The sequence below is a fragment of the Neodiprion lecontei genome, chromosome 5, assembly GCF_021901455.1.
Source record: "Neodiprion lecontei isolate iyNeoLeco1 chromosome 5, iyNeoLeco1.1, whole genome shotgun sequence".
Classification (NCBI taxonomy): Eukaryota; Metazoa; Arthropoda; class Insecta; order Hymenoptera; family Diprionidae; genus Neodiprion; species Neodiprion lecontei.
Genome location: NC_060264.1, coordinates 22,041,792 through 22,183,453, shown reverse-complemented (window position 1 = coordinate 22,183,453; position 141,662 = coordinate 22,041,792). Strand labels below are relative to the sequence as shown.

Sequence of the window (141,662 nt, the reverse complement as noted above, 5' to 3'; positions counted from 1 at the left end):
GCCATCCCACCCCAATTGGACCAGCTAACCTATACACACTGTATTTGCGAGAACCTTAGACAACATTTTCGTCTTTGTAACGTAACGTCTTTGGGAAAAAAGACTTTATGTAACGAGGAAGAATTTTTTTAGACGATGAAACGGACTAGGTCTTTTCCGTAGATTATTGAATACGGAATCCCGAACTAAAAAAGTAACCACAACTTTTTCTTACTTTGTTACTAAATCTAAGGAGCCCTAAAATCCACGATACAGGAAAACTCAAAATTATCTCTACAATTCGAACTTTACCCAACGCCTGTAGAATATTTCATTCTAAAGTCTAATTTATGGAACAATTAAATCCCTAAGCATTCCTAGAGACATTTTTCCACCAAATTCAGACTTTGCTTTTAACAAATATACAAAAATCTAGATGTGCACAACAGCTGTATATTATTCATTGAGAATTTGTACAAAATTTGGCGGTCAAAATTTAGAAAATTGGTTAAACCATGTTGAAAATTGTATCTTATAGACGTTGGGTTAGGTCAACAGGGGAAACGAAACCCTAAGAAATCGATGGAAAAGAAAATCTTTTTCGTGTCGGACAAACGTGGATTTTACATGGAATGCCCCATACACGTGTTCATACATACATATATATATATATACACACGGCAATCAAATTGGCTCGCTATCAGTAGGTACGAACCTCACTCTCCGCCGCCCCTTTGGGTCCTTTGATCATCTCCCCGTCGCTCTCTCGATCCGCGGATTTCTCTCTCGGTACCAACGAAGCGTTTCATACCTATACACGGCTAAATCTATATACATACATGTGTATATATATATATATAGTTATATATATATGTATAGTTTTATACATATATACGTACGTACAGACCGGCAAACACCCTGATTGTTCACCCTTCGTGTTTAAACAGCCCCCAAAACTCTCGCTCAATCGTTTCTCGCTCTCTTCGACTCTTCCAAACTGGGATGATAATTTCAGATTATTCTTTAGGCCGCACGCGATTTCCGCAAATTCACTTGGCAAAAATCATCTCTACGTTCGATGTGTCGTGAGAACGTGTAATATAAAACCAGATCGTCGATTTCGTTCCTATTTACCTCTTCTTCTACGAATTATTTCGACGTCAAATTTTCGAATTTTTCCGCTCGCAGCCCCGAAAGCGTTCTCTTAACGAGAGGACAATATATTTCTTCTTTTTTGTTATCCATTTTTTTTTTTTTTCACCATATTTTTCGCATATATCCGGATTTGTGATCAATATTACGCTCATGCCAACAGGTTTAATTTTCTGTTTTACTGCAATTTGTTTTTGAATAGTTAAATAAGCTGATGAACAGCGCGTGCCTAGCGATTTAACGATTGCAATGTGCGGTGGTTAAAACCAGCTCAGCTACACCTGCGCATGTACCTACATAAGTAGGTATGTATGTGCACCGCACATACGGCACGTGGATGGGAAACTCACGGATATTTTACCTGTTCTTTCTTTCGTTCTCTCTCTCTCTCTCCTTCTCTCTCCTTCCCGTTCTGTTTCCTCTCTTCATAATCAGCTCGCAGTCTCTCCTCGTTCCTTGGACTGCATCCGTCAGGACGGACTGCAGCCGCGCACGTGCGTCAAATCACACATGCATGAAGTACAGCTTCGTTATAACTGAAGTCGAAAAACATTTTTGAATCATTTTTGAATTGTCTCGAATATTTTCCCGACGATTCGATGTATCAAAGTCTTTTTGTTCCAATCAACGTTCAACGGTCCTTCACGGTTTTTTTATTTCTAAAGATAATATGTCACCGTTGTAGAATAAAAATTCATTGTTTGCAATTTTGAGTATCGTTCCCATTTTTGATCGTACCGATCGTTCGTTATTCTCCATACTTTTATTTTCTATCATTGTTTACATTCGTATCGTCACTAAGTTCTATCTGTTTTTTTCTCATTCAAATTCCAACTGGAATTGTATTTCGATTTTTCTATTTTGTTTGACATCTACAAGTAAAGAGACACAGCTGAAGGGATTCTTCCAGGTCCACATCCCAGTCGCCCATCCTCTAGCAAGGGTGGGATGGAAGGATAGGATGTTCGTCGAGCACTGAGCAAACTTGAAACTACCCTTGATTGGGGGCTAATTGCGACCTCCTCCCCCTACGAAACCGCCCCGGCAAATCTGAGCTCTACAAAACCGTTTCGTTAATCCGTTTCAAAGGATACGTACATATACAGATACGTATACATGCACTTCGTATTTGCGTGAGGTATATATCGGTATTTGGACCCATCCAGGCGCTCATCGATAAACAAAGGTTTTGGTTTTACCGACGTATAGGTATATGCAATCCAGGGAGAGCGAAGCAGTGGAAGTGATACGTTTAGGTTCATACAAGTCGATTAAGTCTTGAAAAACAACGGTTCTTTGTATTCCCGAATCAGGGTGCGGGCAAAAAATCAGAAAAACCAAAAATCAGAATGGTCAGAATTCCGAACATAAATATATCGAAAACTCACAATCACGAAAGAACAAAGTGATGAATCTTCATTAAGCCAGAAATAATGGAAATAGAACATAAAAGTATCGAAATTTGATGTTATAGCATTTAGAATACACAACTGGTGAAAATTTCAAAAGGCCATTAGCGGAATGAGGCAAATGCGATTGCTCACAAACACAAATAAATAACCTTTAGATGAATCATAAAGTAGAATTTTCGTCTGTTCGAATTCGTAAATGCGAAGGATCAAGAATCAGAACATAGAAGGCTAGGAATATAGAATTGCAGTATGTCAGAATCGTCAGAATGAAGAATCGCAATATATCAGAAAAGTCAGGCACATCGTTGGCCACACTCCAGAAGCCTAACCCAACAACTTTAACAACTCAAAGTTGTCCATTTGCGTTGCGCTCTTTCTTCTTTATCAAGTATCGAGTAAAGAATTTGTTTGATTCTGTATAAAAAAACATTTTACAAGTCAAAATAGATTAGTTGGATAGACTCAAAATGTGAAATCCTGGTGGTAAGCCATATGTACGGTTACTTTCGGAATACTGATCTTTCTGAATTCTACGATTCTGAATAATGACCCTTCTAGATTCTGGATGTCTGTTTTCCGCCGTTTCTAGATGATGGAGTTCCAACTTTTATTTTTATAATATTTTAACACTTGAGAATATGAAACTTTCTACAAAGTCGTTCTCTAGAATATTGACTCTATACATTATTAAATTCTGCATCTCTGAATTCTTGGATTAACGTTTTCTGAACTAAGTGGGTTCGGATAATAGAGCCCTCTACTAAATACATTTTAGGTAAACTGCAGCTTTTTATTCGGCACCATTCGGGATTTAAAATTTCTGATAGTATTTGTTCTCTCATATTTGTTATTCGAGTTTATTAAATTCTGGCCATTCTGGCCATTCTGATTTTCGGTTTTTTTCTGATTTCTTGCCCCCATCCCCCGAATCACCTTTTGTGTACACCAATTCCTTGACTCGATTGTCCTGTTTAAATACCAATGGTCAATTTCAAGTTTTCTTCGAACGCAGGAATATGGTGTCATTTTTATATCCACACGCTCTATACACCGCGAGGATAAGTTTTACCGTACCAAACAAACATGGAGTCGCGTAATACAGCCATGTATCCATCCGCATTTAGGTACATATGTATACGCATTCTGTCATTTGCGGCGTGGGATCCCGATGATCGACCCGATTGTAGTAACGGCCTCCGTTTGCCGCGGATGCGGGTAGAGTAAAGGTTCGATGTAGCTGCTAGTGTATACCCTTCACCCTACAACCTACACCCTACACCTTCGCCTGCCGACATACGTGGAAAACTGGGTAATACCTGGGGCGAGTAGGGTGGATCGGGCCAAGCCGGCGAAGAGGGAGAAGAGCTGGTCTCGGGGACTCCCCGGGGCTTCCAGGGCTCCCTCTGCACTCATTCTTGTCGCATAACCTCATCCTTGTCTTTGACCGTCGTTTGCGCGTCTTAATTTCCACGCTCAGACGCCATTGCGATGTGCAGTTTGATTTTTTCGATCAAATCGCGAGAAGCAACGGTGCGGAGAATGATTTCTTAGCTCTCTTGGGACGCGAATTTCATTTGAAGAAAGTGGATGCGCGAGTTGTATGCCTACCGTTTCTAACTCTTGACTTACGAGCACGGAAAATTGTACAAACACCGGAAGTTGACTACATCGATTTCCGAATTTAATTAGTTTTTCGGCGAACTTTAGCTTCCTTTATTTTTTTGCCTCCGCGGTATTTAAGGTAGAGAAATTTTTTGTCGCATGATCGATCTGTTGCAATCTAATTCGACTACGCGAGAATGACGAAAAACGCTATCAGAACATCGCATGATCAACCGTTCACAAAACACGGCAAGTTATGTTCGTTGAAGCAAAATTTTAAATATAATTGAACATTGAGCTGTGTTTTGAACTGCAGTTTGCTTCTCCAGCATATCTGAACCCCGAGTTCATACTGCTTGTGGGGAAAGTACCAAACTCATAGGTTTCTTTTGACTCGTATTTAATTTGTTTTTTTCATCATCTCTTTACAGAATATAACTCAAAAACTTCCAGTGCTGGGGACTTGGAACAAAACTTGAAATGCCGCTCAAGGTTGAGGCTACGTTTTTAATTTACTTTCAACACTGCAGCATTTTCAGTCTCAAGAATCTTTGGAATCTCACGAACTGTACTGACATATGTTTGAAGTAAATAATTACAGTTCAAAAATCCTCAGAAGCTTGTACGACTCCGAATGAATTTCTGAAAAATCCCCCCAAAAGAAGACTTCCAAGAAATCTTAAAATTCATTTTGCAGCCCGGTCATACGACATCTTCAAACTCGAATAAATCAGCCAACTTGAATCGTGTATTTCAGGATCGTTTAAGATTCTGTCGCAACGTTATTGACAAAAAAGCTCAAAGAGTGTAGTTTGTAAATTGAAATCTGGAATACCAGACTGATACCAATACTGGCGATAAGAAAAAAATTAATTATTTCCACCATCGTCTCACCATAAACGCCATAAATCACACCCACAGATCCAAGGCTCGAAAGATATTGAATAAAGAGAAGACCAAGCAGCAAAGGGAAAAGGGGGGATGAAGGGATGAGTAAAAAAATCACCCTCGTCATCGACGACGCCGATTGGCCGATGCTGGCTCCTCCTGGAGGCGGGGTGACGGTAGACAGCCAGCCAGATCAGAGTGCGCAGGATTCTCTCTCTCTCTCTCTCTCTCTCTCTCTCTCTCTCTCTCTCTTTCTCTCTCTCTCTCTCCCTCTCTCTCTCTTTCTCTCTTTCGCCTTCTCTGGTTCCCGCCGCGTTATCCTGAGCTCGGCTTCTCTTTCTAGCTACTCTGCTTCGTCCGGGAGAGACCAACCAACGTGGTCCCAGCACTCGGTCCTGGAGTTTCAGTATACGCCACGGCTCCGTGTCGCACGCACGCAGGCACGCAAGCACGCAAGCACGCACGCGCGTTTCTCGCGGCACTAACGTGCGATTAGAGACGCGTGAACGCGATACAGATTTTTGAATACGTACGTAAAATTAGCTCGTGCCAAAAAACGAATGACGAGCCAGTCGGTGATCTTCGACTATACGTATTTATTTTTCATTCTCGATTTTGTTTTACGTGGTCGTTTGTATTTCTTTTTGGTTTTTTCTTTTTCTTTTTTTTTTTTTTTTTTATCATGCGGACTTTGTCCCACCTCGTTTCCCTCGCACGATTCGAAATCATCAAGCGGTAATGCAGGAATGTAGTACAAAACAGGAAAACGCTATAAGGAAATGAATATCTTTGATCTTAGTTATTGTCCACGTTTTAAAGATTGTAAAAAAGAAACAATTTTAGGAAAAATTTATCCAATTTCGAAGAAATTACGTTAAAGTATACGAGAAGAATAAATATTTCGTCGTGTGGTTTTTTACGAATAACAATAAAAAGTCGTATCGATAATTGATGAGCAAAGTTAACGAATGGGAAGCTAAGTGAAAAACGTCGTAATTAAACCAAGTACAATAATTATTCTATACAATAATGAAATGAAATTTGATGATCGTTTTTTATGAGTTGAGAACTTTTTTTTAATCCTGTTAATCTAAAACTATGAAAAAACGAATGAATATTCAAAATGAAAACAACAGTATATCAGCAATAAAAATCAACACTATAAAACACGAATAATTGTTGAAAATGAAAGAAGATTTTTTTGTCAACTTCCCTTGGAAAAATAATTGTATGATGTAAAAAAGTTTGAATGATCAATGAAATTGGTGGTGCTTAATTTCCTCATCCCCTTCTCTCTGGATAATACAGAATTGTCGAATAACTTGACACGTGTGCGAACGTAACACGATACGCAGTGAGCCGGATTTTGAAATAAGAATGCTGTAAATAATTGACATATTCGATTACCCAGGCTCCCCCTCATCTTCCTTGAGTAATCGTCGATTAATAAAATACAGAAACTTGATAATAAACCGTGCCATTGCACAGCAACGAAGCCTTACCAAGAAATACACACCGACTATGGTTGTACTGTGAGTATCGTAAGCATTATATATTCATTGCAAGATCAGTTTTCTTTTCTACTTTTACCTCATTCAATCACGTTATTTGCACTCGGATTAGTTAAGAGATTGAAAACCAAGGCTTTTGTTTGTATTTCGAATCATTTTCTCTGTTCTATGGACAAAGTTTGCCTCGTGACTGTTGAAAAATCGTTGATGAAAGACGAAAACCTTGATTTGAAAAGTAATAAACAAAAAAAACTTTATAAATTGATCTTTATTTCACCTCAATGATTTTATGCAATTAATCGCGTATAACTGTATCAATTTTTCACCGTGGCTGTTCTCATATTCATACATCGAATGTCACTAATTATAGATTGCAGATGTGAGAAAAAGAATTTTAAAATATATAACTTCCTCGAATGAAATCCGAAACGTTAGACAAGTTGGCGCGAAATAATTTTTTCTCACGTACGATCAATTAATTTCAATCTATCGATTTTACATCAACCTGTACAATTATGTACGTACGTAATATGTAGGGTATGTATGGCTGTGCCTATGTACGTCTCTGCCTATATACCTTGCCGTAAAAAACCGATCGCTAAAGATAAAGGGGAGGGGGGTGGTTGGGGATATCTGGACAATAACGAGGTGGGCGTGCACTATTATCAGAGCCCGCGCTTCTCCCCGATTGGCGCGTGGGCGTTTATTATATTAGTTCGCAGCCGGAGGAGCCGAATGCACCGTCCTGTTCGCTAAGGGATCCTCTACTATAGACGAGACGCTCTTTCGCCTCTCTCTGTCTCTTGCTCTCTTGGTATTAGAGAGAGGGAGGGCGCTGTTGAACTGCGCGCGCGCGACCCGCGCGACCTGCGCGAAGGCGCGCTTATCCAAAGCGCCAGAGAAAGGTGGTTAGATAGCGAAAGAAATTTACGACCCGAAGGCTGTTCCCGTATAATCCTCATCGTTTTTCTGCACACATGTCGATACGACAAAAGAGATAGAAATGAGAATGGACAAAAACATTCTATTCTTGAAATTTCTTACGGACTGAAATACCGGAGCGGTGAATGCTGGGAATTTCAACCGAAACTCGAAATGACTAGTTTGATTCTTCAGCTCGATTTTAAGCTTTGTTCGAAGTCACTAGCTCATTCCATTCTCGAGTTATAACTTTACGAAGAAACAAAAAGAATCGAAATTTATGTCAGCAGCTTGTGTCACCTTCTCTAGCATTGTTTCTAGCATTTTTCAACAGGCTGTAACTCGAGAATAAAACGTGCTAGAAGCTTCAAACAAAGCTGAAAATAGACCTTGAATCCCGGGCTACGTTTTCAGTTTTGTTAAAAATTCTCGGCACCCTCTTTCTCGGTTTCTGCGACACTTGACCCGTCAAAAAATACCGAAAATTGGACATTGATTGAACAACTAGACCAAATCTAGAATTTGCACGTTCAAAGGTCGGCAAAGAAAACCCAGTCCTTGTGGAATCTTCGGAAATCATTGCTTCAACAAAATTGACCTCGGATTTTAGATAACAAGCACATTATGGATCTACGCAACCCATCATCATCGTCATCGACATCGTCATTGCATAGCTGTATCTATGTATTATCTATGCCTACAGGATATCTTACTATATATCCTAGGCAGTTTAGCGAGTAGTTCGGCCCACGTAGTACATATATACCATATTGTATGTTATACACACACTTACGGCATCGATGACCATCCAAATTTGGTACCCACTCAAGTACTTATACCTTGTCCCGCGGCACACGCCAAGTTCATGCCGACGACGTTACAGGTATGTGATACCAGAATGAGAGGACAAAAAACAAAGCGCAGGTACAGGAAGAAACGATTAATAAAAACTGATAGCCAAACGGGAATTGCATGCCTATTCCGAATATTATCGAGTTGCTTAATTAATCTTTTTTTCTTCTTTCCCTTTCCACATAGTAGGTACATCATCTACTTGTTTGATTTAGACTCAACTTTATCACGATTTAATACCGCAGATTCAAAATACACGATAAGTTGAAATTTTTTTTTCAAGCAAATATCGTAACAAGGTGAGGTTGATGCGCGATCGATGTATTCGGATCAGGATAAAAATTGATTGAATCTCATGTATGGGCGCCGACCTGTCGATACAAAAATTTGCATACGCCCAACAGGCGCTGTGTACGACTTAATGTTTACCATTAAAAATAAAGAACAAAATCGCATGCAAATTGAAAAAAGTACGAACGAAATAAAGACATAAACGAGTGTCGTCATCCGTTCCTACCACTATTGTCTTTTCCACTCTCTCTCCCATATCTGTCTACTTTTTTCACCCTCGCAGATCATTTCGAACGTCACAAAAACGTTTCGCAAGTCTTGCGGCGGATAGTAATATTTTCTAATAAGATCGAGTCGGGAGAATACAAGTCTAAATGGCTTCTGCAACTTACACCTCGCTCAAAAATCTACCTGATTGGCCTTGCGTCGGGCAAAATCGTGCGTCGCGTCGGAAGAATTTAGGCGTTGGGCATTTCGATCTGCGTTCAAGTGCTAGATGTAACAAGTCATGAATTATACATACCTCAGACGCAAGATTATAGACTTATCGTATTGCCGGGCGTTCCGTTCGGCCCTATAAACGGATTTGAAAAAATTAAACGACTCGATCTTACATACGTAACGCCTCGTGTCCTATAGCTCTTAACGGCTCTCCTGAATTTGAACGCTGTTACTGCGTGGGTGGGACGCGTTTCAATATTCATATACACGTACGATATGTGTATACATAATAAGTGTCTTGTATGTACGGTGGATGGTTATATGGTTTGCGTACTATTGGGCTTGTTCTAGGCGTACCGACACGCCGTGAGGGCGTGGGATTCGGCTAATAGCTTGCGAGAGTAGAACGACCCGAGCCTCTCCGTCAAACGGGTGAAGATCGAGAATCGTTTATTTTATATCACGCGATATTAGTACATAGAATAGTGAGGTGTGCGTGTGTGTCTACGATGCGCGTACTTATGTTGTAAGGTTATTTTTCTACCTGTCGCTACCTACGATTTCAAAGCGAGCCGCAAATCGTCGCCGCAATCGCGTATAATAATTAAATAAATAGTCACTTGGATACATCACACACGAGTACTAGATACTACAATGACAGATGTCAACGAATTTTTTTACTCTTCGCTGTTTGTATTTTAGTTTTTTTGCTTCTTTCATTCTTTTTTTCCGTTTTTGGGAAGAAAAAATTTTCAAGACAGGGACGTAATGAATATATTTATCATAGGTGTAAAAAATTCGCGAGATGTTTTTTAGAGGTGTAGGTATTTAAGAATACTTGAAACCCGCGACTCGACCGAGTCTCTTGATTATTATACCTTGTATTTAAATCAAATTTGAACGGGTAAAAAGTCGATGTAAGTACATATATAGGTACGTGTCACACCGAATATAATAAAGATACGGTCAAAGACGTTGCAGAAATTTAGGAGTAAAGAAAAGAAGTAATTTCAGCATCACTCAAATCAATTAATATATGCTGAACCTCAGCTGGTGTGAAATATAGTTTGACTAGTCGCAATTCGAATCAGCTTTATTCAAATCTAGTAAATTCAATTGAGATCTGATTCAAAAAAGAAATATCGTAGTTTGTCAAACAACTAAAACTAGTCGAATAAATCAATTCTGTGGTATCGGCTAAATTTTTTTCTCCAGACAATTGATCGTCGAATAGATTCGTAAAATCTGGTAAAAATAACAAAAAAAAAAAAAAACAACAAATAAAAACATCGAGTGGATACAGCAAATGTTATAATTCTTTATTGGCCAAAAACGATGATTGATAAAATCAATGTTAGGCATCGGGACAACGATTTATTCCGACTGAAAATCGCTCGACTGTGTTTTTACGACCGTGCATATAAAACGCGACAGTTTTTATTTCTTTCCTCTATTTCCCTCGTTCTCACCACCGCGTTACATACAATAAACGTGTAGAAATATCTCGTTCTCCGGATCAGGTGAGAATTGTTTAGTTTTTTTGTTTGTGTTCCCAATTCTCTTGTTGTTTCGTTTTTTTCTTCTTTTTATTCATTTTATCCACTTTTCACGCGACACGTTTAAACAGATATATTTAGTGGACTGTGCTCGGTGAAGGGACGTCGTGCCGCGCAGGGTGTATCTTCCTTAATATCTCAATGAAGCCTGCGGCTTGCCGCGAAGCTCTGATGCAGGAGACGCCGCCACGCCATGACCATCGCCAACTACATTATAACCTCAAGCCAAGCTCAGAGTCCGAGCGTCGCCGACTATATTATGACCCAATCTAGCCGAACCTAAACTCCACACGCACACAAAACACCACCGATCTGATCCTCTCTCTGGTTCTCTTCGCTTCTCCTCGTCGTCGGCTCTGCTCGCATGGTAGGTATATCTGATCCTGCCCATCTCTCTGGCCCTAACCTATGCTCGATGTATCATCTTACCCCTGCATCATAGCCAGCTAGCTCCGCAGCGCGAGTAAAGCGAACGGATAAACGAACGGCTCTCTGTTCTTCAGGGCTTACGAATCACCCCGCTATTATACGTCTTGTGCGTGTCCCGAAGACACCCGATGACTTTATCGCCAATCCGGGGTAATCACTCAACCCATGGCATTCGTATTAGTACATCCCTGCGTGTAGACACATGTGTGTACGTTTGATACTTTTATATGAACTGTCCGCACTTATTCGGCCACGTGAAGATTGTTTCTCATATTCTGTGTTCAATTCATTTTCAATTTCTTCTCCTTTGTTTACTCGAATTCATCGGTTTTTCGATAATCAAGAATTCTCGATCTTCGTATATATATTGTCATGCTTTTTCTTCTCCACTTTTAGAATCACGGTTTTCCACACGTCCTTTCGATCTTTTAGTTTGTCCTCGCACTGTTTGCTAGTTTCATTTTCCACTGTTATTTCAGTCAATTTATTTATTTTTTTCCTCTAATGTTGTTCTATCCTTTTGTTCTTGGTAGACAAAGTATTTTTTGTCCTCCGTGTTCTTTTCGTAATGCTCTTTTAAACACGACGATAGCGATCATCCCGATCGCGGTGCGATATCCGCGAAATGTGTAGGCGTGGACCGATTGTAAACGTCCAAGTTGTACAGGTTTATACAGGATGATTCAATAAAGTGATATAATAACGACCTGTAGTGTAATAGTATACGCTTACGTACCTGTTCCACATAAAATCGGATCTTCGGTTATACATAGGAAATTCCATAAATTCAACATTTTTCTCAGCGTCAATAGTATTTTGTACGTAATCAAATAAGCTGGTCAACCTTTATTCAGTCGACGTCAAGGTATTACGATATTTGATTTCATTGTTAATTTTTATTCATGGTGTTCGTTTTAAATTCGTTTTTCCAATTGCTTTCGATTGCAACTTTCGTTCTCCTACCTTGGGATTTTGACAAAAAAACAACTCATTTTTCTAACCGCGGGATTTTTCCAAAAACTCCCAACTTTACAACGATATCACTTTATTCCGATTCGTCCTATACTTTTTGGTTCTCATTTCTATAAATTAAATAAAAAAGTATCTTGATTGTCGTTACAATTGTGTTTAGAAAACGGAAGTGGACCAATTAGATGATGGAACAATTATCAAAGCGTTTGGAGATCAAGATATACCTACATTGATAGAATGTAGAGGATATAAGAACAGATTAAAAAAAAAATATATACCGATATACATATCTGATCTGAATCCGTTTTGTGACCATAACACATGTAGGAATGGACCTATAAAGCGGAACTCATAGGCGGGTTAGTCCGCGGCACGGCGATTAACACTTCTATATGTGGCAACCCTAATGATTATATGTAAGAAAAACACTTTTAATTGACACGAAATGCGAGGTGGGCGAGCACATATATTACTGTACAGAAATACACACGCGATCAGACATGCTACGTGCATAACGTGAATAATCAGATAAAGAAGAAAGAAAAGTAATAAAATTGAGAAGGAGAAGCTGGAGGTGAAGAATATAGCAATAATAATGAAGAGGAAGGTTGATTATAGCCGCGAGCGGCGAGGCGAGCATCGAACCTATAAAAATTTGCACACAATCATACGAAGCTTGAAACTTAACCTAACTTTCAGCGCTGAATTATATTTCCGGGCCAAAAAAAATTAGTTCACGGTGAAATCCGTCCGACGTTCGCGCTCAGCGCCAACAGCTGGGATTTTTCAACCCGTGGACGCATAGGCGATACACAGCGAAGCATCCGCCGCTTTGTGTAAGAGATAAAATCCAGATTTACAACTGCACTGTTGTACTGGTGCTGCAGCGCGACTCGAGATACTTATGACCTCGGCTGCAGGGTGGTCAACGCGCGATGCGTGTATATTCTATGGTTATGCGTATAAAATCCGGGAATATTTTCTTACCCACAAACACGAACACTCGTGTGGAAGTTCCTTCACACTGTATCGGCGTATCAAGCTTAAATGGCTTTCGCCGGATCAGCATAAAACAGCCATGTCTGTCTAGATACGTGTCCATGCTCTATGGCCAAGGCATCAAAACCGTGACATCGAACTAGGAATCAATCTTTATATTTTTCGAAGTTTTTCATTTCTTTCCACTTTTTATCCATCCATCTTTCGGATTATACTAATATCTTTATCCGCGTCATCGGCTTTTATGAGTACCAATGGTTTCATTTCTTGCTTTGCTTCGAATAATTTGTATCGATCAATATCGAGAGTCGATTTTTCGAAATAAGGAAAAGATCTCTCAAATCAAACTTCACGATCTTGTCGAGTAATGCGAGAACACAATGGCTCTGTAAACACGAGGGCTTACGTATAGATATCAGCTGCCTACCTATATTCATGACTATTTCATGTTTGCGAGAGACAACTCGATGAGGCGCGAGTCATTGACCATGAAAAATTTACGCCCACCGTTGCAGTCGCGGTAGTGTTTCTCATAGTTTACAACTATGTACGCTATACCGATCAAATCTCCGCACGAATCGCGTTTCGCATGGGAAAAGGCGTCCCTATCCTTATTTCAGCTCGGTTTCAGCTGTACTTTTACATACGATTTTTCTTCGAGATTATATTCATCAAAATCCCTATGCACTACACACACTCAACGGAGTTTAAAATGGAATAAATGACAGAAATACTGAATAGGACGAACAATTAAATCGATTCAAAAAGTTTGAATTGATATTATTGTATCATCCAAGATATTTATGCAATGTCTTTATAGTTGATACTGTCACACACTGCATCACTTTCACATCTAATAAGCTGACAAAACCTAATCAACACAATCACAAACAACGAGTAAAGTAAGGTAGTGCTCTTCTATTGATAACTTGTGGACCTAGCATACATATATTGAATTTTGATGCGCCAACTATTTTTGAAATACAGAACGTTTTGCTGACTCAGCAACAAACTTGGTATAATCATACTGTTTTTCTTTTTTTTTGTTTTAGTTCTGAAATCTTTTATTAAAGATTTTAGAAATATTTAGTTCTTTGTATCGGTACATACCGTGATTTCGCAGATCACCACTGTGAATTTGATGTAATGTGATGTGGGACGCTAAAAAAGAGCGTAACCACACCGGATAAACAAATTATCATGTCAAATGAACCGCGCTACACTCTTACATTTAGTTACTCAGGTTTTTCGAACAATTTAAAACAGTTACTAATATGTAGATCGAAATTGTTGAGATTTGCCTGAATTTTTTCCATGTATTCTACTGAAGAAAAAAAGACGTTTGACAAAGAAAAATGTAGTATCCATTTTTCCGATTTGAGAATGTAATTTCGAATATCTAATTTGGCACAGGTGCTCTTCTTCTAGTGGCTATATCTTTGCAAATAATGAAAGTAATTGAACGTACAAAGAAGCAACGCAAAGGATATGAAATACCCTCCAATCTGACGTACTACATTTTTGATGGTCATTCGGCCGTGAATTTCATTGCTCGAATCCTTGACATTACTTTTGGCGATCGATTGCCAATTTTAAAATCATAAAAAAATATAGTTGTATTCATTTTCTGACTGTACAGTAACCGACAAACTTTCAAAATAGACGCATGATGCGATTTTTCTGAAAAAATTCAAACTTCCAAAAATATAGAGAAAACATTTTTTATTTGTGTCAAACACATACCTCTTTTTTCTTTAGTAAAATACGTAAAAAACATTTCAGGCTGATCAAGATTGTCGATTGCTATGTTACCTTCGGAGTGTTCGATTTGACAAGTATAACGATTCTTGCGTTTGCGTTTGAGCTTGCGCGCGTGTAGCGCAGCTTTTCCGCACGATAATCTGTTTATTCGATGTGGTTGCGCTCTTTCCCGGAACCCTAATAAAATTTACAATAGTTCTCTCCGGCGAAAGAGTTAATGACTGAATATTGAAAGAATATTTGTTTAGTGATTTAAAAAGAATATGGTTTTGACAAGTTTAGTGCCGAGTCAGTAAAATCTTTATTTTTTCAGAAATGATAGCGTTACTAATTAGCAAATATAACCCAATTAATAGTTATAGTTGCTAATTGTGATTGCGTTCATTCGGCTGTGCCTGCTTACAAAACGAATCATTTTCGGAACTACTGGAATTCGCTTAATTTTTATTTTCATTTATTCGATCCCTCCCTCTCTTTATCTTGCTTCAGGAGCCGCGTTGGTTCGCCGACGATGTCAGCGACAGTCGCCGGTAATCAGCAACAGCAACACCCTCACCAAGAATGGGACATAAACGACTCGAATGTGCCTAGAGTGAGTATTTTTCTGATGTACAGAAGAATTTCTACGATCTGTTTCACCCTCCACGTATCAATATCCTCCACACTGATTACGATAATAGCTGTTAGCTGTAATTGATGAAAAGTGACGCGGGACTCTACCGAGTCTCCCGTGTACAAAATTCGAATATCTCTTGATTCGTATCGCCGTTATTCTTAATCGTCGCTATTAACATTCCAAATTGGTAACGCAAATTTGTTACAGGTTGTCGATTACGACCCGTGGTGCGAGTGGGCCGACGGTCACGTCAGACGGGTCTACGGCCCGGATTGCGAAGAGGCAAGGAGACACGCGTCCGGCTGGGCGATGCGAAACACGAACAATCACAACGTCAGTATTCTCAAAAAATCTTGCCTGGGTGTTCTAGTTTGCTCTCTCGGATGTCTACTTCCTGGCGGTGGACGCGTTCACCTTCGTCCAGCTATTTGTGACAAGGTATGCCGCGGATATGTCTTTTTATAATGGATCAAAAATGTGTACAAAACAAAATTTTGGATACCGAATTTTTTGTTTTACTAGTCATCGCCATTCCACTTTATATTCTTCGTTTCAAAAAATATACAAAGACTTGATCGTCCAGTTTCCAATTCTTAAAATTAACCGTACTCGTCCATCTTTGGTCACACTGGCATATTGTTTTTCTCTATCGATTATTTTTTACCACTTCATGCGTGGCACGAATGAGTAATTCAGCCGTTCATTTTTTGAGCTCATTGTAAACAATTTCTCGCTGTCATAAGTCGGTGTTTGGACATTTTTAAAATCATACCCGAGAATTTCTTTCAAGTTCCACCCATCAACGTTTTAGGCTAGAAAAAAGCAGCAGGGTAAACCGTGCCCGAATCGTCAATGCGGAGGTCGTCTGCAGATTCTCTCCTGCCGCGGTCACTGCGGTTACCCAGTGACACATTTTTGGAGGCACACAGAGCACGCGATATTCTTCCAGGCCAAAGGACAACATGACCATCCGCGACCCGAGGCCAAGTCCACGTCTGAGGCGAGACGAAGCGTCGGTGCCGGAAGACGGGTTCGAGGACTGGCAGTTCTTTTAGCGAGAGAAGCCGCCCTTGGAACGAAGGTAGATTTTTGCTCCCTTCTGTTCGTTACCGAATTCAAATTTTGAAATTTTTAATCCGATATTTTAATCCCGTGAATTTTATAACTTGAAACATTTGTATTTCTATATGCCTTCTTCGTCTTTCGAGCCGCGTATGGTAGTCAAGTACGTTACGATCAACAGCTCAAGCTGCAGTACTACGAGAGTCAAACTTGAGTCAATTAGACTTCAGCCGTCCCAGATTGACTTAGGTTATTGTTGCGTGCCCTGCATCAAGGGCAAGCCGTAATAGAGGCTAATCTGTACTGCATGTATATACATACATACAGTAATAACTATTTAAAACGTTACACTGGGAATTTTCATTGGAACGCCCGATAACGTATACCTTTATGTACATAAAGTATAAGCCCCTAATTGATATACACGGGTCGTTTCATCAGTCGAAAAATCATAGGATTACTGTTTGCAGATTATTTTGGAACAATGATAAAAAACATTTCAATTTTTCACGATTAGAGTACGAGTAGAGTACGATTTCTCGTATAAATATAATTCTGATTGATTGGTACAGCTTGATTCTTTCTTCTTCGATTCTCGTACTTAAGTTTTTACTAAAAATTATATCGAAAAAAACCTTCCAAATATAAAACACTAGTAACAATTCAACTTTTTTTGGTCAGTTAATGTCGCTGAGGGGTACGAAACGCGTGAATTCGGAACCTCTGGAGGTTCCCGCAACTCGAATGGCGCAACCTCCTCCGCTGGTATCAGACAAAGGTTAGTACGAGGGTATCACACATACGTGTAGATACTATTAATGTGTCAGGATTCTCAGTCAAAAATAGGTTTTAGGTAATATCAATGTTCGATTCAAACAAAGCGTTTAAAAATAGAAATAGAAGCCCAAGCTAAAAACTTTGAACACAGTACAAAACATCGGAAACAAAGATCACTTTCATTTTCAATTACCAAACAAGAGAAAACATAGAAGATAATTGAAGACAATACTTGCAATAGTTTGGAAATACCTTTATACATCTTATAGAAGACGTCTGACGGATGAATCTTTATTTACGCTTCGGTCTGTTTCAGGTTATTCCTGTTCCTGTCCACCCTTCGAGTGCATCTGTGGTCTGCAGAGTAGCCTATCGCCTTACCAACCGACTCCCCACGGTCATCATAACCAACCGAGTATTTACCCTCACCAGGTCACCTCAAGCTCAGGCGAAACCCCGTACTGGCTGCAGGATTCACTACCAAGCCAGGAGCCGAGCATCGGCGGAATGCAAGGCTATTGTTCGACCGCAGGAGTCGGTCAGGTTTCGCAAGTGCCGCAAGAGGCTGCGTACGCTGACTTCTCTTCGTTCACCGGAGACCTCTTCCAGCCTGAAGAAATATTCCAGCTGGACCAGCCGCTCCGTCCGGAATTTCCGAGCGCCGGAAACGGCACTCAAGATGTGACCAGGTCGCCACCCAGCCTCCTTGACCTTGGCAGCGGGACGATAAAGTACGAGGCGTCGAAGAGTGACTCTGACCAGACGACGACCTACTGGAACCAATTGCTGAGCGAGGACTCGAGCAGCAGCCACTTAAGCCTGACTCCGGCGCAAGACGAGCGGCTAGCTTTCCCCGGCTTTGAGGGGTCCAGACGACAGCCTGCCGACTGCTATATTGCCGGGCACAAGGACCTCACGGAGCAGAGTCAATGCATCAACGATTCCGCGGCTTACCAAACGCGACATAAAAACGGTACCGAATCGTCATTTTGGGCCCAGCAGCAAAATGACGAGAGGATGAACTTTCCCGGGTTTGATCAGCAGCGGAGAGCAGGCTGCTTTTCCGTCGATAAGGAAGATACCGTGAATTGCCACACCGTCAATGACAGAACGACGAACTCTGTTTTCGGACCTGCGTATGCACAGCGCGCTCGGGGCCCGAAGGATCCGGGGGACGGGACACATCTCGGATTCAGCAGCTTTGAAAGTTACCATCAGATGGCAGAGCAGCAGCCGAATCAGTGCGTCAAGACCTCTGAGGACGTTTTTTACTACCCTGGTAATGAACGGTGTCATTACACCTGCGAAGTGCTCGATACTCGACTTCCGCAGATGCCCGTTAGTATTGGGGTGAATGGAGGCGGAGCTCCCGACCAGGGCATCGCTTTTGGGGATGTACCGGAACTGGACATGGCACCATTCGTCGACTACACCTTCGTCGGCATGCTGTGCAGCCCTGCGGACAATGAACCGATACCACCTCATTCGATACCGATACCTGGTTCGGGGTGCGGCGCCCAACCGACGCAAGCGTACGTCGGTCATCACTAGATGTTACTATATTATCATTATTCTTGCTTTAGGTATGAATATAAATACAGATATATATGTATAATATTGTATATATACCGTAAAAATTACGTGATGCGTACCACAGGGACTCCTAATTACAGGCAATTCAGGGCACACATGCAGTCTTAGCAGAGCTCTGAGTTTCGGATTTTTGGTTTGAAACAGTGGATTGAAGCCGTTAACGCCACTGACCTCTAAATGGTACTATGAGTACGTTCCGAAATCAGCTGGCAGCGCTAAAAACTCCCCAGTACAGAAGCAAAACTGGTCACAAATTTAGCAGCGCAAAAGAGATAAACGATTGTTGACACACACTGAGAGGTAATATCGGAACGCACCCTACGTAGAGTTCAATGTAGCGTGCGACTGATGTCGCTCTGGGGAAATTCGGAGTTACTCAGAGTAGATTTGTACCCTTAGTTGCTTATAATTAAGAGTCCTTATGTTTTGCAAACACGTAATCTCACGGTATAGTATGAGATCTACGTTATTTGGATCATAGGGTTATGCAATCTGCAAACGATGATCAAGTGTTCGAACAGTCGGTGAAGAATTTGTAACATATGAATGAATAAATATCAGTATAAATAACGCCTTTGAATATATGTATTGTCGTGAAGCATCTCTACGATACCAATCAACAATATCTCTACGATACCAATGAACAATTTCTATGTCCGAATCGTTAAACTCGTGTGCTCACTTTCTTACTTATCGGTGTCTCGGGAATTTTTCATTGTTTAACAATTTCTACTAATTAATTAATTGAAAATTTCACAATGCAACCTATTGGAACATCGAGTAGGCACCTGAAATTGATTACCTGATTTTTTTTGAAATTTTGGCAAGCCCTAAGTAGGGGTGAAAAAGAGCCCAGGAGGGAATCGTCCACCTTGACCGGTAACATCAGTGAAAAGAATCACATGGCCGGCAGAGGCTTAATTTGAGGGGCGCCTCGGTAAGAATAATCATATTACTTTTGTGACAAATACAAAAGATGTCAACAAATAAATCGCAAATTATCTTTCGAAAACAACTCATCAACATACTAGTTACACAAAGAAAGGGAATCAAAAACTCACCTAGACTTGCCGATATCTTGAGTCAGGGCCTTTAACCTCTGCAGCTCGTTCTTGGGGCTGACAGAGGAGAAAATGGTTCTGTCTCTTCTCGGAGTTGGATAAACGTGATGTTAGCAAACTTCAAAGCCGTTGAGAACCACTTGGCACAAAACTTTTGTGTTGAGTACCGAACACTACGCGACGCACGTTGTCCTACCCACGGTCTTACGTACAGGCCTTGCAACAAATGTGGTGGGGGGTTGTCAGTCACGTCCGCTACAAAAGAACAACTTATGGCCACAAGAGCGGTGCTACAAGTTATTCATAAGCTTATTATTATTATTTGGCGGAACCCTAACCAATATTTTTGATACTCATACACAGTCATACATGTACATGAATGTTTACGGCGAAATACAAAACAGCTTCGTTCGAAATTTATTACTTTTTTTACGGAGCACTTCTCTTTCACTGATTGTCGACCCGTGTTGCAGGTCGGAACCGCACAGGAATTAATCGTCATTGCATTTATTTCTCGTGTTATTAATTTTAATCACAGTCACATGCTATTCGAATATAACCTTACGTTGTAATGTCACTCATGTCTATGAATAACTGACAGCGCTGCGTAGTGGCCAGTAGTGGCAAAAAAAATCTGGACAATAACGCGGCTACCCCCACCACTCAAATTTCAGTTGCTTGCAAGATCTGTATATAACACCGTGGTCCTACCATAGAAATACATAAGTCGTTCGGCTCAAAAGCCCACGTGACACATCACATGGTCGATGCTAGTCGATCAACCAATCGTAGCGCTGCCGCAGCCAAGCGAGTCGCGGACCAACTGACGCCGGATTAGCGACACCTTACAACACACCACGTTGCGCCAAACAGCAGGCGCTGCGAACTACTGCGAGCCGAAGTTGGCGTCGAAACAGGTTAGGTTGGATTACTTCGTCTGTATTGACAAATCCGGCGTATCCTGTTGGGAATAAACGAGGAGCAGTGAAAACCGGCGACCTCGAGAATCACCGACTCTTTGGCAGTAAGTGTTTATCAACGTATTTACTGACTTTGTTACGTCGCCTGTGAACATCAACAACCTTGACCTGACATAACCTAACCTAACCCGTGTATTGATACTGACACAGTAAATTCTGCACCGAAAAAAAATAATTCCAGCGTCGATTAGAACGAAAGAGCAGAGTCCAATCAATCTCTTGTCAAATTTCAAGAAACTGACACCTCAGTAAGATCATAGTTGTTTACATAACAAGTTTGACTCATTTTGGGACTCTGGATAACTCTAGATGCAACTTGATACTTTCCTGTCCTCAGTTGTTATCTTTTAGCTAAATTCTATTCTATTTTTGATGTCTTATCCCAGTTTTACCTAAATTCTAGAAATTTATGCACTTGCTTTTATTTCTCATCTTCTGCGTTGGCTATAAACTGAGTTCATCTTTTTACAAAGATTTTGAATTGAATTTCTTCTTCCTAGGAAACATGCTTGCGAGCAAACTGTGTCGGTTCATCCACACCAATAATTCAGTATGGCAGGCAACACAGAAGACAGTCTTATCCGAACTGAGAAAAAAAACTGGCTACACCTTTGCAAATTGTAGAAAAGCTCTTCAGCTTCATGGAAATGACTTACAGAAGGTATCAACACGAAGTGAAAAATCAATAATTGAGCTGTAATTTCACACAGATGAGTGTAAAGATTGTTGATAAATTCGTCAGACATGTTATTCTTTGATTCCATTTTTTCAATACCTGTACGATTTGCTGCACTGATTATGAGTTGTGGATCATTTCGTTTAAAATTCAAGTTTCAGGATCAATACTCTTGTTTTTTAAACAAAAGATTTTTCTTCCTACCCTTAACAGGCCGAACAATGGCTAACAGAGCAAGCGCAACAGCTGGGTTGGATGAAGGCAACAAAACTTGAGGGCAGGGCGACGGGTCAAGGGCTAATCGCAGTTTCAGTGAGAGACAAGCATGCAGTCTTAGTCGAGGTCAACTGTGAGACGGATTTTGTTGCCAGAAACAAGTATTTCCAAGGTTTGGTAACAACTGTCGCATCTGCGACAATGAAATTTGCCTCAAACTCAGTCTCCGGCACCGATCTGGTGAACAAAGTCAGCCTGGATTCTGAAACCCTCAAAGAACTCCCTGCACCTGATGGAAAGACCCTCGCTGATCACTCTGCCCTCATCATCGGCAGTGTTGGAGAAAACCTTTCGCTTAGAAGAGCTCTGTGTGTCTCTGTCAACGATGACATTCTCATCACCGGACTCTCTCACCCAGTGCCAGCCTCTCCATCGGCGACACTGCTTGGCAAATACGCTGCAATTGTCGCATACAGAGCTCCACCAAAATCTGAACAGTTGGGGAAACGACTGTGCCAGCACATCATCGGTATATTTTATTCTTATTTCTGTAGTTTTAGCTGAAATTTTTGAATTTTAACCCAATTCCATAGAGAAATTTTTTCCCATTTCGCAGGAATGAATCCGGCCAAGATCGGGGAAAAGGGTGTTGATGAGCCAAATCCAGTTTTGGATGACGAAACAACAATGATTTACCAAGAATATTTACTTGACCCAAATATTACGGTTGAACAGTTATTAACTGATAATCAAGCTCAGGTTATTGACTTTGCACGGTTCGAAACCGGAGAGACACTTGCAACAGAAAAACAACCCTTAGAAGCTGTGGAAACGTGCGGCTAAATATTTAATTTGATAAGATATGATCAATAAATTAAACAATTATTCTATTCAGTGGGTGATTTTTTCTTTTTCTTATTCTCCTTACCGTTGTTTAAAAGACGTGCTAATAATAATGATCAATGGTATCTAGAGCATCTGATTACTTCACCTTCTCAATGAGAATTAGCTCTTTGCTCAAATTGGAGACTATAGTTTTATCAAACATCAATCATATATAAATGTTTTTTGTTTTTTGTTACATGTAAATGTTTTTACTTTTCATAGTTATCGAGTCCTTATTTTGGGTTTTATTGAGGATTCTGCAAGATTTGAAGTTCAAACAAATCGAAATTGAGAGAAGTTTGATTTCTGGTGTATGATTCCGATACCATGCATTTCATTTTACAAACTTTTGGCAGTATACTTATTGGTTGAAAGTACTTCGTAGGTCGTTTTTATCAACTCGCTCGAAGCTACTGCCAGAATATTCGACGTAATCTTCATCTTTGCAACAAAAGGCTTGAATCCAAAACTAGGAAAACGAATTTGAGAACTTATTTCCTATTCATACTCACCTCACGAACGCTTTCAACCGCTGTCCTTGCGCACACAGAGAAGCAAGTCCGCCTTCACGCCGCATCTGTTGCTAATCCAGTGAATAACAAGTCCCTTATGATTTCGTGATGAACCGTTCGCAATGATTTTCATGTGCCCAAAATTGTAACGGCTTGTCACACGAAATAAATGCGCGACGATATAAAGTACGCCAGAGTACGAATAACTGATTTGTGCTTACCATCGAGTTACATCGAAAATTACTTTGAAAAACCTACTTCGTGCCAGAGGGCGCCACTACTTCAAGGATACAAAAAACCCAAGCACGAGCTCTGTTGCAACCATAGTTCTTACGTATCTATGTCAGATCATAGCTTATGTTCCGAAACTACAGTCTGGAAATTTTTTTTGTTAAACTATTTGAAACTGTTTATTAAATTTTATGACATTTGGAATTTGTTTGTTTCTATCCAGAATCCATACTGAGATCCGCAAGTCTGTCTACTTTTGTGTTTCAGTCCCTGCTTATCGGTTTTATTCGCTTTTGTTTCACCTCAAAGTTCAATTGAATAAAATAATTGTCCACAATGCACAACTATCAAATTCGCCGAGAATAAAATCTCAATTAAATATAAATAATTTGAGACAGACGGCAAGTGTTGTTATAAAAAATATTCTCAACAATTGAAGGATAAAGTTTGAAGAAAAATAATTTAAAAGAAAAACACTTAAAGTATAAAATCCGTCGATTATAGGGTACATTTCAAAACTTTGAACAATTAAAATTTCTATCTTCCCTTCTCTTTCCAATTCTTCATCTATTCGAAACCTGCTCCTCCTGCTGCTGCCGCTGCATCTCGTTCATCTCTATTACTGATAAACGACATAGTACTGGAACCGGAAACTGAGGACGATATTCGATTCTTCCGTTTGCGAGCGAGACGCACGGATTTCCACAGCCACATTCTCGAGTCCTTTTTCCAGTAAGGCGCGACGTCTTCCGGGGCCTGTTTGGTACCCTGGTAATTCAGGATTTCGGGACCGTGTATGACTAAACGCAACGACGAAAGTTCCCGCGTTCTAAAACCCCCGACAGGACCGCTCTGCTCCAGGCACCCGCAAGGACACCGCTGGGATGCTCCCACAGGATTTTCTGGTGGCAACATGTTGCATTTCGACTTAAACCTGTCTTGCAATATGGAATCGGTACTCAGCCTCAGACCCTCGAATGCCGATGCAAAATTCCCCGAATCCTTGACCTCTACTGTCCTTTTCTTGGCCTAGAAAATTCACCATTTTATTAAAAATTGTATGATTTGGAAATAGAAATTTTCATTTTTATTGCAAGAATTATACTTTCAGAATATATTTATAGTTTAAAAATTTGAAGTAAAAAAAATTCAAAGAATTATGAGATGAATAATTTCACTCATCCAGAGATTACCTTTACGTGGCCAGTTTACTTCGAAACTAATTCTATGTACGATTGTCAATAGACACACCTGATGAATATTCTTATAACTGCAGCACCAGTTAAAGTTTGAAAAATCTTCGTTGTCGGTTGACGTTTCGTTCGTCGATGTCGAGATGGAAATAACTGCACTGTGTGATTTTCGCTCCAATTCCGATCCGCATAGATTTCTCATGTATTCATTATATTATAAATTCGATCATAATATAATTTCAGTATAACCGTGAAGAAGTGTAGGATGGGAAGAATAGTTTTCGAGTATTAAAATCTTAAGTATTATATCGAGATATATAAAAAACACGATGCCGCCGATATTCGTGGAGGAATATTTCTATATGACGACGCTTAACTACTTGTTTCTTCTTTCTTCCCTCCGGAATGTATCCCCTAGATTCTACCCATCACAATATTACATTATACCTCCATATTGACACATTGCACCCATAAAATAATGCGATCGGATAATCGATGCATACAATCCAGATAATACAACCAGATTTTCGATTTTTTTCGACGATACTGCGACTCTGCTTTGCGCAATTGATAGACGTGAAGCCAATTGTTTATTAGCTTGAATTTGCTTTTGCTGTAAGAATCCTTGATTCTAAAAATTCACACCTGACTAAATTGAAAATTAATTATCATCATACTTATATCTATATGGAAAGTTCCGTATTTTTTTTTTTTTTTTTTTTGTTATTAGGCAATGTTAAGACTCTCCAGAACGAAATGAAAAAGATATCATCAAAGAGTGACAGTCAATTTACTAACTTACTGGAACGACTGCGTGCGTTCTATCGAATCTGTAAACCAAATTTAAAAAAAAAGAAGAAAAAAGACACATATCTCTCGCAGTGTTCCATAGCCATGTATTATTGCTAGAATCTGGAAATATTTTTTCACATTGTTCAGAATGAATGAAAAAAGATAATCAAGGTACGACGAAGTTCAAACTATGGCCCACATGAGCATATTTGCCTGATATTCCGTCGCAGGCTCACACAACTCGAGCTGCCGGTGCTTCTTCACGGATGGGTGCCCCGAGTTCCGGGCCGACTTCCGGACGGCTGGCAGGCAGGCAGAAAGGCAGAAAGGCATGTATGTGAGTGCAGGGTGCTTCTCTCTTTTCGAAACCCGCTTTATAGATGTATGTACATGCGATACGTCGTACGTACCGTATAACGCAAGGTGTGGAAACACCGACGGATGGACAGCAAACGATCGGCGGTCGTCGCGCTGCTGCTGCTGCCGCCTCAGACCTCAGTCGCAGTCTGTTTCAGCCGACGGTCGGGCCAGATCTCCATGCACCGCTAAGGACTCGGTCTCGAAATCCTTTATCCTCGGTATTTGCAATTTTTTGTCGTAATCGGGAGTTTCGTCGTCTCTGTTGCAAGGAAAAACATATTTTAAAACGATGAATTTTCGATGCTTGTGACACTTTACAATTTGGTATAACTTCGATTCATCCAAAATTTGTAATACTATGCTTGATTCGAAGAAATTTATCGCTACCCAAGCTGATAATTTTTTCCAAAATTCACAAGAGCTTCATTCATCGACAAGTTTATCGAACTACAGTATAGGTGTCATTTAAGACTTATCAACGTGTTAATAATTGTTCAACAATGAAAGTGTTGATTGGATAGATTCTTCGAACGGAGTACAGTATTTTGATTGATTTATTTTTTGCTATCGAAAAATAAAAACAAGTCGTTTCATTGACTCAAGAATATATTTTTAGTCATTGTCACGTGTATCAACAGAAAAGTTTATATTTTCCCGCTGCACGCATTATCTCATGTATCAAATTTTGATTGCCTATGACTGTGTTTAATTTTCTGTTATTATCACTATCATTACATCATTAGTGTTTTTGCTGCTCACATTTATCAATATGAATTTTTCTTTTCCCATGTTTTTTTTTTCTTTGCATGTCGTCTTTATTTTCAACACTTGGGTAAACGTCAATGTGAATTACTAATTACAACTGAATTCGTTATAGTGACTTGACTATTTTTTTATTTCCTTTCATCTCATTTGTTCTCGTCGGTTGTTATGAAGAGAATCCTAATTGATCAATTAATTGAATAATGGTGCATTTAACAATTTAACTTTAACAATTCCTTAACTACATAACCGTGAAAATAAGAATAATAGTAATATTAATAACAACAACGACATCAACAACCCTCATAATACCATTTGATATACATGCAGTGATTTTATAGAACAGAAGAAATTATATCAACCAGAATTTATACCATGGGCTTTCTTACGCAGGTGAGATGAACGATACCTTTAATTTTCTTCGGCCCTTCATCCTTTATTTCTTGCACTCTCTGTCTTGTTAGCAAAAAACGATATGCATCGAATGAAAATCGTTTTTACGGAGCAGAATTAAAGAATTTAGTAATTTTTCTTTCTTTCAATTGCGTGTGTTCTACTTATCAATCTTTACTAAAAATTATTCGTAATAAGTATTCATAGAAAACGAAATACAATGCATGTAAGTAAATTTCCAACGAATATTTGAATATAATAGCTGGTATTTCAGGTGAACAGAATTTTTCGTTTTTAGCTAAAAATCGACGTGTAATAACAGTGTTGTACGAGGTATGCGGAACACACCGGCCGTGGGTATGAATTATCTCTCGCACATATGCCAAATAATATACTTGAAACGTTTCCTGCCTCGGTAGGTCACATTCATACAATTCGTTGAGCGCTTTGAACAGCATGTATAGGTGCATGTAGGTGTGTCCATTGCCTCATTACCCACGTACATACACATATCTTTACAATAGGAAATATTCAGGTACATGATGTACTTGGCTATGAGTCTAATCAACACAGGTTTGTTCTACAATATTTTGCTGAAATATTTATCTAGCATATGGATGTATTTATGTCGTTGTAACGTATAATTATTGGTATAATAATTGTCAATAATTTGATAAACGATATCAGTGAAATTTTTGTAAAAAAAAATAAATTCATGGCGTCTATCGGGAATTAATTATATAAGTCTGGGTATATGTCGTAAAAACATAACTCTCGTTAAAAACAATCTGAGACACCTGAGAGATGTCTTGGTTTGTTTCAAGACATTCATACAAGCCGCATTGTAGATCTAGTCTCTCGCAATGTAGGCGATCTGTAAAGAAAAAACATGACAAAAAAGTGATCTATATAGGAAGAGAGAAGAACAGTAAAACAAAGTGAAATAAGTAAAAAAGAGACTGTAGACTGACGAGGAGCAGGATCAACGTCGTGATCCTTTTTGCCCAGTGTTACGCGTATACAATATCTATATACATATATATATATATATATATATATATATAGATGGGAGATTGGCATTATATCGGTACATACTTGCGGGCTAACGGTCCACGTTAGATATACTGTCGACTATGTATTTATCAGTGGTATATATAGACTGATTTATAAAAAGAGCTAAAAACCAGATTGCAGATACAGATTTCCCCGTTATAAGCATAAATACGTATCATCACAAGTCCCGGAATAATGTCGGAAAACACCGAACGAAGCTAAATTTTTACGTGCGTCGTCTGATATAATTATGAAGCACATTTAAGTCAATTCAATTCTTCAAAGACGTAGAAACGTGCTTTTTAAGTCTGGATGAACTTTGAGACGTGTAAAGTATGCAGGGTCGTTTTTTGTACACTCAAATTTTTTTCAAGATGTCCAAAAGACATGTTTTCGGTGTACCTACACGTAATTTACTTTTTTCTGTGTTCTTCGGAAAAGAATGACTGCCTCAAAACGATAAGAAACGCATGGAAATTTTGACTTCGAATTCACTCGTTCATCTACTTTTTTCATTTTTTCAGGATAACAGGAGCTGCTGTTCCGAGGATTCTGTAAACAGCGACGTGTTCCGCAGCATACCCAAGCATGCGGTGGTATTTTACGTGTGGAGAATCGAGGTAAGGTCATATTCCACATGTGTATAATTATGTACTCTACATTTCACGCTTGTCATTTGAATCCTCCAAGAGGCTCGGTAGAGTCTCGCGCCCGGCAAGTACCGACACACTGTAAATCAGCATCATCTTACCTCGGCAGGGTCTCGGTGCTGTTGCTGTACCTCGTAACAAGATCGGATCATTCCTCACAAACGCCGCCTACATCGTTTATACGGTGACTCCAAAAGGCGGGCCTCTCCCTTATCCAGGAATACCGGTAAGTCAGAGGATAATTTTTGAATTTGGAAAGATTCGAAAGGTTTCTCATATCCGAAAAGACCGTTAGATCTACAGATTAACCTCGAAATCGTTATTGTGTCCTTCGCAGAATCTTGTAACGCCTGAAATATTGATGGTACGCATTGAATACTTGGAACTTTGTATCCAAGGAATTTGATTCTCAAAGAAAGAAAAAAAAGAAAAAACCCTAGAAGTCCGCAACTAGCTGATATTTAAAAAATTATCCTAATACACTGCAAAACTGAAATGCTGTATCTATTTCAGAGCAAGGACATTAAGGGGCCGGTGATTCGAGCCGTCCATTTCTGGATCGGAGAAGCTTGCGAGACGACTGTTGCCGGAGGTGCAGCGCTGAGGGCGGCGGAGCTTGATGCTCAAGTTTCGGCGACGATTCTTCATCGGGAAGCAGAGGGTCGAGAAAGTCCGAGGTTCCTTGCCTACTTCAGGGACAAACTTGTCGTGGAAAGGAACCGACCCGAGGGTCTGACGACATGTTGCAGCCTCCACCGAGTCACGGGAGTAACGATGCCAATTATTACCGAACTTGAGGAAGTCGCTTGGGATCATTTTTCGTCCTGCGATGTTATTCTTTTGGATTTTCACTCAAGGTAACTATCACGGAAGTCTGGAGATGAAAACATAGTCCGGTACTGTATGGGAAATCTTTTGAGTCCCAGTGTAAAATCGGTCAGCACCGTTTAAAATTATACCTTTTCGGAACGTCGAAGAATCATTGGAGTCATTCGAAATTTGCTGAGTTCTTTTGAAATCGTGTGAAGTCATTTGTAGGAAACGTGAAAGACCGGTAAAGTTGCTTGGAATCTGATAAATCTTTTCAGAAAAGTGCCACGACCGTAGTTAAGAACTGAGAAAGAAAAATTGAAACCACGTGTAACGGCATGAAGACCTTATAAATTCGTTGAACTCTGTTACAATTCGTTGAAATCCTATAATCTATAACGTATCACGACCCGGTAAAAATTATATCAAATATTCTGACGTCTCTGATATATTTTGGAGTTGGTTAGAATGTGTTGATGTATTTTGAAAATTCTTTTGATACCATTTGCATCCATGTGGTATCTTCTACTATCTCTGAATTCACAAAGGGATCATATTATACAGATTTTTTGGAATCGCTATGATAACTAAGCTGTTAATAAAATTCTTCTGAAGGGTATTAAAATCGTTTGAGCTTTCGATCCAAATACCTATACGATTCCTTCATTTTTTGGGTGATGAAAAAATTGACCTAACCACGCATGTCTTTTCGAATTTTATCCATCCGAAGAGGGGTGATCTTCCTCTGGATCGGATCATCGGCTCTTCCGCTGCACAAAAAGCACGCGGCAAAGATAGCCGAGCTTCGGAAGGAGAACAACAATGGTCGAGTGGTGATGGTGGACGATGGTTACGAGCAGACAATGGGGCGGGAGGACAGAGCTTTATTCGACAGCGCGCTGTCTCCGGATACGAGGGTTGTGATGCCGGGACGAATGGGGTCTACAGGTTCGCCGAGTCCGATAAAGTTGTACAAGTGTACAGAGCAGTCGGGTAAGTACAAAGTCGCGGAGCTGAAGTCGGGCCCGATTTTCCGTGCCGATTTGTCCCCGGAATCGGTCTTCCTTATCGACCGAGGCGAGGCAGGGGTTTGGGCCTGGGTCGGGCGGGAAGTCAACGCGAGGGAGAAGCTCGAAGCCGTCAGAAACGCCCGCGGATTTGTCAAGAAGAAGGGATACTCTTCGGCTACGCCGGTCGCTCGAGCCGTTGACGGACACGAACCGTCGGAGATGAAATCTCTTCTCCGAGGATGGGACTCTGAGAAGAAGAGGGCCCTTATTTTGCCCTCCCATTTTGAGCCCGACTACATGGCAGAGCGGCCCAGGATGGCCGCCGACTGCCAACTCGTCGACGACGGGTCTGGCGATAGGACTTTTTGGAAGGTCGCAAAGAGCGATACGGCCTCGATTCGTGACGCAGGAATTTACTACGCTGAGGCCTGTTACGTCATGCAGTACAGATACGGCATCGGAAGGAAGAGTCGAGTCGTAGTAAGTTATCCTTCTCTTTTCCTCCGTGTATCCAGCTTCCATTGTTACACAATGACTTTTACGTATGTTCTGTAAAGTTTGTACCGTAAGGGCCTGTTCTGAGTATTCTCAATCATTTTTCGTCATGATATTCCACACTGAACGACACTTGGTTTTCACTGAATTCTCATCACATCTTGCAATTTTCTTGTATGGAAATATGCATTTCACTCAATTCAAGTCATTAATGTTCTTCTGAGTCAGTCTCACATGAGTTTCGACTAATTCCGGAAAATGACCAAGTTCCACAGACTCTGAGACCTCAATTAGGTCCCTTAAAAGATCCCAAAAGGCATTTCAGCCGGATTTCAAGTATCCTTTTCAATTCCGAACGGAAATTCTTTTCAGTCTGTGACAATTTCTCCAAAACACACCAATAGAAGCTTTTGAATGATTCTAAATCCGATCGTCATTTGCAGGTTTATTGTTGGAAGGGTGCGCATTCGTCCAGCGTCGACAGAGAGGCTGCCCTGGAATTCGCGTGTAAATTAATTGAAGAGTCTTGCGGTCAGTTGGTGGTAGCATCTCAGGGACGAGAGCCGTCTCACCTGCTGCAAATATACGGTGGAAGATTGACCATTCTGTCCGGTCAGCACAGGGACAAACGTACACTGAACATTCTGATTAATTGTACCTCGTCAAGATCCAGAAATCAAATATTTGGAGGATGAATAATTAGCTTTTCCACGATTTTCACAGCCCCGAAAAAGTACCTCGTCAGGGTGCTTGGATCGACTCCGTACACCTCGAAGGCCGTCGAGCGACCACTTAGGTCCAGCAGTCTCGACTCCAGCGGGGTTTTCATCCTCTTTTCAGAATCTCCTGTCGTCTGGTGCGGGGGGAGAAGCACCGGAGACTTAAGAGAAGCTTCGAGACGTTTGGCGTCCAGCACAACTCCGCTGATAGCCGAGGGAAAGGAAGACGACGGATTTTGGACGCAGCTTGGAGGTAAAGAGACTTTTTGTCGCGGTGCTTGGGTAGAGACCCTACCGAGACTATTCGAGATCGGTGGAAATCGGCTTGAGCTAGTTTAGTGACAGATTTTATTTAAAGGGTTACCATAAACTGTGAGCGTCGAGACATGCCAACTTTCAAAAATTAATTTCGAAAAGACTGCTGATGCGATATTAATCATTTTTTCATGTCAACTCATGTATGTGTTAAGACAGAGCGTTGTTTCCTTTTCGGTGAAGAGAAAAAAAATCCTGAATTTTTTTTGATATTTTTTATTATTTTATTATGTTATTAATAATTACTCAAAAAAAAAAATGATGACGGTAAAATCGTACATCAGCCGGAAAGTACTATTCCTTTGAACATACGTACCAATTTCAAGTCGATTTATCATTACAGATCGCGATATCGTGTACATCGTTTTGAAAAAGATAGTTTCGAGAAAACACGTTTAAAGTTAGAGCACTTATATACTGAGTGAAAAAATTACCTCATGCCAAATGCTGTGTCTCAAAAAATATTTTGAATATCGACGTACAATTTATTGCATATCAATCTTAACCATTCGACCTATTTTTAAAATACAATAAAAAGTTGTTCATTTTGCTAAATTTCGTAGAATGACCCCGTAAAAAAAAATTTGGACAATTCGCATAACTTTCAGGACGAAGTGTCTACTCAACCGAAACCGTGGACGTCGTTGAGGAGTGTGAAAAACGACTTTACCACTGTCAGGTGGAGGCCGCAGCTTTCGTAGGTCAGGAAATCCTGGGATTTGGACAAGCCGCGTTGCTGCCCGAGGCGGCATGGCTCTTGGACACCGGAAACACGATATGGGTATGGCTGGGCGATTGGTCGACGGTAAAAACGGTCAAGGATTGCGTCGAAATGGCGACGGTATTTCTATACACACACCCAGCTAGTCGGGACCGGAACACGACCATCACGGTGATCCGGCAAGGTGGGGAAAAGACACAGGAACGGGCTCGAAAGTCAAATCTTACGGTGAATTTGAACCATTTTTGCAGGTTTCGAGCCACCAACGTTCATCGGCCTCTTCGAGAATTGGAATCACAACTCGCTTAGGGATTACCAGAGCTTCAACGCTCTGAGAAATTCACTTTTGGACAAGCAGATGGCGGGGCCAACTAGCGGTAACGAAGCCGAGGAAAAAGAGGCGACGTCGAGTTTCGACAACTTGGTCAAATATCCACTGAAAATGCTGAGGAATGAACCGGAAAATTTGCCAGCCGGCGTAAACGTAGAACGAAAAGAGATGCACTTGACACATGACGATTTTTTAGCGGTCTTCAAAATCCAACCGTCGGAATTCGAGAAATTACCCGCGTGGCGGAGGCAGAGACTGAAACAGGCGGCCGGCCTGTTTTAAAACCTCACGAATCAGCACTCGAGAATATTTTTTTAATGTGTTTTGTCGACGTTCAAAGGTTATAGGCCAGAGTCAGAGTATGATTGAAATTTATTTCCAGATATTTAATACAAAAACGGAACAAAACTAACGATTATTCCTTGTGTATTTAATTTTAAATGGTTTCTTCACGTTCTTTATTCTCCCATCGTCCTTCCGTTCACGACGACGTGTCCATAGACTCCTGCTCGATCCTGCGGATCACCGTCTTCTCGATTATCACAGGGCGCACAACCTTGCTTAGCACAGCCGTCGTACCCTGCTTGTAGCGGTACGATCCCTGCTTCTGCCCCTTCTTGTTGGCCACGTCAAAAGGCCGGATATAGTCAACCGAACCCTTTCGGATCACGCAGACGTCTACGTTCGATCCTGATCCCAAATCGTTGAAGATACCGGCCCTGATTGCATCCGCAACGAGATTTTTACCCTCTTCCTCCTGGTGAATATCAAGGCAATAGAAATCAGAAACAGTAGAAGCACCCTAAAGTTCTGATATCGATGTTCGAAATAATGGTATTTTGAATCACTGCAGGGGATTCTGGGCCGCAAAATTTCGTCATTCTAATTGGCTGACCATGCACTTAAAAAAGTGACGCGATCACCCCGAAGGTTTTAGAAGTCTCACAAGCATACCCTGACCTCAGAATTGCAAAATTCTGAGCGGTAGGTCCAGTTGAAATTAGAATCGTATTCAAAGACGTTCAGAATAGCGTTTAGAATAATAGTCCAACATATTAGATGCACGGTTTTCAATTAAAAGACTTTTTGAGATTCAGGAGGTCGAATGCACACCTTTTTTCAATAGATAAAATCCATTGATAAAAAAAAAAAAATTAGCCAGTTACACAAATCAAGGCTTTTCTCTACTGAAGATAATACTGTGCAAAACGCTTTATAAATTTCTATAAAAATTCCGACTCTGGAAGACTTCACCATGATGATCGTGTAAATTTCCCGTAGAACTTGTGATTTGCTATAAAATACTAATTTACCGAATTCTCTAAAGTCCAAAATTTCCGAAAAAAATTCACCCAACTTTCAATGCAAGACTCTCATTCATTTCTGAACTTTCTCTGCAAAGTGTGTCAAAATTGGATATTCCTCACGGAAATTCACAGAGCATTTTTACCAACAAGGTTATAAAACAAGTTACATTAAAAATCGTCATTCATAAATAAAAAAAGAATACGGGAATCAACTACGTTGATGAAAAATATGCACAGAGAAACTTGAAGATACCCACTGTAAGGTTCGGCTTCCATTTACTCTCAAACACAGCCATAGCAGCAAGAGATCCAGATCCCATTGTGCAATATGGTAGTTTGTCGGTTGACCCATGGGGATATATGCAATGGAGATGGGGTCCCATCAGGTCAACACCGCCGAGGACAAGCGCAGCCCCAATGTGTCCTTGGTGACGGAACAGTAGTTGCTTCAGCATCATGTTGGCTGTTGCGACAGGTACGACACGACCAGTGTTGAGGCGATGTAGCTCCAGCTGACTCGCGATCATCTGCGTCGTCATTTCGGTGTCAGCTGCTGTTCCGGCACCACAGCAACTGATTCATGATAAAAGTTTTGTTGAGCGCTTAATCCAAATTGAGTCCAAATCCCTCCTCTTCGTCATACTTACTACATATTTTGAGCCAAGAAGTGAATCTTGCTGCAGTTCTTATCCGATACTATTGTGTCCTCCGTTGCTCTGGTGTCTGCGCCAAGGATGACACCATCCTTGAATACTATACCGACAATTGTCGTTCCAGTCTTCGTTGCCTTTGGAGCTGCATATCCCTTCTGAGCAAGGAACGCATTTCTGTGCAAATGTAACAATCGTTGTAGATCAAATCGGGTCCGTTGTTAATGACTTCGTAGTAATACAAACGTATTGATTTAACGGTGAATCTCCAAATTTTTCCAAACACCTAGTGTTTGGGAAGTTTTGAAGATTTTGGATCGCAGGCCAGAATGAATAATCAGATTATAAATTTATAAATATTTATGTACATATATGTAGAAATAATAGGTATATCATATATACATAAAAGTATGTTCAATTACATGCTAAACATTTACAAACTTATGCATATCTATCCAAAATATATATTTGACATTTATTTTAAAAATACGTCGAGAAAGCGTTTCTTCTAATATTTTTATGGCAAATTATGTTCAGAAAATTGAGGTTAGGTATTGAATTTGTTGCTTTTCGTGACACAGCAACATTGCATTTAGATGAACTACGAAATGCGATTAGTTTGGTACATTCGGGGTTAGATGGGAGGGAATGAGGCTCTGGGATGAATTCTGAACGCTGGGCGTCTGTTTACATATTTGAAGCTTCTCACCTCTGACAGTTATCGAAAGAAAAACCGGGCGCCGGAATGTTGGGGATCAGAAGAGACGACATGATGTATCTTCCTGCTAAAATACTGACAGAATGCACGCACAGTCGCTTTGTGACTGGCAAGTTAACGTGTTTACAACCTCACCAGTCCAATGGAATCAAAGTCCCTACGACAATCGCATCCCGAACAGTTGATTAGCTTCGAGTGGTCTTCGATTATTTCTAGCACTGACACAGTTGGCGCTACTGATAGAGGGAAACTTCAATCTGGATTTTAACGCAAATATTACGTGACAATCAGTGAACGAAACTCAACAAGCGACTGGATTGTTCACATTTCTAATTTCTTCATTTTTATCGTGATTCACTTCAATTTTGTACAGTGTATTAAGAATTAAATCCATGTATTTTTTTTACTAACTCTAATACACGCAATCATTTTCAGCAACTTAGATTTTTTCTGCATTGAAATCAACCATTACGTAGATTAGAATTTGATTGATTGGAGCTCGCAGTTACAGCTTAGCTATCGATTTGAAATTGCAAGGTTGGTACAGCTGGAAAATATGAAAATATACGTATGCCCATGTAAACAGCATGCGCTAGAGGCTAGAGCTGCGTAGATATAACCTAGCAGTGGATTTCAGCATTCGATAAGACAAATCAGACTAAAATCAACATAGTAGACAAATTTTTGTTGGAAAAATTAATTGAACAACATGTTGGAACCAACAAAACAGATTCTACAAGCCGGGCGTATAATTCTAGCCAGCGGCTCTCCAAGGCGGAAAGAAATAATCGAGAATTTGGTAAGTCGCAGAGAATGTAGTTAAGTCCATTGGAATGAGTTATGATCACGCGCACGTCTCAACGCCATGCTGCTACACCGTGATGCGCCCTTATTTCAGCGCTCTCTCGTGGCTTTTTCGTGAACTATTGCAGTTTTAAACAGGGTTTCGAACACGGAGTAGAATACCATGGTTTCGAAGTACGGCAAGATCGTTTAGATTGAGAAGAAGTTGAACAATTTAAAAGGAAGTCTATATCGTTAATCGCATTTTCAAGATCGCAATATAAAATGAGTGGAAAAATTAGCGTACAGTAAAATGCATAAAGGCCGTAACTTACCGCTTAACTTGTTTTTGGGCTGAAATAAAATGCGACTTCGCTTATATACGAATTATGTGACAATGCATCGAATTTTCTTACGTCAGCTGCATCTCCAGTCACTGTCAAGTAATTCGTATAGAATCGAAGTCGCATTTTGTTTCGGACCGAAAACAAGCTCACCCGAAAGTTAAAACATTAATGCAATTTACTGTACATAATTTGAAATTCGACACGAGTGTTGTAGGTAGTTATTTTTAAAAATTTTCAATTGAAACAGCAAATCCTTTCTTCAATTATTTCAAGGGCTTAAAACCAGAGGTCGTTCCTTCGACGTACGATGAAAATTTAGACAGAGCAAAGTACAAATCGCACGGTGACTATGTCAAAGATTTAGCCTATTTCAAAGTGATCGAAGTTTACGACAGACTCAAGGGCGATGAGGTGCAACCTAAACTCGTTATCGGCGCCGACACAATCGTCACCATGGGCGACGTTATCTATGGGAAACCAACGGATTCAAATGACGCAATTAAAATACTGTCGATGTAAGGCTGATACGGTGCTAAGTACGCATACGTACGAATGACAAAAAAATGAGTTCTCTGAATTTACGTTCATTGTATTTTCCAAACCCGCTGACAACTGTTTGCAAAAAGTTTTGTCTCGTGGAATTTTTCATTTCTCATCTAATTAGAACATCGTGAAAGTTGATTTCAAAAAGTTGAAAAAAATCTCCACTAATTATAATGTAACCACAACTCTTATCGATATTATTATTCTCATAATTAATTGATTTTAGTCTGGCTGGAAAAACGCACACCGTTTACACGGGTGTTTGTTTAAAAACAGACAAGGACGAGGTGAAATTTTACGAAAAGACTGATGTAACATTTGGCGATATTACGCAGGCCCAAATCGAAGCGTACGTCAAGACCGGGGAACCCTTGTAATTATATTTTCATGAATAAGTAACTTGCTTAAATCTTTATTATTTATTGGACCTTTGCTCCATGATTGTATGATTCGATAATCCATCGATCGATGTTGCATCTTCCTCATTAGCTATGTATGTGGTACAGGGACAAGGCTGGTGGATATGGGATTCAAGGATTCGGTGGCTGTCTTGTTGAGAAGATAAACGGGGATTTCTTTACCGTGATGGGGCTTCCCGTTTACATGCTGACGAAGATTTTAAACCGACTTTACAACTGATATTATTCGTATGTATATAGGCACTAGAGACAGAGAGAGCGAGAGAATAAATAAACTTTTTTAAAAGCGTCAATACTTTTTACTCCTATACTTGAAAAAAATATAAGTATGTGATATAATGATAATAATATCATTTCATTTATTATTATTTATTATTATCTCCTTTTTTTTGTCCCGTTATTCGATCATTTGAGCGACCCATCCACTTTCAATATACACGTATAATAGTACGTGTACGTGACAAAAAAAAAATTGGCTTATCCGCAATCCGAGACTTGATACGTAAGTCACTTGAGTACTGCTTCAATTTTTTAATCGATCGAATGTCTCCACCATTCCTTTTGAAAAAATGAGAGTGAAATTTCAGACTTTCAACAAACGCTCTGCATGAAAAATGCAAAATTTCCAAGCGGTTCATCCCTTTCTTTTTATATTGCAATTCTTCTTCACGAACTAAGAGTTGATCCGAATCATTTGCGGCGAGGGTCATTGATGAGGAAATAATTTGAAAGTTCAATTAACGCAAGAGCGGCTAAAGTGTAATATTTATAACATACATATACGCGATTGCAGATGTATTGAAGATGTGAGATGAGGAAAAATAGTCAGCGCACGCTTAATCGTTTTATTTTGGTCAACTTTTTTTATTGTTCACATGACAGATATAACAAGTATACCACTGTACGTAATCATAAACTATATTACGTATCTTGCGTTCTAAACTGATAATATCGACTGACGAAATGTTCACCAGTTAATGCGAAACAAATTTACAAATCGAAGTCTGACATATTTGGCAACGCGATAATTTGAACAATAGTAAAAAATGAATCGACAAAAACGAAAATAAAGAATGAGAATTCAAATAACCTTATATTGATATGCATATACATGAACTCGTATTGCACAATTATCTCCCAACAATACGGTTATAAATTATTCTTAATGGTAATATCATCATTACGTTTATTACTAAAGAAAAAACTTTATGTATGTATGTATGTACAATATATCTACCTTAGTATTCTCTTTACTTTCTTTGTAATACTGTGCAGCAATAGTTTATTGCTGGTAACTTTTTCCATATACCTACTGCCGTTATGATTTTTTTTTCAAAACTACTTAGCGATCAACATCTATACGATCTAAGTATAATATAAGTATAGTATTAGTATTTAAGTACAAGGAGAAAACATCTGGTTCTCGTGCCGAAACAAAACAGCGTCTATGTAATCAAAAGCTGAAAATAAAGAGACGCTGCTCGTTTGTACAATACATATAATATATTCGATAGAAATAAAAATAAATAGGCAATCAATAAATATATTACTTTACGTATGGTACGATTGATTTCATAAAAAAAAAATAAATAAAAAAAAAATTTCTTCGTTTGTAGTACAAAATTGCTTTTTATCGTGTTGAACTGGTATCTAAGATCGGACGACGGGGTTCTGACACATCTGCAATGGGTTTCATCCAAGAAGACGTATCTACACATACACTTATAAACAAGTGTATGATGCATCTATCAATTTTCTCCGAAGCATGATACGTTGTATCGTAATTACATGCTGTACACTCACGGAAATACCGTTAATTAAATCAATTTTTTATCGAATGTACGATTTCTTATGTTTTCATTTTTTCATATGCATAATCGTCAGCCGATTAGTCGGTAAAAAACCGAGATACAATTGCGACTGAGTGCAGTAATGTAAATTGATTCGTTTTCTTGAATTTACCAAAAGACCGGGTTTATCGTACAGAAGTTCCAAAATCGCCCTTCAAAAATAGTATAATAAATATTCCGTGGTAAATGTTTAAATTGTCGCTGGCTTAAACCGTCGAGATTGACCGAGTTAATTAACTTATCGATGAAATGAAATTCCGCTTTGTGCGGTATTAATGTAAAGAAATTTTGACGAGTGATCAACTCACTCGAAAAAAAAAAAAATAAATAAAAATCATTTCATTATTCGAGGCATGTTTCTGTCGTGCATAAAAAAATTCCGATAAACTACACGCGATTGAGGACGGAATAAAAATTCATTTAAAACTCAAACAATATTAAAAAAAAAAAGTCTCAAACGCCTATCAGAGGGAACTAAACACGCTTTGAGTAAGAAATCGCTATCCTGAAATCTGAGAATCTTTGAACGAGTAATTTTCGCCCCAAAAGTAACTCGTACAACAAGCGCGAGCCGAAACTGTCAAAAGCTCGAACCTTCAGTGGTTTTAATTCTGAAGTGACGACTGAGAGATGCGAGAAATTCTTCACCGATTCGCACCTTTCTTAATATTTCCTAGCTTCCGATTAGTATCCGAAAACCTTGACGCCGTCAGCGATACGAAATATCCTCTCAGAGTGCGGAAGCTCGCCGATGAGATATCGCTCGAGGCTTTTTCGCGCGAATTTCGAATGGCCCGCGCCGATGAAGGCGAGCGTCGCATCGCGACCTGCGTACTCGAGGAGGACGTCATCGCCTCCGGGATGATCCCCGATGAAGCTGGTGCAATCGTACACGTAATCGTAAATCGCAAACCAGCAATCGTCGGGCGTGTCGTGCCAGGCGATCTCGTCGAGGGAAATTATCCTCAGCTCTTTACCGCAGGCCTCCAGAGACTCGCCGCTACTTCCGCTTTCGGTTGGGCCCGTCGCTCCTTCCGTAAGGCCCAGTTTCACCCCGTGCGAATCCACCGTCTCACCGCTGCCTGGGAGATTTGCCATCTTCTTGGTCTGTTTGTCGAATTTTTCAACCACTCGCGTGCTCGCAGTTTCTTCTGATATTTCGACCGATGCTATGCTCAGTATTCCCGCTCTTCCACCGCCGTTCTGAACGCCAGCGTCCGGCAATTTCCTCAGGTTCAGCATCGCGCTTCTGGATTTCAAAAATTCAATTAGATTTTAATTGTAGGGAAAAAAACAACTATCCTTTTATCCTTAATTTTCTAAATATCCGAACGCCGAAGAAGAAAAAAATCTCATGGTTATGAAATTTTTAAGCTAGCTTCCTAAACTGTAGCAGCAACTAGAAATTCGTTCATCTATTTTTTCAACCATCCTTTCTGGTTACAGAATTTTTGCTTTCAAAATAAATTTCTCTCGAACAATTTTTACTTCATTCCGGTCAGATATTATTAACTTTAAATTGTGATCATAATTTCTCAGTCGAACTTGTATGAACTTTTTATTCGTCCTCTCAAAAGAACTTGACCACCAAAGATTATTTCTTCTCACCACCGACAATTTTCGCAACGTTTCCGGTATCATGCAATAGACACCTTTACAAACTTGTTTTATTTTCATCGCGTTAAACTTGGCTACAATTTTTACGTGAGTAAACCTACGATTTGGTTAATGATTTTACATCCGAGGAAAACGAGGATGGAATCGCATCGAGTTCCCGTTCTAAGGACATCGCGGCGCCTACAACTAGATTGCGATAACGAAAGGTGGGGAATAAAATTTCACGAGGCATGTTACCTACTGTAATTTCATTACCGGTTTGAAACCCGAAGCATGCGTGAGGGTGTTGCCTTACTAATGCGGTAATCCAATATTCGAGACAATTTTTCCTACTTTTTGTGCTGGAATTATTTTTACTTCTTACATTGACCGAGCGATCGAATCGTTGAATTTCTCATTTTACCTTCTGTTAACTGTATCTTTTTTTTCGTCACACATACTATTCAATGCCAAAATTTGAAAATAACTGTAGAAATTATTCACACATCGTAAGTGTGAAAATTCTGAACGTGGGCTTTATTCGAATTTCCAATTCCTAATCACTTGCAAAAACAAAAAAGAAACTCAGAGACGCACAATCGATACAATCGTAAGAATTTTGTGCACTTTGACAGATATTTTCACCACTGTTATTGATTCTTCATCTTTCGCTTCAGACACGGTTAACGTATCTCTTCGTTATCACAACGACGATTATTATTATTGTTATACATTAAGATACGCAATAATTTTAATAATAATTTTGAACAACGAAATATGTTAAAAAAATTTACCTGCCAGTTATTTCGAGGATATTATAAATTTCACAACCGTTTGATGGCTTACGACGTTTGAAAATTTCACACAGCTACACCGCGTGATTCCGAACGATTTTTTCTCCTTAAATTCGGTATTAAGGTTTTTTTTTTCTTTCTTGAAACGAATTGAGACAATAAAGAGAAACAAATATTTGCGATAAATTTTGCACAGTTCAATTCTACGGTTTAATAACAAACGTAATCACGACGAATTGATCAATATTTATTTTTGACACTTGGAGCGCTTGAAGATCATGTGATACGGTTTTGTAAAGAATGGCGAACGCAGTGAGACTTGATCTTCTTTATACGATTCGTTGTCCCGGTGGCTGTTCCCCCACCTTTTATTTCCTCCCCCCTTTCGTCCCGTCCTCTTAATTACTTACATTTTGTTCTTATTGCCGAAATCTTGTTCAGATGTAATGTGTGAAAATTACTATTTTGACATCGTACGTACAACGAAATTGTGGACACACTCTACACACGCATTGCGCGATAAATTGCGCGAGAGTTCGTGATTTACGCGATAAAGTAATCGCACTGTGCGAAGTTCGGGTCACTCGCGATCACTGCACGATACATGCGTATGTAAATCGATTATAATTACATACGTTGGTAAATATAATATATTCATCTGCACGATACTGGGATACGTGTTACATTATGGATATGGATATCGAGACGATGAGTCTCATTATCCATCTACATCGAAATATTTATTTGCCGACTGACACTGTACGCATAATTCATTTATGATTACCGCGAATTGAATTTGGTCCTGCGATTTAATGATTACTTTTACTTTCTCGAGAAATTTTACTACAAATTGCATCAAATTGTGGTTCAGAAGACCGGTCAACACGAATTTTGAGTCTTGGTTCTAGATATTAAATTTACATTTCATCGGCGTGACTAATAAAATGAAAAATTATTTTATCGGATAATGTTTGCTTTTGTAAAAATCATAACAATTGTTCGGATTTTAAAAAAAATTATTTTCTCAAACATGTATTGTGAATAACAGTTAAGCAAGCTTCAGTTTCGCATTTAAATTATCTTTATTCAAAAGTAATAATTAATCACAGATCAAAAGAAATTTATTTTACCACGAGTTCATCTTTAAGTTAATAAGTTTTGATTATGCACGTCGAATAATAACGGAAAAATTCATTTGTTACGTATAAGTTTGCATTTACTTTTAATTTTTTTTTTTTTTTTTTTTTCAAGGTGATAAATAAGTCTCGAAGGTTTTGGTCATATAGCTATCAACCAAAAACTTGCAGACTTATTAACCAACGTAAAGAAGACGAGAGCAAACTTTATAGGTAATAAATGAAGATTTCCGTTATTATTCGATGTATAGAGACAAAATTTATTTATTTAAATATAAACTCCAAGAAGGAAACTTTTTTTTGGTGACCTGTGTAATCAAATCATTGAAATGAATATACATTTTTCAGGACAAAAAGAAAATCTCAGACGGTTTGATTGTTACATGGCTATGTTTAACTTACTTCTCGTTTTTTTTTAATTCCTTATCATCCGAACCCAGCTTCGTAAACTTAAAATGTTTATTATTTGATAAGGGAGAAGAAAATGAATTGATGACGTAAAGAGGGCTCAAAAAGAAAAGGTAAAACAAAGTCTCCTCTATCTTGTTCTTCTCTGTCTTCCTTTTTTTCCTTCTATTCGTCATTTTTTCAGTGATCGCGATAATCCCATCTTGTTTGTACAGCAAATTATATTTCATTATTACATTTTGTTATATGCGTATGAAAAATACACATTTACGAATTTTTGCATATGTACTCTCTGATACGTTCACTGTCCAATTTGTGCGTACACTTAATCAAGAAGAACGTTGATTTTGTAATCCTCGTAATTAAACCGAAGCGGAAAAAAGCTCTGAACTGGTTGAAAAAAGCAAATGAAGTCGTGTGTGGCAAGTGTAAATAGGAATTTCAATAAAGGTGAAGTGTTAAAAAACCCAACAATTCTCTGCCACATTGATTTTTCTAAATTTAACTCTATAATGCACAATTTTTGTCTGATGTCTGACATTTTATTTTCTCATTCAATCAGCTATCTTGGTCCCGATTTTTATTTTCCAAGTCGGTAATTTTTAAACAATACTTTCCATATTTCTATCATATGTATCGAGTGGATAGAAGAAATCACAATGTCTTTTGAGAAAAAGGATTATGTCAAAATCAAGTGAAGTACGATTCGATAAATCGCAAACTCGCGACAATTTCACAAGAATAAGTCATACAATAATATTATTGCATTTCGATAAAACGAAACGTACATTGCCGTTGTGCGTTATAGTACCTAAAAATGTAAATATTATCGTCGTTACTTATTATTTTGTGTTTCGAGAAATCGTTACACAATAATATCACATGGAGTAATAACCGATAATTATTTCGCGATAAATGTGCGTATAACCCGCAGATTGGTGTATGACAAAACGCTAGAGAGCGAGCTCGTGAAATTGATCACCGCTGTTGCGTCAACTTTTCGTAATTATTATCACTGTTATAAACAGGATAAAACCCGTGCAAATAGAGATTTCAGAAAATTATTTGCTCACACATTTCTATATCTGTAGAGAAAATTGATTGATTGATTAATTTTTTGATGTATCATTTATAGATGAAAATTTTCAAAAAGTTTTCTTCAATAAACCATACATTCACATATATTATATATATACTGGTGATAAAGTGGATAATATGTTCGTCATATAAGTTCAAAACAATGTTGTTTTATATTTTTTTCACGTAGTCCTACTAAATTTTCAGACTATCGTTTGTAGTTATATCAATAATCAGTTGATGATCTATACCTCTCTTATTAATACTGAGAATGAATGCATGAGCCTGCATAATTCATACTCGTTTGTAAGAAAAAAGATTTAACTCCAAAACATAATGAAATTAGCCAAAATTCATCGGACAATCGTTCATTTATTTTTGTAATTAATTTTTACCACTTGTATATGTTATGTATATAGCTGAAAAATGATATGACGCTGGATGAAACGTTAAATATGTGTTGTTGATAATGATTAATTAATAACAAAGAAAGAAAAAAAAGAGATTAAGAAAGACATAAAGAAATAAAATACGAAGAAAGAAAAAGAAAACAAAAGGTTCCTGCTATTTGAAACTGATAACTCGTTCTTACTCAATAGCGACGGTCGCGCGTCTGCAGTGAAACTAGAAATCAGCGGTTGAGGTCAGCCGGGGTGAGTAAGAAATTCCGAAACAGTGTATAATATGCACACATAACTTGAAATATTTCAAATGTAAATTTGATTTGATTTATTTTACGCGCAATTTTTTTAAATCTCTATTTTTTAATCATAATTGGATATAATTATACATATACGAGTAAATGCCTTTTGCGTATTAAATTGTTATCACCTTGGCATTGACTTCCACAATCTGTGATACATTGGAGATTATATAAGCGTGATAGTTGAATGCAAGAGGAAACATAATTATTATGGTAATTATTGCATGTTTTTTACGTCTACGATATAACGTTCATCGATTACTAGACGCATATGCAAGGCAATTCGTCGCACGATTTATTTCCCTTGGTATATATTTTTATTCAATAGGCCATTAAGTCAATCATATGATCATTTTATAAATTTCCTTCTTCGTCGTCGTTATTTCATTTACACAATTGTGCATCGAATTGTACATAAAAATAAGAAGGAATTCATCATTTCTGGATCATCACTGTCATCCCTGTAATTATTGCTAGTGTCACTATCGTTATATTAATGTGCTTATTAATTACATACAAATACAAAAAATAAGATTAAGAGAAACGACGGACCGAAATTATTGCCAACGTGAAAAAAACAATTTCTCCCAATTATTCGTTCGAATTCAAATATATCTGATATCTCTCCAAATTTCGTGTCCATAATTATTACATAAATTATTATAGATAGTCGGTAATGATTCCTACATACTATCCAAATTCGGTAAGGTCGTCACTCGTGATCCATACGAGTACCATGTGAGAAAAGCTCATTGACCCGCTGCTGGTAAAACAATTTTTTCTGTTACCGACGGTATCGCGACACGCGCAACGACGCAACGCAACGGCCTGACCATAACGGGCTATTACTACTCGTTCTCTGGAGATTCAGATCAGCGCGGAACAGAAACGTAGATTCAATCGCCGAGAAAAATTATATTTTCAATTTTTCCTGAGATGGTTTCATTGTAGTTTTACAACTGACGACAATGTCCATTGATATTTGTCATCTCAAGCTTAATAAAGAATAAAAAAAATGTAAGAACTTGGAAAACCGTAATACAAATACATTTTTTTCCGCTCAATTCGTTCCCTTGTGCTTTTCTTTTCGATTTTTCTTTGATTCTTGTTCTCATTTAGATTTTTTCTTCTTTCTCATTTCGTCGTTAGGGTTCGTTTCATTCACTTTTTTTCTTCGTACGAAATGTGGCTGCTTCATAGAAAAATTCTGTCCTATACTGGCAATGTGAAATACGCATGTGTACAGTAAATCTATGTACGACTTGTTCGGTGACGCGACAGTTTCTAGAATAGTATTCGCAATATTTCCTCTTTTCATACGTCCTCCGCTGTTTTCCACCACCCACACTAGCCACGAGAATAAATATATGCCAAACTTGCTGTCTTTTGTGAGTATAGGTATATATTTGACGTCACTTGGTAGAGCGGAAAAATAACTCTACTGAATGACATATTCCTATTAGTATTGTTATTATAGTATACACATACGAGTATGTATGTATCTGTATGTAGAATCGCGTCTGAGTAAAAAAAGAAATAGATTCATGTGTTAATAGTTAATGGATATAAAAACTAAAACCTAAAAGCAATAAGATGAAACCTAATGATAAAATTTTTGTTAATGTACGTACAAATTTTTTAATAATTATTCAAGTCGTCGTGGAGAAATTCCTATTTTTTTTTGTCTGTTTTCGTTCAAATACTCTGTGACGAGTTCTCAGCTGCTTAAAGTGTCCGAAAAATCTATTCGAGCAAGCGACCCATTAATAGTAGCTGACTGAAATGAGTGAATGAGACAGGCGTTCCTCATCAAATAGAATAATAAAAACTCTGGATTTATAAATATGAATGTCACATCGGCATAATGCCATGATGATAACTGAGAACACAGCATTCTTTTACACCAAGTTAAAATAAAATCGAACTTCCGCTCCAAAATGCGTTTTGTACAGTATACTGTAAATTCTTGATAAACATCTAAGTGGACACCTGATATTTGTGATTAATATAAGATTATAATTCAGAAGACGTCTAGTGAGACGACGAGTACAAGATAATCGAACGAATTACATTTTTCTATCGTACAACTATATTTGAACGATATTTTCTCTCAACTAGTTCACGATGGATTTGCGTCAATACAATTTAAATATTTGTACAACGATAGAAAATAGAAAAAAACGTTTAAAAAAAAGTACAAACTATGTATTCCGATGCCATATTTATAGCCCAACGTACTCATGCCAATGGCAGCTAGACATCGAACAAAGCTGTGTTCACATGGTAATAACATCGATTTATAAGAAGAAACAAAAGAATAATGTCGTTGGGCCGTCTTGAAATCGGCCATGACGGATCTTCGAGAAAACTTATTCCGACGGTGAGACGTCTTCCCGATAAGGCTTGCCTGAAAAATATCGGAATTCAAAGCATCGTGAGATTCAAGACGTCTCGAAGCCGTTTAAAACTCGATTATCGAATCCATGTTTGGCTGGGGCAGGATAATAGAATGGGGTAGGTAAGTTAAATTCGGGTACTTCTTCCGCGATCACCGGTTCGAGGTTTATGGAACACGACGATGTCTGAAAGTCTACTCGTCTAGATAAGGTTGGGTTAGGTTAGGTTGATTTAGGTTAGGTTGGGCCACAAAGACGGCCGGGTATCGAACACAGGGCGCATGTGTTCGGAGAAATGGACGCCGCCGGTTTGCGCCGTCGTGGCGACGATAGGAACCGAATGGAACGGAACGGAACGAAACCAAACGAAACGAAACATCGAGGCGAGGCGAGGTGAGGCATCGCACAACTCGTATCGTCATGGAACGCGGGCGAGGGCAGTACTGAGGTAGTAGTAGAGTCGGTACAATGCCACCACCCTGACGTAGCTGATACTGCGATATATCCAACCGTGCCCGTCGTGTGTGCCTGACTGCCTGCCTGCCTGCCTCGAGCCCCTGCCTGCCCGCAAGGCCCGCGTTTTCGCCGTAATATATTCAACGCTTCGGTTTTCAATCGCTACCGTACTTATTATTATTGTTGTTATTATTATTATCATCATTATCATCATCATCATTCAAACCATTTTTATCATCCCCGTTACTTTGTCGTTACGTTGTTACATCGTTCTAATTCTATTCTAAAAGCAACGGATAAAAAAGAAAAAAAAACAACACGAGAAATAAATTATTGAACACACGATCTAACATGTGTTCGTAGATATTCGTATATTTCTATGAAAACGAACAGGTACGCAAGCTAAAGATATAACGACGAATATACGCCGATAAGGTAAAACAGAATTAACGATAAAATAAAAAAAAAATTATAAAACGAGTACGAGAGAAGAGAAAGAGATGCGATAAGTACAGTGGTGCTTCGAGCTGTATACCCGTTGTGTTAATGACTGTGATTGTGGCGATAGTGAGTGGTGTGCCTATGGTGCACAGTATCGCATTATTATAGGGTTGGCCTGTGCCGCCTGTGCCGCCTGTGCCGAATGGTTATTAATGGTGGTGCTGGTGGTAGTGCGGTTGTATATGTTCTGTTCATCAATCAGTTGTTGAGGGTGATGAGGTGTGCTGTTGATGGTAATCATTCGACGCGCGTCATATGAGTATTAATAACAATAACAATAATACCAATAGTAAAAAATACGAAAATTCGAAATTCGTGAAAGAAAATAAGTAAGTAGCGATATCACCGACGCGAACCGAGGTATATAACCTGATAACAAGTAAAACACGCAGCGTTTTCATCGTCAGGGATTTATAATAACAACAACAATAATTATAGTAATAATAATAATATTCCAAAAGCATCTACGGTATGTTCATGAATATATACATAGATAATTCAGAATTCTCTTGACTGGAAAATCTTGTTGGGAGGCAAAGAAGAGGAGGTATACAGATTCGGCGGATTATACACAGGCAACAACCCCTCGATGGTACGACGTCTCGACGCCTCGTCGCAACGTAACTTATCGGTACCAACTTCTCATCCACGAAGGTATCCAGACGACAATCGTATCGAAAAAGCGACTAAAGAACGTCCACGAGTCACTAAGAAGCATCGAAAAGTGTCTTAGGCGTCTTTTGGACACTTTTAAATGCCCCGATTGCATCTGGCTACCTTTTTATTAAACCGGAATAGCTAGAGACGTCTAAAAGAGGCCGCAAATACGCCTGCAGAATAATTCAAACGTCTTTCAGGTCTCTTTTAGAACGTCTGAGCTGTTCATTTATCTTATATATACGCCTTGCAGGTCCTACCTTTTCCACCTATACTTTATACCTAGCACAACTTCCGAAGAGACAGTAACGCTATATAATATCGATAACGTGGCTACGCGTGCGAAACTTCGAATTTGAGGTAAATACTTTTTGCACGTTTTCCTGTTATTTCAAGACTCAAGTTTATTTTTTATTCGGTAAAGACGAATCTTGCGGACATTTTACAAGTGTGAAAAACCTTACATATCTCTTTTGGCAATTCGAAATCGTCTTTTTTTGCAATTTCGTTTACACACGCGTCTTGTCTGGGTGAAAAGCGATGAGATGATAGGGAATGGTTATTATTATACCTACACAGTTGCTTCCGCCAGTCGCAATGATTTAATAATAAATCTCAAAAAAAAATAGAAGATACCTTTTCTAAATGTCTCTTTTTAAAAACATCTTGTATCCCCACAAAGCTTTATCTATTCCAGAATACATCATTAAGACGACCAACAGAGACTTCTGCAAAATTTGAACGATTCTCATGCCTCTGTTGGATGTTTTATGAGCGAAAATAACGAGATTTATAGAATTCAACTCATTAAACGAGTCTTTGAGGAATACATAAAATTATAAATTGGGATTTTATATGACAAGGACAATATGGATAATAATAAAGATAATGACGAGTCTCTCTTATTTCCAGGGGGTACAAATCACATATATCTATAAACGTACCTGAAACAGCGACGTTAGCTTCGGATGAACGCGAAAAAATATATAAAGCATGCCGGATTTAATTAAATACGAGATATTGTGTATATATGTATACCCACCTACTTACCCCACGGGCGGCGGGTCCCGCAGCGAATAGCTTGTGCTCTATATAGTTGCAGAATACAGAATATAGGGAAACCCGATTCTCAGCTGTTGACCGTCGTCACCCAGCAGTAGCTCTACCTACTTTTGATACAGTCCTCTAGATGTCTTTGCGACCGTTTTCTTCGCTGCGACAATTTTTTTTTTGTTTACTTTTTTTTTTGTATCCGCGTTTCGTCTATTTTCTCCCCAATCATTACACATCGGCGGCATTTTTTTTATTACATACTCAAGAATTACTTTCGTGATTGTGTAAATGAAGAATAATGTAAAAGACACATCGGAGACGTCTTAATTGTATATAAGTAAGACACCAACATCTTAAAGTAATCCCAAAAGCATCTGATGCCTTTGATCGACACATAAGACGCCTTGAAGATGTCCGATGTCCAAAAGACGTAAAAGAATCCCGAAGACGTGCTGAAGTCGGATAAACGTAATTCAGTTCAAAGATGTCGTCAAGACGTCTCGAGATTGGCCAGAAGAATAGAGAGACGTTCAAATTTTCTTCGAAAGACTTCTTTCGTTATCGTGGATTTTTTATGTCGCAATAATCTGGCCCAATCTAATCTAAAACCAAACCTTTGGATATAGGACGCAGCAAGACGTGCAACGGTGCAGAATGAAATAAACTTTTCTGATTTCTTTTCCACTCGAATCAACTTGGTTTCGAAAAATTGAGGGCCTGTCGTCTTGCGTTTTACGCACATGGTCTAGTCCAGCGTACAATCGGGGAAATCGGAGGACAATGGTATCGGCCAGTGATTGCTATGGTCGACATTCGTTGGCAGCAACAGCAGCGGCGGCTAGCTCTGTGGCCGGTATTAATTCTCGGGCAGAACTGGACTATTTATAAAACGGTTCGAAACCGCCGCCAGCACTCCGCTTCTCCGTCGCCACGGCTCGCGGTGACTCGGTTTGCTGGCTCTGGGGTTAGGTTGCCGATGATCGCGTCCAGTCCCGATATCCCAGTCCTCGACGTCTCAGACTTTGCCGAACAATCCTCCTCCGATGCTATGGATAAAAATAGAAGGCCGGCTCAGCTAGAGGAACGTGCGACTGCCGCGCGAACACGCGAGCAAAACGGCGAACCAGCGATCAAGACGGTGTATATATCTCTGCTGGTACCTAAACACCCCTTGCCCCCCTCCCCCCTGGCACTCCTCTTCCACCATCATCATCATCATCACTATCATCTAACGCAAGGGAAATAGACTGAAAGAAATATCTAGTCGAAATTACACTAGGCGCATGTATGTTTCGGCTGGCTGGCGAGACTTCACTCCGCCTTAACCTAAGCTCGAACCCTAAAACTGTATAAGCATCATGCATACTTTTCTCAGTAAGACAGCCGGGCAGTGGGTGTCTAGTGTACGTAAAAATATTTACCACAAAACGTCTGACTAAACGTTTATCTAGAAAATTACACTGCCGGATCCGGTCTCTGGGTATACACATGTATAATATAGTTATGGCGGATATCTACTAAGTTTTTGAGCACAAATAATGATAACATTGTGTTTCAGCCGTCTCTTTTGTCAGTGATTCTAGTTTCTTCTTCTTCAGTGCTCAAAGCTAGCAGAGTTCATGTCCATGAACTGGATCAATGCTTAAGTTCATGGTAGAATAAGATCAAAATGGGAAGTAACTGATCCCGATTAGTCCAGTAGTTCCTTTTGCTTCAATGCCCAACCTGAAATACGGTGGATTGATTAGTTGGCCATTGAAGTCTCGTCCAATTCTATCGACCAATCAATCCGCTGGATTTAACGTTGGGTTAGAAATGAAACGTGAAAGTGTTTCTCAGTCAATTAATAGATTACAAAATCAGAGCGGTTTAGTAGATCTTGCCTTCGAATCAGTCATGTTGTTACTGGTCCTTGCGGTCACCAAAAATTACTCACTATTCAACTGATATTCAATGTGTTACGTAAAAATGTATATGGCTGTATCTATACATGAATACGTTTCCGGTTGAAATACACCGTATGTCTAGCAGCGAATGAACCGACCATACTATCACTTAAATTCATGGAACTACTATAAACAAATTTGAACTGAATGAAAATAGAGTCGAGTCATTTTTCGGAGCAATAGTTTCTTTTGGTGTATAGCGTGTAACTCACCGTCCACGCTTTCGAGTATCCTTGATGTTCACAGTGTCATCAGTACCTCGCCATAAAATCTTGATGAGGGGTTTTTTTTAGGGTCTCTTGTCGATCTTGAATTAGCTCGACTTTCCTTGAATTCTAATGAATAGTGCAGAAATTTCTTCAATTCTTAGTTGCACAATTCGTCAACTATCTAATAAGTTATAGTAAAAACCTTTTTTTGTCGTCACTGCTAGAAAATCAGTATCTACTAAACTTTATTCATAGTTCACATTAGAGTACGGTTTAAAAAGATGCCAGGGAATTCTTTTGAAAGTCATGGGAGGTTCAGATCAGGAGTTGGGTTTATTTCAGATGTTCGGAAAAGGATGTTGAACGGTTTAAGTAAACACCGCGCCTTTCTGTTTTACCGAAAAATTCAGCAAATCGTATTTCATATTTTTCACCTGAGTATGTACTGAGAGAACTTAGACATTTTGGAGACTATAGAGTTTATGATCCCGTTTGGCGGTTGTGCTGGGATGAGCTGAAAGAATTGACGGTATTGCAGCTTACTCTTCAATTGAATGTAATGCTTTCGCATTCTGTGGTAGATTTTCTGAAGTCTTCTGAATGCCAATCCAAGCTTGACCGTAAATCCCCTATTTTTCCACAGTTTGAACAAATTTTATTACCGAGGGGGATGAAGGAGTCTAAAATACGATTTGTCGCGTCTATCGGTAAAACAGAAAGGAGGTAGTACTTGGATTCGCAGTTCTCCTCCGAAATTCCGTTCGCCGCATGCGGTCCTCGTGGCTAGTAAACGGTAACCTGAATGGCGGTGCTCGGGGGTTAGTCGAGCAGGCATCGCGACGCTACAGTGACGCCGCCCGGCGCGTCGCGAATAATTATTGCGAGACCAAACGAAGAGTCGCAGCACGGCTCGCTGCATGACACACTCGGGCTCAGCTATCGGCATCTGATATTATTCCGCGGTCCCGCGTTGTTCCACATTACATCTCATCGTCAGCTCGCTGCGACCCATTTCTTCCTCCCCTTCGTCTGTCTGTCCGATACAAATAATTAACAAAAAAAAAAACCCCCTGCGAATAAGAAACTAAAAGCGAACAGCTTTTTCGCAAAGTGCATTTGAACCTGGATCGGGGCGAGAGAAAAAAATCGGTTCCAGTGGTCGCGGTGGTATTTGAAAAACAAAAGTGCACGTACATGAGTTTTCAAATTCTTTGTAAGAAAAATTGAAAAAAAAAAAAAAGAAAAAAGCTCTTGTATACGCATTGAGGAATATCGGTGAAGTTTTGCGGTATACAGGAGATGGGACACCGAAGAGAGGCCACATTCCGAGCAGATCACGGATGCTTATAGAAGCGTTGCGTAACAAACCGAACGACTTGAACCGAACGTGGTGGTGGTGCTGCTGCTACCGCTGCTGCTGCTGCAGTGGCTGAGAATACAGACGAGACGGATTGTGGATCGCGAGGGATTACGAGCGTTGGAAACGTGCGGTGCGCACCAAGTTCGAGCAGTTTTACCGGCCTCGGATGAGAGTCGCAGAGTGCCGATTTTTCAATCAGGTCGAAACCGGGTGTCGGGATATACGGTAAAGAAAACCCTGTGATTTAGTGGCTTGATCCTCGCTGCAACCGATTGGAAGAGTCACGTGTCAGTGCAGTGTATTTAAATCATTGAACAGTGGCGTTGTTTAGGTCTAGGCAGTCGGGGATGGTGAATGTGCGTTCATTTTCTTGTCAAGCTCATAAAAAAATCTGTAAACTTTTACCAACGCCTGAAAGCAACACTTGCAAAGAACAATGAATTCGTTTTTTACTTAAAAATCGGAGGGAAGTGACCGGAAAAATTGCGTTCTATCGGTGGTTTTGCCTCATTTTCGGCCCTTCTTTAGTTACACTGTTCACTTGATAGATTTATATTATCGTCAATAAAATAGTCGTATTTGTTACCGGTGTTTTTGTTCTGCTTGATCACATTATTTGCAAAAAATCGGTCCGAAATCGGTTTGAAATTCCACATGCTTACAGATAACTTCGCATTTTAAAACGAACAGAATTTTATAAAGTTAGCTGAATCACAATAAATAATTGTATTGCTAAGTTGTAAAATTGGTACGCTGAAATCGGTTAGTAAGATGATTTATGATGGATTACGAAAATAGGGTTAAAAAGAGTTGTTTGCAAGCTTGATAATGTTGGAGTTTATTCGATGATGTATTCGGTCTAAGATTGTAAAACGCGAAACGATCGGTAACTTAATACCGTGAAATAAATTGGCAATATCGCCGGAAACTCGAGTTTGTAACAATTTGATCGGTATAACTGGGTGCCAGTAAATCGGTACGGAAACAAATTACACTGATAGAATAAAGCGGAAATATATATCTGCGTTTCTCGTTGAACCGGTAAACTAAAAATTAAAGTAAAACGGAGCAATAAATGTTGAGGAATTCCTGTTCCTTTTCTCCCCGAAATCCCGATCTCCCAGTGAACGTGACAGAGACAATCGTGCGAGAGTGAAATCAACGATCGGTTTTCCAGAATACCGTCGTCGGTCTTAACGAGGCCGAAAAATCGGGGGAGGGATGGACGTCCTCGTGTCAGTCCGACTGTTCTGACGACTAAGGAAGTCCCATCCGTCACTGACCGGCCCCCGGGCCGTATAAAAAGAGACTCGGGGCCTTAGGCGAGGGTGATGCAGCAGCCCCAGGGGGCGACGGCGAGCGGGGCGCCTAACGGCGTCGCCGGTGGGGCCCAGATTCCGCCTGCGGGAGGCCTGAGTCCGGTCCAGCCGGGGACTACCGCCTCTAACTCGACCGGCCAGAATCGGGCCCAGGTAAACGGAGGGCGATTCGACTTCGACGATGGCGGGACTTACTGCGGCGGATGGGAGGACGGTAAGGCCCACGGCCACGGCGTTTGCACCGGGCCCAAAGGACAGGGTGCATACTCGGGGAGCTGGCATTACGGGTTTGAAGTTTCGGGCGTTTATACGTGGCCCAGGTGAGTCCAACAACCCTAGAATTTTTCTTGATGTAATTATTCAGGCTAAAACTCGATCTCAGATGTTTTTTTCCGTCTGCTTTTTTCATTCAATTATGCGCAGTTATCTCAAGTTTTAGTTTATTCCGATATTTGCACTTTTTTCTCCTTCTATCTTGCGATTCCTTTTTTTTGACATTGCAAAAAAAAAACATGAATTAATGAAAAAATCAAATCATATTCCTGCTGCACTGAAGAAAACAAATACAGACTTCATTCTTTTCTCGTGGTATGCAGGTGTTGTTCGGAATTAAACATTTTTACCACTACTCACTTCCATGACAACACGATAAAATCGTTAAGAAATTTACGTAAAAGAACAAAAAATCTAACAAAACTAAAATAAATACTTGTAAATCACACTGCAATTTATATGGTGAACAATGTTGGTTAACCTTTAACAACTGATCCAATTAAGTTAACTACGATAGTAGAAAAAACGTGTCGTACGACTAAAAAAAAAAATGTTTTTTCTCTCATAAAAACAGTAGGAAAGGAAAATGAAAGAGAAACAAACGAATAAAAGTATCCAAGTTTTTCTTCGACCCTCGCAGTAAGATACATGAACCACGAACAGAATCGGAACCAAATGAGTACATAAATTAGTACATACATAATGCGTTTATGCGTTTGTCGGCTGGATATATATGTGTGTGTGCGTCCTCTTCTGCTATGTAACATATGTCGTACTTGTACACAAATATCAAGGAAGCAACAAGTAGCCGCTTTCTGATGCGTCAGATAATTGGTTGAAAAATTTCACTGCGTTCCATCACATATATCGGGCCATATATTGGCGCAGATATTATGTTCGCATAACGTACCAATTGATCGGTCGAATATTTGTTGTTGAATTTATGTTTGCCTGCACGAAATTCCTTCTTTTGAATAATGATATCTACCGTACTAGTGGGGGTGGAGTTTGTCGATTCGCGAATCGGTTTCAGACGGGGTGTAGGGAATGCTCTATAAGTCCTCCGTGTCAACCTTGACACAGATTATACCGTAGATCCCAGGGGATAGGAATCGTCGTTGATCTGGAAGTAGGGCACCAGGGTACAAGGACACTACTCCATTCGGGTTGCCGGGCCACCGCGCTTCCCAGTCTTGCATTCGATTCTGCAGCTAAGTCGGTAATTCTGTAAAAAGTGTCGCGCCCGATGTGACGTCCTGGGAAATCCATCGAGCTTAGACTAACTTGAAATATTTTTACATTCATGATGAAGTATTTTGAAAATGAAGTAGATGTACCGAAACGGAGCACTCCATTTTTTCTCAAATGATTCGTCAGTCATCGATGACGAAGCGAAATCTGCCGGATCATCTGTTTTTTTTTTCTTTCAAATATGTATACATACGCACACATTTGGAAATTGAATTTCAAACCTCTCGTACAATAGTCGCGGATATAAAATCCTATGCCAATACTCGGTTCTGTATTTAGCAATAGATTTTGAGTACATATTTCGGACGGACACACAATGTTTCCTAGAAACACTTTAAGAGGCGGCGGCAGTAGCAGCAGCAGTATAACCAGCAGGAGGCTCTGGTCGCGCGGGGTGATGCGATTCCAAAAATAATCTAGTCATTCGTTACATCTGGGTGATGCCAGTCGACGAAAGAATTTTCAACCCAGATAAATATCTATATATACATATATAAATAGGTATGTACATGTATAAAATACATACTTCGTCGTGTATTTATATAAATGTTGCAGTACATACATTGGTAACACCTCTTTTAAGTCTCGGTACACATTCCGCCCAATTTCCAAAAAGAATGAACGAATTCGAAGAGGCAAAAATTCTCGTATATATACGCACCACGCATGACACATCAATCACACTATGGCGATGATGCATCTACCTCGGTGCATCACGTTGGCAAACCTTGCTGCGCCTTCGTATTTTTATACCCCTACGTATTACACGGCGTATCGTGTACCTACAAACCCGACTACTTACCTAAACATGCATACACAGGGTGTGCCTAGCCACGTAACGGCCAGCACGGAATTCTATTTTTCTAAAGCGACGAAAAATGAGCATCAAAAATAAGACGGGTTTGGAGTAGAAACCAAATAAGATTTTTCCACTTGTCTTGAGATGGGATAAGCTGGGTTTCGCTTTCGAGTCTTCGAAGAAAGTGTACTGTTTTAGGCTTGAATGATAGCTGAAGTCGTGGAGAATCCAACAAGCCCACGTTCGACTCTGTATGACAACCCAGTCCCGAGATGTCACGTTTCGGAGTTTTGCCTGGCATGCTATACCAGTCAAGCATCGTTCAATGCGTCGCGCGTCGTGGCGTCGCGTTACGTTGCTGTACCTGCTTACGCACCGCGTGCTAGTTCAGCACCCATTCCAACGCCGCTTTTTTCATCGCTCCGTTTCAAAGCTCATATCTCCTGACTTCGTTGACGGATTTTGGTCGTTCAAAGCTCGCTGTGCCCGTCTCGATGTCAGCTATTACGTGGGCGTAGAAAAAATGCTATCGATCTGAAAGAAGATCGTCGGCAGCGCTATATCTGAAAAATAACACGTGACGAGGATATAATTTGTTCAACAAATCGCCGGCGATCTATTATTTCTGATCCTTTACATTGTTTGATATTATATTTATTAGATTGATATTATAGTATATTAGGTGTACTTAAAAACAGAAAAAGGCAGAGTGCTTATTGATCTGTATTTTGTTTCGTTGAAATTTTATATATTTTCATCGGGAGATATACGTCGATAAGCATCTAGTGACCTGAAAATTTTGCTCAAAGGTTTCACTCCGTGCCTCGGGTGTATAATTACCTGTTGGCAACCCCGAAATTAAGCCGTTTACCTACACGTATATACACAGTTAGGGTCACGGGCATCCGGTCAAAGAGGAGACACACAAACGCATGCATACCCACGCACACTTGTGTCCGCGCGTTCCTCACACCGAATCGTGGAATGTGAAATCGCGTGCAGATTATACAATTTTGTAAACTAAACAAGTTTTACTTAACAACGTGGTTAATCGACCGACATGAATTTTATTTCAGCTGGCAGTAGCTTCTACAACGGTTTCACGTGATAAGCTGTACGATATGAGTTGATGAAACAATTGATTCGAAATATAAAAGCTCTCGCGTCATCCTGGAAATAATATAAAAGAATGATCAACCAAATGAACGTCTGCTTCGTCATAATTTCCTTCGTTATAATTTGCTATTGCTTTGTCTTGTGTAGCGGCTCGGCGTACGAGGGACAATGGCAAAACGGAAAACGCCATGGTCTAGGGATGGAGACACGTGGCCGGTGGTTATACAGAGGTGAATGGACTCAAGGGTTTAAAGGACGGTACGGTGTTCGCCAGTCCACCACATCCACCGCAAGGTACGAGGGTACCTGGGCCAGCGGACTTCACGACGGTTACGGATCCGAAACGTACGCGGACAGCGGTGAGTTGCTTGACCTTTACGCCATAAGGAGGATTTCATTTATCCGTGGATTTATTTTGTTGGAAGAAATTCGCCAAACGAAAAATTAGTCTCTTTTTCCTATTTATCTTACCGAGGCATAAACGTTTCGACCGAATGAATACACTTATGATAATGTATTCATACTACGTAAGTGTTGGGGAAATTCGGGTGTGTTTTACGCAAGTGGTATAACGAGATCCTGTGCAATACCAAGACTCCCAGACATGTATTACGCATATACTGCGAAGGGACGTTATGTACGCAATAACAGAGAGAAGCTTCGAATAACAGGAGAGGGAAAGAGGGGAGGTGGGAGTGTAGCGATAGCAGGGGGATGAAAGGAGCGGGGGGGGGGGGGGGGGGGGGAATCAATGCGACCTTGACGACGACGCAACGTCGCGACGGATTGTCGCGTGTAGTGGATACAATGAAAATATATACTAAGAAATAAAAAAAATTGTGCGGAGGAATAGATGCGTGAAAATATTATTTGCTTCTTATTTGTTTTTTCGAAACTTCGTGATATCGAGCTTGAATTATTCGTCAAGTAAAAAGCTGATAGATATTATTGTTTTTCATCACATTCTTATGACGAAATTCGCTGATTGTGAGCTAAGTTTAACTCTAGTTGAATAAGGAGATCAAATATTCTGTCAACGCGTATTAACAACTTCTCAAGGTTGTGCTCGCATCACCATTCATACAAAAAAAGGGACTCTGTAGAAGTTCTAGTTAGTTCTGCAAGTCTCTGAACGCGTTTTTAGTGGCTTCTCAAAGTTGGACTGGATTACCATTGTTGGAAGAAAAAATACTACAAGTATTTTTTCTCCGCGTTTTTATAACTTTCCAAAGTTTAACTCGAATCGTACAAAATGAAGTGAAATGTTATTCTTGGTCTTGGTGTTCATCGGGTTTTCAGAAAGTACGCAATGAATTAAACTCATGTCAAATCGAAAAAGAAGAGGTATAAGTAGAGCTTGAGAATTTTTTATTCGGACTTATAAAAGCCGAGTAAATTAATTGCAATAAAGTTTTTTGCTATCGCACAAATTTAAAAAAACAAATTTGAGCTGAACTTTATTTGTCCAATGAGAAAATTTTCCAAATGCTTGCAAGCGATAAAGGCGCAGGTGCTTCAAGATATACGCCGATAAAACAGCCTTAATGTGTCTAATTCCGTCTTAATTTGACTTCCTTGATCCTTGACTGTGGTGTGGGTATAATAATATATAAATACCCCATACGCTATTAGCTCGGGCTGTAATAACGGCGGTAGCGATGCTTGAAAGCTCGATACGCTGTACGACCAAGTAAAAGTCTCTTGTCGAATAAAAATGCAATAAAACTTATCTCTGCATATAAGTTACATACATGTATTCACGACGTAGATACTGGCGTAATTTATTTTGTGGCTATAATGCTTCTCCCGTCGATGCTGATACACTTTAAAATGCGAGTCAAGAGTGCATATCGTTGTATTAAGAAATTTTAGCGTATAAAACTGAACAGGGCCAGTTCAACCCCTCTACTGAAGAATTGTCTATATTTAATTGTTAATCGAACACGTGTTTTTTTTTTATTCACGTTAAACCTATATATGTACCAAAATTTTGGAAAATCTTCAATATTTCAATTTCAAAGTAAGAATCATAATTTTATTTACGGCTGCTAAACATGTCTAAAACAAGAGTTCCGCAGAATTCAACGGCGAGCTGTCAATTGCTTTCACTTTGAACCGCCATATTGATCGTCAGTTCATCGAAATTCTATATTGGGGCTGAGGACAAAACATCCGACTATAAAGTAAGACAAGATCCCCGCAAATTCGCACAATGAATTGAAATTATTCGAATAACAACTCTAATTTAAAAAAAGAACTTGAAAAACATTTCATACGATCGAAGAGACAATTCGAATAATCAGAATTTTGCGATCAAACAAAATCATGCGTATATGATTAGCAGAATTTGAACTGGTGAAAAAGGGGACAACTCAGCATGGACCTCGGGTCACAGAGATCGGTTAAAATAAACTGACACCTATATGACCAGTCCGTTTATATAATAACTATATCCAGGTCGTTTAGAATTGGGGGATGTTCGGATAGGTATAAAGAGCCGTAAGATCATTTTTGTGCTGCGGGTTTTGCGCCTCCCTCGATCAGGTTCCTGGTTAGTCAGAGGTAAATAAGCCTACCTACATATATACAGGCATATACACCTTTTATTATACACACCAAGGGGGAGGAGAAGGAGGAGGAGGATATCGAGTGGAATTCGGCGCGTGTTCCGGCCCGGTTAAATAGCGATCATGATACGCACGTTGGTAGGATATACACATATATGTATACATGTATATATACAGAGTATTTTCTTCTTACTTTTCTGTACATGCAATGACAAACCAGTTACAAAACGTACCTACCTAATTCGTTCGTATAAATTTCAACCCCTCGGTTGTTTAAATCGATCGATTTCCCGCAGGCGGGAAACCCGACGGTTAACGGAATTCTTTGAATTCAAATATATTCGAATGAAAATAACAGTGCACAGAAAAACACACGAATGGCGGAAATTGTTAGTTCCGAAGTCCGGCTATTTGTCTGTTTCGAACACCTGTATCGTATTATCAAAATTGACTGAAAACCCGACGGCCTGCAGACCAAAATGGGATGATGACAAAATCGTTTTCCGAGTATCTATCTTTCTATCGCTAAGTGCAGGCATCCAACGCCATGTGGCGACGCGTCCATTCGAATGGTTGAGGTTATAGTAGGCGCGTCCGGTTGCGGGTATGTCAGGCGTACCGCCGCCTTTCACATGGACCCGACCTGCTCACCGCCTCAGGTTTGGCGTCTGTAACAGAGCAACCAGCCAGCCGGCGCTTCGTTGAAACGAACTCGACGAGCCAGCAAGCGCTCGATAGCACTCCTAGTCCAGGGAGTACGCAGGGGGTCCCCGGTCCCTCAGTGCCTACATATCCCGCCCGTATATCCTCCACCCAGCTCGTTACCGCACGCTATATTTACACGCCTTTTCCCTCGCTCATAAATATTAAGTGTAGGTACACCGCATATATTTTTCTGCAGCGTATAGGTAACTCATGTATTGTAATACGCATCGGAATGCAACCGGAATCATTTTTGAGTCGAGACTCTCAATCCGTTATAGTGCATAAATTGTCGTAGGTTAGGATTGTTGGATTGGGAACAGAAGCAATTAGAACGAAAAGAAATCGTGGGAATAATCCGGCGACCCTGGAATCAATATGGCGGCCGAAGACGATACAGCTCGTTACGCCTCGGATTGTATTTCGTTCGCAGAATAATTACCAGGACAAAATAATTACCCCGTGATACATCACGTTGAAGAAAATAACAGCAGGATAGGCTGGTCACGTTTTCACCGCAGGGGCAAATTCGAAACGTCGAGAATTCGGGGAGGAAAGTAAATCGGCAATGGCTGCCGTGTAACTACTTACTTCAGTATACATGCGATACGGGAAATGAAAAGATAAAATTAGTGAGATATGAGTGTGGGAACTTCTTTACACATCGATAAATTTTGAAGCTAAATTTTTTCTTCTACGTACCTTTACAGCTTTCTTCGTTATTGACGCTGTATGTACTATAGCGGACAAGTACGGTTGAGTTGCGTAACGGCCTTATAGTTCGTCGTCGCCATCGTCGTCGTCTAGCAAATACTAAATTTAACTTAACACACTCACCCTGTTAGGGTATACATACTCAGACTCTCAATGTCTCTCTGATTTTATGCCGCATCTTGAATATCGCACGGCAGCTCTAATCCGTCCACTTGGCCCTAATCCCAACCCTAATCCAACCTATACAAATCCGAACCACCTAAAAAAAAACCTGAAAAAAAATTATTATTGTAACGATAATCGATTCATTCAACAATTTTCTGTCCACAGCAATTTTAAATATTTTCAATTTGCACAAATGTGACGATAATAGTTCAGGTAGTTGAAACACTAGAGAACGAGGTGAAATTTTACTGAACATATTCAACTCGTGTGGCGAACGAATCACCGATTCTAAAATATATATTTCTTCAAACTCTGTGTAGACGTATGTGTGTATATATAGTAGGCATGCTAGAAATGTAGGCATGTCTGAATACTCGTTTGGGCACGTGAACAACCCATCCTCATCACGTTTAATACTCGTGTGCCTTAAATTTTGTTGAATCGAACAACGATGATGATAATAATATATGGAAATATTCTAACCGTAATTTTTTTCATTAAAAACTACAATTTTGTTTCTTCTGTTTCAATTTTTTTTTTTTTTGTAGTATATACGACGACAGAATTAAGGTATTTTCAAATATTGACTTTGATATGATAAAATCTATTTCAACAACGAGAATATTGAAAAAAAAGTTACAACTACGAAATTACGTTTCTTTCAATTGAGAAAATCAACCACATTTTTACAATATGTGTGAACGCCGCTTTACAGGGTCGACGGTACTGTAATAGACTCGTGCTCAAAGCTCGGCTCTAACCATCGACACGACTTGAGCGTTGCTCCGCGTACACGAGGCGAGAATTTATCAACATGCCCGCGGTTTATACAATTCAACCCTGTTTCCCCATCTTTCACTCTCTCGCTCTCACTCTCGGTCTTACCTTAATCGAAAAATTCATTTCAACGGGAAAATTTGTCTCGGAACTCGTCATGGTAAAAGATTTCAAATAACGTGGAATTCAGGCTGCGTCTTTTAGACCTCCTGAAAATGTTATTGTGCGTCGGTTTCGTCTCAACATGAATATTAATTAATCATCAGCGCTTTTTCTCTACCCGACAAACAAACAATTTATCGACAATGCTAAACAAAGAAAAATAAAAATATCGCACGTATTAATCAATTTTGCCAGTCAATTTCTACGATTCGGTTTCTCCCTACGGTTTTTCTTTCAAACAACTGTCTTCTCTCTGTGCTTTTCTATTCCAGCTCTTTGTTTCTGGCACTAAATTTTGTATACATCGAGTTGTTCTATACTCTGAATTCCGTGATGTCTGCAACATAATGTTCTTGTTTCATAACTAATTATCTACTTCTTTTTCTACCATTACTCTCCTTTATTTTCACTCTAGTTTTCTTTCTGTAACTTCAATTTAATAACTTTCAATTCGATTCACGGCCGTTTTCATTTTAATCACTTTTGTCTTCACCTTCGCTGCTTTACTGATGAATCTAGATTTCGAGCCATCGTGCGATTTTTTCAACTTTTCCGAATCATTTGTTCCCTTTCCTTTTGTTTTTCTTTTTTTTTCGAGATGAAAGATGCGAGGTGGTTGGTCGCGGTTTGTAACTCATTGTCAGCTAGGTAAGATTCAGCTAATTTCATACATTCGTAAAGAGCCTGCTTCGCGCTATTTCAGGATTGACCAGCTATATAGTCCCACTACAGTTACGACAGGGCCGTTCCTTCCCGCGAATCTCCCCCAAAAATTACCTCACTCGCCACTGACTTAACGACCCGAATTACCAAGCGTCATTCAAATGCCCCGAAATTGCAAATTTCCCTTAGAAATTAATGTTCTTACCAGTTCTATTATACACGCGTGACTTTGCAGCATCTCGGTGGATTATAAGACATTTCGCGACGGAGCTTGCGAGTTTGAAAATATTCACTGACTCCGAACGAATTCATGAATTCAAATTACTTTACGTAACTTTGACTTAATCCAGAAGTTTCATCCTAGTAAGATCAATAAAACAGATCTCTTGTACAAACGTTAAAAAAATTTTCCATTGATGTTGATTCTTCTGAAGGTTTATTTAAATCGTTGCTATATCCATTTGATCGTACGAGGAGTCTAAAAACTTTTCTTTAACTCTACCCGCCATTTTTCATTTCAACTTTCCTCAATTCTGGACCAGAAAGTAACAGCGATAAAAATATATATATATATATATATATATTTAGGCATGAATAGACAAGCCAATCAAACGGAAGTGAGATTTAAAAACTGCCCGCAATAACGTCGGTTAAGTTTTTTGGTCTAGCTAGGTTATTATTCACTGTACTCGTATGTATTTGGTTGGAAAACCATTGGAAAAACTGAGTTCATTTTATTTCGTAATATTTTGGATTTAGAGAAAGGATTTACCAAGTTTTTTTCCTTGTGCTTCCAACCAAACACTTATGGATACAGTAATTCTTCGATGGCGTCAAAAAAATTCATGTCATACATTATTAAGGTGGTTTGAGCACGGGGACACGTGGCCAATTTAACGGGATTTACAAGAATCCGTCAAATTTCTTCTGAAAACTATGAGTGAATTCAAAATTTTCATTTTTCCGCAAGACGGTCTTTGGGGCTATATTTTACAAATTATTCTATTATCAAGTAATATGATAATATATTAGTTGTAGCTGACCAAAGCACACTTTCCCATATCTAAAAGCTCATATTATGAAAAATTTGAATTTGAACCGACGTTTTGAGAAAAAATTATATCGAATCTCATGCCAATCACAATCGCAAAGCCTTAAAAAGATGCAATAGTCACTTTTTCCTGACCGAATAAAATTTCACTTATTCGGACAATTACCCGCGCTTACGAATCACTGAAGAAAAAAAGTCGCGCTATTCCACATGGAATGCTGAATGCAAATATCCAAAAAAAAGTTTTGTTTCACGCACCAATAACGCCAAGGAATGTATTCCTGTAATTGAATTACCACTTATTACAGGAATACATTTTCTGACGTTATTTTTGCATAAAATAAAACAGGTTTTGGATATTCTTCTTCGAAATGGCATTTAAAACTGCCTCGACTGCAAGATTTTCGCAAAAGCGATTCGCAAGCTTTAGGAACAGCCAAAACAAGTGACATTCTACTCGGTCGGTAAGGACGAACTGCAGAATCCTCTTAACCCTCGTTATGATTGACTGTAAATAATTGCTGTACCGTTCTTGAAGGAACCTATCAGGGCCAATGGCTCCGAGGGATGCGACACGGTTACGGAGTGAGGGCGAGCGCCCCGTTCGGCCTCGCTTCGCACTACAAGCCGCCGAAGCAGGTGAGGGCGTCCCTGACGTCCCTAAGAAGCGCCGACGGGGGACCAGCGCCCCCAGCTCCGACCCCTGAACCAACGGACCGACGAGATCGACGGGTTGATGACAGCCGAGGGGGATTTGTCCTGAAGGCGAGGAGCGACGATCCTCCAGCGCGACGGAAAAGTCTGACAGAGAAATCAGGCCTGAAGAAGGGATTACTCTCGGTGGGTAAAATTGTGTTTTTGAACGAGGTTGTAAAGTGCGTGACGTCAATGTAACGAAACATTGCTGGAAAAAAACCTACAAGATATCGACAACTTCAAAATGAATTTGGAGGAGTGGAGTTTACAGAATATGAGAATGTTTGGATTTATTGTACGGCTTACTGAATTTCACTGACGACGATTATAATGAGAGCAGGAACAGATAGTCTCTATCTTGAATCACGTTGTTTTTTTTTCTTTCTCAGGGTTTGAAAATCCGCAAGCAACGGAGCACCGGTGACCTTGAAAAACGTGGCACGGGCGGAAGCATACGAAGCAATGCGAGTTCTGCGTCATGGATGTCGACCGAGAGCTCGCAGAGCCAAGCGTCGGCCTCCGTCCACACGGATAGCAATGCCTCTTTCGTCATTGAGGTAAAGTTCATCGGCAGTTGGATCACTTAAACCTGTACTTTCAATTCGACGAATAATAACTGCGACCGTTGAATCACCTGTATTTTGATGTTTCCTACAGCACATTTGTTTCGCAACTTGAATTATATAGATTTTTCACATCGTGATCCCCGAACTTTTTAAAAAGAGGCAGACTTGGAACAGAAGGATTCTATGTGGCATACCGGAGCCGTCAAATTGCAACCACGAATTTGGTCACTTTTCTGAAAAACCACGAATACCAACCTTGATGAGCGTCTAATCAGTTTCAGTCACTTTCATTCCCCATATTGGGATTTTATTTGTTGAATTTCACCGTTTCGAGTCAGGATTAAAATTCTAAGGTTTCGAACATCCGCGGAAATCAAGTGTTACCTACAATATTCTGCTTAACGGTATTTTTGTTAGGGACTCTCATTAAAGTCTTGGCGAACTGAACAGAAAAACATTTCTTAGTTCATTTGAAAGAAATTGGATTTTTCGACACCGTGATCAGTATTCCGAGACCTCAGAAAGGTGCTGAAACGCGTTGAGCATCATGTTTAAGAGTAAAAATGGATGAAGAAGCACATTGTATGAACGTGATGACGTTTCAGGACGAGCAGATGGATGCATCGGTGACCGAGACGTACCTTGGAGAGTGGAAAAACGACAGAAGAACAGGATTTGGAATATCGGAACGAAGCGACGGCCTCCGATACGAAGGGGAGTGGTTCAACAATCGAAAATACGGCTACGGAGTAACGACGTTCCGTGACGGAAGCAAGGAGGAGGGAAAATACAAGAACAACGTGTTGATAACGAGCCAGAAGAAGAAACACCTCTTCCTGATCCGCTCAGCAAAGTTCAGAGAGCGAATAGAGGCGGCAGTGAACGCCGCCCAACGGGCGAGCAAGATCGCCCTGCAAAAGGCGGACATCGCGATATCGCGGACGGCAACCGCTAGAGGGAAGGCCGAGCTCGCTGACATAGCGGCGGAACATGCGCGCGAGGATTCGGACATCGCGCAGCACACCGCGCGCCAGTTTGCGCCTGACTTCAGGCAGCCGGGACTCGAGCGCCTGCGCAATCGCGAGATCCCAAAGTACGTCCCGCCGCCACAGGACGCAGCGCCGGCCAAGAGCATCCTACTTAAGAGCAGCGGGGCTCAGGATCAGGCCCAAATTCAGGGCCCTTCCTTGCCGGGAGAGACGACCGCGAGTCCCTCAGCGCCTAGTCAATCCTTGACTCAGTCGATAACGCAGTCCATGCGACGGGCTAGCATGCGGCCGGCGCAGAGCCTGAGCCAGAACCAAAACCCGGTTGGTAACACTCAGAACCAACAGAACCAGAACCAGTACACGGCCCAGAGTCAGAACCAGTACACGAACCCGCCCTCCAACAATCCGTACAATCAAACGCAGCCGAATATTAACCAGATGCAAAATCAGTTTCAACAGCAATACGTAGCGCAGAATTCTTATGGTCTGGGAGGGCAGAGCCAGTTTGGAGCGCAGAACAACGGCGGTACTCCCACACAATTCGGACAGAGCCAGGCGCAGAATCAGGAGCAGACCGAACAGTATCAGGCTTACCAGACCGCACAGGGGTACCAAAACCAGTACCAGAATCAGCAGGGGTATCCGAACCAGCAGGTAATCAAAAAAAACGCTGTCACGAATCGATGTTCATAGAACTTTCTTTTGAAAAGGTTACAAAGTTAGCGCGCAGGAAGTTGCGAAGAGTCACGTTTCATTCTCTTTCTTCAGTGTCTTGAAAGTTGTGTGTGATTATGTTATTAATTCCCGTTAAATTCTGCGCAGAATTTTAGTGATCTATTTCTGTATATCCGTGGATTAGTCATTCGTTTCTTGCCGTGTATGCCCTTGTTGATGGTTGAGTAGAGGAAAGATTTTGCCAGATTACGGGGACCGGGATTCACTGATTCATGGTCGCATAAACGGACCGACTTTACGTTCTAGATGCTAATATCGCCTTTTACTACCTCCATCGGCCCGATGACGCAGCTACCCCAGATGAATCAGTTTTACGGAGAACAACTGTACCGCGTAAGCCGTATTGTTATTAGTAGTCGTTGTTTCTCCTCTTTGGAAACTAAATATGAGCATACCCTGCGATACCATTTGAATAACCCTGGCCTAACAAAACTAAGTGAACAACAAAAATGGTAATTATCGTTCAGTCTTTTGGATAACTTGCGTCGATCTTCCAAAATCCTTTTTGTTCTTAGTACTTTTTTCAAGATTGTTATCGTTGTAAATACCTGTGACTGATCTTCAATAACGGTCTTTCGTTCAATCATGTTTTCACCCCCTACTTAAAGGAACTTGTTATGGTGTACGTGTGTATGAATAGTTTCTCAGTGGAGAGTGAATCGATGAAACTGACGCACGAAACTGAAACACGAGTTTCTCAGTTAAGAATGGATCGATGAGACCAACACATAAAACCGATACACGGTAGTTCTTCCCAACCGAGCGAAGCAAGCGACGATGCTGGAAGCGAGCAACAAGCCGGGTTTGGCACGCAAAGCGCGTAGAGGCCAAGGCCGAACATCGAGGCGCGGTAAAGCCGATTTTTGCTTTTGCTATATGCGTCTGTGAAATAAATATTGAATTTCCAAATGTATTCCACTTGAACATGCATTTCATTTTAATTGAATTTGATATCAAAACGCATAAGAAGTTCCTTCTGTCGAGCGTCCCGCCACGGCCAGCCCCATGTCTTTTTAAATAAAAAACCCTACTGTGATGTTAATAAGAGGATTCGCTCCGTGGTTTTTATGGTTCACACAATGTCACTGTACTCAGACCGTGTTTCGATAGTAGTCTTCTGATTCCAGAATGCGGTGCCCAACCAGTACGCACCAACACCGCTAAACAACCAAGTGAATCAAACTAATCAGATCAGCCAAATGAATCAAATGCAGAACCAAATCAATAGCCAAGCCCAAAATCAGTACATGCCAAACTACGTCCAGCAGCCGCAGCAACATCAACAGCAGCAGCAACAGCAGCAACAGCCACAACAACAACAGTACCAAAACGACCCGACTGGTGTTCTTCAAGATCAGCAAAGGGGCATCAACACCGGTGCCAGCATACGAAGGAACAGCAGGATACTCAGCCCTCAGGACAGACCTCCGGGACCTCCTATGGCCCAGGCATTTAGCGACAGGTGATTTACGATCTTGAACCTCTTCCAGGGTTCTGTTCAAGACTTTGGTGGCTCTTCTACTCTTCGGCAGTCTCGATCGTGATGGATTAATTGATGATTATCTTGGATTTTTGTTACGAATGTATTTTCTCCTCTTGTTACTGTGTTGGTTGATTTCGTATATGGCCTCTGTCTGCAGACTGGATCACTACAAACGACCTCCCAGCCGAGATAGTTCGGTTGATCGGTACGCCAGGGCTCACTCGAGGCTTACCGGTTCTAGACAACCGTCAATCGACAAGGGACAAGTTCCACAGTCCCAGGAATCGATCGACAGGTAATTTTCAGAATGACAGATCGACGGGTACGAATAGTGATAACCTGTTACGATCGGTATTATCCTAAATGTCTAATCAATAGAAGATCTGAAGTAAATTTCAATGAAAGAAGAAAAGACAGTAGTGGTGTAAAATAATACATCACGTAACGTGCCAATAACCGATTTTATTCCCTTGTTGCATATAGTATTTTATTTCCGACTTAACCATGGCCACTTTATTGACTTGAAAAGTGGCTTCTCCATTAGCGGGAGAAAAGTCCTACTTTTTTTCCTACAAATTAACGGGAAAAAAGAACTTTCCTGACGCAAATTGAGGGCAAAAATAAGTATCTGGGGAAAAAGTATGAGCTGAAATAATATGCCATTTTTGTCCTGTTTTTCAAGTCAATAAAGTGGCCATTACAGTTAAGTCGAGAATAAAGTATTTGGCAATCGGTTATCGTCGTCTTATGCCTAAATTCACTTTTAGGAATAAACACAAGCAATGATAAATATCGACATTTATTTCAGACAAAACAAATCAAGATCGATTAACACAAATCTTTGAAAATCTGTTGGTATTACTATAACCTTGAATTACTTATGAATACCTACACTAATTGCAGAAAATAAACACGAGATTGACGTATACAAATTTCTGGAAATCAGTTAGCATTATTACGATCTTACAATCCCGGATACGTTTTTCAAATACAGTAATCAATTAAATAATAAAAAAATGAGAAATTGACATATTGTATGTGTATGATTAATATTATAAAATCGGTTATCACGAATACAATTTTTCCGAGTCTGAATTCATTCCCATGGAAAAAATAAAATGTAGAAATCGGTAAGCAGCCAACTTACGAATTCCCTGATGAAAGTAAAAAAATTGTTTGAGTGAAAACCATGTAAATCGATAAACTTCGTTAAACATCAGCCGTTGTCATTAAAATATGGCGTTAAGTTACTGTCCCAAGTCTCGGTGACATTGACAACCGATCGATCCATATTGCTGAATTAATTTCAGATCGGCAAGAGGCGCGAGCACGTTCAGATCGGCAACACCGTTGAACGGATCGGCGATCGGTAGCGGCGCTGCTACTCCTGTGTACACGGTACCGACGTCGAGTCAGTTCGAGGGTGCGCTACTCCGTAATCGTGGACTTGGCCAGGACATCCTACCGAGTCCAGGACAACCGAAACGTACCGAGAGCCTCTACGTCAGTCCGGCTCGAGGGGGTTCGATTTCTGCGATCGGCGGAGGCGGCGCTGGGGGCGGCGGCGGCGGCGGCGGCGGGGGTGGAGGACCGAAGGTGAGTCTTTAGCGCACTTGCATCGATATGACTATTATCATTACTACTACCATCCTTTATTTTGTTATTCTTATTACATGTTATTTTACGAGACCTCTTTTCATTTCCCGTTCGTTCTCTGCTTTGTTTTTGCTACTTTCGCAGTATTTCCTTTGTGCACAAAACTAACGAATTATCCTTATATTGTTTTGTTTGGTAGTTTGGTTGTGCGATCGCCATTTACAGTTTGACTTCACCAATCCTGAAATCTGATAAAAACATCCAGAATAGAAATTATTTAGATTGTAATTCAGGTACCGAAAAGACATGGGCGTAATCAAAAAAATTAACGAAAATACACCGTGATACAGAAGAAAAAAAAAAAAAAAAAAAACCAAACACGGTCGAACGTTTTTCGTGGTTTTCATTCTGTTTTCAATTTTATTACAAAATATCATTTCCCTCACGTCATAAATACCTCTGCTTTATTCTTTACACGTACACTTATTATTTCGTTCCTAATGTACGTATACCTATATAGACATGGGTAAATTAATCATAATTCAGTAAGCCATAGCAATTGTGTAGTATGTTATCATACGTATACGTATATTACACCCTACGTATCCATATACATATTTTATACTCACCTAGCGTATTCTCTCCTAGGCGCAAAACGAAGTATTACACACGTTATTAGTAGTCTGATATAATAAGCACTTCGGTCTCACTGCAATGTCTTTGTTATACGATTTTTGTCTCCTTTCATTCTCATTCCTCGAAATTCTAATTAACCTAATATACCAATTCATTACGTACACGAACTTTCCGAGAACCGCATTACATAGAATATTAGTATATTATACACTGTAGTGAACCTTAATTAGATTATATTGTATACATATATATTCTTATAGTGTATCTACCGTTGTTAATCAGTCGCCCTTCCAATTATACGTAGTGTACACATCCGACAATGAGTATTTAAATTAACTTTTTCGATTCTTGTTGTCGTGCAGACGTTTAATTACAGCGTAAAACCAAAAACTAGCTAAACATAGATAAAGACAAATCGCACAATAAAAAATCCAATCGAATAACGATGGTGACAAAAGTGAAAATACACGGTACAGTAACAATATCGCGCACAATATAAACCGATCGGCGAATTAGATTGTTAAACTATTTAAATGGAAGAAATGAAGCAGAAAAATAACATGCTGAAAAAACACAAATCAGTGAAGAAAAATTAATACCGAGGAAAAAAGAGAGGGATGAAAAGGTCCAGTTCCCATTCGCTCACATCTCATACTTATATTTTTGTTTCTTTTTTTTTTTCTCTCTCTCTCTCTCTTTCAACACAGGTATAATATATCATACGTATCCGATTCAAACGAAACGCAAGACGACACGTGAATATGAATATATTTGCAAACTCATGGCGTTTTTTTTTTCTTTCATCCGTTCTTTGGTTTTCTGTCATTGTATTCTGTGCATGCGATCCCAGGAATCGAAAAGGAAGGTCCCTGCCCCCGCCGCCGCCGCCGCCGCCGAAACCAGTTCCGCGGGGCGGGCAACCCTATGAGAGTATAAGTATTTATAAATACCACTATAATATATACGTACACATACATACACGCATACATGCATTCATACATACATACATGCTGCATATAGCGATACATATATATATATATACATATACATATATATAGATATTAAAATTGAAAAGCCTGGCACTGATAATAATATGAAATGAAATAGCGTGAAAAGTTGACACACGGGGAAATAAATATTGATAAATAAATAATCATGATGAACCGTTAACGAGGGTGACTTATGTTAGGCATATATAGGTATATAATACGTATTTTGTGTACAAAATAGCGAAAGCATTTGATGAACGTTACTGTTACTACCTATTAGTATTGTTTATTATTATTACTATTATTATTATTATTATTATTATTATTATTGTTATTATTATTATTATTATTATTATTGCTATTATTTATTATTCATTTATTTATTATTTCGATTATTATCATTATGGATGTGTATGTAATGATTACACGCATGTGACGTAGATATTATAGTAAGAATAACCAGTAATATTATAAAGTGTGAGTGTCGTATGGTCTGAAGTGTGCGCAATGTGGATGGGCAACTGGGTTATCAGATGACCGTGTTTTAGGTCAATTAGATGAATATTGAGTCGTGGAAAATTTCGTGCAAACCACAAAGGTTTTATTGTGTCGGTTTCAAGTGATATAAAGCAGCATATGCGACAAAGCACAAAGTTCGTTATTTAATGTGGCCAAGTTATTAATCTCAGCGTATTCCGGTACTTTGGATTCGTACATACATGTATATTTAACGTACAGTACTTGCGACCACGAAACCTTTCGCTTATTTTTTTAATATCATTTATATATACGTTCGGTTGTTTATTATCGTACGGTATGTATAAAAAAATTTCATCAATAATTTCAATCTCATTTCATTCGTGATTTACTTTCGTTCTATTCATTTCTTCTTACATTCCGTGTTGATTTTTCTTATCAAGTTCCTTCGCTGTTTGATTTTCACTTTTCTAATTTAGTCCGAGTTCTCATTTCCAAGCTATTTTCGATATTTCAAATGTTGTCCTCTTTCACATTTCTTATCGTAGTTTTCAATTCGTTTGTCAACGAAAACAAATGTAACACGTTCCCGTTGCTGTTATTCTTGTTGTTGTTGTTGTTGTTGTTGTTGTTGTTGTTGTCGTTGGTGTTATTGTTGTTGCCTTTAATAAAATTGCTGTCACTTTATTTAGATACCAAATGTATTAAGTTAGGTGTTTAACATGTTGAAAATTTCTTTCCTATGATACAGGGCTATTTGATTTTTCATTAATTCTACGAATATTTTGATCTTTGCTTTTTATTTTTATCGATAATTTTAAAGTGAAACAAGATAAATGCAACGCCGCTGAAAACACATTTTCACTGACCAAGTTCTTTGGCAATGTTGTGTTTATTTAGTTTGATCAATGTTAGAAAATTTGCGGAAAATGACAGCAGGGTTTTTTTTCTCAGATACAATATCCATAACCAAATTGGCCAAAATCATAGTAAAGAATGAAGTCAGTAATACTCATTTATTTCAGTAGTAAATATACTAGATTTGTATTTCACACGTGCATACATACCTGTATACATTATATGTATATTGTTCGATATAGAATTTACCTAGTTATATTGGAATTACGTAATCAAAATCACGGAGACACGCGTGAAAATTGCAATTCATTCTATGGAAATAAGAGTCACTTTATCTTTTTTTTTTTAAAAAAAAGGGTCTCTCGATTATGCATCCCTGTTCATAAATTAATTTATCAGCGTCGTTTGTTTTCAAATATTCATCTTCATTTTCCGATTTCATTTTCACGCTACAATATTTTATATTCGATGTGGAATCGTGGGAGGAATAGCTTTCGGGAGAGAAAACAAAACAAATGAAAAAAATCATTCCGTTTATTTTAAACTGTTAGTATTGGAATATTGAAAAGCGATTTTTCGAGGATAGTATAAATCGCGTTATTCGTTCTTGTTGAATGTATTTATACACTTCTGGAACGGTATATAATATGTGTTATACGAGTACATGTGTATTTATAGACTTCCGATCGTCGAATTACTGGAAACGTTCGTCAGTTGCCAATTTCAAACGGAAAAACGTTTTTTATTCCCGGAAAACATCTTATATACGCGTATATTATACATATATGTATACATAGCAGGATATTCACCTGCTCATCTCATATATATATATATATATATATATATAGGACTGTATAATATCATAACAGCGAGATGTTAATTCGATCCAGTCAAAATTTAGAGAAGTATTTCAATAAGATGAAGCTGAAGAAGTTCGAAGAAATATAAATTCATATATCTGGCCGTATTCATTATTATTCCAAGCACGTATTATGCATACAACAACGCAACACGAAACTCAACGCTTCATTATTTCTTCTTTCGGTATTTGATTTTTTTTTTTTTTTTTATTCTTCAAATTTTTAATCAAACCGTGAAACCAATTCGAAATATTCCCTTTTCTCCTATACTCATTAATCGAATTATTCATAGTCTCGTGATTGAGTACACGTTTAGGTATATAACTGTATATTGTAAACATGTTGAACAGTATAGTTGGACATAGTTATTAGCTGACTATATCTTATATATTTGAACGATTATATAACGGACGAATTTACAATAACTAGTAGTAGAAGAAAAAAAAAAACAAGTGTGGGGAAAAAACTGTAAAACTGGGAAATTGAGAACACCGTAACGAAAGGAGAATTTAATTAAACATTATTATCTATGAAAAATTTGACCGTCATTAAAAATTTAAAAGATATGTACATAATATAAAATTTCAATACTAATAATGATAATTAACAATTGATACCGTGTTGAAATTGATAGTTCCTCATATTGTATTCTATGGCACAAACAAAGTATATAACCGGAACATTTTATATACGAAACATACAAACACCTATTGCTGAAATAACCCAAAAATCAGCGATCTACGAGAAAAAGAGAGAGCGAGCGAGAGTGAGAAAGAGACAGAAACAGAGCAAATAGAAATAAAGAACTATTATACTAAACAAAACAAAAAAAAAAAAAAAACAAAAACAACTTAAGATAATAATAACGATGGTGATAATGATGATGAAGTAATCAGTCAATAGTCTAGAAACAAACGATAAAAAAAAATAAATAAATGCAGATGAACTTCAAAGAAAGAATAAAAAATAATAAATGTAATAAGAAGCCCTCCATTCATTTTCGATAATGATAAAACCAGAGCCAAAACATTCATTTAAAAAGTAATATACACATATATTATATACATAGATTCACAATATTTTATTGTGTGAGCAGTATATAAACAATATGTGTAATATATTTGATAAATATTACAATAACTGTATTAAGCATTTTTTGGAATTGTTGAAACTATTGTAATTTAGATAATGTTACATACATAATATTTTTCTGAAATAATTATGCTATAATAAATACGATGTAAAATATGTATATTCTTTATGAAATTCAGGCGAAACCTCAGAGTGAAAGAAATCTACGGCAAAAACGAAAAAGTTATCGAGCAGAAAAAAATTCTGCTACGACATAATATCGCGAAGACAAATTTCCCAACGCGTAATTGCGAATCTTCGGCACGCACACAAATACACCTAAAATTGTATGATAATATTGAACAATTACACTTATGGGTACAAAGTAAGGGTAAAAAAAAAATCCTATAAAAGGAAAGATTATTAAAAAAAAAAAAAAACAAAGCGATTTGTTCACGTTAATCTTATATCGTGTTATACACCCGTGAATTGTGTATTTCGATATGTAAAAAGAACTACATACAAATGCATATAATATACAGTGTAGTTGACAGAAATAAAAAGAAAAGTAAGAAACAACATATTTATTATTTCTTTTATCTGGTGAAAACTATTAATACAATTATTATTGCTATTATATTGTTGTTGTTACTACTATCATTTGTTAAATGAGGAGGAAAGGTTGCGCGGCCTGGTGCGGCGGGGACCTTTCCAATATTTTATACATGCATCGAGTTTTTTTCTCACTCATAGATAAGGTTCAAGCACATATTGCTAAAAGCGTTCATGCATATACACGCATGTAATCAACGAAACTAATAACATTCAGTTGGCATATTGTCACAAGATTTTCACATATTTTTTTTACGCCTACGTATGCTCTCTCATAAATCATTTTCGTCGTTGTTATTATTATTATTATTATTGTTATTGTTATTGTTGTTATTGTTATTATTATCTTCTACGCTCACTTGAGGTACTTTTTTCTGTTCTCGTTTTTTCTGGATGACTTTCCTTGTCCATTTTCGTAATGACTTCATTTTGTTTCACATCTTCTAACCAATAATACATTCCGGGATTTTTACGCAGTATAAATCTAAACATTTAAATATCACTTGAACCCCCTCCCCCTCTCTCCCGCAACAAACCCCATGTCGTCTCACCGTTCCACGTTTTCAGCGTAAATCGCAAAGATTTGTGTGTAATTTCTAATTCGTTTTGGTTTTTCGTTGTTGCTTTTGGACTGCAAAATAATCTGCACGCTTTCACTTAGGTATCCGTTTCAAATGTTTAGCCAATGGAGAAATATCTGATTTGAAAATATCGTTGCTGACTTAAATATTCGTCGATATTGTAATTAGTATGAAACACGTTTGTCATTTATGTTGCTGGGTGATTAAAAAAAAATGTACCAACAGAGGAAAAAAACCAGTAAAAACAATTTTTCCAAAAACTAAACTTTTGATTGAACACCAAAAAAAATAGAAAAAATAAAAATTGTACGGAAATAAAAACCAGTGGTGCACACCATCAACAAGAATACGATCATCAAAATTATCTGTAAATCGGTTGTACAAGCGTAGGAAAGTTTTTCCATTTGGAATGGGTCCAAAGTCTTTCGCGTTGTCACCGCATCTCTAAAAAGCGAGAAAAATAATGGAAGAAAAGTAAAAAAAAAAAAGAAATGAAAAGAAGATACGGCGTGAAATTTAAAACCTTAAAAAGTTCTCAAATACAATTCAAATAATATTACAGGTGTTTGCAGAAATAAGAATACGTTCTATACGCGAGAGAATCAAGTACAAACAAAGAAGACAAAAACCAAAAAAAGACCGTTGGTCGGATTCTAGATGGTCAGGGTTAAACGCTGGTCGAGTTGGCATAGAAAGCCTCGATTTAACGAGCATCCGCGCATAAATATAGGCATAGAGTGAGAACGTTGATGTTACACAGCCGCAGCGGTGACTAATTGCAAAAGGAATCGTTGAGAGGAGCGTGGCGGCAGCAGCTATTTCGGCCTCAATAGTGGGGCGAATCTATTTTCGGGTTACCCGGGCCAGGGGCGGGCGGTTGGTAACGCTCGGTCAGCAGTCCTCGGGAGATGTTCATCAGGCAGACTTAATCTTCGATTCTTGATGGGAAAGGTTAATCGGTCAATACGATAACAACGACACATCGCCGTTGGTCACACCATAATTACTATTAATCATTGTTACGACATACCCTCGGCGAACGACGACATGGGTTAAAACGCGCAGGCGCGCTCTCCCAGAGTGAAAGTGGCTCAAGTCATCGCGGTGTTCCGAAATCAAATTCAAATTAAATTTCAAACTTTCCGCCCGTCGGTGAAATCGAACACACTCACGCTACGTCAGCATATTCAAATAAAATAATTATCGTCCGTATGGGGGAAGAGGAAAACGATTTCTCCCCGTTGTTTAGATTCTGAATCTCAAATCCAGAGCGAAATAGACAGCATCGAGGGCCGGACGAACGTTCGAAATTCAAATTCGCGCGCGAAAATCTCGGTTGACCTGCAAACATGCTGTGGTCGGATCCGGACGAGGAAGAGGAGGCTCTGCTTTGCAGCCCCGCGCTGATGGCAAGGAGGGCATCCGAATCGTGGATAGTCGCTCCTCCCGTTGAGGTATGATGATGTCCGTGAAGTATGCCGCAGTTTAGACTGCGGCTAGTAATCTGCAATACCTTTTTACAATCTAATTTGATTCTTCGGATAGATTGTTTTTTATCTCTTGGAATTCAATTCCGAATTGTTCATCAATTTTTCGAATTCGAAAGCTGATGAAAAATGTTTTTTTTGCCTATCTATGAATTTCTCAATCCATGATTCGCCACGTTGGTCATTTTACGTAGGACAAAATTGAGAAAAAGAAAAGAAACGAATAATACATTTAGAACGACTCAAAGCCACTGAAATTTGTTTAAAGATGTCCAAAAGACGAGCTCATCCTTTGAACACGCTGAAAAGATGTTTAGATTTTGAAGGCGTCTTTTCGTGATTGTGTTAATTTGAGAATGTTATAATTTTTTCAGTATTTTGTTTACCGAGTGTTTTGTTATCATTTAAGTTCTGTCAAAAATATACAGTAGAAATTACTATACACATGATGAAGGGAGAAAACAGAACGACATTAACGATTATAGATCGACTTGATCTATCATAATTGATTAACTATTCTGTTATTTTTTATAGACTCCTGCCTTACAACGTATAGTAGTACGGCACAATTTGATAAAATATAATAAACTTAACATAACGTACATGAACTTGGCTCGCCCAGTGTCGAAAATGTGAATTCGGACTATTGCATAATTTGCCGTTAATTATCCGTAAATTAGTCGCGCGACTTATTTTTTTGTCGCACTCAATTTTCAAAAAAAAAGGGGATGGCGTGCTAACTTTTCAAAAACTTAGCGCGCCATCTACCAAAAAAAAAACGCACAGCGAGCATCATGCGTAATTCTGATTTGGTTGATAATTTGCCGTAAAGAAGCCGCAAATTAGTCGCGCGGCTTTTTTTTTTTGTCCCACTCAGTTTTCAAAAAACGAGCGGATGGCGTGCTAACTTTTCAACAATTTAGTGTATATATAGGAATGTAATAAGGATTCAAAAGGGTAAACACATCATCTACACGTTCCATTCCTATATATACACTGTGCTTGAAGAGACGAAAATTCTTATACATTCATACCAGGCATACGGAAAAACAAATTCGAACTCACTGGTGATGAGAGAAATTAACAACAGAGTCAGGGCGGCTAGGTGGTCCAGTGGAGTAAGGCTCCGGTTAAGCATCTCTAGACGCCAGGTTCCTGGCTCCGTCGTTAATTTTTCGAAATCACCAATTGTTCGAATTGTCAATTTTCAATATTCGCTATCATTTGATCAACGATCGGCACACAGATAGATAGAGAGACCTGTTATTGTATGCAGAGTTGTGAAAATAGTAATGTGAAAGTAATGCATTACTCATTACTTTAAAAAATGTGTATTGGATAAGTTCTCGATTATAAATTACAAAATTAATGTGTAATGGATGAGTGTTCCATAAAAAATTAAAAAAAAGTAACGTGTAATTGATGAATGAACCATTACAAATTACAAATGAGAAAAAAGTAATTCGTAACGGAGAGTATTCCATTACAAAAGGAAAAATTGCCGTACTCGCATAACGATTTGTGCGAAACAAAAGCATGCAAATTAAAAACTTGTCCATATTGCTACCTTGTCATTTCATTTCAGTCGCTAAATGTTTCTTCTGGACAGAATTTCGCAATTTTATCGATATGCGTAATTGAATTCGAACTGTGCATGCTCGAACTACACGGTGTTGAGTGTGTGTGTGTATATACATATATATATATATATATTAAGTATATTAAATATGTATAATCCAGAATTTGCCGAATACCATATATATATATATATATATATATGTATATGGGTACGTCCAATACTTTTCGACCGGAGCCTGCGGGCTTGGGTCAGCGATTCGGCTGCTGATTTTTTTCAAGACAGTAGGTTATAAAAAAAGACGATTCTCCAAATTTGAGCTTAATATAAGAAAATCTGGTGATTATAGCAATTTTTGAAGTTTTTAATAATTCAATTTTTTAGTTATTTTACCGATTTTTTCATGGGAGCTCTATGGGACTTAAAGACTCGAATCAAACGGCATTCCCCTTCTCTGACCTTGTATTTTGAGGAAAAAAATAGTTTTTTACTCCAAAGCAAAATCCAGTTTAATTAGGACCCTTTTCATGAACTACTATTTTAGCAAAATTTCGCATAACTTTGAAACGCTGCCAAGTCAAGAATTTTCCAAGTAGACGGCCAATCGACGGTTCAAATTTTCGTCTAAGTATACTTTATCACTACCTACACGAATTATTATTAATTACCATGTTCCTTTTTATATACGGCCTCACAAAACCAACTGATTTGTGGAAAATCGCTGTTTTCAGATAGCTGTAACTTTTTTCTGTCGACTCGAAATCGCTTCAAATTTTCAGGGAAAATACTTCATTCTTTCCCCAAACAACGCTGAAAATTTCCAGCTAGGAGTCGATGTTGTTAACGAGCTGTGAATTTTCAAAATGTTCAAGTTTCCCACATAATATTTCGTATTTCATGGCAATTGCACGTTACTTTTTTTAATTTTTTATGGAACACTCATCCATTACACATTACTTTTGTAATTTATAATCGAGAACTTATCCAATACACATTTTTTAAAGTAATGAGTAATGCATTACTTTCACATTACTACTTTCACAACTCTGCATACAATAACAGGTCTCTCTATCTATCTGTGTGCCGATCGTTGATCAAATGATAGCGAATATTGAAAATTGACAATTCGAAAATTTGGTGATTTCGAAAAATTAACGACGGAGCCAGGAACCTGGCGTCTAGAGATGCTTAACCGGAGCCTTACTCCACTGGACCACCTAGCCACCCTGACTCTGTTGTTAATTTCTCTCATCACCAGTGAGTTCGAATTTTTTTTTTCGTGTGCCTGGTATGAATGTATAAGAATTTTCGTCTCTTCAAGTACAGTGTATATATAGGAATGTAACGTGTAGATGATGTGTTTACCCTTTTGAATCCTTATTACATTCCTATATATACACTAAATTTTTGAAAAGTTAGCACGCCATCCGCTCTTTTTTTGAAAACTGAGTGCGACAAAAAAAAAAAGCCGCGCGACTAATTTGCGGCTTCTTTACGGCAAATTATCAACCAAATCAGAATTACCCATGATGCTCGCTGTGCGTTTTTTTTTTTGGTAGGTGGCGCGCTAAGTTTTTGAAAAGTTAGCACGCCATCCGCTTTTTTTTTGAAAATTGAGTGCGACAAAAAAATAAGTCGCGCGACTAATTTACGGATAATTAACGGCAAATTATGCAATAGTCCGAATTCACATTTTCGACAATTGGCGAGCCAAGTTCATGTACGTCTTTACATAGTTACAATAGATGTATGAGCATATTACGTCTACGCCTGTCTATACTTATAAGACATGGTACAATACGATATACATTATATGTAAATATATTACGTAATGTGCATTCCGATAGCGTTGTATACTGGGGGTTATACACCACAAATTCCAATGCTTGTTGACACATTATGTAAATAGGGACTTTATAAAACATATATACGTAGTTTGTGTGTTGTTATGATAATAAATGCATGGGCATGTTTAGTACATATATATATATATATACACATTATTGGAAAGAAGAAGAATCTGGAAGAATGAATTTGCGTCGAAGATCCAAAGCCTTGGCTTTCAATTTCTATCCATGTAATCCGTGCATACTTGTATATAACACAATATATACATCGCCGGAATGCGGATAGTTGTTTAACTTAAACTCCCACAGCTCTACTTCTTCTTTCTTCAATATATTAAGCTCATCCATGGCATCTTTCCAACTATAGAAGTATACCGTGAATATTTTCTTAACCTTAAAACTTACCCAGCCCTTTTCTCACATGCACCTATTGTATACGTAATTATTTCTCTATATGTGTACCGCATATAATATATCATATTCAGATCGTGTTCAAGCACAGCGGGATGTTTAATTTACAATGCTGAATTAATGAAATTCAAACGAAACAAATATTCCAAACGTGTTCCTATCAAATCCAAATTTTTTAATTTTTTTTTCTTTGTTTTTGCTGCAACTTCAAAATCGATCATATCTGAAATCTATATTTTTTATGGACCGAATTATTAGTGATTGAATTTACTACGACGGGCTGCAGTAAAGTTTTAGTAAAAAAAAATATCGAACATCTAGGATATAACGATTTTCAAATGGTAGCTATTCGAACGATGTTGGATGAAGCGAGATGCGCGCCAACTGGCGGTAGCGTCTCGCGTCAAAGTGACAGTCCGAGTTATAAATAACGGCGGAATTTCAAATTCGATCCAACTTAAAGACTGGTAACGACACGTCGATGAAATTCCCCCACTACTTTCATGCAAGACAGTCAATTTTTCATCCCTGCTGCGTTTGAATTATCGAACGTGAGCGACCGTTACTCGAATTTGCAAATTTGAAGGAGGAAAACAAAACTTTAAAAACACTTTCATAGGCGATGCCGGTAACCGCAATGCCTCTGCAACGTAAGAAATCACTGCCCGACGTTGCCCAGCCAATTCAACTCACCGCAAGCTCGCCTCTGTCACGGGAAGAAGTGAGCGTCCTCAGCAGCGCGCGTCGCGAAGAAATCAGAAGACAGATTGACGAGGGCGAGAGGCTCAGGGCCAACCCCTTACTTTACCTCGTCAGCCCCCAGGTCAAAGTGCGTAAACGAGATAAAAAAATATATTTTTCAAATAAACTGTCTGTAAATATATAACCATCGGTAATTATTATTTATTGCGTAATCAGGCCTCGAATTGACTGACGGTCACTCACATTTCGTTTTTGTTTGTCAAATTTCTATGCATTCTGTGTTGTTTTTCATTTCCGTTTTTTTTCTCCACTTATTTACCTATTCATTTTTGTTAATTTTCTACTTCGAGAAAGAAAAGGAAAAACGAAATCATCAATTATTTTCTCGAGAATTGTTGAACTAATTTTAAAACCCACACTGTAACTGAAACGACATTTCAGAATCCAATAATTTTATATTTGAAAGAGATCATAAAGCAAATCCATCTTTTTTCAACTTATAATTCGAAATTGAATTTCGAACAATCTCGAACAATATTAACTGCATTTAATTTCATGTTCAATTTTCCGTTTTTAAATTGTATTTTCACTTTCACTTTCTTCTTCGTTGACTCGATACTTATCATTTTTATTGTTGGGACCTAAACCGTGATATTTTTTTTCAGGATTGGTTCTCTCGTCAGCAGTTGGTGATGCTGGTACTTTTCATCAATATATCCCTTGCCCTGATGTTCTTCAAATTGTTGACGTAGCAGGCAGCTGGGAAGTTCTTTACCGGGAAAAACGAAAGAATAACGAAAAAAAAACCAAAGAAGCACTCGACATCATCAACGTCATTGTAATCATAATCATCATCGTGATAATTATCACCCACATTCATACGATAATAATAATATCTATAATAATACAATAATGATAATAATAATTATGAAATGCTGCCGTACGAGAAGAATTGTAAAAAAAAAAAAAAACATCGGCTGTGAGGATTTCGACATCGCAAAAATTATGAGAAAAATATGAGACGATCGCGGCGAGAATCGAAAAACAGGAATAAGAGTTTATTGATGAAACGCGACAATGCAATTTTCAAATTCCGAACAAAAAAGTGAGCGGGAGCTGCAAATAAGGGATCGATCGAAATCTAGGGAGCGAAAAGCGATGCGTGCGAATCGAGTTGCAATGCCTGCGATTGCGCATCCGTTCAAACGATTATAATACCGGTTATGTTATTATACGGTAAACTATGTGTACCTTATAATTCATTGTTACATATTGTACTATCGAGGAAGAGGAGGAAAATTATGCGGACGTAGAATCGCGTTTGATTTTCTTGTAGAGTGGAATAAAAAGATGAAATACACGATTCACATAAATAAATATGCGTAATATGTATATTAGGGTGTCCCAGGAAGAATAAAAAATTCAATTTTTCATGCTCCTACCCCTCAAAACTTTAGTTTTAATAGAAAAAAACACATCCTCGCACTGGCCGAGCTCTGTAGCTCAATGGGAACCTGCCGCTAATTGAACATTTCTAATTATACAAGTTATAATAACGTCTATGACGAACTTCGTGAAAGAATTAAAATTGGAGACTATGAGGATTATATTTCAAGTTAAAAAGAAATTTTCTTCTTGCACATTTCCAATGTTTAATGAAAAAAATATAAACAATTTCGAGTTGAAATTTGTTTCTCGACACCATCGTGTTCTACATAACAATTCAGATCAATTCTATTCATGATAATAATTTAGTCACTCGAATAATTTGTCAATCTTGTCTTTTTTATAAATAATTAGAACTGTGCTATAAGAAAGTCTGTTTATTAGTTGAAAATTTTGTTCTTAACTTGAAATACAATTCTCATAATCTCGAAAGTCTTTTTCATCCACAAAGTTCCTCGTAGACATTAATCAGATTCTATAATTAGAAATGTCCAATGAGCGTCAGCTTCCCATTGTACTATATAAAGCTCGACCCGTGTGAGAATATTTTTTATTATCAAAACAATAGATTCAAGGGGTAGGAGCATGAAAAATCAAAATTATTTTTTATTTTTTAGGATATCCCAATATATATACGCATGTAATACATGTGTATATTATAAATTGTTATGTTGAAGAAAAAAAGAAAGATATTAATAAATATTATTGATAGAAAATTCGATAATGTAATAAATGCTATATATATATTTATATATAAATATATCTTGCGTTTTCGTGGATACGTGCTAGGACACCCTTCAGGGTACGAATCCACTCCGAGCAGCTCCGAGTTTCGAATCAGCCGCCTGCTAGCAAATGAACAGCGGAGCTGCTCAAAATGAACCTGGAGCGCATCCACGCAAATACACGGTATTTATGTATATCTGAACAGACTGTACTATATAATATTACGGTGTACGTAATGTATGCATATTAACTTCGGTATGTGTATACATACAAAATAAAAAAAACCAGGAGAAAAAAAAGAGAAAACGAAAACTAACGCGGAAGAAAAAACGATACGAGATGTGAAAACGATGGTTTTTATCATTAATAATTATGCATACACAATATCATTAAATTTCGTGAAATTGAGAAACAAATAAATGTTAGGAAACATCACGGGATATACCCGTATACATAGGTATAGAATCGCACATAATATAAAGTAATATATTAAATTATATGCATATCTCGTGATTCGTTTCCTCGTATTTGTTTTTTTTTTTTTTTTCAGTTTGACCAAATTTCACAATATTATGTCGGCTATAATATAAAATGAAGAATTATACATAAAGAAGAAGGAAAATGAAATGAAGCAGAGATAAATATAAAATTGAATCTACTAACGTCGTCATATGATATAAGAATTATATTAATGAAAACCGACCGACCAATGAAAATTATAAATAAATTTTTCTTTAAATTGTGCTACAAGAAAAATATCTGAGAAAAATTCCGTGTAAATGCCTGTTACATTGACGTCTTATATATATGCATATACATTACTGATGTTTATTTATTTTTATTACCACTTTCTTCCGTCTTGTCGTGATAATATGTTGATGACGTTTCAAAAATAAACGTACAGAAAACGAAATTTGAAATGAAAAACTAGGCAGAAAGAGAATCAACGAGTAAAAAACAAGCAAATTATATGGTCCACCTGCACAGCATTAATTTATTTATTCGTTTTTGGTTTTTGTTTTGATGGTATTTTCTTTAACGAAGACGAGAGAGAAAGAAAGCTAGATCGAGTAAATAAGCCAAAGAAAAAATGTGAGAATGAGAGATTGAGAGAGATTGCAAGAGTAATAACTTATATTCGTTGTCTATCCGAGTACTTGTATATTATGTATATGTATTACAATATTTTTACACTATATACATATGTATAGCTGCATACATGAATGTACTATTTTTTAATACTAAAAGACTTAGTATCGAATTGCCTAAGACCCCAACGCCTAGGTTTGGGTTGAAAAAAAAAAATATTAAAGAATACAAGAAGTCGAGGAAGCAAAAAAAAAAAAAGCAAGAAAAAACAAAGAGAAATAAACAAAGTTAGATGAATCAAAAAGAGAAGGGGAGAGAAAAAATTTATGTAATAAAAAAGAACTATCTATGTACAGGTACGTAGCTGTAATGATAATGATAATAACAACAACAATAATAAAACAAATTTCGCTCATGTAATACTTACTAAAACGTAATATATACTGTTCAAAAATATTTTCTATCAAATCTATTTACGTTTAACAATCGATTACTAATCTAATAACGTGATTATAGCTTCATTAAAAGCGAACGATTGTATATGAATGGAAGTGCGCGTGTGAATTTTTTGACTAGGATTCTCTGTTCGTACGAGAACTAGTCGACGGTGAAGTCAGACGTAAAGTATTGTCGCCATAATACAGATCAGTGTGAAATAAATCTCGACAATTGGTGAGTGCCGAAAATGATTCTGCAACCTAAATGAAACCGCCAGCGAGTCGGCACGGCGATCATGAGTTGATTTAATGCTTGATTTTATTTCAACGCTTCAACTATGAACTGTCAAATAAACCAAGTTAAAACTATTGCAGAATTCATATGCCAATAGAAAATTGTCTGAACTGCAGAATAAAGAATCATTTCGAGGATTCATTTCAAGATGTAATTGAAGCTTTTTTCTCAATATTATATTCAATATTAATTGTATTGTATTGGGACAGATATTTTTTTTTTGTTCTGTGTAAAACCATATCGCAAAACATTGTTCATCTTTCTAGTAATGTTATAAGAAAATAACTATAGATCTGTAACGTTAAATATACCTCTACAAATGCTGCATGATTGTTAAATTTAACTGTCATTATTGTTATTGTTACAAAAAATTCTTTTTATTCATATGAAGCTTAACAATTACGTGAAAAAAATATATATATATATACATCTATATTGTTTAATATGAAGAACCGCATATCATCGCTAAATATAAGTATGTATAATACATCTATTATGCATTATGCAATACATTCATTCATAACAATGCACATAACGTATTCGCATATTACTCGTATACGATACACGCATACAGGCATATAAATAACCCTAGAACGGTAACGTTACTTTGTTTTACCTATTCCGGTAACGTGGGCTAAAAAACCCCGCACCAATCTTGTAAATTCCATCTCTCGGGTACATCGTATCATCAAGGGTCCTATAGGATCTTATTATCTTAGTTTTTTAATAATGAATCACGTGGGCCAAAAAACTTTTTGAGTAACTTCCAAATAAGTGGTTAAAAATTCATGTGTCTCGAGTCGAAAATGGTAAGCTGTACTCTTGCGGCGGGAAATTTAAATTCGCCTGGGGTGTTTTTTCACCCCTCCGTTAGCGTTCTAGGGATAATGCAGCATGTGGTACGTCCATATAATTATATCTCATTACATTATTATATTCTACATTATATTTATACGATAATGTATAATTACCATCATTATTGTTTTAACTCTCATTGTTATCATCGTTGTTGTTATTATCATTTTTGCCATGGTAGTTATTTATACTAACGAATCGAGAAAAGAAGAAAATAGAAGAAAGTATCTCTGAACGCATAAATAATTATCGATCGATCGAATTTGAATAATAGATCCATTACGTAATATTATATAGTGTATGATACAAATCTAAATCTTTAATATTATTACGTTCATGTATAAATCTACCAATAACTGATCCACCTTGTTGATTTACTAAAACCTATTTGCATAGGTTGAAAAATGAAACTTGTATCATAGCGTATGAAAAATATATTACACGCATTATATACACGTAAGCAAACCTATGATAATCATAATATACTGTGTTTTTTTTCTTTCTTACAAAGATTGATTGGGATGAATTTCAAAAGCGTATATCACAATGATCCAAAATAATAAATAAATAAATAAACAAAACAACTCCTGTTGCGCTGTGAACAGGCAATCTGAACGACGTGTACTAATCGATGAAACGCGGGTTGCATGAACCGGATAATCGTCAGGCGTTTATTCGCCGCGAATTCTGAATACACGCAGGCATACGTTAAGCTGGTGTAACAATAAACAGAACATCCCAGAACGCCAACGAAAATTACTGGCTCCGTTCCCGGGGATGAAGCATTTTTAAAACAAACCAGCTAATCAAGCCGAGCTTAATAAGCAGCCAAGATCGTAATTCTTAGAAGGAACCATAAAACGTATTATCATTATAATACCAGCGAACCGATAACAAGGTGAAGAATTATGAATCAACAAGGATTGAGGAAGATAAACGTAAATGGTAAAATGGTTTTTCAACAAATTTTCACGATTCTATGACCCCGCGATTTGTTATTAGAAAATCGTGACCGTGCCTGAACTCAAAATTAACAATAACAGAGTTTCACGGTTTTCGTTGAATCCTTTCGAAGCCATTGTTAATAAGTATCTCCGTAAATTTATTCTAATAATTGAAAAATCATTATAAAAACTTGGTGAACTATTGAATTGGTTGTGTCTAATACTTGTTCCTTTGTTTGACATTTGTCTTTTTTTCTGTAAATAGAGGCAGGTTTATTATAAAGAATTTTCGGGGATCCGATGTAAACGTCGGGCTTTATTCACCTGAATTCTTCGTGCGCTGCGACGCCGCGACGGGGAAAAGTGAATTAAAAAAATAATAAAGAAGAAAAAAGAAAAAGAAAGAAAGAAAAGAAAAGAAGATAGGGGCGATAAGGGAAAAAGAGGAAGTTCGAACGTGTAACATGGACAGACTCTACTCGGTGTATGACATGAACCCGTGGCGATCAATACCCGGAGGGTTGCCCGAAGCCACACACGTGAATGAAGCTGCTGCATACCTCACAGCCATAAGGTAATATCAAAGGACGCGCGGGGCAAAGCCCTCGGTTGAACCAGATACACAATGTGCAATTTACGAGGCGCTCCGATAACAGTAAAACTGTTCAACTTGCACGGCTCGTTGTGAGGATGTTATTATCGAGGAACGGTTCACCCCGTAATTTCCTGAAATTATTCAACGGGAACTGAATCGCTCGCACTTATTTTGTATTATGGCAAATATTGTACACGGAGAAGTTGGTTCGGTAGGCAACAGGAGTACACTGTTAGAAAATTTTTACTAAACATAATGTCCAAGCAGGTCCACTTTATGTTTCAGTTATTTTTTACATTTCTGTTACTAAATATGACAAAAATTATCGTAATTTTAACATTTAAATTGTTATATCAACACTTGATTTGCACTTTTTAGTTTCTTTCTCACTTGGTAATAGATTAAAAAATTTTAGTCGACCTGCTAGGGACTTTTTTTTTCTAAGCGTGTATATAGGATAAACAAGTGAAAATCAAACCAAGGAATGCAGTTGTACTGGTTATCGAAATTTCTGTAATATCCTTGCACTTTCCCTGTACTTTCAGATCTATCGAGTGGGTTTTGTTTTTCTTTTCACACACAGCGTTTAAATAATATACACGATTATTGCGTTGGACATCTTATTTATAAACGTTGTTAACCCAAGTATCATTCGTGCTAAATTGGTCTTGGCTAGAAAAATGTTATTACACATTGTACGCAGCCGATATCTTGATTACTGGAAATATCGGTTTGTATCGATTGCAACATCTTACAGCTGTTCGTCAAACTTTTCCTTTCACAGTTTCCAAACAAATTCTCATTTCGATTATGTCCACTTATTATGAAACTATGCATGTAAAAGCAAAGAAAAATTGTACACAGAGTTCCATATTTCAACACAATCATTATTTCCACGGGAAAAACGAAAGAAAAAAAAAACACGGTCAAAATTGACATGCTAAATATTGGTAGATTGTGCATCAAGAAGACAAAATATACCTTTTGATGCTTATGGGGAATATTACATGTACGCGAGGCGAAAAATATATTGCCCACTATTACTTTATGTCACAAAAGTGTGCTTGACAAGTTCTTTTTTCAGAGCGGAGTACAAAAAATGGGCACTTATCAATACTCGGACCCTGCACTTTTACTTGCTACGGTGCTCTTTTTTTGTACCGTCGCGAAAAAGACTACGCGGGGTACGAAACGCTGGCAATAAAAACAAAAAAAAAAAAAAACGAAAAAAATCCGTAAACCGTACTGGTGTTACATGAAAAATATTATTACATAATATTCAACCCATGATATAACATGGCGCAGAATAGCAGATTCAACATACGTTTCAGACCGTTTATCAGTTAAGGGTTACATCCGTGTGTGTCCGTAAAAGTCTATAATTAATACATATGCCTTGTACAAGCATGGCCCTCGGGACTTAGTGTGTAGGTACAGCTCAGCACGCGCGGCTGAAACCGTGCGCTCGTTTACCAACACAAACTGTGAAACACTACGCGTAGCTGGAGGTAGGTTTCATGCTAAAAGTGCACGTGCGTAAAGTGACCTCGGTTTTCTACGCCGCACGTGGTTCGTGCGTGCGAACCGAACGGATCCAGTGCCGCGATAGACGTCGAGTTCGCCAACTGTGTTTTGGTTTCTTTTTCTCCTGATTATTTTTCGATTATTTTCTTCCTTTTGCCACTTTTCATTCGTACGAGCAGCGATCTCCAAATTTTACATACCTTTCCGAGTCTACCAAGTTTCTCTTTACTCATGCATGCATTATACATATATACATATACATACATACATATATATATATATATATATATATACAAACAACTCGTCGGTTGGTTCGGATTAGGTTACTTAATTAGGTAGTCTAAGTGTTATAGACAGACTGACCCTCGCGCGCACAATCCGAGACCTTCGCAAACTGTTTTGCGAAACTGCCGCACGTATAAATTATACATGTAGATGCTACGTTGTATACGTGTGTTTGTACATTTCTTTGTATAGATCTGCAAGAGCGTTTATACCCGGCTTTTTCAATGCTAAATTCCTACCAGCTCTTTCGTGTTTTCATCGCGTTCCGTACAGCAATTTTAATAGATGTTATTTTGATTGTTATTTCACGTGTTTTCGTGTAAACGAAAATAAAATTAAGGGATACATGAGAATTTTGAAGAGATAAAAAATTATGCATTCACTGAAATTACAAAATGGGGCATGGACATCCTTGAGGAATTGCATTGAATGAACAGTTGTCTAGATTAATGGCAAGTGATTTGTTTCACTTATTTAAATGGGAAACTGTTTGGCAAAATATTAATTATATGTTCGAAATCAACTAGAGATATTTATAACGAAACTGTGTTGTGAACAGTGAAATTTATTTATTCAATTATAAAATATCGATGGTCTGTCTGATTTAGAGAGAAGTGTTCGAGTCAGAGGTTGGAGAATAAGTTTTCTAATACGAAAATTTTTCTAAAACATTTACTATGGTTGGGTTGTAAGGGTGGGAATTGTGGGAGGTACTTTATTTAGAAATGACCTGCAATATGGATAAGCATGACGGGGTACGAAGAGTAAAGGTACGAGGGTGCTGATTGTAAAGTTGCGAGGAAAGCGCAGCTGTTTTGCAGATGTTCGAAAATCGGAGCTGAATAATAGATATTTGCAGCGGTCATTGGTAGGAGAGGTTGTAGAGATTTAGAACCTGAGTTCTATGACGGAAAAGTTCGGTTCTGCGAAGGATCAACCTCCCGAGGGCAACCATTTCCTAGGGTTCCTTGTTCAGGCAAACCCTGAGTAATGTAATAGACAGAAATAGTTTTGTTTCAAAAAAAAAGTTTAATTTCATATTTTCAGCTTATAATTAGCCACATGAAATCGTCGGAGTGTCTACTGTACGATGATACAGGAGCGAATTCGATATGTCTACTTGAGATGTGGTAAAATCTAATAGAAAATGAGATCTAAAGAATTGGTGAAAATTCCTTCGAATTGGCAAAAATAAATGGGTAATATACGATCCAGGTTGCCTCCAGAGGGTGAGGAATTGTGTTTCACTTTGCGATGACACATCTGTATAAGTAAAGTCTGTCACGAACCATAAAACCATATCGAAACTTAGTTATGTAAACAAATAAACAAACAGCAATAGTTCTCCGTTATCATTAGTCGCGCATGCATATACGCCTCAAATCATAGACACCAGATACTCGTAAAATATTGTAATTGAATGTTACGTACATGTAAACACTTATAGTGCGCTATGTGTAATGTCACGCGCGTTGTTTCGTGGTATGTGTCAACATGGATGTGTATAACAACACGATCGCACAGAAATGTGAAAATGACGCATAGTCGTTACATCCATACTTATTGTTAGACCTGTAGTACATGTATATTTACACATGTATATGTAAGTATTTATATGTAAGTATTTATATGTATATCCCTCCTCAAGCCCGGAACTGCGAAGTGTGTACGGACAGATTCGATAAGCGGTTCCTCAGCGCGCCACAAGATGGCGGTCTAACCAGCTTTCACGGAACTTGAGACGACCGAAACTGTTGACTTTATTGATGATTGTCGAATATGTTCCGATAATAGTGTTTCAATCTTGTTTTATTTCTCTTTTCTACGATGCGAAGACATTTTATCAGTCCAGTTACAATCGAGCATGATTCAAGAGAAAAACAAAATAACATTTACGAGCAGAACTGCGCGAGGTTCGTTAGTTTCAAAATTCTTGCCTAACGGTTATGAGAGCCGGATTAGTGTCGGTACCATGGATTATAACTGTCACGGAATGCTTAGGTAGAAACCCTGCAAACGAGGGTTGCAAACCCTGCAAATGGAGATCTGAGAAAAGGACGAAACTGATTGCTTTCGAACAATAATACATCCGTTGCATAGCGCATGCGTTACAAAGTTGGATTCCGCGCAGCAGGTAGAACGCCGACCCGAACCGAGTCTCGACAAGACTCGACTCGCTTCGACTCGTTGTCGAGAACAACGAGTCGAGTTTTGTTGGTTGCCAGTTGCTCCCTGGCAATCAGTCGAGCTGTCTCGGTTATTTCGCTACTTGTTTACACCGTCGTCTGCATATGCGTAGAACCGTAGACAACAGCCGCGTATCGGCCAATTGAGAATAGAAATGAGGGTATTCATTTTTCTTCATTGAATTCAGTAATTTTTTTCTGGTATTTTATCACCGCTGTGTGGTTTTTTTTAGTTTCTGTATACTCGTATAACAATCAAAAAGCACCAAAGTCAACTACGAACGAATCTCGTTTGCGATTCGATCCGTTATTTGTCAAATAAACAAACGCTTGCGCAGCGTCGGTTTATTTATTTATAGGACTTGTCTTCTTTCACGGTATTTTTCGTTGTTGTTGTTGCTTCCACGTAAATATTGTGTTTAACGACGATGTGTGTATAGGAGGAGTAGTGATTCGAACTCCAAGTGAAAATAGCGAGTCAGTTGTCATTATAATCGTCATTAATCAGTGCCGTATTGGAAATAAGAATCCAATTTTTAAATACATAGAAAAAAGTAGAAAAAGATTCGACAATAATCGATTGAACGTGTGTAGTTTGACCGACCGATGTTCCAACAAAACAGAAGAGGAAACAAACAACAAATCGAGCCAACATAAACAAACTAACATCGAGACAGGTAACACGCATCGTTCTCCTGTTCTGTGCGCAGTGCAGCCTTACGGTGTGTAGATTCGGCATCAATGAACTGTGGCCAATCTTAGATCAAGCCGATAAGAATAGCTGGAAAAATGTCGGAAAAATGGCAGTATGAGTGAGTAGCCGAAACAAGCGGAGAGTGGAGCAGTGAATTGAGGCAGTTGCTGGGCATCGGATCGGCTGAGTTTGACTCGCAGCTGAGCGGAGGGAAAGTGGTGGGTCGTCGGAGCTCAGGGGGAAGAGGGAGACTCGGATTGCCTGGTTGCCAGTTGGCTGGCTCTCTTTGTTCGGGTTTGGGTTTTCCAGCTTACCTACCCGTTGCACAGCGCAACGCAGGCAGGCTGGCAGGCAGGCGGGCGGGTAAAGCAAACATGGTCCTTTTTCCCAACTTCGATTGTTATTGTTCTCCTTCTTCCTTCTCGCGACTGCACTGTGTTATGACTTTACTCCTCGCATTCAAATGCCAGATTTGCGAAAAATGGTATGAGAAACAGAAAAACCAAAAACTAAATGTAATCCGATGTATTATACCTGTAATAGGAATCGCTCAGTTCTTAAATAAACATGGCTCTTTGAGTACATACATAGTTGCTAGACAATTGATAAATAAAGGAGAATCGTCGAAGGCGACCTTTTTCTGAAGCAGACGAGTAAATAATGAAGAAGAACCAATAAGTTCCCAAATAATATTGATTTTTCTTCAACTCCCATGTTGAACAATTCGGAAAATTTCGGTATTGTTTAATCATAGTTTGGGTGATTCAATTTTTGCGAAGAAACGGAATGGTGGCCAGCATATCTGCTATGAAACTGTCGAGTGTCCATCCACTTTTTTCCAACTTGAGCTCGTAAAGAAAACTTTTGAAACGACCGGACTGGTTTCAAACGGAATAGCGAGGTTGAGAATCTGAGCCGCAGTAATTGTCAGAGTTTTGTTTTGCTGAGCAGCTGACTACTGACGTTCACTCTTATACCTGCCCCGCTACCTGGCCAGCACCAACCACTGTTGGCTGTCTCACTTCATTTGGCTCACTTGGCTCACATTCAGCATCAGACAGACACTATTACATTGCACCTGTGATAGTATCTGGCAGAAATTATGATATAATTATCATCAGAGGAGCAAAAAGAAGAAGAGAAGTACTGTGATGGTGTTTTGTTCGTTTTTCTTCCATTCGCGTTCATCATCCTCTACTCATCATGATCATTATATTGAATGATAATAATAATAATATCAGTTACCGTGTAAAGTTTTTTATTCTTTTAAAATTCATTAACGCCGGTACAACGATTACCATTTTAATGATGACAGCAATTGCGATATTTGGATGAACGGCTGATGTGCAAAAAAATAATCGAGTAATAAAAACAGGAGATCGAAAATGTGTAGTTTCTCAAAAGTTTAAAAATAACAACAATCGTAACAATAATAACAATGATAATATTAAGAAACTCATGTGCGAATTGTAGGAAATGGATGTTGAAAAAAAATGAACTTTGAGACATCAAAATCAAACTCTTGATAGAATTTCCGCCGATTAAATCAATTAGCGTGTTTTTCCGGTGATGTAAACCTCCGTCTCAGCAACCTTAACCTTAACCTCAACTGCGTTGTCGTCATTATCGTTGTTGTAATCTCTTATCGAAATAATAAATACGAAGGCATCATGCAGATATATAAAGGTATGATAGAATTGGTCGTGATTAAAAATACCTCTGAAATTACGCACATAGTGTAGTAGTTGACTATTGTGGAGAGATGGGAGAACTGATCGATGCATTGTGGTATTGTTGCTGTTGCTGTTGACGACATTGGAAACATAGGAAACGTGGTGAAAATGACGTGTGGTCAACAACTACGAGTAAATATTTACAAATCGATAGACGCATGTCTATAAATCCAAACCGAATATTGAAAATAAGAATCAGAATATTTAAGAGTAGAGCAAAAAACTATGAAAGTAAAAAAGCATCGCAATGGCGATCAGATAAGAGCTAAACAGGTAGTAACACTCAGCCACAGAGTTTGTTGTACCTATTGCTACCATCTCTGACTTCATACCTTCCTGCAAGAAAAAGACGACGGCGTTGCCACCGCCGCAACTGATGAGGTCATGCCCAACGATCAACCTCGACGAAAGTGGGGGAGAAATTTGCCAAGAAATTTACAGCTCAGTTTGCGTCAGGCTTGTGGAATAGCGGAGGATTCTCCCTCCCCCCATAAAACCGTTTCATTAGTCTCAAATACGGGCTTTTTATCGTTAGTACTGGCAATGAGCTGACTTCAAGTCAAATCAAGCCCTTTCTGCTTGTGTTTTTTCCTTAGCTTCTTCGAAGTTTGGAAAACGGAAACCGAGATGCGAGAGAGACAAAAAAACAACATCTCTTGGTTTTCCGATCATTAAGAAGGAGAAGAAAAAAGATAAAATGCAAACAATAACAAGAGTCGATGTAATTTCCGATGTACTAAAAGATAATTCGAAGTCTGCACGCTGCAACGTTTGAAATTGGAACGATGATTGAAACCAAGTGTAATTCCGAAAGCGGTGAAATACATTGAATAAATTACACGTTCCGCACACATGCAGTCTCTGCATCAGCATCAACAACACAGCAATAACGATGCTATAGGTGTATAGTTGATTATAGGAGGTGGAGTCCTTTGCTTTTCTTTTTCATCCTCTCGTTCGTTTCGCAATGAACGGGAAGAAGAAGAATGAGAAGAAGCTGAGCAGAGCTCAACGCGGAAACGTTGTCGAGGAGGTCGAGGAGGGGGGGGGAGGAAGGATTGAAGAGCGCGAAGCGCGTTGGCCCCGCTTTTCCCCCACCATCCTAGGATTTGCAGCGAGTTCAGGCGAACGGTTCGACTCAGCTCTCCGTGGTGCTTCCTTCGTTTTGTACATCCGTTCTCGTGATGGCGACGAGCCGACAACCAGCCAGCGGCTGTGCAACCAGTAAACCGAAGTCGGTTTGCCAGCTGATCGGAAACTCCGCGCGTCATCGCGGCTCTGCCTACGCAAAACGGACACAAGCACCTACAGCGAAATCACTAGTAGGTATATTACTCGGTCTGGTTGATTTTGCTTTCGGTGCTTGTGCCTCGTTTTCGGGTTCCATGGACTAAAAATTTTTGTTTTTATAATTGCTCGAAAATTATAAAAGGATCAGTATCTTCGCTAGAACGTTTTGAGTATTTGTCGAATCGCAGGAAAATTTGATACAAGGAAACTATTTACTTTGATCATAGTTGACGTCTTTAGTTGATTATCTTTTACGAGTGAGTGAGGTCTAATAAATATTACTTTATATTGTTCCACTAATATCAAATTATGGCAATAGTTGCACAATTCACCGTACGCAAAAATAGATTAGTAAGAACGAACACATGTTTGGTGGATTTTGTCGTTACAGCTACAAAACTGATGTTCATTCTTTACTCAAAACTAATGATACTTTACGGGTATGGAGAAGTACAAATATTGTTGAAGATTGTGCATTTAGATAGATAAATAGGTAGATAGGAAAGGCCCATCAGAAAAATAGTATGTCATTGCTCAAAAACGATTGTGAGCGAGGACAGAGTCTGACCAGCAATCAACGTACGTTGAAACGAAACAACGCGTCCGAAGATCGCCGAAAAAGCGAGGTATGAATACCTATCGCTTATCTTCAGATTGTACGTGACGTGTGCTCTTGCATAGAGGATAGAGGATAGCGTATTAGTAGGAGATAAAGACGTGCGTAATTAAGAGTTTGTGAGGTCGTCGACAAGAGGATTCGCGTACTTCTGCAAGTATAAATAACATAGAATAGATGAGCTTCGTGATAGAGGAAAAGAAAGAAAAAAAAGGCAATTATAGTGAGAAAGAAAGTCAATAAATAAACAGCTGACATCGTTAAGGGAGACAGCAAAGAGAGAGAGAGACGAATGGACGAAAGACTCATGTGTCGTATCGTAATGTCATTGTGAATCGTGTAAATCATATTCACATTGAATAATTCTTATTCCTCTTCTCATATCTCTTTTGCGTCTTCTTATTTCACCTAAGTGTATAAAGTGTATCCAATTACTGATGTACAATATATAAATCACAATACGGCTTGTGTAAACGCGTTATTTCATCTTCCTATCGTTTAACGTTGGTGCTGTATTATTTTTTTTCTTCACTTTTCATTTGTGAATCGTCGAATGAGTGTAAATAATATATAAACCTTTCTGCAAAATAGAAAATAAATAAACATACTCAAATTATAATCATAGCGTAATATGTGTCTTTTTTCATTTGCAGTTTCCGAAGAGAAAGGAGAGGAGGACTAATAAAAATTGTGATACAAACAATCCTCAATGTGATAATTGCCAGTGAGAGAGTTATCCTAGGAATCGAGAAAGTGAACTCGAATGTTGAGTAATTCACGAACTCCTGATTGGAGTATGAAAACAACAGTTGTATAAATAAGTTAATCAAATTGGTGAAAATATTATATGGAACAAAGAATATTATTTGTCCCGGCTTTATTGTCCGTGCGAAAGAAGACTAGGATCAGGACAACAAAAAGGGTGAGAATGAGGAGGAGGAACACTGTTCAGGATTGACTCTTATGTCGTCGTCATACTACGCCATAACCTACCCCTAACCCCAAAGAGCCACGTCTTCTCGCTCCTCCTATTGCACTCTATTCACGAATAGTTGTACAAATATTAACAAGTGTTGTTGACGCTGTGTTTTCATAAAGAAGAGTGTGCATACGGTAAATTGGCGGTGAAAGAAGGAATAAGGACGATAATAATAAGAACAATAGTAATAAATCAGCAACAACAGCGACAGCAGGAAGAGGTGAAAGGGAAGGAGACGTTAGCGGATTTCTTCTGATCAATGAATAACAGCACAACGGGGGCCGGCCTCGCGGCTGCTGCTTCTGCCACTGCTCTTCCAGAGGAAAAACAAGAAGTCGAGATTCGGCCCCGGCCCAGCTGACTACTGGCAACGCCGGTTAACGTGCTCGTTATTACCACAGCCGTCGTTAAGATATCTTCCCCGATACTTTATTATTTTCATCCACGCTACTGCTCGGTATAACGGCGACGAGAGGACATGCAGCGACGGTAGTGCGAGAGCAAAACGGAAAAACGAGAAGAAGAGCGAAAACGGCAAGAGAAAAGGGCGCAAACGGTACGAAAGAGCTCGAAACAGAGAAGAATCTGAATTTGCTACATATTTGGTCCATATCTATATATATAAAAACTTGTGTGTATATATACACCTGTTATCGTTGACTCAACACTTGAAGACACAAGGCGCAAAGATGCTTTACGTATTTCACGTTGATACCGGAACGACGGTCACCTTCGACATGAAGCTGGCCCTTGAGAGGTAAAGTTCATATTCCAATTATTAATCTAATTACAACGTTACTGCTCGTTTTACGTTGAAACCACTTGCCGAATGCTGAAATTTTAAATCGAAGGAGCTGCTTTTGTGAAAAAAAATTAATTGTACGTGAGTGGAAATAAGTAACATTCAACTCGGTCGGTAAAGACTGAGTGTAGCATCCTCTTGAGTAACATTTCATCACAGAACATACGAATGGTAAATGGAAGTCGATCCGATTTGGCGTGTAAGAATTAATTTTACACAGTCCAATTGGGTAGAAAGAAGGGTACCGATTTGATTTGGAGTTGTAAATTCCTTCAGAAAATGGTTTGTTAACTTAATTGGTTGTTCGAATTCCTATATTTCCTTTGTTCTCCAATCGGTATATTTTTGATAATTCTTTAGTCCGATAAAAAATGAAATGGGGTTCTTGGTCTTTTCACTTATCTGGACTTTCTGCTACGCGCTGGTCAAGATTGTGCATACACAGCGGTTGATTGCTGCATTTTCAGAGTATGTGTGCATAGCGTAGAAAGTGTAAAGTACAGTGTACAAGAAAATTGTAGTAGCAGCGTGGAGAGCTTTTAGTTGCTTATCATTTCACTTGGTTGTTTGTTCATTAGTTCAATTTTTTTTCTAATCGAACTTCCAATCACCCGTGCATTGTGGTTCGTTTTCTTCTCTCTGTCTCTCTTTCTTTCACTCTCTTTACACTTATTTATTCATTCTCTTCCACCTTTATTCGCAATTTCATTTTCGCCATGCGAGGACGGCTTTGGCAGGTTCTTTTGCACTACTCCTCGTGTTGCCTGAGTTGGCGCAGTTATTAGATGGTGCGTGTCTTCGTTATACAGTGCAGTAGGTTGAAAATGCGTAGAATAACACGGTCATTGCAATTATTATTATCAACAACAACGTGATATACATCCACGCATTAAGAACCGATATGAATATTCATATTCCACATTACAGTTGGCTGCGGTATAAAACACAATAAAAAAAAATTGGTGAAAAAATTCATGTATTCAAGGTTAGAAAAAAATACATTCATGGCCGATTACTTTTTCTCTCTTATTTTTTGGATTCTTCGACAATTTGCTGGAAAAACAATCGGGCAATACTTGAGAAATATTAAAAACTGTCACGAATGCAATTACGCAATTCGCTGGAATTTTTTGTAAACCCGAATCGTCTATTGTCTGTTTTATAAGCCTTAATTCGTAGATGATCAGTCAAATAATCAACCTACAGACATGCAGAGATAACGAAAATGGATCAAACGTGCCCCGTTTATTTATATATTTCTTGTTTACTTTTTTTTTCTCTCCGTCGTATGTTGATTTTATTAATTTTGACGCAGGAGGGGGTTAAAATAAGCGCAAAGAAAAAAAAATTGCAATATGCGCCACAAGGAAAAAAGAATTGGGTCAAACATTATTATAGTCGGTCAGGCGGGCGGTCGGTGTCTCGTCTACTGTGTTGATTATCTGTGCGACGAGCAATAATAATAATGGCAATAAGCTCTTCTACTCCTTGCTGCGTCTAGTCGTCGTCACTTTGGGCCAACCAAGTCACACCCACACACACACACGCACACACACACAACCGTTATACCATTGCACATTTGCATTTGCTCTCATTTGAATATAACGTACATACTTATTACCCATGCACACTGACACACGTCGCTGTTGTGTTGATTCGCACTGCACGCTACTTGCACTTCTAGAACAAAAAATATATGTAAACGCGTGTGCAGTATATTTGTAATAATAAATATTATTATAATCATTCCTGCTGGAATGTATTGTACAAATCGTTGATAAATACAAATCATGTACAGAAAGTATCTAAAAGACAAAAAATGCTACGACATATTCCATTAGGTGTTGATCTTTTACTAATTTTTCATTGGTTGCTGTGTCATATTTTTCGTTCATAATTATTCTTTTTTTTTTTTTTCAAACTCTTTCTATTATAATCTCGGAACGAAACGAAGAGAAATGAAAGTAACAGCTGAAAGTATTGTATTATTGTTTGTTTTTTGAGATTGTTACCTTTTATCAAAACGCACGAGTTTCTGTTCGTAATATTTATATATCCACTGTAAAATTACTCTAAATCCTGCATATTTCAACTAGAATGCTAAAAAAATACGTAATGAAGTATTAAGAAATATAGCTACAAAGGAAAAAAAAGCATTAGGAGAACGAATGTTATCTTGTTAGATATGAGTTAATATTGTTAATTTATGATAATAAAGTAACAAGAGATTGACAGTCAATTCTTATTGTATTATCACAGTGTCGCTCAGCTGAAGGAGGCTATAGAAAGAGTATGTGGAGTGGCAACCGAACAGCAGGTCCTGCTCGTGAGCGGGGGTGAAAGTCTCGAACCGAATGCAAGGGTCTGCACCTATTCCGCGGGGACGGACACCAATCCCATTTACCTGTTCAGCAAAGCGTCGATTGAGAGTCAACAGCCTCCCGTGCCGAGCATAGAATATGGCTCAGGTAAGATTTGAGATGATGCAAAGACGAGCATGATTTTGCAATACGCGTTCACTGTCTATTTATATTCGTTTAAGTCAAACCGAAAACAGCACGGGCCGAGAAACGCTTGAGGGAATTTTTAATGTCTCGAGGATCGTTTAGAAAATTACCATGCTTGATGAGTGACTCATTACTGGAAGAGATATTAGTCTCATAAGTTATGATAATCGATTATTCTTTTTTGACAAGAAATTCTCATTAAGATTTTATCTTTGTTTCAACGGCGAATTTGATTCTGAATTTGATAAAATGATCTTGTCGGTTTTCCCACGAAAATAGAAAATAATTTAAATCAACAACTACCGTTCGAAAATAAAACTGTAAACCCGGTAAGTTTTCGACGCTCTTTTTTACCTTCTGCGTTCGTGAAAGCCGTACGGTAGTGTTATTCCGAAAAACATATTCAGATACGTAATACTGGTATGTTGCATCTTCCTGCCTTTGTTGACGGCGGAAAAATAGAAAGAAAAACTGAAAACTGGAGTGAATATTCTTATTCTCGTATCTTTGACGATATGGATACCAATTAATTCTTTAATTAATCATATCGTAATGATGATAGAAGAAAGTGTAAACACTGTGTGGAGGTTTATTGTCGCCTGCCCTTTTTTTTTCCTCTTTTTCTGTTCGACTGTTCAGCTCTGTATCGATAATCTTCTGTGATTACTGTGAACAAATTTTATTGTCCAACATTTTTCAATATATTTTTTCCATTCTTCCTTTTCTTTTTCTCATTTTGTCGTACGATCAATTAATTTTATTGCCACAGAGGCAGCTTGGGGGGTGGTAGAAGAAAAAAGTGAGAAATATTTACACTTTCAATTATATCTTGTCACGGTGCTTTATTTTTAAACACTGCTATGTTTTTTTTTTTTTTTTGCAATGATTTGTAACATACATCAATTACACAGGGAAAAATACAGATTCTCTCATGCAGTCGCCTCCTGCATATGATATTATTAATATTACAAAAGAGTTAAAAACATCAATAAATGCGTATATACAGTTTTTGTTGAACAAACTGTCTCAGTATATCTGTCGAATAGAACCAAACATAAAAAAAGTAGTTTACGACAGTAATTGGAATATTTCGTCGAAAGTTGAAGAGTTGGTCTGATTTTAACTTTAACAGAATAATGAGCTGAAGAGAAATAACGCTAATAAAATTTCGTTGTAATGGAATTATACTCTAATTCGTGTACATATCTTTGACTATTCACTGATACAGAAAAATTTTATTGGTTCATTACCATTATTTACGCACTGTATCTTCGATTAACGATGATTGATGAACCGAATTGAGTTTCTCAGTCAAGTTTGAACCATTGTTCCAGACAAAGTGTTTTTTACTCACTGCAGTCGGAGTAATGTGACGAATGAGGTTGTTAAAACCACGTTTTTACTCGTTTAGCTGATTTTTTTGACTACTCTCTTCCTTTAAAATTCCAATTCCGGGTGGAATTTCTCTGTTGGAGTTTAAGCGAAAACCGGTCGGCAATGAACAATGACAATAATCTACTCGTACCTAGACTGAAAAGCTTTGAGCCATCTAAAACCACTCTGATGGACTTGTTTATTTACGATGCAAATATTACTATGATCGTCATCATAGTAGGCAAATCGTGTAGTGTTCATTTTGATAAGACAGCAGTTCTTTGATCAATCGTTCTTCCCACAATTTAAGTCAAATGTTAATCTTTAACAGCGTCCTTGAAACAGAGATTATCTATGTAAGTTTTAGAACGTGTTATACTTCTAACACACACACACATACACACACACAGGCACGCACGCACGCACACACATGTATATACATATACTGATAATGCAATACGGACATCGTTTTCTCTCTCTCTGTCTGCGGTCCGTCTGCCATAACGTTGTTTTACACCTTATCTCTAGGTCGTATGATTAAAAACTTTGTCTCACTTATCAAACTTGTCGAAGTCTTACCTCTTGTCCCTCTTTTTCCGACATACACTGAACATCTGGATATATATATACATATATATATATATATGTATATATGCTTGTTCGCATTTTCGTTTCCTCTTCCAGTTTATTATCGTCTTCATAGTTATCTGAACCCCCTTTTTTCTCGACCTTTTATTTTTCTACCTTCTGTTTACACATGATTTCAATATTCAGTTATTATTTATTCCCGTTACAGTGACTCGAAGCAGAGTTTGTTTTTAGAATTTTGTACCTACTTCCGCTACTCGAAATGTTCGATTCTCCGATCGGTAGATGACAAAATCTTGTTGAAGACTAACTAATGTCGACCATGTGTACTCATACGGATCTAAAATTTTATTTATGTGTATCACCTGTATTTAAATCCGTATCTGTGTATTAAAAAATTACAATAACGTTCTTCGATCCCCACTCAAATCGAATCCTTCGCTATTAGTCATGTAGAGATGAACAAATATATACGAAATTCATTACCGTCGAAAGGAAATAAGCGAACGGTGACGAAACCGTGTTACCTTCTTGAAGAAAAATAAATTGAAATCAGAAAAGAACCTGAAGAAAAAAATTCCCCAGAAAAAAGTAAGAAAAGTCGTTAAGAATAAAAATCCCTATATCGACGCGGGAAAAGTCGTTCAGAGTAAAAATCCCTATATCGACGCGGAAAAAGTTTTTAAGAATAAAAATCCCTATTCAAAAGTGAGAAAAATCGTTTGATATTTGAAACAAAAAACCTTTGTAGATGACGGCAAAGCAACGTATAGAGCTAACATATCTCTTCTATGGGTAATTTTTTCAGATGTAGATCTTCAGGGGCAGATCGAGGCATCGTTGGTGATGCCGGCTACGTATCAAACGGTTGTGGCGAGAGCGCAGCTGGGTCAACAGTGCTGGACGCTGGCGAGGAACCAGACAAGTGTTTGCGAGAAGCTTGTCCACGACCAGCATCTGCAGCAGCAAGGCTGGGCAGCGGTGGTCGCGAACCTCGAAGACATAACACAGATGTTTCAATCGAGGGCAGATCTGCTCCAACAGAGCTTCACTCACTACTTGACGGAACGGCAGCAGTACATCGAACTCTTGAACAAGTAGGGCTCCTCAGTTAAGGGGGTATATACGAATAGTCGGCTGAAAAACTGGGGCAATTTTGGAAACTTATATCTCGACACCCAATTATTCGATTGGGATTTATTTTAACAAAAAGTATGTAGATGAAGCTATGTTTACGTTTTTTAATTTCTTACGAAGATTAAATAGAAGAAAGCATTGTTAACAACAATAATTTCAACCATTCTGCTTGGTGCCGTGTTTTGCGTTACCCATGTTATTTCAAAAATGGTTCAACCGATTGACTAAATATTTGATGACAGAATTTTTAGATAGTTGGCTCTCTTTGCCACATCGCCCAGATTTGAATTCCCGACATTGAGCCACTTTTTCAGTCCGCTTTCCGTATAAGCATGCTTAATCTGATCTTCCTACTAGTAGAAGTTATGAGTCAAGTCAGATGCTTCACACCCCAAAATCCTTATTACAGCTTCAGTGAGGACCTCGGCATGCTCTCAAAAATCCCCATCCTCCCTGCACTTCGGGCGCACGCGGAGGGCTTCCTGAGCCCCGAAGATCAAGATGACGCTGAGTTGGGAAGCAACAGCTCGACGACGAGGGCGGAACCGTCGAATGACACCGAACGGGGTGATCAGGCATTGAGTCTGCTAAAGTGGATATCGGCAAAGGACAATCAGAGCAGCCTCGAGCAGGTCGCTGAGCAGTGCTCGAGGGGCTTGGCAACGTTCGATGAGCGGGTGATGGAGTCGCTGAAGTCTGAGGTGAGCAGCGCCGTCGAGGCGGCGAACAAGCAGGACTTGAAGGAGATCAAGGGGCTCGGGGAGCGGCTCTACGGGCTGGAGCAGCTCATGTTCGAGGCTAAAAAACTGGTCCAGGAGCAGGGCGACCTGGCGCAGGCCTTCCTGCAGAACCAGAACAGGGCCAGCAACCTCGGGGACGCAAGCATCCTTCCAGACCTTTGCGCGTCTCACAAACGGCAGCTTCAGGTCATGCTCCAGAACCACAACCACCTCCGGGACATAAGGAGACGATGCACCAAGGCGAAGGAGGAGCTCTCGGTGAATCTTTATCACCGATTGAAGTGGATAATGTACGTGGAAAACAAAATGATGGAGGTCGACGGGAAGCTCATCATGTACCACGAAAGCCTTAAGCGGCTCAGACGCCATCTTGATGTGCTTCAGCAAATAAATCTCGCCCCTGAAATGTATATGACCGCCGTAGCCGAGGTTGTCCGGCGCAGGACGTTCTCTCAATCTTTTCTCGTGTGGGCCAGTAATCTCGCGTGTCAGCTTCTGACTGTTCATAGCGAGGAGATCGCCAGAAGAAGGGACTTTCTGGGGAAGTTTGAAGGGCACTTTTTGAACACCCTTTTCCCTGGACTCGAGGATACTCCCCCGGATTTCGCCACTCAGGCTCCTTCTGTTTTCGACAGTGCATTGCCAAAGGTAAGGATTAACAGGAAATCGGACCTTGCTATCTTGCCGCAGGTTGGGTGGGTCGCATTTCACAGTTTCTTCTCCTGAATAACAAAATGGTATTCAAACTCAAGGAAATCACCCAGTTTAATGTCACGAGTATCTGGTCTCTTAGAAATACAAAACATAGTTTGGACCGATTGTACAGTAGCGTTCCATGACCTCAAACTGGTTGAGAATCAGCTGTAAGTATATTTAAATTGTTTATAAACTTACCTTGATGACTACCTTACAAGCGTGATCACAAACTGCATAATTTTCTTGAAACTGAAGAGATTTCATCACTTCAAAAGCGAGATCACGACGTACAATAAACCAATATGAATCACAACAATTTTAAATACTCGAGGGCCAAAATAAAGACACCCGTGTTTTGGCGTTTCGCGCAATGGGCATTTATTAGGTTGAAAAAAACTGGAATATTGTGTTCGATATCATCCGGAAAGTGATAAAATTTATTGAGAATTTTCTTGCATTTTTATTTGGAGCCATTTTGTTTTCAAGAATGCCATTATGAAATGAAAATTTTGTAGTCTATAGGTCAAATATTCTAGCCTGCCTGCAGTTACCTAACGTTGTGTATAAAATATTTGACGAAATATGAGCTAGTTGAAAAAAACTATTTGGCATGTTTTCAGAAGATTAATAGAAAAAAAGAACTATTTTTGGAAGACATCGAAAGCAAGTTTGAAATATTTTTATTCTCATCAAAAACTGGCCATTCAGTGATAACCCGAAACACGGGTATTTTTATTTGGGTCCAGGACGGTAGTTAACATTCATTTTATTGAAATTGATCTGTTGTATCGCGTGATTTTCTATTGTCAGGAGAAGAATAAACTGTTTATTACGATTTCTTGAATTTATTAGGAAAGCAGGATGGTCTGGCACACCTCGCATGGTCGAAAATCAGTTCATGAGTTCCCAACAATCGGAAAAGAACAGAAACGGATTGAGAATTTCAATACTATCTATTCCGATTTCTTTGTCCAAACGGATGTTTCGTATTCTTTGAAAAGAATTAATTCGGATAGAAAGAATTGAATCGGATTGTTAATTGTCATCCCGTTTTCTAAATGAATAATTGAAACGAACAAGCTATTAGAGGTGGCATTGTCGCGAATATGACGGGATAGAAAAGAACAGATAAAATCGAATAGAAACGAATAAACAGATTAAAACGAACAGTGTCTCATTGGAATAACTCATGCTTAATTCGAAAACTTAATGATATGGGATTCATAATTCTGCTAATCGTTCCGTTTCTATTCTTTTCCGATCGTTGGGTTGTGAAACACTTTCTGATCACCTCCGTTGCGGTCAGCTAATGAATTCGTTCCTTTTTTTCACCCATAAATTCAACAAACAGCTAACTTCGCACGATATGGAATCGTTAAGAAAAACTTTGCCGGATCTTGCCCTGGCAGTTTCTACTCCTGACCTGAACAGCATCACTCAATTCTTTCTGTCGAAAAGTCTGACCGAGGGAAGCAGCATCGAAGGCTCAAAGGACAAGGAAAATGAGCAGGACTTAGCAAACCCTGACGATAAAAATTCGAGCCCTCTGAGGGCGCCGCTTCTTGGCGATCGGTAAGCTACTCGATGAGCGATTCACCCTGTGAGGCAATTCCAAACCTCGAGAGAAAAGCATCAAAATTATTTTCATCTATTTTTAGTGGCGGGGGTTTCGAGTCTGAGACGGATACCGAAGAGTTTGAAAAAATCGGACAACAGGGTCAGACGATAACGGAGCTGAAGCAGGGTGGAGTCAATCTGGAATCATTCGACGGTGACACGGCGTCGGATAAGGAAAAACGATCAGAGGTTTGTCCCTCGCAGAGCGTATCCCTGAATTCTTCTTGCTCTTCTTTGGTTGGATCGTCATCGTCGTACCGATCTCAAAACATCAGCACTCAACCCACGATTAACAAAAACCATAATCAAATCCCCAGCTCATCGTCAGTCTGTACGCCACGCATCATTCATCCGGTTTCGTTCGATAGCGCAAATAACTCTTTTACTACGCCTTCTAACCATAATTCTTCGAGTTCCTCTTCGTCCCATTTTTTACCCGGTGCACCTCAGACAGCGAGCGATCGCTACTTCTTAATTCTTAGTCCTCTAGCAGAGTGTTCGGAAAATGGAGATTCGAATTTCCGCCCATCATCCGTATCATCGTCATCGCCAGTTCGCTGCAGCTGCAATTATTCTTATTCTTCAAAGGAAAATGATCTTGATTATTATTGTGATAATTTTGGTAATCAGTTAGCCTCCGCTGCCGCGACGACGTCAACGACGACGGTTAACATTCAAGATCATCACCATCATCATCATCGCCGTCGGTGTCATTCGACGAAGAGCAACAACACCAACAAATCTGCTGCTGCTACTTCTTCTTCTACTGTTACTCATTCTCCCGATGGTCATAATCATCCCGATCCCATAAATAATCCTTCCTTAAACAATCCCGCGGTGTGCGACGGTGGCGGAAGTGGAAACGAAGGTTCGGGCGAAGCTTGCGGACCAGGATCAGGATCAGGATCAGGATCAGGATCAGGATCAGGATCAGGATCAAGATCGGGAACCAGAGAGCAAGGAGGGCACCAGCTCGACAGTGCGGGGAGCAGTTCTTCGTTGGAAAATGGAATCGGGGATTTCTTGGGTACCGAATTTTATATGGACGAATCATTGCCCAGCAGCCTTAGTGAACACCCGGGTCCAAGTGTCGATGTTCATCATCAAGCAATCGTTACCCTATTACAGGTACTTTGCTTTAAAGAAAAAAGAGTCAGTAACAGCAAAGGCAACAAAAAATTAGACGCCTCTTATTAGAATTGTTTTTTAGTGAATGAGTATTATTATTCTTCTTATTATTATTGACTGAAGTTAATTATCGTTGAGATTATCAGGTATCATCGTCTACATCATAATTATTTCCTAACGACAATCTGTATACTGCAGTATTCACCGTAATACAATCTTTATTGCTTTGATATTTCCAAGTGACTTAGAAAAACTAAACACAAAAAAAAAAGCTATCTTCAGTCAGTAGGTATGTACTACTTTTTCATATTTAATTTTTGTACTGTGTAATATGCAGACACACGCTAACCTTTTTCCATCCACCATGTAACACAGCTTAATCTGAAAGCAATAACACCACTCTACATCTGCTTTCACACTTTGTTGCCTAAAATTCTTGTAAAGAAAGTATTACCTTTTAATTTGAAGCTTTTTTTTCCTAATTGGTTTTCAATTATATTGTTAATCGGTATTTTGTCTTTGTTATTTTGTTTTATTCACTGTACGATACTTTTATTGTTATGTTTCGAATAATTGATTCAATTAACTTTGACGATTATTTTGCTGCTTGTGCACTTGAGAACTTTTTTTCTGTAACCCCGTTTGATTTTCAGTTGTATATTGTAGTTATATTATTATTGCTATTATTGTTATTGTTAAATATGTGCGCAGCTTCAGCTACTTTTAATTTTTTGTTTTACAGGTTAAAATAGCTGCCGTCGCACCCCAGAAACATGAACAACAAAAAATAAACCTTCCCCATAATATTTATTCCCCATACTCGTACTATTCGTTGTGTCCTACATAAAATAACAATAATTTTATGAATCATAAACTTTCGACGAGTAACGTAATTATACATATTATAATACCATTGATTATCATTTAACGACAGATAAACAAGGTTGATACTCCACAATGCTTTGAAACAACTTAACACAGCTTTCATTTTTCGAAATTCATACTAAAAGAATAAAATGACCACCACGCATCAAATTCATATTCGAAATTTGAATTGCTGTTCATCGATTCATAATAAATTAGGCCATTAAAGTGTTTGTACAGATGTCTTTGATCAAATATTTTGCGACTTAATTCGATCACAGAGAGAAACTAGTTTCGAAATTAGTAGTAACAGAAGAAGAAGAAAGTGTAATGATCTGATCAAGTAACTTAAGTGTCTAGCAAATTTTGGTAATCGAGCCAACCGTAACTCAGTTTTGCTTCATCATTTTTTAGGAGAACTTGGGAAACACGCGGGAAGAAGTTGAACGGCTCCAGTCGATACTTCGCTGCATGAAATCAGTGGCAGGCGAAGCTCTGCTGGCTTTACGTCAGGAGTTGGCGATAATAAGGGAACGCATGCTGATAGGAAACTCAGGACTGACGGAGCTGACGGAGGATGTGAGAAAGGCACTCGAAATCCACTCTGGAGAATGCGAGAGGACGCTGCAAGAGCGAGAGCAGGAACTGACTGTCGACCACGAGCTGGAAATGGCCGATTTACGGAAGCTGATGCAGAGTCGCGAGGACGACATCCGTTCCCTCGAGCAGACGATCGTCGAGAAGGAATCCGAGCTCTCGGAGCACGAGAGACTGCTCGCGGCTCTGCGCCAGAAGATGGACGCTGACCAGACAGAGTTCCGCCAGTTTCAGTCCAGGATCTTAATGATGGAAGAAGCCATCGAGAGGGCCAACATGGAAAAGGATATCGCTCTCAAGGAGAGCCAGCAGGTGAGTAAGGCCGAGATCGATGCACTCAATGCATCGCTCGCTGAAAGCCAGGAAAGGGTTGGACAGCTTGAGGAACGCCTCAACGCTATTGGAGCCGAACACGAAGAGGCCATCAAGGCTGCCACCGAAAAGTACCAGAAGGTCTATAAAACGGAACTGGAGAACATCAGGAGTAGGTTTAAGCTCATGGCAGCGTCGACGATGGAAAGAAGTCCGAGCGATTCAAGTCTTGAGAAGATCGAGGTGAGGCTTTCTCAATTTTTTTTCTCAACACCCTCTTAACTCAAAATGAAACGATAGATTTTTTTAATTTACATCTGAATCGATAAGGTTCTTTTTACCTGGAAGTTGGTCAAATTTTAAGCAGCATCTGTCGAAACGTTTCCGAGTTATTCGAAAAAATGTACATTTGTTAGACAATAATTAAGAATTGGATGAATCGATTTACATGAAACTTGGTCCATTAGTTCAGCTTGATTCGATTTAGACCTGATTAAATTTTGAAGAAATTCGGCTAACATAAGCCGATGTCGAGTTATGTACAAATATTTACACTTCTCTTTTCGACGATAACTCGAAATTGGATGAATCTATTTAGATAAAAGTTGGTCCATTGGTTTGGCTTCGTACAACTCGAAAATGGTAATATTTTGATCAAAATTTGCTGAACCATGTAAAGTTATTTGACAAATGAACAATAATCGGATTAGTCGACGAATTCTACCTCTTTGATCTAACGACCTTAAACCTGCTTTTTCATATCGAAACTTAGCGTCCTGAAATGATTGAGCTTGTCAACCACGAGGCGATTGTGGCAAAGTTGCGGGAGGACATGAAGACTGAGAGGACAACAGCCATTCGTGGTGCCATCGAGAAGGAAAGATCGGAATGTGCTGCCAAATTGGACCATGAACTGAGGCTGGCCAGGCAGAGAAACGACGCCGAGAGACAGGTCTGGTTCAATGAAGCCATGCGTCGGGTGATCGAGGAGAAGGAGAGGCAGCTCGAAACTCATAGGTCCAGGGAAGCCATGCTGTCCGAAGAGTGTGAACGCTTCAAGGTAACCATCAGGAGGCTCACCGAGTCGGAGACCATGATTCGACAAACGCTTACCGAAACCGTAAGCATTTTAAATCATTCATGTCAATTGTAGTTTTTCGGTGTAAATCAGAGATTGTTCGGAACGGGGCGATGTATGCTTTGATCAAATAAACTTTTTCTGAGTTTAAATCGAAAGGCACCATTTGATGGCACTGCAGGCATTTCACGGTTTCAAAATCACTCGTATTTGATTTTCATAGTCTATTCCTTCCTTACTTTGTATCACGTATCAATTTATTGTAATAAAATAAAAACCTGACCGCTTGTATAAGGTTTTCTGTATCTTAAATTTGATATGTTTGACCTAAAACGACCGGCTAGTCTTTCGACGCCATGTTGTTCAGCTATGCTCATGTTATGTTGGACCTCAAATGAACCTTTGTTGTGTTATTTTTTGATGTTTGGTTCCTACACGCGATTGATAAAAAACAAAACGTTTTTAAAAAGTGGAAAAACAGATGTAGATAAAATCGAGATAACTATTTTCGTCAGGTCGAGAGTCTTGAGGCAGACAAAGTAAGACTAGAGGCGAACATGGAGGCTGATAGAAACGAGTTGAAAGACCGTGAGGACAAGTTGAAGGAGTTGGAATCCGAGAGAGATAAATTGCGGGCGGAGCTGAATGACGAGCGTCTGAAGATGAGCGAGGGAGGTGGGTGCTTGGAGGAGGCTGTGAAGATGCTGGAGGCGAAGAACGAGAGGCTGGAGACGATAAATGCGGGGGCTGACTCACGACTGCAAAAGCTGGAGGCGGAGAAGGACAAGCTGAAGGCAGAGCTGGAGATCCACAGAAAAATTGACGACATTGAAGTCTCGGAGTCCAAGAAGGTACGGCTTGAGTCAGAGCCAGACCTCCAGGAATTGATACGGCGACTCGAGCTAGTCGAGGGCGAGAACAAGCGGTTAAAATCGGAGATGCGAATCCTCCGCGAGGGCAGAAGCATCCTTGAATCGAAAGTCGAGGCTCTGAAGTCCGACAATGTCGCCCTGAAGATGGAACTCGTCGAGGAAAGATCGCGGCGCCGGAATTGCACCGGCGAGGCGATGACCGCCTCCGCTGCTCCTGATCCTCGCGAAAAAGACATGTGCGCCTCAGTCGCCGTGCTTCCGGAATCTTCGAGCCGCGATGCCGCGACGAGCCCCGAACCCAGCAGGCGAAAGTCGTCGGTCCACGTCGACAACAAACTTACTCGCAGCACAAGAAACCTCATCCAACAGTCAAAGATCAGCATCTGCACGTGCAATCCAGGCGACATCGTCCTCGTGCTGTGGGAACCTGCTTACTCATCTTACACAGTACTTCAAGAAACCGATGCAATATATTTAGTGCACTCCGACAGTATCGTCCTTCTCGATCTGAAACTTAATCCCGACGGCACTCCGAAGAAGAATCACACGGTTGCTGAGGTTGTCAAAAAAGAGTGGTGCCTCGCGAAAAAGGTGAACAGAATTTTGGTTAGAAAACTTTATTAGAGATTCTGAAATTAGAGTTGTAACAGCAACATCGATTCACATCTAAAAGATGCCATGGTAGTGGAAAATGTGCGATACTATCGGGTCGTATTTCATTTTAAAAGTCTTTTTTGTGACCAATATTTTTCTCCTTGATGATCTTAATGCATTAGAATAGAGGTTTATTCACTTGCACGGTGCTTTCTGTCCTTTTATATTCGTGTTATTCACCAAATACGATCAGCTGATAGCCGAGTTCCACGCCATGTTTTCTAGCCGTGTCCATATAATATAAACCCTCGTAGTTTAACAGCGACAGAACACGAATTTTGATTACCTGGTATTCAATTTAAAGTGAGATAATCCATCGGATTTCTCAACGTTATCAAAAAAATCCCATTCCGTAATGAACTTGCCATTGTAACATAGGTGTTAATTAACTATCATGTGTGCATTTCCTTGATTTTTCAGGCAAATAACCGATATAAAGTTGAGGAAGGCAAAACATTTTATCGGGTTAAACTTAAGCCACAGCAGAAAGAGACCGGTAGTACTTACACTGGAAGTAGAGTCAGCAGTAGCTGTCAGACGAGCGAGGCATTGATGAAAGGATCTCCGTCATCGTCTCATCAACATCAGCCTTCATCCCACTGACAAACGGTAGCGTCGCATCCCGACTTGAGTTCTGGAACACGATTAAACTGGTGTAATGATACAGCAAATGATTATCAAGTTAAAACTATGGTATCACCTGTAACGAGAATGTCGAAATTCTTTGAATTCATTAGTATATCTTTTTGTCTGATCAGCCTATTTAAATGCCGGGTGATTGGCACACGAAATAATAATAACAACAACAAGAATAATAATAATAATGACAATGATAATAGGCAATTGAGACGTACTATTGGTTGATTTCATAGGATGTTCAATCATTTCTAATCGATATGGAATTTTACCGTCACTAATGCGTGAAGAAAACGAGTAACGCGATATTTAAAAAAAAAAAGAAATTCAATCATCAACATACCAATTTGGTGCTGAGATTTTTTTCAAAATTTCTCTGGTCTGATAATATTTTTGTTTGTTTCTAATCGGACGTTAATTATGAGTAACAAAAGAATTATAAAATTTGAAAAACAAGAAGCGGAGAAGAAATAAGAAGAAATTAGTTGTTCAGTTGAAGAATTATAATTGAAATAAGAAAAACGAACATATTCTGAGCGGGTTTTCTTTTTCTTCGGTAGTTGTCTCCTAAAGAATGAACGAGGTTGATGAATCCAGATTCGTATTTATACATACCAAACGTGCGTGAAGTCTTGATGATAGAATGAATTCTATTATATAATATAATATTATTACTATATTGTACCTAGATGATGTTAATCAATTGATTACCTATACTTTTCGTGATATAAAATATTTTAGTTGTAATATGAATAGTAATATTAATAATAGGATACATAGATGAGAATATTAAACTTTATGATAATATTAAAGATTTGAAGTAATAATGATAGTGGTGATGAATGAGTAAATGATACAAAATTAATAATAATAACAATAACAATAATGATAATGATAATAATGACAAAGGTATGAAAAATATGATTATTTGCGTATTCAACTTGGAAATGAGCCTAAAAAAATAAACAATAGATGAAACGAGTAATCCGGAGGCGAGTGAATACCTACATAAAAAAAGAGGAAGATACGTAGACGTTTAACACGGGACCTAAAAGCAGATAGCTGACATACCTATTAACATAGGCACGGCGTTTTATTGTGATACACATAAAATACAACATATATATACACCTCTATCAATAATTTTTATCACTATACCATTTGTAGATAAAATAATATTAATAGAAAATTGAATGACGTAAAAATTTTATATTGCGTTAAAGAAAAAACTTACTGAAAGAGGGTTAAAAATTCTTTCAACCTATTGAAACATCGCGCGCTGTGAACGAAGCTGCTACAGTAATAGCAAAAAAATATTAAGAAAAATCTCATTGATTCTCTGCAATTTTATGTAGTAACAAAGGGCAGTGAGATTAAACGACTAATAAACAGAATTAAACAAACGAACAAAAATAATAAATATATGAATGTACGTTACGTAATTTAAACTGATGAAATAAATACAAAACGAATCAAAACATCGTTAATTTTATAGTTTAATGTCGCACATTCTTGAATGTTTCGTCTTCTTCGCTATAATTGTAGATGATAATATTTATGAACGAAAAACGAATCAAACAATTCTGACGTGTTTAATTTACGTTCATTGTAGTTTATTTCCATATTTTCGAACGGGAAGTGAATAAAATGTACCATCAACCACAAATATAATGTTAATAATCATAATGATTGATATTGATACAAAGGTAATTAAGAAAGTTTTGTGATTCAATTAATTATAGTTATTATATTATTACATTATATTGTGTAGTGTGTTAGAGAAGTGACACTAACAATAATAATGATAATAATAGTAACAATAACAAGTTATGTTATATATACTTTATTTTCGCTCTAAATTTCTAGTTGGTAACAGACATACCCATAAAAAATGCACACACGGGATGAAATATGCAAGAAGAAAATCATATTCTATAGCGATATTTGTAGAAATATTATTATTCTTATTGAATAAAATAGGTACGTTCGTGTATTGTAGTGATTTTATATTTAATATTGCATAAATAGATCATAAGAGTTGTCAAACTATTTTGGTGAGATACGATAGAAGAAAAAACACTTTGGTTTTGTCTATAGTTCACAATTATCGATTATAAATTACATTCAAATAATCGTATAATAACACCCAATTTTTTCATTATCCTCTAATAAGCCGAGCCGTCGAATGCAAAGTCGCAGAAGAAGAAGAAGGAGAAGAGAAACGAGGATATAACTGAATTTAGGAAATAATGTTATTCTCCCTCTTTTTTTTTTTGGTTCCTTACTATTTTATTTACTGTTATTTCGATGTATTTCCTACAGGATTTGTCGGATATTCTACTGAGAATTCGGCAGTTAATCGTTCTGTATTTTTGTTCTGTAACAGAACTGTTGAATTGACACGGGGTAATATTTTTTTGTCGATTTGATGATAAAAAAAAAAAAATTTTTCAGTTCAATCCATTGCGTTATTATAATTACTATTATTATCAAAATCCTACTGCTAATCTAGCTTGAAAAATGACTATCTTATGAGAATTAATCTAGTATAAAACGTAAGTAACTAATTAGCATAAACATTATATACATATATATATATATATATATATATATATATATATATATATATATATATATATATATATATATATAAGTATAATAAGGTATAATAAATCTATGATGAAACATAATAATAATATACTAATATAATATCTAGCGATTGTACATAAAAATTACCTTCGATACTAATGTAATGAATTACATTACCAGGCTTGAATATGCGATGTGATGAATGTGTGATCATAAGTATTTACGTAAGCACTGTATGCATATGTACGTGCAATAATTGTGTACAATATCGTGGCAGCTGCTAATTAAATTTATTCATTCGTCTTTTTCTTTCATACAAAAAAGCTGTTTTTGTTCCCTTTATTTTTTTTTTTTTTTTTTTTTTTTAAGAAAAAAGTACCACAACTGTGTCATTATTATTAATATCAAATATATTGTATCTGATAGCAGACATGCTGTGTAGTAACGAATTTTCAAATCTAATTATTACGATTTATATACACCATATATTACAGACCACGTGCGTAATATATGGTAAATTCTTTATAAGTTAAAAGAATCATTTGCTTACACGAAAAAAGAAAAAGCCACGTGAAAATAGAGAATTAACTGCATAATATTTACTGCAAATGCCTAAATACACCGTAAACTTGATGTAATTGTGTAAAATAAAAACATACATACATACCTATGTATCTACACGCTCACACCTGAATGTCGATTAGGTAGTAAGTTTTATCGATTTTAAAACGTAAGAAGGTAAATAGATCTAGTTAGGGCGGAAGTATAGTTCATTCTAATTACATTATACATCAAATATTACATAAGTAGTATGTAAGTACTTACTCGACAGTTGCAGCGTACGTTGGTACATACGTGTGAGATGGATAAGGAAGTAAAATATGGTGATTATTTTTTCATATAATTCAAAATATCTTTTCTATGTTCCTTAATTTTTTACTTGTATTTTGCATTCACTTAGTTTATGTTCTACATTTTTTTGTTTTGCAAACTGCTTTATTGATTCATGTCCAATTGTCAATCTGGTTCAAATTTATTGATGATGTTTGAAGATTGAGGGAAAAAAAAAAAAAAATTTGAAATACAAATTAGAGATAAATTAATTTATATTGACAAGAAACCGTTTTGTGTAATTCCATATTCTATGATAGGTGTAAGTTATGATATTGTATCGTAGATTGAATGCGGTAATTGTTGAAACGACGAGAATTCATTTTTTATTTAATAATAACATATGATTATAATTCTACATTAAGATGATATAGGATGATCAAAAATTATTGGGTGATAAAAACACGATAAGAATAATAATAAAGAAAATTGCATTTTAAACTGCCTCGTTTATTATTATTTATTGCGGTTCTATGTGGGCGTGATGAACCGAGTTTTTGGTAAAATTTTTATGTTGTCCAAAATCATGACGGTGACATCACGTGCCTTTCAATAGTTGTTACAGCACAGAAATTGCAAAAATAATACATACAACTCGTTACTTAGATCGTAAATGTATGTTTTATTAATTTCAAATAATATTACACATCGTTATTTAATATACACATAACATATACCATTTATATGACTAAGAAAGAACCGTGCAATGTATTTACATCTTGTTCCACTGTTTTTTTTCTTCTTCTTCTTTGATGATCTCGTCGATGTAAGGTCGTAAGTATCTAACATCCTGAAAAGAAATGTTGTGGGTGAAATTACATGACCCAGATCTTAAAAAATATTGCTTCCTCTGATTATTGCTCACCTCTTCGTATTTAGTCCACTCTTCCTTGGGTAAAATGGACTTTGTAATAGACAACTGGGTAGCGCGAAGTATGCGGAAATTTCTTTCATCAACCAGTTTTTGTGGCAATCTTTTCAACGCTTTCGCCACCACCTCTGTCTCATGGAGGCAGTCGTCGTGATGCAGACCTGCATTCAAACAAGGATAGTGCAAGACTTAAATACTCACCATATTTCTTTTTTACTGAGATATTAACCTGGAAATCGAGTCGTCTACCCACCAGTTGTGTAGCTACGACTGAGACAATTTCAATGATATGTAACCCAGTATAATTATCTCCACCAAATCACAAATAGATCAGTTTTAAACACTGAAGCCGAACACTGAGCGTTCAAGCATCTGAAGGTTAACATCCAAATTCAATACTCACACTGGATGTTTGAAGCCAAATAACTCTAGACTGGATGAGGATAAATATATACTCTCACACATCGTTGGGTTCATCTCAATTTCCTATAAAAGACTTGTTCAAAGACGACACGATTTTTGACAACCCTATTGTTAACTCACGTTAGCAGGAGAGAATGTAGTTGAAAAGACGGAAAAGGTTATAGGTTTACAGAGACACTTGTATATTGTCGAAACACAAGGTTCACTAATTTTCAACATTGTAATCATCAATTACTAGCTAGCTGAATATACGCCTATACGACTTTAGAATATGGAATTTAGACGTGAGAGTGACTGACAAAGATGAAGATAAATAAATATAACGTCTTACCATATTGATTAAACCGGGAAAGATTGTAAGCCCATTTTTTTATACCTTCGCCTGAAATGTAGAAGATAAAATAACGTAAATACAAAGATCTTAAGTTATGTAAGGTCGCGGAGTGTCATGGTCGTGATGAAATCTCAGTCTTGTGCTCAGGAATGAGTGTAGTCTGAATTTTGGTTCAATTTATTGCTATATCTTTGAATGATAGTTGCAGATAGTTAAGAGATCTCGAACTTACTAAAGAAGCCCGGGGTTTTTTTAGGTACCCAACTCATAGCTTGATACCAGACGAAAAGAACCTCAAAATTTTCAACGTCCAAGAACAGCACCACGGCTATTACGTTCGGTACTTTGACCACTAACTACCTCACTCCGTGAACCAGATGCGCTCATTCCACATCAGTTCTGGCACTAGTTCGGTACATCATTTACTCATTCATGCCTCGTCCGCTCGCTAGCGCTACCTGACTGTCTAATTAGTGTCTAACTACGAAATCCAGTTTAAACTAAATATTAATTATTACTTGCAGTAGAAATTGAGAAATTGTTTCAGCAGTTACATTTTTTTAAAAATATTATTAAAAAAATAACATTAAGAAAAAATCATTGCTTTGTTATAGTAAAGTTGATGCAAATTTGAGATCTTACCAAAATTTTTGTTGGAACGTTTTTCCTATATTAGATAATTTGCTGCACAGATTATTTTAAAACTATATTCCATTGCGAAATTCATGAATGACACCTCTACCGCTGATAATTCTTTGGGGAAATAATTCACATTCAAATGATTGCGGCATTGCCAAGCAGCGCCTCAAAAAGAGGAGACGATTTAACAGTAATATTGACTGGTTAAAACCAGCAGCTGCTCACGTGATATTTTGATAAACATGTTTCAAGGATGCGAGGGAAGCGGATTGGGTAAGAACGTGTGTAAAAAAGCATCCCTCATTTAGCCCTTTATGAATTGCTCGACTGCGACTGAATCGTAGCTGGCCGCAACCTTCGAAAATATATCTGAACAAAAACTAGAATAAAAATGCGATTGTTGGTGGTTTAAAGTAGTCCATGTAGTTGTAAAAGTAAGTTGAAGGCGCGGGAAGAAGGGCGGCTGCCTAATCCCTGACAGAAGATTCCTCAGAGAGCTAGCATTCGTGGATGAGTATGCGTGTGCCCACTGCAGGGTACCGAAATATATTTTTAACTCCTCACGGCATAGTGCCATACCTCGTAACCAGGGAAGCGTGGGAGGTATGCGCATTGCTTGTGGCCGCATAGGCAATCTGGTTCGCGGACAAGCCCTGGGAGTCGAGACGATTAGTGAACAGAAGTTGAGTGGAGAGGTGGATTGCAGCAGTCGGTTCGAAGCAGTCTTCGGTCATCCCGTAGTCCGTCCACCAAACAAACCAAACCATTCGCTGATCTTTCGATTTCGTCCAGACGTCACAGCATTAGCAACTGCCGTCTATTTGTCGGCGATGATAGTGATCGCTGGGACTGATTCATCCGACCAAACGATGTTTGCTTTCTAAGCCACTCAAGCAGCGAAGATAAATTGATTATTCGATTCCACGAGGTTTCCTAACACTGTTGGTCCACTTACCCACTTACGATTCTTGGTTTCCGCATGGTGAATCATGTATCATTTTTAGTGCAGTGAACATTTATCCTATAAAATAATTAAGATCGCAATTGTACCGCATCGATAAGATCAGGCAATTCGCCTGGTGGGATGAAAGACGTTGACGAATCGGCTCGTGGCTTGATGAAGAAGAAGATGAAGGGTAAACAGCAAACGACCTCGATTGACCTGGTTGATATAGTGAAGAATTCGGGGAGAATACAAGCTCTGGCTCGCGGTTGCTGCGGGCGGGATGAACTTCACAGAGTTGATGGTAACGGGAGTCAGAAGACCACCACCTGCAAGGATCAGAAGGAGGCATTCATATTCGGCAGTTGGAAGCGTCGGCACAAGCGAAGACCAGCCGCGACCGCCACGGTCAGGCCAGTGTCGATCAGCGATGAGAATTTCGAGAGGTAAGTCGACGGCATTTTTCAAAAATTTTTAGATCCCGGACGCGCGAGACGTTTGTTAGTTGGTTGGTTGGTCTGCTGCTGAGGTCACCGGTGAAAACAAACCGGCGCGTTCTATTCCTGATCACGCGAGCATTCCTCTTACCGAGTTTAAGGATTGCCGAGATTCCGAAAGTGTCGAGGGACGCTTTAGTGCTATTTAGATCAATAACCGAAGAGAAGAGACTACGACCGATTCGTTTCAGGCCACCTCGTGGCTTGCCGTACTGGCCACTCAGTTTAACAGCAGTGTATATATTATTTCTGCCTGACGGTTTGCAGCACCGGAGAATTAATGCCCTGACATCGAGTGGTTCTAAACATAGAATAGCGCGACATTCACCGTTTAGAATAATTGTTGTAACTGACCAGCTCGCACCTATGCTTTGTGAGGCTGAACGAGGGGGCAGGAAATGGCTTGAATACAGTATTAGATGCACTAGTACAACAGCGTTGTTGACTAGTAGCGAATTGCTTTTGCCGTAGGAACAACAACAATAATTTAAGACAGGATGACTCGAAACGAGGAATCCCCGCCTCTCAGAGAAGTTCTACCTACTACCCCTCCTCTTACACGACGACCAGCGTCACTTCCTTCGGTCTCGAATGTCGTGTCGATGGCAACGTCCCTTGCGAGGAGGAATTCTGGTGTCCGAGATGCAGTCAGCGGATGCAAGAACCGCGACTCCTCCCCTGCCTCCATCCGATCTGCACTCCGTGCGTCGACCAGCTAATGAGCCAAGGTAGGTTGAATCGATAAATATCAGTTACCGATCAAGGAGATGCGGATTGATCATGACAAGACTTATCTTCGATCGTGTCTCGATGGCATTAGATACCAATAGTGTTCCATTGACGATGGGCTCTTCAGTGCTTGTAATACTCACTCAGCCGCCAGGATGTTTGGTTCCAGTCAAATGCGCACATGTGCGTGATGTACGAGTGAGATCTTCGCGGTCGCACACGGCCTAGAACCAGAACGCACGTGTTGCCCCTCCTTGATCCATTGCTTGAACTGTGCGCTGCGGGTAAGCACAGCCGCATATCGTATGGCAAAAGGCGCAGGATGCTTCTGTTTACTGAATGAAAAACGAGAAGACACTGCGCGCAAGATACAGACTGCAGGGTGTTGTCTTGCACCGCAGCGACTTCCTTTCCTCTTCATCAAACCTTTTCTGAATTTACATGACGTGTACTTGGAAAACCGCGAACAAAGATTAATATTACAAAAGGATTGACGGTTGCCTGTGTGAATTTTATTTATCGATCTTTGACTAGGAGAACAAATATCCTTTCAGGAATGTCAACCTCCGGTTTTCGTGAGGGATGCCCAATTTGCGAGACTCCGTTACCCTGCTTTGCTGGCTTGACTAACGCCTTACCTCCACCGCATTATCCTCTTCAGCATCGTCTTGTCATGGACGCTGTCAGAAGGCGGCTTGCCCATCAGGTTCTCTGCTGCGATACTTGTCCTGAGGAGGTTCAGGTGAGCAGTAATAGATTACGTAACACTCGCTGGCTGTACGTTTAAACGAATGTTGAGTCTAGGCGTCTACAGTTAAATATTGAAATTCACTTTCCATTTTCAATATTTACTCTTTCGCGAATCTGTTACCAAGTTTCAAATAAATCTTTAGATATCTTCACCATATCGATGACTGATTACCGAATTTCGCAAAACCCCTGACAAACTTGGTAACGTCCATTTTCTGATCTAATATTCTCTTCCGGTCTGCACAGGCCTCGGTCCACTGTCCTGCGTGTCTGCGAAACTTTTGTTCGGACTGTGGGACAGAGCATCAAGAGCAGGAAGTGAGAGCTTACAAGGTGCACGAAGTGCGACCACTTTGGGAGGCGCGTCGAGTTCGCCGAACAGCGTTGTGTTTGGCCCACCCGACGCATGCTCTTCGCTTCCACTGCATCGCATGTCAGCAGGTCGGTAATCCGTTGAAATGATGTACAAGAACTTGTTTAAATAATGGCAACGTTCTTTACCAATTTCAGGTGACATGCAGAGAGTGCATGTGGCGCGGAGCTCATCGAGGCCATGCCAGCGAGGGTGCTTCTGGAGCCGGAAGAAGGGCTGCCGCCCTCATCACCGCCGCTCTCCAGCGTGCCAGGACCCTCCTCAACTCCCTTCTTGTTGAATACAACAGTCAGTTATTTTCTCCCACAACCCTCGACAGGAGGCACAGTCTATACAACATCGAGAGCGAAAGGTTGGCTGGTTTTTTTTTAGCATGTGTGTCCATGTGTCTTGTCTTTCAATTTGAGACATTTTTTGTGAGTATCGTATCTACAGAAAAATCACCCATTCCGAATTCTCAAGGTTAAGTAGGCCGTTAAAAAATGTTCTTTTTTAGCAATCGTGCGATAACGAGTTTTTGAAGACACACAAAAAAAAGAGGTACTTAATCCACATGAAATTTTAAATATGCAATTTACAGGGGTGACTAGAATTATATATTTAACATTGTTTTTCAATATCTTTTATAATATTCTTATCGGAATCCAAAGTATGCGTGCAGTCGAGCAATATGGCGGCGCAAACGGGCAACAGTTGACCATTTTAGCTGCATAATATGAATAAAACTGGACAATAAGCTTGGTTCCATTTCAGTTGTGTCACATTGAGTTGATGAATGTAGAAATGCATGCTAAAAACCATTTCTATAGTTGAGTACGAATCGGTTTGCATTACAGATTACATTTTATACGACTAGATAGTATCTCTCGGTATTCAGAACCCGAGCAGAGCAATATTGCAGAAAAAATTTGTAACAGACATACCAATAATATCAATTTATCAAATTCCGTTGCATTATGATTCACAAAGAAATTTCTGGGATTTTGGAACCGTTACAGCAAAAAATTGAAACTCTGTTGACGTGGATCAAAGTTGCTAAAAGAGCATAATCACTTTTTTCTGGCTTCATTGAAACTTTATAACTGTACAAGTACTTGTGCTCATATCTGGGCTGATATATTTATTGCATCGTCAGGTACTCGGACACCTTGTCACGAATTCATCACTCCAGAAGTCGTTCGACGCTGTCATCGCATACAAAAGAGGCCAAGGCGCGTATGCAGGAATTCGCGCGACTTCAGAGAGCTCGATATCTCCTGGACGCGATAGCGCTATCCGAGGAACTTCTAGCCGACGGCGCGGATGTCGAGATCCTCAGCCTCAGTGGTATCATTTTGAAACGGCTGAAAAACCTCGGAGTGAAGCCTCTGCAGCCGGAAAAATCACGGAACGATGACTCCAATGAATTTTGCAGTGGTAAGAGGATTTTTAATTTTTTTTCAAACTCTGAACCGAAGAATTTTCGTAGAGCCACACAGAGGTAATTGTTGATATTTTGTTACCTTATAGAATCCCAGGACGACAACGGGCTGAGAATTTCGCATCCAGGCGTTTACCACTGTTGCACATTTTGCTCTAGTGGTGGAAGGAAAGAGGCTGTCTGTGCCTGCCGTGGAACGATGCCAGGTTAGTGATGAAATAAGTAGCCACACAAAGTTCCGAGGTCCTTAATTTCATTTAAAGACGTGTAGTGGCAGTCAACGAACTTATAGCACACTAATCCTGTCACGTATTAAATATAAAAATACATTCTTATTGTTTATTTCACTCCAACTTGTCTCATTGTCACGAAACAAAGATCCACTAGCTTCCACGATTGATTCTGTGCTTCGAAATTCAGAAAATTCTCCCTAAACTACCAGCTGATTGTCACTTCCGACGCCATATTGCTCTAACTAAGCCCACATTAAGGATTTAAATGATTTGATCATCTGAATTTGATCATATGCAGCACAACATGAATATACTTTTAACTTAACGTACTCACGTCATCTCCAGGAGGATACAGAGGCTGCGGTCACGGGCATGTGGGACATCCTGGCGTCAGCCACTGGTCGTGCTGCGGTTCTATTCATCGGCACGGTGCATGTCGTTCGCCAAAAAAATGCGTATATCAAATAATACTTTAACTTTGCAGAGTTAAAGTGTATAAGAGCGAAAATATATCGTTTAATAATATATTCTACGATAATAACTAATGTTATTATTGTTATTAAATTATTTCAAATTGACATATTCCTCGACAATTTATAAATTTTAGTACGTATACGTATATATAATAATATATATAATATATGTATTGTATCTTTTTAGGTATTTTTGAGTGGGTGTGTATAGTAATATCCTCTACCACCATTACTACTACTACTATAAGCATTAGAATAATGTAATCACACATATATAATACAACTGATATAATTAACGGCCGAATGAAAAATAATTTAATTTATCGAATTAAAAATATATCCTTATACTCGACAACCACTTATTTCACGTATGAACGGTAAACAAGTTCGCGGTACACTTTGAATATTAAACGAACGAACTTAATTATTTGCATCGATTGTTCTGCTTTAATTGATCCTTGCTGCTCATATTCTGCCCTTTGAATTAAGTTTCGAGTAGATTTTCTTCTTCAAATCTAGTTTTCCGTTTATTTTCGTGAACGAACAGGGAATAACGTAACGTTGGTACACTCTTCGACTACCAGCTCTTTTTCTACAGTTCTAATTTGTGATCCGAACTGAGTGAGCTTAGGTTTGGTTGGTGGACGAATTAGGAGTATTCAGCAGTAAATAAGATTGAGTCAATGAATGAGTCCGAAAAACGTTGGGGAGATCCTGTAGCACAGTAGGACGCTTTCTTCGAGTCTAATACTTGTTATAAGCGTTATAGGTATCGCTGAGCATTCGTTTCTTTCTCGAACCGCATGCGCTATAAATAGCACTTATAATACAGCTGTTATCCAAGGGTCCGGACATCTGCAGCTTGAGTTTTTTCCGCATTAGTTTACAGACAAGCTTGCGGTGAGCGGTAATAACCTGAAATACAAGGAATTAGAATGTAATCATCCCATTAGGGAAACAAAATGAGTGTTAAGAAAATGATGTGATCAATATTATGAATCATTTTAGTTCATAGAGTGGACTTGTGGTACATTAAGGGGGTGATCTGGTCGATTTTGACGTTGATGTATATATTTCTAAATATCGAAGTTCGCGTGTCTCAAAAGTGAAAAAGGGCTTAAAAGCCCCATTCTATACGTAATTCTGAATAAAAATACTCAAATACGTTTTCATTTGACGCAGAAATAAAGAAGGAGCATGAATTATACGAATGTACTGTTGTAATTTTGTAGAATCCATATCATTTCTTTATTTTTACGTCACATGAAAATGTACTAAAGTGTTTTTGTTCAGAATTGGGCATAGAATGGGGCTGTTGAGCTCTTTTTTGCCTCTAAGATACGTGGACTTCGATATTTAGAGATATATACGTTAACGTCGAAATCATCTAGGGCACCCCCTTAAAATTGGGCTAGCTTCGTCTTTATTCCGTGTTCAGATATGACCTAATTTTTCTCAAATACTATACATACATAATACGGCAACTTATGGATACATATATACCTATGAGGAAGTCAAGTTTACTATTTTCGTTCATAACAGCTGGGCCTCTTACATGTTACAAGTGTTTAAACGTTTACATATGTCAATACATATGTTTCAAACTTTGTTATGAAGCCCATATATTTGAGCTAAGGAAAACAACTACAGCCTGCATGAGAAATGATTGTTGTTTCTGCTACAAGTTAGGATGAGAATATGCGGGGTATTATACTACATGTGGCATTTCCTCAGATCTAAATCTGTTTATTAATAGTAGTCATAACTTGTATATCTTCGATTTGAAGGGTCTTGTCACCAACTAATTAAAATCAACCTTATTAAAAGAAAAAAAATATATACATATATATATAAAAATTTATGTTCACGTTCACGTGAAAACAGAGGAAGAAATGTTTAGTTAAAATCAGAAAATAACAATATTTTTGTTGCAGTAGTTATACATAGAGATTTGAGTTGAATTATGTGGGAGGTGTGTAAGAGTAACGGTAACGAACCCTGTATTGTCAGTCAATAGTTTCTTGGATTAGCCACTGGAGTCGGGCGCTACAATCGGGCAGAAACGAAGCGAGCCAGGGGTAGCGCGCTGGGTTTCAGATTTTTCAGTCGAGTTCTAGACATGGTGACTACCAGAAGTGCTCGAGACGATTAAGTAGATATCGGTATCCAAGCAATAGCGACACGAGGGCGAGTCCATCATTTTGAAGTTGAATAAGAGTATGCGCAAATACATACATATTAGAGGCGCCTGGTTCTTCGAGGCGTGGACACTGAAGTGTTCATGTGACCGCGTAGGAATCCCGGCGAATGATTATGAGCACATTGCACGTATCCGATCAACTATTGTTCCGGATTGTTGTCATCATTGAAAGACAGCATAAGCGGGAGGAGTTTTTGCTTTGAGGCCGATGTATATGTGCGTGCTGGAGCCCCTGACGCCACGATTGATAAGTTAGTGGCGGCGGCGCGAACTTAAAAATGTCCATGCGACCGCGTAGGGCACAGTATGTATGTACATATAGACATACTGCATCACACGAAAGCATTAATTTAATCTGCATCTGTTCTTGAGACACTTTTAATGCCCAGATATTCTTTTGATATCAGAAGCAATTTTACGCCAAGAAATTTTCATGTATTCAATTTCAAGTCACTGTGATTGATAGTTCCAACAGTTCAGCCGAAAAACAATAGTTCTCCGTATCATATTTATCCCAAGTTGCAGTGCAAGGTGTCCTAGTTTTTCTTTTCTGAGTTCCTGGTATCTTGATTATAGTCAAAAAAAAACTTTCAAGAATTCTATTCTGTGCTGAAGGACCTATGACTCCCGAGTTTTGCAAAAACTCTGAAGCTTATTCCTGCAGATTTAAAAAAAAAAAGCAAATGAAGTACCAATTCTAAAACTCGCTGTCACGAATTTGTTTATATTCTGAGCCAGGCACACATCCATGTCATTCGTCGTTACTGCGTATGCGCAGAGAGACCAACTATTCGTTTACTTCTAAAGGCAGAGTCGCCAGCTCAGTGATTTTGTCACCAGATTTAATACCTTTCATGACTCTTTCGGTGACATTGTTTTTCACTTGTGGCAAGTACCTAATCTGGTGATTTGGAACCCATTGCGGTGATTTTCAGTGACATTACTTATATTTAAAATTTTTTTTTCGTATTAGTTGGTTCTGGTTGTCGTGAGTGCATTCGAGCGGCATTTGATCGTTTCAGGGATTATAGACTTTTCAACAGAATCCTGTGACACAACCAACGCGATCCTCGATATAAGATGCAGCTTAAAAATATCAGGGCAATGCTGTCAGGTATAGGAGTTTCCAAAAAAGGTAAGTTCGAAGAGTGAAACTTTACAAGCACATCAGAACAATACTGACAAAACAGATAATTCTCTACGTCCAAACAGTTTATATGATTAAAATATTATTTTATTCTGTAATAATGAATATAAATACATCTATATTCATAATTGTGGAAGTACAAATTAATAAGGTTAACAACATTTATAAAAGCGTTTTAATAAAGAAAAAGCACTATGAAAAAATCTGGTGACGTTTGTTCCTAGTGACATGCCCGGATTTTGAGTTGGCAATAGTGTCAGAGCTCGAGTGAGAAAGAGACACAGCTATACGAACACGAAGGACGGTATATTCAAGGAAGTTGCAAACTGTCAAATAAAAAATTGAACTGGACAACATCATCCTTGCGAAAACTTGTAACAGTCAAAAAGTTCACGGAGACGTAGTGGAGGCTCAATATGGTCTTGAAGGAGGTTGAGAAGTTACTTGATGAGCTCGAGAAGGCAGAACTTGAGGTTAGCCGGTGAAAATCTTCGAAACCTAAGTTAATCTTAACTACACATACAATTTAAAAAAAAATTCTTACAAGCGTTGAAAATTACACCTCAATTGCAACGAATTGCGAAATGAATTAAATACTACGATCTAACCTAGTACAATACATTTTTTATTTTTGTTTCTAAAATAAAACGCAATTCTTAACCTACAAACTTTCAAAATCTGAAAATAATAATTTTACATGAAAACGAATAGCGATCAAATTTTTACGAATTCTCTGCTATATCTGTAATCAAAAAGTTTGTCTTATTTCGTTTCAGGCACCTAATGGAGGCGCAACACCACAGACTTATACCCAGCTACTGGCGGTTTACCTATACCAAAATGACATGTAAGCCATACAGAGACGAGATAACGAAGGGAAAAAAATATAGTAGATGTACTTACTACACCTTGTATCTTCTGTTTATTAGATGCAATGCTAAATATTTGTGGAAACGGATACCGGCCAACGTCAAGGCAAACAGCAATGAACTTCAGCAGGTCTGGTTAGTCGGGCAGCGAATGTGGCAGCGAGACTGGCCTGCAGTACATGCAGCTCTGAGCACTGAATGGAGCGAAGACATAAACAGCATAATGAATGCTCTCAAAGGTTGTTTAATCTAATGATGAGAAAATTCAATATCAAAGCCCCCCCTTGCTAATACCCCCCTATGCTGGTCCAAAAATTTGGCAAAATCGATCAATTTTTTTTTTTGCATATTATAGCTACCTCTTTTAAGAATATTTTGACCAAAGCCCATATCGAACTTCCAAAAATTGAGAAAGTTATGAGCATTTGAGTGAAACAGTGTACGACCGCTCAGTGTGCGCCTCAATAGATTTATTGGCTTGAAGGCTAGAAAAATTTGCCTGTAAGGAAGCTGCGAATGTGACTAAAGGCTTCGTACATGCCTCACGAGTCGCCGATCAACGGTTAGAAAAATTCCCATTTCAGCTGATACAGAAGTAAGCGTCAAAACAGAGATCAAAACTTTAAACGCATTAACTTTAAATATGTTTATCTGAAAACTCCATATTTCAACCTTGTGGACATAAAATCTCGAGTTCTATCCAACCGGTTGACTTAAAATTTGGTATGAATCTTCAGTATACATTCTTCTATAGCCTATACCATAGGGATTGCGAAATTATTGTTATCACTATTTAAAAAAAGTGAAAAACATCGAAAAACACAAGGAACATAATTAATTCTGTTTTCAAACAGTCACCGTTTTGTAATATTTTTTCCTTTTCTTGGTTCCGGCTATAGTGACATTTTCACTCATCAAGAAATCTCGCTGTTTTTCCGTTCTAGATGAATGGGAGCACTGGAATCGTGTCATCCACCTCACCGTTTTTTTTATCACGGCCCTATTTAGAGGCCCATAACGTTTTTAAAAAAATTTAAGAACAAGTTCTTTAAACACTAATAATACCTCTGTGAAGAAATGGATGGTGAAAATATAAATTTTTTTTATATCAAGCCCAAAAAAACGCCTGAAATCCAGACCTCTAGACCAGAATAGCCTCTGATACATAAATAGATTCATGGTTTGAATACTAAATGTATGAATTTTGTATAAAGAAAGCAAGTAAAAATATCAGGGTGGTATTCTCATGAGTTAAAAGTATCAAAATAGATTCCAAAATATTTAGCTACCACTCCAGGCTCATACCTCAATTCTAAGTTCTGTTCATATCTTTTGCATTATTTCATTTAAATATCGGGATTCTTGGGACTTCACAATTAATTTTTTTTTGTTTTTTTTTCAACTTTATAAAGTGTCAGATTTTCCGACAACACACTTCAGTAAAAAAAATGTACCGCGAATCGTTAAAAACTCTGTTGTTCAAATGGAAAGATTGAAAGGATTTAGGACAGAACTGAGAATGGGATAATAGCCTAGAATTTCGGCTACTTCCTTTTAAATTGATTTTGATAGATTTTAATCTATAGGAAATGGGAAAACTCACTTGGAAATGTGAAACTTGAGGAAAAACAGTATTGAAATTATTTTGTTTTAGAAAATGTTCGAGAACGCGCGGTAATATTGATATCAGAGGCATATTCCTCGTTGACGCTGATCACGTTGGCCAGCATGACGGGACTGTCGGCGCCAGAAGCGCAAACTCTTGCTACCGAGAGGGAATGGAAAATCGAGGGTGACATGGTACAGCCGAAGAGAATAGATAAGGACTATCATCTTGGCCAAAACAGCCTCACTGAGGACCAGCTCCACAAGCTTACGCAGTTTGTTTCGTTCCTGGAAAATTAAAATATCTCCAAGTCCGTTTGCGATACATGAATCGCATTTAAAATACTTCTATATCGTAATTTAATGATCTCTTGTCATATAAAATGTATAATTATTCATGATATTATTATTACTGCTATTATTACTAGTGAAGAGAATCTACCTCATCATATTTCATACACCCGGTTTTTCTATTACTTTCTTCCTAATTTTTTTGTGAACAACAAGGCTCATGGTGGCTACTCTTGATGGAAGGCCTGGAAATCAGAGAAAGCTCAGGGAATCTTTTAATTGGTCAGAAAAAATGAACGGTGGTTCGACGGAACGGGAAAAAACTAAGCTTATTCTACAAAAAATCAAAATTCGGAAAAATCGCATGCTACAAATTTTGAATCAATATAGATCGTGTCAAGAAATAAAGTGCTTTTCGGATGAAAAATTTCGTACTATGCACGAGAGATATTTTTATAAATTACGTAGAGAACAAAATATTACTTCCGCGTATATTTCTTGGTTTAGCGTTACGCACTCATCCAGATATTATACATAGAATAGGCAAGATGCAGGGGTTTGCATAAGTAGAAAGGATGTCCTGGTCTCTATAAAAGATATTCTATCTACGCACTAAGTAAGTTTGCATATCAATCTAAATATTATACAAAATTTTTCTTCAAATAAATTAGAAAATGTTCTCTGTAAACGTTTAGGTAACAAAGTGATTAAAAAAAAATACTTCTGTGCTTAACCTCGCATGAATAATATAAATTATTCTCAGTCACCATTAAATAGATCGTGACGATATTGACGATATTATTGGCGCTATTACTCACCATTTTAGTCAGGGAAAGTCATGGAATTTTTCGACTGTTTTTAGTGGCCACCATGAAGCTGCTGTTTTAACCAAATTTCATTCCAACATCATGGGTTTATGGAGAAATTTAATACGAAATCGGCATACGCGTAGGGGTAAGTTCAAGCCGAACTTATGATTCTGATTTCTCACTCGCAAATGGAAAATCTATAAGTGATCGCGTATTACCGGAGCCTAATGCCTGTTCATGCCACTCGACGCTCGGGAATGGATTTGCATGGGTTCAGAAGATAGCCAAGTTGCACGAAACGGTTGGTGTAGTCAGTCGTTTCCACGCAATTTAATATGAAATCAACTTCGCCTCCTGCCTCATGTATCCTCACGTATTGTAATGTTACCCACATTATTATAGATGTAAAGATTAGTTCGTTACGCAATGCAAAGAACCCGATTTCCGAGACGAATCACGCAAACCGTCCGCACGTCGGCGTGGGAATTTGAATTATTTATAAGCTCTCTGAATTCGGCTCTTCTGGTAGGATTTTACAGGTTATGCCTGACGCGTGCTCATAAATTCATTCCAAAACTTGATAGAAATTGTCGTCCGCATGTGTTAATTTGCTCTTCATTCTCCATTGTAAGAGTTGACGCGAGACAAGTGTAACTTGTTTTTTTTTTTCTAAGGCACTTGCGATTCAGGCAGCTTTCTTTCGCAAATTATGTGTATTTACCATTGTCACACAAAGTTTATTGGACTTTGGAGTGATTTGATTTGGAGTTACCGAAATTACTGGATGTTGATATCTCCTTCGGGCTTTTTTAGTATTATTATATGCAGATTGCCGGAATCCTATTATTTGTCCTAGCATCTAAGGTGTCACGAACACTTACTGGATTCGTTTCAGGCAATTAACCACTTAACTGCCGAGGCATCGTATCGGCGTTAAGCGCGCCCGTGCCGTAACTGCCAAAAATCGTGGATTAGCGTCATAAAGTAATTCAATGTTTTGGTGCCTCAGGTGAATATTTACTTTTGAAAGCATGTGTTTTAAGTATTTTTGTGGTTAAGGAATCCGATTATGACATTCATACAGTTTTGAGCCCTCGAAGTGGACGAATTTTTGTTCATTTTCTCAAATGGCGTCACAAAACAAACTAGCATTAAATTAATACGAATGTGCACAAGTATCTTCATTCATTTATTCAATGCACTCAACTTTAAATGCTCGTATCGAATACAAGATGAACATTTACGTGTATAGTAGTCTTCACTTTTTATAAACAATTTGGCTAACTGCAAAATGAAACCAAAAACAGCTCCCCAAGTTGTATAGTTTTCGAGATATTTCAGTTACAATATTTGAAAAATTCAAACCGGACGTGACATCTTTTAGAATATTGCTACCGAGTTCCGGTTTTAGGAGGCTTCGTTTGAGGCTAAAAACTAACTTTTGGAAAGATTCCTGAGAAAAAAAAAAGTTAAAACATAACCACCCTAATAAGTATAGCTTAAATTAAAAAAATTACTCGATAATTCTTTAAATTACGTATTTATACTCAAAAATACTATCATTCAATGGTTTTCCAAAGAAAGTTCATCCCGAAGAAAGAAGATGATAATTTGTTCTATGACAATGCGCGGAAAAAATAACTTTTTGTGGTCATAATTGAATTCCTTGACCTCAAAAATACTTAAAACACATGTTTTTAAATATAAAAATTCACCAGAGACACCCAAAAACGTTGAATTACTTTCCGACGCCATTTCGCGATGTTTGATAGTTACGGCACGGGCGCGTTTGATGCAGCTATAATTAATATGACAGCGGCAGTTAAATGGTAAAGGGTACTGTTCACGGATTGCTAATTCGATGGATACGCATACCATTTGGGTGATTTAATTGATATATTATACTGTAGTCCATAACCTGTGATGCGTTGACTGAGAATATACTCGTATGTATATATATATATATCCTCAGTCAACGTATGATATAGCCTTTAAGTTCATGCTAATAACGTTTGGTGTGTTTAACAATTTTTGATGTCATCTTTTCATGTTTTTCTTGTGTAACGCAGAGACGATACGATAATTCTCTGTATAGTCAATTTCCATCAGGGATCATTTTGATTATAATTATGTTCATTTATACTATTATTTTTTTCTCTACTTACTCAGATGAATCAGTTTGGTTTAAGCTTCCCAATACTAATGTTACTTGATAGCTTTCAATTTTACACCGCCACTAATCTTATAAAACTCCATTATTGCTCGGACAACGAAAACTCGTCCCAGTGAATAAATGTTTCCATCGTATTTATTCGCTTTGAACAAAAATTTCTATATACACGCGCGCGATAGAAAATGTAACGCCACCACGCGAAGATACCTCGACGAGTATTGGGTGGTACGTACGTACTACGTAGGTTCGATTTGCTCGTGCTTTGAATAATGCAAATCATCATTATTCCAATGTACGATGATTGCGATTCGATTGTATTTCTATCGTATAAGCGAAAGCCTACGCGGAAGAGAACTCTCCGAGCGCTCTGAAGTTATCGCTTACCACTTGTAAGCCCAGCAATGCTGCAGACGCCTTCTCTCTTTCTCTTGCTCAAAGACAATGCCTATATAGCAACAGCATGAATTGAAGAGGAACAAGAATACATCATCATGAGAAGAATATGCTGAAAGTGCTCTTCTCTTGCGTCGATCTCTTTGTTTCTTCTTCAAAATCTTCGTCATGATTTCCGGATGGACCAGTTTCTTCTCTTCGACACTACGATGAAGTGAAAAGAAGAGAGTCGAGGCCGGCTGCAAAGTCAGCATGGTGTTTAATCGATTTAATGCCTGAGAAATTGTTGCGGTTGGTTCGTAATTCGAGGTATAACCTATAATCGGGTCGATTGATCGGATTGCGGTGATTCGACATTGAGGATGGAGTGACCAGCTGCTACACCAGGCTGACAGATCCTTGAGTTTTCAACGTCTATTCCCGCGAGAGTGAGAAAGGTTTCTCTATACGCGGACTGGCAGGTATTGTCGGAGGGAAAAGAGGCCGACATGCCGTGGAAGAGAGGATAGAAGAGCGAGATGAGGCGAAGAAGCTGGAAGACAGAGCCGTCGAAAGCGCGGAACACAGGCGCCGAACTCCGAGGTCGGGCGTGTCACGAGGAGTCGAGTCGGGCGATAATCGACACGGGAGGAGCAAAGGTCGCATTGAGGAGGTGAGCGCTGCAGAATGGAGATTGTTCAGCGTCCCGATCGGCTCGTTTCGATCACGGTAGGTACAGGCTTTTAATTACGTCACCGTCCTCGTCGACGGGGTCGATCATCTTCACTCGTAAACCCACATCGAGGTTGCCTAGGTGCGCCGCTGCGTAGCACTCCATCGTCGAAGCACTAACCATTGTCTCGTTTGAGGAATTTGGCAATCCTAAGAAAACAAGGCTGCCCAAACAAGAAAAATATAAAAAATAAGAATCCTGCAGAAAGCCATGAAAAGCCAAAATTTTCAACCAAGTTCCTGGTAACCCAGAAACCTCACCCTTCCTTCAATTCAAAGATGTTCTTTTGGACACACATGAATGAAAGGGTTGATGGTATCCTGAGTAGATCCATTCACGGGAGTCTAGATTCATCCGTTACGTCGAATCATACAGTAGAGATCTCAGCAGAAACTCATGAGGGTTTTGGCAAATAATAATGAAGGCCTGACAAATTTATTTGGAACAAGTTACAAGAAGAGTCACAAAAATGATTGAAGTTGTCGCAAAATCGTCCATTCAGCAGAACACTGACGAAGATGAACTGTTCTCATAGAGGCTAAAGCGAAATTCGTTTTATTCTTTAATGTCCAATTGTGTGCTAACAGTTTGTGAAACTCCCCCTCCGTTTCGACAGTGTGACGCGAAGATGCGATTCATCATATGATGCGCGTAGACGTAGGTGTTTGTATATGCCTAGGTGCTCTTTCTGTATGAGCTCGGGCGGTACAGGACAATCAAATTGATTGGGTACCCCGGCCACGCTCGCCCACGTCTTGAGGTCAAGCTCTCTAGTCTCGGGTTCAACTTCCCGCGCGCGACTCGCGTTCTCTGTTGCTGCTGGCTGTACTCGCAGTGCTGCCGGTGCTCTAGGCGGAATCGCTAGTCGAGAAAGTGTAGATTTTCATGTGCAGCCAATTTTGAACATCATGCACTTGTCCGACGTTTGAGGGTCCTAATTGTAAATCAAAATTCGGAGTATGGATGTACAGAAGGATTGGAAATGAGACCTTCTTATGAAAAACAAAAAATCATCGGAGGCTAATCGGATGGTTTATGGTCAGTTTGAAAAGTGGTTTCTTATCCTAAACTCAATGGAGAAAGCGTTGTTTCCGTTGTTGTTTATCGTCTCTGCTGGTCTCGCAGCAGTCAAAACGCAATGCTGGCGGATATTATTAGACATAACTCTTACTGCAAGGAAATAACCGAAACGCTTTATCTTGGATCTTGTGTTGTTGCGTAGTTATACAGCTATCGAAGCTTTGGAGCTAATCGTAGAACTGTACATAGCATTTAATCCGAAGGTGGGCATATAATTTTGTTGACCTCGTATAAAGAGGATCATCGATATCCCGGCGCTTGGACAATGGTACGTAGGTACCTGCCTATATTTTTTGGCCCGCTTCGAGATCGGAATGGGATTTCCGAGCGATCGATTCCTCAGCGGTGTCTGCGATGCAAGGCTGTTGTGACTAGCATTACTCCAATACTCGTCCTGGCCAGTCGACGGTGCTTATCTCCGGTGGACACAATTGAATGTACCGTACCGAGGCTCCGTCGTGGGCGTACCCTCTGTTCGATTGTTTCTTTATCGTGATCATCGGCTCGCGTCCCCCCGTTACCCCGCTTCGTTGTACCCCGTAACCCGTGTCGTCAGGTCGGCGATGCAAACACGCCGCTCTGAGAATCTCTAAGGTGGGTGCGCTATACGAATAGCTATCTAGTAATGCACCCACCTCCTATGAACCACCACGCGCAGACATTCCATCCATTCCTTCTCTTCCTCTATTCATCATCTTTATCGTTGAAATTTTACCATCATTTATACTTCAGGACTTTTGTAAAGAATTTATTTCAATCCCTTTTCGAAAATAGAAATTTAATTGCGGATCCCACCAGCTTCCTCAATGCTTTAAATTGGTCCATATTAATTTCTGTTTAGTCAAACATAGTGAACCAAGTTTTGATTGCGTAGACGCGTGTTCAAAACTATTCAATACAGATCGAAGTATCCTGCCGGCTTCTGTTCACTTCATCTTCGCCGGATTGTCCAATTTCTGCGGTATTTTGTGATTCATCAGTCGTTATAATCATGAAAAATACTGCGAACTGTAGCGTTCCGAAGACGTTGTGTCCAGGACATCATTTCCACAGGTTATGCATTTTTTCATCTTTCAAAACCCGTCGACAGTTATGACAAGACGATTTCACACCTGGTAACTGTGTTCTGGTAATGAAGACATGCGCAAGATTTGGAAAAAGTACCGCACAAACTTTTACGTAAGTCCTCCCGAGGTTGGGATGATTAACAAAACATGTTAAAGTCCTGAATCCCGACGGTGGAAACTTAGAAAACCATAGAAGTATTGTACAACGTCAACTGATAACTCGTCTCGTAAATATTAACCAGTAGGTGAATGAATTTTAAGAACCACGGCACATTCACCTGCAGAAGGGTTAGACAATCGGTCCGTGTGTTCTCGGTACATTGCATCGTGTTATAGCTGTACGCGTTCACCTGCCGAGTCTCGTCCCGTCCCATCGACCTGGGAATCGCGTGATCCCGATAACCCCGTTACGCCGTTTACACGACGGTTACAAATGCGGGGGCTGAACTGAGATCAGGGATGGTGCAGGCCAAGGCGGCAAAAGCAGGAGATCGACTATTCTCTACCTCCTGCATCGGGGTTTCGCAATTTCTACGAGCGCGTAGATTTACGTCCCCCTCCAGCTTCCCCCTGTCCCCGTGGTATTTAATCGCTATACCCCGGGAAGTGACGCCCGCCTAGAGTGCACCGTGCGAGAGAGCGTACGCGACTCCAATAAGTCCTGGGCATACCGACTCAGTGTGTGTGTACCATGCACATGGTTGGTGGATGTAACGCTCTCGGTGCAGAATATGCAGGTACCTGTTCACCTCTTGGCTGAGAACATTTCACATTATTTTTGATTTTTATTTCCCTTCTTTTCGTTTGGGAGGATGGATTTCTTTCAGGACTAGGTATATCAGATCACCCCGCCTACGCCGCCATTGTCTTCTGCATGATCACCGTCGCGGAGTGAGGTGGGTACGTGTAGCTTGACGTAATGTTGCTGCACAGTCTGCAGGTGGTGTTGGTGGTGGCGGCTCGTGATTATATGCAGAAAATAATGTAACATACTGCATGTAGAATAGAATATAATGTGCTATCATAATGTAGTTCATCAGAGCTAGGGAGTGTGCGGGGTATGTACATGCAGATTTATACGAGAGGCTGGTGGGCAGGATATACGTGGAACAGCGATTAGAAGACATTCGTCCCACACTTTCGAAATACCTCCCCTTTTACTCGCTCGGTAACGCAGGTAATGATAGAGCTCCACGAGCTGCACCACGACACATCCAGCCGCCTGTCCTTAGTCTCGGTACGTACTGAGAGGTCGATCTTATACGTATGCATCATATATCGCTTGGCGACCCGATGCAGCTCGGATTACGTAAGCGGAGGCTTGAAGGGTCGGAGGTTCATACCGACTCTTCCTAGTCCTCTTGGTCCTCATCTTCTCCCTTTCGATCCGGGTTGGAGACGGCAGGTCGCTACGAGCGGTAGCAGCCAGTGGCAGCAGGAATCGACGGACCGACCGACTGACAGAGACTGAAAACGTCGATACTGCTGATCCGTTTATCGTATCCCGTCATGGTTGACGTCATCATCATCGCGGTGCGGGTTCGAATGCCGATCGCAATCGTTTATATTGATGGTTCAACATTACAGTGGCGGAATGGGAATGGAAACACTGTGGTACATTGCCAGTTTCGTTTGTAATCTGGTAGTATCAACGTGCTGCGGATTTGTTCTATACGGATGTTAATCGACTCGGTGTCCACCTCGGGACTTCAACCATGGAACGTGTACAGCTATTTTGATGATGGATGATGAGATGAGATTTAGATATTGGTTCAATTGTTATACAGCTATACACGCGATGTTTCTGTCAAAGCAATACCTGCGGGTACCTTTGTTGGAAGGTGTGCGACCTCTGCCACCTAAAACATCCAGCGCCGAAGCCCTGAAGTCAATTGGTACACACGAGTCGATCAACATCTCAATCAAACATATCAGTTGGGAGTAAAAGTGCAAGATGTAGGCAAACACTCCGGAGTGTACTTCTGTCGATTCTCCGTCTAATCCCCGTCGACGATTAATAGACACACGTGAAATCTTAGCAAAGTGGAATTGGCACCCGCCTCGACATCCCGCTGCTCACTCAGCTCTCGGCTATCCTGCAGCCTTTCGTCACGATTAGTGATATTCCACGTCCTCGATGTCCGACCTGGCTGGAGAGCAAGGGAAAGAGTAACGAAGCGCCTGTAGGTATATGTTAAAACTGTCTCCAGGACGCATATGCGCGGATTTACTATACGTAATATTGTAATATCGCACACTCGGCACTCCCGCAAGTTGGTATCGCAGTGCGGCATTGACGTAGAACAACCGCAGACTACCGATTCAAATGACATTCAATGATCATGTGAAATTTAACCATATCTGGATCGGACACAACGCATCCTGCTCCATCCTTCTCCATAAATTGTTCACGTTCTCCGAACTATTTCGGTCGTGTATCATTCGGTACCTGTATACAGTAGTCGAATTGAGAGTGAGTATGAACCAGACCGAAGACTACAGTGACCAAACCGTCTTTATCCTTTATTCTCTAGGTTTTTGGGGACCTGACCTGCGGTGGTCCTGTCCGGACTTTGGGTCCTATCTACGTCTATGGGGTTCACGGCTATAGCTCACTCGCTTGCTCACTCGGCGTCACAGCACCTAGCGCAGACCCCACTTGTGTCTTCGAAGTGAAAGGCGGGCTATTCCACCGGGCTCTGCACGATAGTTTATGCCGCTATGCCGTAGTTCGCGATGCCATGCCATGCCATACTGTGCTGTGCCAGCGAGGCTGCAAGGTCCCCGCGCCCCTTTGGGTCAGAGGTCGGCTCACCCACCGCTATTCCCCTTCCCTCGCCTCCAGCCCGCTCACTTATACGACTATTGCAGTCGTACGCTCTCGGTCTCAGTCCTTAGTGTTGCATGCGATCTTTGCTTAGTCTATCCTCGTTCTATGGCTCGATCTTTCCTGAACAGGATCTTCAGCGAAACGACGTCGTGCGAAGGTGCGGGAACGCGAACGCGGAATCCTATCCTCCTCCTCCTGCCCCCCATAACCGCTACATGAAGATTCGAACCGCCTCCTCCTCTTACATCCCAGCCTCATCCTATCTCGTTTATTGGCCACCTGTAGTCACATTCCTAAATTCAGATTCAATGCTTCAACATCATCGCGGTCATCCTTTGTCCCCGGTACTCCATGCATTTCTTTGTTTCTTCTAAAGCTACATTCGTCAAGCGTTCAGCAACAAATG

At 38.9% G+C, this 141,662-nt stretch overlaps 13 protein-coding genes across 41 annotated transcripts in view; 8 read left to right on the top strand and 5 right to left on the bottom strand.

The window, feature by feature from the left end:
* LOC107221431 (meiotic recombination protein W68) overlaps positions 1–20,040 on the bottom strand; it is a 57,951-nt gene extending 37,911 nt beyond the window's left edge. For both annotated transcript variants that reach the window (XM_015660422.2, XM_046741770.1), the window contains exon 1: positions 19,876–20,040. The gene's annotated coding sequence lies outside the window, so the exon portion shown is untranslated. The remainder of the gene's footprint in view (positions 1–19,875) is intronic.
* On the top strand, positions 6,366–18,910 carry LOC107221430. The gene is made up of 6 exons (XM_015660421.2): positions 6,366–6,565; positions 15,256–15,358; positions 15,590–15,820; positions 16,194–16,463; positions 17,126–17,222; positions 17,538–18,910. The coding sequence occupies exons 1-6, from the start codon at positions 6,555–6,557 to the stop codon at positions 18,770–18,772; spliced, it is 1,947 nt and encodes a 648-aa protein (XP_015515907.1). The 5' UTR covers positions 6,366–6,554; the 3' UTR covers positions 18,773–18,910.
* A 600-nt stretch (positions 20,041–20,640) lies between the features above and the next one.
* LOC107221433 (elongation factor Ts, mitochondrial) lies at positions 20,641–22,641 on the top strand. Of its 3 annotated transcripts, none has more exons than XM_015660424.2 (4): positions 20,641–20,899; positions 21,356–21,516; positions 21,745–22,276; positions 22,364–22,641. In XM_015660424.2, exons 2-4 carry the CDS (start codon positions 21,361–21,363, stop codon positions 22,588–22,590), a joined length of 915 nt encoding a protein of 304 aa, XP_015515910.1. In that variant the 5' UTR covers positions 20,641–20,899; positions 21,356–21,360; the 3' UTR covers positions 22,591–22,641. The 3 variants fall into 3 exon arrangements, with proteins under 3 accessions (XP_015515910.1, XP_046597727.1, XP_046597728.1); XM_046741771.1 differs by lacking the exon at positions 20,641–20,899 and adding an exon at positions 20,976–21,103; XM_046741772.1 differs by lacking the exon at positions 20,641–20,899 and having other exon boundaries at positions 21,432–21,571.
* A 975-nt stretch (positions 22,642–23,616) lies between these two features.
* On the bottom strand, positions 23,617–24,836 carry LOC124294774. Its single transcript, XM_046741778.1, has 2 exons — positions 24,627–24,836; positions 23,617–24,404 (listed from the first exon to the last, which is right to left on the bottom strand). Exons 1-2 carry the CDS (start codon positions 24,768–24,770, stop codon positions 23,943–23,945), a joined length of 606 nt encoding a protein of 201 aa, XP_046597734.1. The 5' UTR covers positions 24,771–24,836; the 3' UTR covers positions 23,617–23,942.
* Positions 24,837–25,850: 1,014 nt separating this feature from the next.
* LOC107221436 (villin-1) lies at positions 25,851–33,391 on the top strand. 6 transcript variants are annotated; one of them, XM_046741766.1, is made up of 10 exons: positions 25,851–25,938; positions 26,829–26,875; positions 28,453–28,548; positions 28,688–28,804; positions 29,092–29,435; positions 30,119–30,878; positions 31,337–31,523; positions 31,617–31,865; positions 32,536–32,832; positions 32,900–33,391. In XM_046741766.1, the coding sequence occupies exons 2-10, from the start codon at positions 26,858–26,860 to the stop codon at positions 33,259–33,261; spliced, it is 2,430 nt and encodes an 809-aa protein (XP_046597722.1). In that variant the 5' UTR covers positions 25,851–25,938; positions 26,829–26,857; the 3' UTR covers positions 33,262–33,391. The 6 variants fall into 6 exon arrangements, with proteins under 6 accessions (XP_046597722.1, XP_046597720.1, XP_015515913.1 ...); XM_046741764.1 differs by having other exon boundaries at positions 25,865–25,938; positions 26,824–26,875; XM_015660427.2 differs by having other exon boundaries at positions 25,869–25,938; positions 26,813–26,875.
* Positions 33,334–35,803, bottom strand: LOC107221437 (proteasome subunit beta type-7). Its single transcript, XM_015660428.2, has 4 exons — positions 35,646–35,803; positions 34,934–35,113; positions 34,544–34,859; positions 33,334–33,736 (listed from the first exon to the last, which is right to left on the bottom strand). Exons 1-4 carry the CDS (start codon positions 35,705–35,707, stop codon positions 33,461–33,463), a joined length of 834 nt encoding a protein of 277 aa, XP_015515914.1. The 5' UTR covers positions 35,708–35,803; the 3' UTR covers positions 33,334–33,460.
* Positions 35,804–35,939: 136 nt separating this feature from the next.
* LOC107221435 (dTTP/UTP pyrophosphatase) lies at positions 35,940–38,039 on the top strand. 2 transcript variants are annotated; one of them, XM_046741777.1, is made up of 5 exons: positions 35,940–36,191; positions 36,292–36,453; positions 37,058–37,299; positions 37,554–37,700; positions 37,834–38,039. In XM_046741777.1, the coding sequence occupies exons 2-5, from the start codon at positions 36,364–36,366 to the stop codon at positions 37,964–37,966; spliced, it is 612 nt and encodes a 203-aa protein (XP_046597733.1). In that variant the 5' UTR covers positions 35,940–36,191; positions 36,292–36,363; the 3' UTR covers positions 37,967–38,039. The 2 variants fall into 2 exon arrangements, with proteins under 2 accessions (XP_046597733.1, XP_015515912.1); XM_015660426.2 differs by lacking the exon at positions 35,940–36,191 and having other exon boundaries at positions 36,238–36,453.
* Positions 38,040–38,594: 555 nt separating this feature from the next.
* On the bottom strand, positions 38,595–42,575 carry LOC107221434 (cytochrome b5 type B). Of its 4 annotated transcripts, none has more exons than XM_046741775.1 (2): positions 42,397–42,575; positions 38,595–40,845 (listed from the first exon to the last, which is right to left on the bottom strand). In XM_046741775.1, the coding sequence occupies exon 2, from the start codon at positions 40,836–40,838 to the stop codon at positions 40,281–40,283; it is 558 nt and encodes a 185-aa protein (XP_046597731.1). In that variant the 5' UTR covers positions 40,839–40,845; positions 42,397–42,575; the 3' UTR covers positions 38,595–40,280. The 4 variants fall into 4 exon arrangements, with proteins under 4 accessions (XP_046597731.1, XP_046597732.1, XP_046597730.1 ...); XM_046741776.1 differs by lacking the exon at positions 42,397–42,575 and adding an exon at positions 41,991–42,362; XM_046741774.1 differs by lacking the exon at positions 42,397–42,575 and adding an exon at positions 41,987–42,360.
* A 5,585-nt stretch (positions 42,576–48,160) lies between these two features.
* Positions 48,161–87,167, top strand: LOC107221429 (junctophilin-1). Of its 9 annotated transcripts, XM_046741754.1 has the most exons (13): positions 48,161–48,293; positions 49,157–49,294; positions 55,066–55,527; positions 58,794–59,005; positions 65,986–66,287; positions 66,533–66,700; positions 67,315–68,352; positions 68,680–68,766; positions 69,561–69,895; positions 70,074–70,211; positions 71,227–71,512; positions 83,537–83,746; positions 84,285–87,167. In XM_046741754.1, the coding sequence occupies exons 3-13, from the start codon at positions 55,220–55,222 to the stop codon at positions 84,369–84,371; spliced, it is 3,171 nt and encodes a 1,056-aa protein (XP_046597710.1). In that variant the 5' UTR covers positions 48,161–48,293; positions 49,157–49,294; positions 55,066–55,219; the 3' UTR covers positions 84,372–87,167. The 9 variants fall into 9 exon arrangements, with proteins under 9 accessions (XP_046597710.1, XP_046597717.1, XP_046597715.1 ...); XM_046741761.1 differs by lacking the exon at positions 49,157–49,294; XM_046741759.1 differs by lacking the exon at positions 49,157–49,294 and having other exon boundaries at positions 48,161–48,329.
* Positions 87,168–94,005: 6,838 nt separating this feature from the next.
* On the top strand, positions 94,006–118,836 carry LOC107217644 (RB1-inducible coiled-coil protein 1). Of its 8 annotated transcripts, XM_046742392.1 has the most exons (13): positions 94,007–94,162; positions 94,596–94,678; positions 98,988–100,070; positions 102,375–102,583; positions 105,393–105,681; positions 106,131–107,109; positions 108,509–108,729; positions 108,816–108,963; positions 109,405–109,902; positions 111,181–111,918; positions 112,448–112,795; positions 113,269–114,216; positions 114,700–118,836. In XM_046742392.1, exons 3-13 carry the CDS (start codon positions 100,003–100,005, stop codon positions 114,880–114,882), a joined length of 4,629 nt encoding a protein of 1,542 aa, XP_046598348.1. In that variant the 5' UTR covers positions 94,007–94,162; positions 94,596–94,678; positions 98,988–100,002; the 3' UTR covers positions 114,883–118,836. The 8 variants fall into 8 exon arrangements, with proteins under 8 accessions (XP_046598353.1, XP_046598348.1, XP_046598346.1 ...); XM_046742397.1 differs by lacking the exon at positions 94,596–94,678 and having other exon boundaries at positions 94,006–94,162; positions 112,448–112,735; XM_046742390.1 differs by lacking the exon at positions 94,596–94,678.
* Positions 118,837–118,997: 161 nt separating this feature from the next.
* Positions 118,998–120,415, bottom strand: LOC107217641 (cytochrome b-c1 complex subunit 7). Of its 2 annotated transcripts, XM_015655243.2 has the most exons (4): positions 120,256–120,415; positions 120,021–120,071; positions 119,261–119,427; positions 118,998–119,185 (listed from the first exon to the last, which is right to left on the bottom strand). In XM_015655243.2, the coding sequence occupies exons 1-4, from the start codon at positions 120,290–120,292 to the stop codon at positions 119,108–119,110; spliced, it is 333 nt and encodes a 110-aa protein (XP_015510729.1). In that variant the 5' UTR covers positions 120,293–120,415; the 3' UTR covers positions 118,998–119,107. The 2 variants fall into 2 exon arrangements, with proteins under 2 accessions (XP_015510729.1, XP_046598355.1); XM_046742399.1 differs by lacking the exon at positions 120,021–120,071 and having other exon boundaries at positions 120,256–120,392.
* A 776-nt stretch (positions 120,416–121,191) lies between these two features.
* On the top strand, positions 121,192–126,293 carry LOC107217636 (tripartite motif-containing protein 45). Its single transcript, XM_015655239.2, has 8 exons — positions 121,192–122,051; positions 122,574–122,830; positions 123,386–123,573; positions 123,828–124,022; positions 124,092–124,306; positions 125,090–125,370; positions 125,464–125,580; positions 125,953–126,293. The coding sequence occupies exons 1-8, from the start codon at positions 121,747–121,749 to the stop codon at positions 126,081–126,083; spliced, it is 1,689 nt and encodes a 562-aa protein (XP_015510725.1). The 5' UTR covers positions 121,192–121,746; the 3' UTR covers positions 126,084–126,293.
* Positions 126,294–129,257: 2,964 nt separating this feature from the next.
* On the top strand, positions 129,258–132,359 carry LOC107217640 (COP9 signalosome complex subunit 8). Its single transcript, XM_015655242.2, has 5 exons — positions 129,258–129,415; positions 129,652–129,900; positions 130,204–130,274; positions 130,357–130,535; positions 131,951–132,359. The coding sequence occupies exons 2-5, from the start codon at positions 129,844–129,846 to the stop codon at positions 132,199–132,201; spliced, it is 558 nt and encodes a 185-aa protein (XP_015510728.1). The 5' UTR covers positions 129,258–129,415; positions 129,652–129,843; the 3' UTR covers positions 132,202–132,359.
* The last annotated feature ends 9,303 nt before the right edge of the window (positions 132,360–141,662 follow it).

What these genes read in the sequence shown, in the direction of transcription:
- LOC107217641 (XM_015655243.2), bottom strand. Translation starts at nt 120,292, where the DNA reads ATGAGTTGGGTACCTAAAAAAACCCCGGGCTTCTTTA. An exon ending in AAAAACCCCGGGCTTCTTTA is followed by an intron (nt 120,072 to 120,255) that starts GTAAGTTCGAGA and finishes TCTACATTTCAG; the next exon opens with GCGAAGGTATAAAAAAATGG. An exon ending in TTCCCGGTTTAATCAATATG is followed by an intron (nt 119,428 to 120,020) that starts GTAAGACGTTAT and finishes GTTTGAATGCAG; the next exon opens with GTCTGCATCACGACGACTGC.
- LOC107221429 (XM_046741761.1), top strand. Translation starts at nt 55,220, where the DNA reads ATGCAGCAGCCCCAGGGGGCGACGGCGAGCGGGGCGCCTAACGGCGTC. An exon ending in TGAAGAAGGGATTACTCTCG is followed by an intron (nt 66,288 to 66,532) that starts GTGGGTAAAATT and finishes TTTCTTTCTCAG; the next exon opens with GGTTTGAAAATCCGCAAGCA. An exon ending in TCCCAGGAATCGATCGACAG is followed by an intron (nt 70,212 to 71,226) that starts GTAATTTTCAGA and finishes AATTAATTTCAG; the next exon opens with ATCGGCAAGAGGCGCGAGCA.
- LOC107221437 (XM_015660428.2), bottom strand. Translation starts at nt 35,707, where the DNA reads ATGTCGTCTCTTCTGATCCCCAACATTCCGGCGCCCGGTTTTTCTTTC. An exon ending in TCTTTCGATAACTGTCAGAG is followed by an intron (nt 35,114 to 35,645) that starts GTGAGAAGCTTC and finishes ACATTTGCACAG; the next exon opens with AAATGCGTTCCTTGCTCAGA. An exon ending in TTCTTGGCTCAAAATATGTA is followed by an intron (nt 34,860 to 34,933) that starts GTAAGTATGACG and finishes ATCATGAATCAG; the next exon opens with TTGCTGTGGTGCCGGAACAG.
- LOC107221436 (XM_046741766.1), top strand. An exon ending in CTTTTGGATTTTCACTCAAG is followed by an intron (nt 29,436 to 30,118) that starts GTAACTATCACG and finishes ATCCATCCGAAG; the next exon opens with AGGGGTGATCTTCCTCTGGA. An exon ending in GAAGGAAGAGTCGAGTCGTA is followed by an intron (nt 30,879 to 31,336) that starts GTAAGTTATCCT and finishes CGTCATTTGCAG; the next exon opens with GTTTATTGTTGGAAGGGTGC.
- LOC107217640 (XM_015655242.2), top strand. Translation starts at nt 129,844, where the DNA reads ATGGTCTTGAAGGAGGTTGAGAAGTTACTTGATGAGCTCGAGAAGGCA. An exon ending in TCGAGAAGGCAGAACTTGAG is followed by an intron (nt 129,901 to 130,203) that starts GTTAGCCGGTGA and finishes ATTTCGTTTCAG; the next exon opens with GCACCTAATGGAGGCGCAAC. An exon ending in CATAATGAATGCTCTCAAAG is followed by an intron (nt 130,536 to 131,950) that starts GTTGTTTAATCT and finishes ATTTTGTTTTAG; the next exon opens with AAAATGTTCGAGAACGCGCG.
- LOC107217644 (XM_046742390.1), top strand. Translation starts at nt 100,003, where the DNA reads ATGCTTTACGTATTTCACGTTGATACCGGAACGACGGTCACCTTCGAC. An exon ending in CAAGTCTTGAGAAGATCGAG is followed by an intron (nt 111,919 to 112,447) that starts GTGAGGCTTTCT and finishes ATCGAAACTTAG; the next exon opens with CGTCCTGAAATGATTGAGCT. An exon ending in GACAAACGCTTACCGAAACC is followed by an intron (nt 112,796 to 113,268) that starts GTAAGCATTTTA and finishes TATTTTCGTCAG; the next exon opens with GTCGAGAGTCTTGAGGCAGA.
- LOC107221430 (XM_015660421.2), top strand. An exon ending in ACGACTCGAATGTGCCTAGA is followed by an intron (nt 15,359 to 15,589) that starts GTGAGTATTTTT and finishes AATTTGTTACAG; the next exon opens with GTTGTCGATTACGACCCGTG. An exon ending in AAGCCGCCCTTGGAACGAAG is followed by an intron (nt 16,464 to 17,125) that starts GTAGATTTTTGC and finishes TTTTTTGGTCAG; the next exon opens with TTAATGTCGCTGAGGGGTAC.
- LOC107221433 (XM_015660424.2), top strand. Translation starts at nt 21,361, where the DNA reads ATGCTTGCGAGCAAACTGTGTCGGTTCATCCACACCAATAATTCAGTA. An exon ending in ATGGAAATGACTTACAGAAG is followed by an intron (nt 21,517 to 21,744) that starts GTATCAACACGA and finishes TACCCTTAACAG; the next exon opens with GCCGAACAATGGCTAACAGA. An exon ending in ACTGTGCCAGCACATCATCG is followed by an intron (nt 22,277 to 22,363) that starts GTATATTTTATT and finishes CCCATTTCGCAG; the next exon opens with GAATGAATCCGGCCAAGATC.
- LOC107217636 (XM_015655239.2), top strand. Translation starts at nt 121,747, where the DNA reads ATGAAAGACGTTGACGAATCGGCTCGTGGCTTGATGAAGAAGAAGATG. An exon ending in CTTGTCCTGAGGAGGTTCAG is followed by an intron (nt 123,574 to 123,827) that starts GTGAGCAGTAAT and finishes CGGTCTGCACAG; the next exon opens with GCCTCGGTCCACTGTCCTGC. An exon ending in ACTGCATCGCATGTCAGCAG is followed by an intron (nt 124,023 to 124,091) that starts GTCGGTAATCCG and finishes TACCAATTTCAG; the next exon opens with GTGACATGCAGAGAGTGCAT.
- LOC124294774 (XM_046741778.1), bottom strand. Translation starts at nt 24,770, where the DNA reads ATGAGAAATCTATGCGGATCGGAATTGGAGCGAAAATCACACAGTGCA. An exon ending in GTTATAAGAATATTCATCAG is followed by an intron (nt 24,405 to 24,626) that starts GTGTGTCTATTG and finishes TGAATTTTCTAG; the next exon opens with GCCAAGAAAAGGACAGTAGA.
- LOC107221434 (XM_015660425.2), bottom strand. Translation starts at nt 41,445, where the DNA reads ATGCCTCGTGAAATTTTATTCCCCACCTTTCGTTATCGCAATCTAGTT. An exon ending in GTAAAATCATTAACCAAATC is followed by an intron (nt 40,846 to 41,314) that starts GTAGGTTTACTC and finishes TTTGAAATCCAG; the next exon opens with AAGCGCGATGCTGAACCTGA.
- LOC107221435 (XM_046741777.1), top strand. Translation starts at nt 36,364, where the DNA reads ATGTTGGAACCAACAAAACAGATTCTACAAGCCGGGCGTATAATTCTA. An exon ending in AAGAAATAATCGAGAATTTG is followed by an intron (nt 36,454 to 37,057) that starts GTAAGTCGCAGA and finishes AATTATTTCAAG; the next exon opens with GGCTTAAAACCAGAGGTCGT. An exon ending in GTCAAGACCGGGGAACCCTT is followed by an intron (nt 37,701 to 37,833) that starts GTAATTATATTT and finishes TATGTGGTACAG; the next exon opens with GGACAAGGCTGGTGGATATG.